At 63.9% G+C, this 132911-nt stretch overlaps 7 protein-coding genes across 27 annotated transcripts in view; 4 read left to right on the top strand and 3 right to left on the bottom strand.

Moving 5' to 3' along the window:
• RNF212 (ring finger protein 212) overlaps positions 1-224 on the top strand; it is a 19173-nt gene extending 18949 nt beyond the window's left edge. Inside the window, exon 13 of the mRNA XM_036296154.1 lies at positions 102-224. Coding sequence (XP_036152047.1) covers positions 102-224 — 123 coding nt within the window. The remainder of the gene's footprint in view (positions 1-101) is intronic.
• Positions 225-12761: 12537 nt separating this feature from the next.
• FGFRL1 (fibroblast growth factor receptor like 1) lies at positions 12762-31785 on the bottom strand. 5 transcript variants are annotated; one of them, XM_036326465.1, is made up of 8 exons: positions 31516-31785; positions 26216-26277; positions 24817-24909; positions 15522-15794; positions 14375-14455; positions 14008-14289; positions 13587-13940; positions 12762-13493 (listed from the first exon to the last, which is right to left on the bottom strand). In XM_036326465.1, the coding sequence occupies exons 3-8, from the start codon at positions 24893-24895 to the stop codon at positions 13039-13041; spliced, it is 1524 nt and encodes a 507-aa protein (XP_036182358.1). In that variant the 5' UTR covers positions 24896-24909; positions 26216-26277; positions 31516-31785; the 3' UTR covers positions 12762-13038. The 5 variants fall into 5 exon arrangements, with proteins under 5 accessions (XP_036182358.1, XP_036182366.1, XP_036182350.1 ...); XM_036326473.1 differs by lacking the exon at positions 26216-26277; XM_036326457.1 differs by lacking the exon at positions 31516-31785 and having other exon boundaries at positions 26216-26452.
• Positions 31786-41756: 9971 nt separating this feature from the next.
• Positions 41757-58879, bottom strand: IDUA (alpha-L-iduronidase). 2 transcript variants are annotated; one of them, XM_036326418.1, is made up of 14 exons: positions 58596-58877; positions 57676-57816; positions 46308-46393; positions 46026-46133; positions 45458-45553; positions 45141-45343; positions 44877-45056; positions 44579-44795; positions 44122-44334; positions 43877-43998; positions 43655-43780; positions 43485-43561; positions 43021-43121; positions 41757-42876 (listed from the first exon to the last, which is right to left on the bottom strand). In XM_036326418.1, the coding sequence occupies exons 1-14, from the start codon at positions 58766-58768 to the stop codon at positions 42770-42772; spliced, it is 1950 nt and encodes a 649-aa protein (XP_036182311.1). In that variant the 5' UTR covers positions 58769-58877; the 3' UTR covers positions 41757-42769. The 2 variants fall into 2 exon arrangements, with proteins under 2 accessions (XP_036182311.1, XP_036182320.1); XM_036326427.1 differs by lacking the exon at positions 44877-45056 and having other exon boundaries at positions 58596-58879.
• SLC26A1 (solute carrier family 26 member 1) lies at positions 49866-56602 on the top strand. 2 transcript variants are annotated; one of them, XM_036326405.1, is made up of 3 exons: positions 49866-50165; positions 53937-54546; positions 55049-56602. In XM_036326405.1, the coding sequence occupies exons 2-3, from the start codon at positions 53959-53961 to the stop codon at positions 56579-56581; spliced, it is 2121 nt and encodes a 706-aa protein (XP_036182298.1). In that variant the 5' UTR covers positions 49866-50165; positions 53937-53958; the 3' UTR covers positions 56582-56602. The 2 variants fall into 2 exon arrangements, with proteins under 2 accessions (XP_036182298.1, XP_036182290.1); XM_036326397.1 differs by lacking the exon at positions 49866-50165 and adding an exon at positions 53142-53233.
• A 5590-nt stretch (positions 58880-64469) lies between the features above and the next one.
• Positions 64470-77027, top strand: DGKQ (diacylglycerol kinase theta). The gene is made up of 23 exons (XM_036326302.1): positions 64470-64893; positions 67296-67375; positions 67923-68022; positions 68332-68417; positions 68501-68626; positions 68936-69089; positions 69160-69231; positions 69329-69429; positions 69750-69988; positions 70104-70194; positions 70301-70355; positions 70436-70497; positions 70832-70982; positions 71383-71421; positions 71862-71977; positions 73799-73950; positions 74095-74243; positions 74350-74528; positions 74816-74916; positions 75069-75215; positions 75352-75463; positions 75535-75687; positions 75951-77027. The coding sequence occupies exons 1-23, from the start codon at positions 64614-64616 to the stop codon at positions 76050-76052; spliced, it is 2847 nt and encodes a 948-aa protein (XP_036182195.1). The 5' UTR covers positions 64470-64613; the 3' UTR covers positions 76053-77027.
• TMEM175 (transmembrane protein 175) lies at positions 76475-89941 on the bottom strand. Of its 9 annotated transcripts, none has more exons than XM_036326363.1 (12): positions 89559-89941; positions 88677-88804; positions 86980-87145; positions 86687-86725; positions 83224-83318; positions 81401-81452; positions 81179-81214; positions 80526-80609; positions 80056-80220; positions 79311-79389; positions 79026-79108; positions 76475-77912 (listed from the first exon to the last, which is right to left on the bottom strand). In XM_036326363.1, exons 3-12 carry the CDS (start codon positions 87136-87138, stop codon positions 76920-76922), a joined length of 1785 nt encoding a protein of 594 aa, XP_036182256.1. In that variant the 5' UTR covers positions 87139-87145; positions 88677-88804; positions 89559-89941; the 3' UTR covers positions 76475-76919. The 9 variants fall into 9 exon arrangements, with proteins under 9 accessions (XP_036182256.1, XP_036182203.1, XP_036182223.1 ...); XM_036326310.1 differs by having other exon boundaries at positions 88520-89436; positions 89555-89936; XM_036326330.1 differs by having other exon boundaries at positions 89555-89936.
• Positions 89931-132119, top strand: GAK (cyclin G associated kinase). Of its 7 annotated transcripts, XM_036326240.1 has the most exons (28): positions 89933-90185; positions 92193-92254; positions 92915-92974; positions 93723-93837; positions 96011-96153; positions 100623-100748; positions 101621-101710; positions 103305-103440; positions 103705-103817; positions 105039-105129; positions 106950-107073; positions 112228-112277; positions 112733-112881; positions 113332-113454; positions 114157-114290; positions 117580-117774; positions 118085-118202; positions 118414-118493; positions 120311-120504; positions 121064-121210; positions 121314-121760; positions 122092-122265; positions 122696-122806; positions 124961-125077; positions 129436-129657; positions 129964-130112; positions 130867-131043; positions 131669-132119. In XM_036326240.1, the coding sequence occupies exons 1-28, from the start codon at positions 90041-90043 to the stop codon at positions 131768-131770; spliced, it is 3894 nt and encodes a 1297-aa protein (XP_036182133.1). In that variant the 5' UTR covers positions 89933-90040; the 3' UTR covers positions 131771-132119. The 7 variants fall into 7 exon arrangements, with proteins under 7 accessions (XP_036182181.1, XP_036182139.1, XP_036182133.1 ...); XM_036326265.1 differs by lacking the exon at positions 89933-90185 and having other exon boundaries at positions 92178-92254; positions 92915-92962; positions 93769-93837; XM_036326246.1 differs by lacking the exons at positions 93723-93837; positions 96011-96153 and having other exon boundaries at positions 89932-90185; positions 92915-92962.
• Positions 132120-132911: the final 792 nt, after the last annotated feature.

Here is a 132911-nt window from a genome sequence, read left to right as displayed (position 1 = left end):
GAGGAGCCCACCCCACTGGGGGTGGCAAACGCAGCCTCCTGGCTGCGTCAGGGAAACTGAGGCCCAGAGCCATGCCCAGCCCCCCTCCCTGTTGCCCTCAGGGTCCAGATGTGGCACGGGACGTGGCGGCCTCTCCCTGCCCCTCTGGACACACTCCAGCCACGTGCACCACACGTGAACGGGCCCCGGGCGAGGACCCTCCTGCGTCCACGGAGCCTGGGTGACCCCGGCAGGCGGAGCCACCGCGGGTCCCGTGCAGACCTTGTGGATACTCGTCCGCTTCACTCCGTGCACTTTCGCTGCCTCTGGTTTCTGCGCTTTTAAATCTGGGCCTAAATTTGAAGGAAGAATGATTCGCCTCAGGACTTCCCTGAGCCAAAACCCCCGGCGACTAATTGGGAGCCGGCGGAGCGCGAGCCGGTGTCCTGGGCTGGGGTTTGCTCTCTCTGCGGGGCCCAGCCTGGAGCCCAGCCCGTGCTGGCGGGCAGCGCAGACCGGGGCCCATCTCCCTGGCGCCCAAGGCACACGGAGCATCACCCACCTGCGCCTGGGTTCTTTCCTGGCGCATGCTGTGGGGCTGGGGTCACCGTGGGGCCCCTCTGGTGTCCCCACCTCAGGAGAGAGGATAGCTGGGCCACCGTGGCTTCTAGAATTCTCCACAGGGTCACCCTTCACAAGGACATTCGACAAGACCGCGTGTCAGAGGAGGAGCCCCACACACACACCCAGGGCTACAGGGCAGCTCGGCCGGCTGAGGATCGGGCCAGCGCCCAGCCTTCTGGACCATCTCCAGCTCCTGCCGTGAGAAACCTCCCGGGAGCTGGTCCCAGAGTCGCCCAGGGCTGGGGCACCCCTGGCAGGCGGGGCGGGGGCCAGGGCACAGGCTGGAACCGCCGCCTCCTCGTCCTACACGGCAGCCAGCTTCCAAGTGCGAAGAGCTCGGATCCGGTCCTTGGAAGCATTTCCAGATGTTTTTGGCATCGGAAGGAGCCTTCCGTGGACCCGGGAACACACCCGGGCGGGCGGGCGGGGGTCCCGCAGACCCCGTGGGCACTTTTGTCATCTGCATGTCAGCGCGCGGCACCAGGAATGTTCGCTGTTTCCAAAGAAAACAGGCCGGCCGGGCGCCTGGCGTGGGGGACACGGGGATCAGGGCCCCTCCCCGAGGACGCCTGCCTGGGCCCAGCATGCCCACCCCCAGCCAACAGGACCTCAGTCCTCCCCAGAGGCCTGACCTGAGTGTGGGCAGGTGAGAAACACGCTGACTCCCACTGTGTACACGCATGCTCGGGCACACATGTGCACTCAGCACGCATGCACACCACACACACACAGCAGCTCCAGGCGACTGCCTCATGCAGCCACGGCCGCCCTGAGACCCGCACCACCTGGGCTGGCCCCCTGCGGGCCGGGCCCCGTCCAGGCAGGACGTCCAGCGGTGACGAGTGGACAACGTGCCCACAGGACTCAGAGCAGCAGCTGGAGGCAGGGGCTCCCTAGCCTTGGGGTTGGGGTGCAGCCTCTGTGGCCTGCGGGGAGCGGAGGGAGCTGGGAAGCCTGCCCACCACTGGTCAGGTGATGACCACCCGGGAGGGAGGACCCTCCGGGACAGCTGCCTCCGACTCGGCCACTCAGCCTCCGTTCTCGCCTCCCTGGCCCGCCTGCCGCTCCAGCTGGCGGCGTCGCGGCAGCAGCGGCCACTTCATTTGGTGAGCCCCTCAGGAAGCTGGTGTATTTGCGATGTTAAAAGCTCAGCCAACATTCAAAACGGGGCTGTTTTTCCAGTGGAAACTGTAACGTGAGCCCAGAGCGTTCTCACTCACTCGCAGACACCCCGACGCCCCCTCTGCAGTGAGGCCGGCGCCGGCTCCGTGGCCACGCCAGGCTGCTCCCCGCGTTGCCAGCGCGGTCCCGACCACGGTGCCTGCCCCTCCAGGCCCCCGGCTCAGGCCCGGAAACCCACCCCCACCCCCAAACACACTGGACCCGGCCGGGAACAGGGCCGGCTGCAGACCTCGGTGCAGGATGGCAAAGCTAAGCACTGTCTGGACCCAGAGGGGCACCAGGGCCAGGGGGAGGCGCCCACAGCGCCCAAGGCTTTGGCACAAACCCCGAGTGGCGCCTGGACCCAGCCTCAGCCAGACCCAGCCTTTCACTCAAGGCCCCAGCTGGCCAGCGTGGCACACGCGAGGCCTGCCCATAGGCAACCTGGTTTCAGCCCAGCCAGGCTGCCGTCCTGGCCCCTCGGGGAGCCCAGTGCCTGGGCACATGCCTTGTGCTCCAAGGGTGCCCTCAAGCCATGACCCCTGACCCCGGGGCACCAGGCATTGGAACTGAGAGCCAGAGTGGCTGTTGTGCGGCTTCCAGGGCCCCCAGGCCCGACTGTGGTCCTCCCACCGGGGCCAGGACCCGGACAGCCCGGCTGGCTCGCGGGCCACTACCTGTCCCTGGGAAGAGCCGTGTCTCCAGCCCGCTTCAGCTTAGGCAGCAAAATATGAGACGACAGTTATGGACTTTGCAACCCAGAGCTTCCGGAAGACAGGCCCCACACTTTGCAGGGGTTTAGGGGTGAAGCAGATGAACAGTGGTCCCTTGAGACTTCACAGCCAGCACTGGGCAGACATAGAGGTTCCCTGGGATCCCCCCCTCCTCCCGCGGCTGAGATCTTTCTTGATCCCCGGGGGCCACCCTCCCCGGCACCAAAGGCGAGGGCGGACTCAGCCTGCTGTCCTTGACCCCTCTCCGGAGGTCTGTTCCCACTGCCCATGCTGAGCCCCAGGCCCCCGAGGCAAATGTGTCCCGGAGGACAGACACCGGGGCCTGGCACACCCAGCATCTCGGGCTGCTCCCTGGGGCGCCGGGTGCCGAAGGCCACAGGAAGTCAGCCCCGCCCCGGGGCCCCGTTGCCGCAGCCCAGGTGCTATCTGCAGAGCCGGCAGCCGGCCTCCCCTAGGCCTCCGGGGGACTGTCGGGGCCGGTGGTGGCAGGAGGCAGGGCCCCCGCCCTGTGGTCTGCGTGGCTGAGAAACCATCCAGGGGTTTGCTATGGTCTGAGGCCTGAGTTGGGGCCAGGGTCAAGGGCAGTGAAAGCTGGTGGGGAGTCCAGCAGACCCAGCAGTTGGGGGAGTCAGGGAGAGACCAGGTGGGCCAGGAGCACCCCAAAACCAGAGGTGAGCCCCCTCCCGGGCGTGGGGGCCTTCCCAGGCCAAGGCTCCGGCCTCCCGGCAGCAGCTGGCACCACGACCAAGGCCTCGGGCTGCCCCTGTGAGTGATGGTGGGCACAGCGGTTACACCCCCACACCCGCCCTCCTGCAGGCAGGCACCCAGGGCCCCACGCTGGCTGGGTCCCCCGGCTGAGTCCAGACCTCAGTGATGTGGTGACAGCCCACCCGTCCTGAGACAGACCCCTGCCCCGGGGCCTCCCACTTCCAGGTGGGCTTCGGGCCAGGCCAGCCACAGGGTCCAGCTCACAGGCCTGAGGTGAGGGTGACCCGCCCCCACTGCTCCTCCCTGGCACCCCAAGAGCTGCTGTGTCCCCTGTGGGGTGGGTGCCCGTCCCCAGGTGGCACCTGCAGGGCCCAGCCGGGCTGGTGGCAGGAGGCCTGCCTTGGTGGGATCTGCCAGCGAGGGGCAGGGTCAGGCCTGGGGGGGAAGGATCGAGGCAACAAAGGGACTTCAGGCATCACCCCTCAGGAGGCACAGGCTCAGGTGAGGCCGAGACTCACTGAGATGGAGACCTCACTCGGGGGGCCATCCCGGGGGACCCCAGGAGACCCGCGGGCAGCCTCCTGAACAGGCCCCAGGGGTCCTCAGTCCCACTGTGGGGGGATGTGGCACGAAGGGGAGGTGTGAAGGGGACAGAAGGGGTCTCAAGCCCCACACAGCCACATGCACCCACAGGTAGACGCACACGCATGCATACAGACATACGTGCACTCACGGGCACACAGCCATCAGTGGCCCTGGGTTGCCCCCCAAGACAGCAGCACCCTTCAGGCCCACGACCTCCTCGGCAGGTGAGGGACCAGTGTGGCTGCCTCGTCCCGTCTGCCGGGCTCTGGGGAGCAGCAAGGAGTAGGGTGGGCCTGGGCCAGCCTGCCCCACCCCCACTCCTTCAGTCTGGGGCCGGGGTGTCAGGGAGAGAGCAGGGGGTATGGGTGGGAGGCAGGGGCCTCCTCTGATGGGAGCAGGGTCTGCCCAGGACCTGCCCTCTGCCTGCTCACGGTGGCCCTCCCAGTCGCCCAAGCAGTCTCACGGGTGGGGGAGGGGGTGCGCCTGGTGGGGCTGCTGGAGGTGAAGGGGGGAGACCTGGGAAGTGGTCATGGGCTTCCAGGCCCCACCCATGGAGACCTGCCTCGCCCAGGAGGGTGCCCAGAGTGCTGGCCTGGGACTTGGGTGCAGCCTGCCCCTCCCAGAAGCCCCGCTGCTGGGCTGGGCCCTGGCGTCCACGGGCCCTGGCGCGAGGTCTGCGGTGGGTGAGGCTGCTGGCTGGCGCCCCCCCCCCCCCATTTCCTCTTGGCCTGCAGGCTCCCGGCGGCCGCAGGAACAAAGGGTGGATTGTGCCCCGCTCTGGGCCTGCTCCCCGCCCGGCGCTGCCCCTGACGGGCCCCGTGGGCGATGTTTGTGTTTGCAGCCAAGCAAGGCTCCTCTGGCCAACCTGTGAGGCCCCGTGAGCACCAGCCGGGGGCACGGACACCGGCCTGAGCCTGGGGCCTGTCCGGCCAAGCGTCCTGCCTTCTCCCCAGCGCCCCCACGAGCGGCCCCCACGCCCGGAGGCGGGGCCTGCCAGCACCTTCCCCTGTGCCTCACGTCCTGTCGCCAGCCGGGCCCCGCCCCCCGTGTCCTGTCTGTCCATCCAGCCCCGTCCCCAAGCCTCTGGGTGCCCCGTGCTCAGGGTGGCTTTTGCAGGAGGGCAGGATGGAGGCGGAGGGGCCACAGCTCCCCCACCACCTGGCACCACAACCCCACATCCTGGTCCCACCACCCCTTCTCCCACCAACATTTAGTGAGCACCACTGTGTACAGGAATGGGCGCAGAGCCCAGCCCTCCTGAGCCCACGGCCAGAGGACAGACGCCCAAGCCAAGCGCCATCCCATTTCCCAGTGGGCCCAGCGTCCGGTCTGCAGCCCCACACTCGGACCCCAGCCCCCGGACACTTGGACCCTCGGACCCAGACGTGCCCCCAGGCCGGCCAGCGGGCAGCTCGGCTCACGCCCTGGTGACGCCGGCCCTTCACCAGGGGAACCTGAGGGCTGGGCTCCGGGCAGGCGGAGTGGGGGTGCCGTCCTCACAGAATCGGGTGCAGGCTCAGCCCGGCAGAGTCCTGGGCAGGGATCCCAGCACAGCCCTGTGTACCCCTCTGGTGAAGGTGCGGGGGGTGGGGGGCTCTCCTGGCTGCTCCATCCCTGCTGTGGGTTCGGCTCCGTGACCGTCAAAGAGGCTTTGTGGCCGCCAAGGGAGCGGGAGCGATTGTCTTGGAGGGGATCCAGGAATGAACCGTGGAGGGCGGCTTTGGGGGGAAAAGTGGGGAAAATAGAGGGAAAAGCTGTGGAAGGAGAAGGAATTTGCCTGTGAGGCCTGGAGCCACCTTTCCCCGGGTCTGGGGCCAGGCTGAGGTCCAGGCAGGCCTGGGGCCACTCCGTACCCTCTGGGGCCAGGCCTGGGCTCGCCTCCTACCACGCAGTCACCATGGGCCTCTCTTCCAGCCACTGAAGAGGAGACTGGGGGTCAGAGTGGTTGGGTGGCTGTGGGGCCCCTGAGGCCTCGGCTGTGAGCACTGAGGTGGGAGGTGCTGCCCAGCCTGCAGAGTGGGGTGAGAGCGGGATCAGGGTCCTGCTTCCTGCAACCCAGGGCCGGGAGGGCTGAGTGGTGACCCAGAGGGGCACCGTGGGCGCTGACTGCTGCACTTTGCATACCAGATGCTGGGCCTCTGGGCCGTCCTCGTGGGAGCTGGAGTGACACCCATCTCAGAGGAGGCTGGGGGAGGTGGGGTGTCTGGGGGCAGAGGCCGTGCCACCCTGAGCTGACTGCCCCTTGCTCACTTGTCAGGCCTGCAGCTGGGTGGCACCAAGATCCTGGAGGTACAAACCCCCCGAGACCAGGTCCCTAGGGCATGGCGGAGGGAGGGTTCTGGCCAGCGAGTGACCAGCTCGAGGCTGCCCGGCTGGGGGCCTGGAAATGGCTGCTGAGATGATGCTGGGCAGCCGTCCATGAGGAAGGCTCATCCCTGGAGACTGATGGCTTCTGGGAAGGGCGGGGTCTGGGTGGGACCCGCTGCCCCACCCTCATGTGAGTCCCCGGTCCCTGGCCAGGGCCTGCCTCCTGAGGGTGGACGCTGCCTTCGGGCAAATACCCGGCCTGCTGCCAGCCGCCTCCTCTGGCCCCACACGGCCCGTGGGCCCTCCTGTGGGGCCCCCTAGGGGCAGGTGGAGCCAGAGTCCTCAGTGGCGCCCTGGCCAGGTCAGCCCTGCCTCCTCCCCGTCCCGGGCGCCCTGAGCGGCCCTCCTTCCCGGGCCCAGGGGAGGTGTTTGGGGGATGAGGGTGGGACAGCTCACCCTTGCCACACGCACCCCCTTCCACTGCTACCGGGCCCAGCTCCTCAGGGCCCAGCCAGACCCCCCGGCCCTCACCTGTGGCACAGAGTAAGGCCAGCGCCCACCCTCCAGCCAGCTGTTGGCAGCTGTCACCACCTGCCGGCCCAGGGCCAGATGCCAGGGGGCTGCAGCAGGAGTGGGGGTGGGGCATGCTGCCGCCTGGTAGGGGGACCTCAGGCCCACGCACCGCCCTCACGGGCTGCTGCCGACCCTTCGCCCATCCCCGATTGCCACCTGGGACCCGGTATGTGTCAGTTCAGCCACCACGGGGCATCTGAGGTCACCTTCCCGGGGTCTCCCCCACCCAAGCGAGCAGCATGCGCACCTCCCCAGCGCTTGGGTGCGGGGCAACCCATAGGGCCCCTCAGATCTGCACCTGTGGTGGGAGGATGTCGCTCAGTGCAGCCTCTGGGCCAGGGCCGGGTGGCGGTGGAGGGGGCCTGCAGACCTGGCCCAGGGAGCCCAGGTCTCGGAACGAAGGCGAGCAGGCGCTCAGCCCGGCCCCGGCTGCAGCTGCAGCCGACGAAGCCTCCGGCCCCTGTGGCGGCCGCTGGGCCTGACCCACACACTGCCTTGTAACCCAGACAAACACCAGAGTCAGGGCCCTCCCCAAAGAAACCAGCCTGTACCCCGAGAAGCAAGCGTGTGCCGAGAGGCCCTCACCCAGAGCCTTGCCCTGCCCCCGCCGATGCCCAAACTGTGCTGGCAGAGCCCCCCAGCCGAGCTGCCCAAGGTGCCCGGCCATGGGGTGGGTGGAGCATCCGGCTGGGCTGCACCCTGGCCACACGTCATGAGGACGGGGTCTGGGCCGGGACGCTGCCCGGCAGAGGCACCTGCAGGGGGGGCTCCTGAGCCTGTGGACGGGACCTCAGGCTGACCCCAGGCCGCAGAGCACCGCGTGTGTGAGGCCAGGACGAACCCGCGGGATTGGCTGACCCAGGGACTCCCTGGGGCCGCCCCTGGCTGGTGCCCACAGGAGAAACCCCGGTGGGAGACACCTCCACCTGCAGCTGCCCCGGATCTGAGCCTGTCCAAGCGCCCACCTGGGGTCACAGAAGCCTGTGGCCCACGTGGGGGCAGACCCTCCCTTGCACAGGCAGCAGCAGCCCAGGGACCAGGGTGCTGGGCTGGGCTGGGCTGGGGCTGGGGTGCGCCGGCCTTCGGGGCTCAGACCCAAGGTGAGGACTGACCAGGGCTGGGGTGGGGGACACCCAGGTGGAGTAAAGGGTGGGGAGAGCCCAGCTGCTTGGCCTGGGGGTTGAGCGTCGATCTCTGAACCAGGTCACGGTTCGATTCCTGGCCAGGGCACAGGCCCGGGATGCGGCTCGATCCCCAGTGTGGGGTGTGCAGGAGGCAGCCGGTCCATGATTCTCTCTCATCATTGATGTTTCTATTGATCCCTCTCCCTTCCTCTCTGAAATCAATAAGAAAATATATTTGGGGGGTAAATCAGGAGGACACCACGGACTGTCACGGAGCTCCAGCAGGCAGGGCCGGGCAGTCCGTGCCGGAGGACAGAAGACTGGGCGGGTGCCTGAGGGTCTGGGCCTGGGTGCCAGGGAAGAGGCTGGCAGAGAGGGTGTGGCACAAGATCCTGCCCAGACGGGAAGCCCACCTTCAGGTCCAAGCCCTGCTGGGCCTGACGGGCCTGCTTCACACTGACCCTGTGCACAGTGGGCAGCGGGGCCTGGGAGGCTGGGGACCCTCCCACTGCTTCCGGAGGCCAGGCCCCCACCCCCGGCCTCCCGGGTCCCGCCTGCCCGCTCCCCCGGCCTCCCGGGTCCCGCCTGCCCATGGGGCTCACATTCCAGGCCGGCTCCACTGTGGGGTTGAAAGGGATCCTGAGTTGGCCTCTGTCAGGGCCCAGGCACAGCCTTGGGCAGGAACAACCCCGCAGGCACGTGTTTCTCTCCTTAGAGACAGCGTCCTGAGCCCTTAACATAAACCTCAAACCCCAGGGTCCGGGTCCCCATGTGCCCCCGGCTTCCCCCACCCACCCCAGGGCCCTCCCAGCCTGTCCTGCGAAGGCCCTTAGCCCCACCAGCCCCACCAGGCCTGGGCGAGGCCACACAGGCTCAGAGGACACCCAGCCCCTGGGCCCACCTGCCCCCGGACCCAGCCCCTGCACAGCCCCTGGGCGGGCACCAGAGCGTCTCACGCCTGATGCTGGTGCCAGGCACAGGGCAGGGATGCCTCCCACATCCCGGCCCAGGGCTCAGCTCCCACACAGGGAGTCCCTGTCCCTATACCCCACTTCACAGCAGCCCCCCGTCCCACGGGCCCGCATGTCCTTGTGCCCTGGGTCTGGGCAAGGCCGTCTGGGCAAGGTCACCTGGGGGCACCCCCTATCAGTCCCTCCAGCAGGTCCAGGCCCTTGTGAACCCCATACAGCACCACCCGGGAGTCCTTGACCCTCTGCCCCGGGTGCCAAGCCAAGCCTGTGTCCACCCAATGCCCCGTGCTCCTGTCCCCTCTCCTGTGTCCCACATCCTGAGCTCCTGTCCCAGGGCCCCTGGCCCGGCCCCAGGACGGGCTCTGATCTCCTGCCAGGCTCCCAACACAAGGCCCGTGGGGGTAGGGTGGCCCCACGTGCCCCTCGTCCGGCCTCTGTTGTGCTGCCCATCCCTGGCATCGGCCCGGCCCCTGCAGGACAGCTGCGGGGCGGCTCGGCACTCCTTTGAAGCCGGCAGGGCTGGGCAGCAGCAGGGGCAGTCACACCCGAGGGTGGCAGAGCCCAGGCCACCCTTTCAAGTTCCCCGCCTTCAAGGGGACCAGCTGACTGTGCCTAGAGCGGATCAGAGGGGGACGGCTGGCAGGCTCGGCACCTGGGGCTGTGCCCACCTGGCACCCTGCCCACCCGGCACCCTGCACCCACCAAGGACCACGGGGGTCTCCCGAAATGGCCCAGCCCGGCCTGGTCTGGGGGTCACTTGGAGGACACAGTTGATCCCCCTCCTCCACCTCCAGACGGGGAGCTCCAAGGCAGGGCCCAGACCCCACCGCACCCCAGAGAACTCCGCAGAGCTGGGACAGCGGCATCTGTGTTGCTGTTGGTGAACCCCATAGAGTTGGCAGCTGCCCGCTGGCCTTCCTGCCTGTGGCCAAGGGCATTTTGGGGCCTGGTCTGTGTAAGTCTGGGGCAACCAGGAAGGGGCCAAGGAGCCCAGGGCTCCGCCTCACAGAGCCCGCAGGGGGCGTGGCCCAGCCAGTGCCCTCCCTGGTGTGACTGGGCTCCTCTTAGTCCCTGAACTCCCTGCACCCTCCCTGGCGTGTCCTGCCCATCAAGTTCCCCATGGCCACACTCACCACCCCAGGACCCCCCTTACACCCCAGAGCCTGGCCTGGGAGTCCTCCTGGGAGCTGGGGTGCTGGGAGATGATGTGCTGTTAGAGTGGGGGTGGCCGTGTGCAGAGAGCCACAGCCCATCATAGTCTGCCTGTGAGTCAGTCAGCGCTGGTCAGGGTGGACTTGGCACCCCTCGGGGCGCCCCGCCTCCTCCCCTGTCCGACCCACCATGGAAGGAACCCAGGACTGTCCACTCAGGGTGTAAGGAAGTGAGATTCCGTCCTGGGGGTGCGGGGCAGGGCAGCTCACACACACCTCTGCAATGTGGGGGGACAGAGCTGAGGTTGAGGGGCGTCCTGAGGGACCTGAAGTCACCCAGGGGCCAGGGCAGGCAGCCTTGAGCTGGAGACAGGCCAGGGACAGGACCAGGGTGGGGGTCACAGCTGGGGCTGGGGCTGGAGGCCGCAGGGAGCTGACTCCCTCCTGGCAGCACCTGAGGACAAGGGAGCAGGAGAGACGCAAGAGGGGGGGCTCTGAGCCAGGGCCGTGAACAGCCCAGCACCCCTGAAAAGGCTCCCTGGGTGGGGAGCCCAGGCCCCGGCCCGTCTTGCTCCTGAGACTTCCCTGGGGCTAAGGGCAGTCCCCGTGGGGGCCCCAGTGGACAGCAATGGACATGAGGCCAAGAAGGGCCCAGGCACAAGGCCAGGCTCTTGGGCTCCTAAGGGGGCTGCCCCTTGCTATTCCCTGACCTTGCGTCCAGATGGCACTGCCCAAGGTCTCTTCACCACTGGACAGCGGTCTCCCTGCTACCCAAGGTCACGCCTTCTCCCCTCTCCCCCCTTAGACTAAAACCCAACTACGCGGTCTTCCCCACCCCCAAGCCTGCTGTTTGGGGACCATCTCTTTGGGCCACCATCTGTGGGCCCCCACAGCCGCCCGCTCGCTGCAGGGCACACGGCCGCTAGGGCCCAGGTCCCCAGTGTCCCCACAGGTGGTCTCCATCACCTGGGCCAGGACCACCCAAGCAGGGCCTCCTTCAGGGCTGACCCCTGCCTCCTTGGGGACAGAAGTGGGGTCCCCAAGGAGGCATGTGGGGAGACGTTAGGATAAGGGACTGTCCTGCACAGCACAGGCCCTGGGGGTCCAGCCCTGGGAGCCAGCGAGGAGGGGGTCCCAGTGTGAGAAGCTGAGGGAGGGGTGCCCCACTCTGACCTTGGGGGGCCCAGCAGTGCCGGGGAAGGACGGTGGGTCTCCCATCCAGCAGGTCAGAGCCTGTCCTTGGCGAAGCAGAGACCCAGCGCTGGCCGGGCCGTGCCCTGGACACTAGCAAGGCCTTGCCCTCCCGCCAGATGCCTCACGCTGGCGGCTTTGCTAAAATCAGGTTCTCTTAGAGCCTTCCCTCACGAGGCTGCAGCCCCCCCCCCCCCCCGTGCCCCCTGCCCCCGGCTGGAGGAAGCCCTGCCCTCAGCTGCCCCACTGGGAACAAGACCTGCTGCACAGCCAGGTCCTGCAGGCAGGAGGGGCCTGGAGGGCGGTGACCTGAGGGCCAGCTGAGCCCCAGAAGGTGGGGTCATAGGGGCTGCACCCATAGAGGGGCCTTCACTGGGCCAGGGGTCGGGGCTGCAGCTACCACGGAGGCCTGTATGGGGCAGGGCTCTGTCCAGGGGACTGAGAGTGAGCGCTGGAGACCCAGGGCCCAGGCCGAACCTCAGGCCCAGCAATGGAACTCAGAGCCCAAGGCGCAGCCCCACACAGGCACAAGTGCACGCACACACACACGCACACACAGTGTAGACGCAGACCCACATGCACACACAATGTACAGATGCAGGCACACACCTGAACACAAACTCAAGCACACACCTGTACAGAGAGCCCACACACACGTGCCCTCATCTGTAGAGATGCACACACAGGCAGAAACACTAGTTTAGAGAAAAAGGATGCTCATTTTCTTGTTTAACAAAATAAATTAAATATACGAAGCTTCAGCTCAAACTCTATATAAAATTACAGAGGTCTGGGGCCACCTCGGGCAGGGGGGCAATGGGTGCCCAGCCCCAGGGGGACGTCCAGCTCGGCCACAAGGCCAGGTGGGTCCTGGGCCGCAGGAGGCCAGGTCTGTGCCCAGCCCTCCTTTCACCATTAATATTATTATCTTAATTTCTTAAATATAAATATCAGGCCCCTTCTCTCCAACAGGGAGGCCGGGGTGACCAGAGTCACTCCCAGCTGGGCTCCGGCCTCTTGGAACAGGGCTGGGCCTGCTCTGCCCGACACCCCGGCCCAGGATACCATGGGTGGACTCCTGGACACCAGGACAGGTGGTAGCAAAAATAGCCACCCACCTGCCGAGCAGGGGACGGACGGGCAGGCGGGGCAGGGGTGGGGGTGGGGGTTTTTGGTTTGCTAAGCTGGGGGGCCTCTCAGATCTCCTGCCAGGCTGGGCGGCAACCGCAGCCGTGAAACCCTCCTCACAGGCCAAGGGCTTCCTGCAAGGGCCAGCGCCGTGTGCACTGCAGAGCAGCAGGCACAGGCTGTGTGGGGGCCTACCCATCCTCGGGGTCAGTGTGTGGACTGTGTGTGTGTGTGTGTGAGAGACTGTGTGTGTGACTGTGTGTGTGTGTGTGAGACTGTGTGTGATTATGTGTGTGACTGTGTGTGTGACTGTGTGTGACTGTGTGTGTGTGTGTGTGAGACTGTGTGTGATTATGTGTGTGACTGTGTGTGTGTGACTGTGTGTGTGACTGTGTGTGTGACTGTGTGTGTGTGTGTGTGAGAGACTGTGTGTGATTATGTGTGTGTGACTGTGTGTGTGACTGTGTGTGTGTGTGTGAGAGACTGTGTGTGACTGTGTGTGTGACTGTGTGTGTGCCTGTGTGTGTGACTGTGTGTGTGTGTGTGAGAGACTGTGTGTGACTGTGTGTGTGCCTGTGTGTGTGCCTGTGTATGTGACTGTGTGTGTGATTATGTGTGTGTGTGTGCATGCGCACATGTCCAGGTGTGTGTTTCTCGCACAGGGCGCCCAGTGCACCCTCATGTGCACCTTCCCCCACAGCCTCAGTGCTCAGCCTGCCCACCTGGCCAGGCCTCCAGGTACCCCTCCCCCCGTGGCACCCGCCACCCCCACTGTGCGCCAGGGGCCCCCAGAGAAGCACCCCTAGCACTGGTAGTGGATGTGCTGGTGCTGGTGGACCTTGCCCTCCACGTGCGAGTGCGTGTGTGAGTGCGTGTGCGTGTGTGTGTGCGTGTGCACGTCTGTGTAGAGTTTGGGGTAAAGCTTGGGGCCGGCAGCCGACCCAGGGCCCAGCAGGTGCTGGGGGGCCGCTGGGACCCCGAGCTCCTCACACAGCCCCACGCTGGCCGCGGTGCCGAGGGCCGGTGACACGGGCAGGTCCTTGTCGCCGCCGCGGTCGCGAGAGGTCCCGGGTGCACGGTGTGCGGACACAGGGGCTGCGGGGACGGGCGCGCACGGCTTCTTCCTGGCCTGGCAGAGCCACAGGAGCACGGTGCCCAGGATGAAGACAGCGCCGGCCGGGATGCCGATGACCACGGGCCACGGCAGGCTGGTGGCGGAGGACGAGGGGGCCACGGGGGGCCCTGGCGGCTTTGGATCTTCAGAAGAGAACAAGGAAGGGTGTGGGGAGTTAGGAGTGTCTGCGCAGGCCTGGCCAGCCGGGGCGGGGCGGGTGGGGCCGCGGCGGGCACCTGGCAGCACGGTGAGGAAGGCGCTGCGGAAGCTGTAGCCCATGGTGTTGGCGCCCAGGCAGATGTACATGCCCGCGTCGTCCTGCCGGGCGCGGGTGATGAGCAGCTTGTTGAGGTAGGAGCCGTCGGGCCGCGACCACACGTCACCCGTGGGCAGCACCACGAACTTCTGGCCGCCCACGTCGATGGTGGAGTTGTGGCGGCCCTCGGCGCCGTACTCGACGCGCTTCAGCCACTGGATCACCGGCTTCACGTCGCTGCGCACTTTGCACTGGAAGGAGGTCGTGCCCCCGAAGTCCACGGTGGTGTTCACGGGGTGCGTGCCCGTGAGGACGGGTTTGGACCGCGTCCGCTCTGCGGGGGAGACAGCGTGTGGGTGCCTCCCCGGCCCCGCCGGCCCCGGCCCCAGCCCCATACTCACGGATTACGTCCACCTTGTAGGTGGCGTTGATGGCGCCCGCGCGGTTCGACACGCGGCACGTGTACTTGCCGCTGTCCTCGGGGCGCAAGTTCTTCAGGCTCAGCGTCCACTTCTTGCGGTGCTCACTGGCCTCGGGGCGGGTCAGGGCCTGGTCGTCCTTCATCCACATGATGTCGGGCCGCGGGTGCCCGCTGGCCACGCACTTGAGACGCACGGAGCTGCCCACGGGCCGTGCGATCACCCGGCGCCGCATCTTGGAGGGCTGCGTGAAGCGGGGCCGTGCTGGGGGTGGGGGGGTGTGAGGTCAGGGGGGCCCCGGCTGGAGGGGCCGCCCGCACCCGGGGGGACAAGGGGTCGCTGTGCTCACCCCACTGATTGCTGGCTGGGTCCTCCTGGCCCCCAGAGGAGCCCTCGTGCCCTGGGCTCTCCCTGGCCAGGCTGGTGTCCTCTGCAGGGGGAGGGGTACGTGAGAGGGGCTCCCACTGCCCCCCCAGACTGGGCTGGTTCCCAGGCCCCGGGGTCCGGCCCAGCTGGGAAAGCTCTCAAAAGGCACACCCACATCTCAGTCCCGAGACAGCTGGGCAGGGCCTGCCCAGCCCACCCCCAGGGTGCAGGTGACCCTGACAGGCGCAGGGGGGCCCTGAGCGCTGGCCCCTCACCCCGGCTCCGGGGGGTCTGCAGCCGGGGGAGGGGCGGGCCCGCGGCAGCTGCAGTAACCCTAGCCCACATCAAGGTGCCGCAGGCTGGGGAAGCGACATGGCCCGCATACCGCCCAGTGCTTCTCCCCTTGAGTGGACAGTGTGGGGGGGCACCCGCGGGTCCCCATTCCACAACCAGAGGAGGCCCCGCGGGGGGGGTCTTGCTGAGGAATGCCCCCTCCCCAGACAGCCTCCCCCAGCCCAGGACCGGGACCGGGACCCCACCCGGGACCCAACGGGGGACAGCGTGGCGCAGGCTCCTGCTTTGTGAGAGGGGCCCACCCTGGGGAGACCCCTTCCCCAGGGACCCAACACCCAGAGACCCTTCCCCAGGGGACACGGCGGCAGCACAGCACACGGGGAAGGGCTGGCGGCAGAGCCGGAGCAGTGAGTGCGGGGTGTGGCCAGGACAACGCCCAGGCCCCAGCCAGGCCCCAGGGCAGGAGAGAACAGAAGGTCCTTGGCTCCAGCGGCCCCTCTGAACTCCGAAACCGGAGCCTCAAAGTCACTGCCGACACCCAGGCCACCAGCCCGCCCGCACGCCCTTCAGTGGGACCACCATCCGGGCACCAGCAGCCACTCCCGCTGCCCCTGCTGCCCCAGCTCCGGCGGCAGGACCCTGGGGAGGAAGGGTCCCTGAGGGGTGGGCCTGAGGAGAAGGGGCCCGGGCTGGGGTGGTGACGGAGGTCAGGCCCATCCTGGGCTCAGAAGAGGCGACTGGACTCCTGGGGCAGGGGCCCGGCTCAGGCCGACGGGGTGGGGGGCCCAGGGGAGGGGACTCAGGCCCGTGCCCCTCCCCGGACTGGCCCCACTGACCCATGACGATGAGGGTATAGTTGACGCTGAGGCTGCCGAAGCCGTTGGTGGCCTTGCACACGTAGGCGCCTGCATCCTCCCGCTCCACCTCCTTCACCCGCAGGCCCTGGGGCAGCACGCGGAACCGGCTCCAGCCGCCGTGGATCGTGCGGCCGTCCTTGGTCCACATGGTCAGCGGCGGCGGGTCTCCCTCCACGGGGCACTGCAGCCGGACGGTGCGGCCCAGCCGGGCCACCTGCCGTGGGACCACCTTGTCGGCCATCCTCGGGGGGCCTGCGGGCGGGTCGGAGGCCTCGGTCAGGGGACTGGGGGTGTGGGCACTGGGAGCCTGGGGAGGGGCTGTCCCTGAGGGTCCCCACCCCGACGCCGCCCCGAGACTCCTGCCCAGCACAGATCTGGGGGCCGAGGTCAGGACCCTTCTCCCAGACCGTGGCCGGCACCCACCCGGGCCCACAGCCGCTGAGCGCCAACTACGGGCCACTGCAGACGCAGGAACCCGCGGGGTGGAGCAGCTCCCCAGACGCATGTCCACGGGAGAGCGGGCCCCCCTCGCGACCCCACAGGCACACCGAGCATCTGAGTGTGCACCGTGCCTGCGCCCAGGGGCCTGTTTCTGTGTGTGCTGGACCCCATCGCCTGGGCCAGGGCCTCCCTGCTGCCAGCCACACCCAACACACAGCCGAACCCGGGCCCTGGGGTCACAGGGCCAGGGCTGGGCACGTTGGCCCGGGTGCAGGGCTCCTGCCCGGCTGGCGGTCTGTGCCTGCTGCCGACCACGGTAGAAGCCCACCTTCCAGGCTGAGGCCGTGGCGCCCCGCACCACCAGGCAGAACCCCCCCCCGCCCCCACCTGCTGGGTCCAGCCTCGGGGCCTCTGAGTCAAGTGCAGGGGCAGTGGGCGACCAGGCCTGGAGGGGACCGAGTGACCGGCTGGCTGGGAAGGACACTTCAGGGGTCAGGAAGGACAGGGGCCGCCCCCGGCATGTGGCCGAGGTCCGAGCCTGGGGCGGTACCACTCCTGTGCGTGGGTGGCCCCAGGGTGCTGGGCTCTCACGCAGTCGCCCCACTCACTATGCCCCCGGCCCTGAGGAGGCAGCCCTGGGCACCCAGCTGCCCTTCCCGGCTCCCAGGATCCCGCTAGCACCCGCCATGGCCATGTCCCGTGTCCTGGCGTCACGGGGGTGCCGGGAGGTGGTGGAGCCCGAGACGCTGTCGGACGGGCCTGCGGTGCATGTGTTTCCAATAAGCAGCCAGTATTCCTCCCACAGGCAGCTACCAGCTGGCTACGTCGGGCCGTCAGACACTCAAGCGGCAGCTTCTCCCTCGTCATCGCCCGCCTCCTGGGACCTCCCAGAGCACTGAGCCCTCACCACTCATCTGGGGCTGAGGGAGGGGTAGGCGCCATCCCCACGTAAATAGAGGGGCCCTGGCCGGTGTGGCTCAGTGGATAGAGCATCGGCCCGCAGACCGAAGGATCTCGGGTTCGACTCCGGTCAAGGGCACCTACCTCAGTTGCAGGCTCCCAGCCCTGGCCGGGGCGTGTGCAGGAGGCAACCGGTCGATGTGTCCCTCACATCGGTGTTTCTCTCTGTCTCTCCCTCTCCCTTCCACCCTCTAAAAATCAATGGAAAAATATCCCCAAGTGAGGATTTAAAAAACAGTAAGTAGAGGGAACTGACAGCTCAGGGCTCAGGGTCTCTGGGCTCCCAGTGGGGAGGGACTCCTCCCAGTCCCCCCGCGCCCTCACCCTGCCTGGCTCACCCCACTTCGCCAAGCCCACCCCGTCCTGCCTCCACTCGGGTCCCTCCCACCCACCACGTGGCTCCTGGACTGTGCACCTCGTCCCCAGGCCACTGCGCTCCCCGCCAGCCCCTCCTCATCAGCTCCCACCCATCCCCCGAAGGGACGAAAGCAGAGGGCCAGGGGTCGGAGACCCACCTTTCCCTAATGACTGAGCTGTCTGCAGCCCACCCCCCGGCCCCTCCTGAGGACCCACAGACAAGGTCCGGCCTCGTTCCCAGGCAGACCCTGTCCGCCACCTGTCACGCCTGAAATTCTACCACGCACAGGGCCTCCCGACTGCAGGACAGAGGGTCCCCGCCAGCCTGCCCGGGGCCTCCAGGGCTGCCACCTGGGCTCGCACAGACCCACTAACTGTCCAAGTGCAGAGAAGGGGGGCAGTGCCAGGCCTGAGGGGTTTGCCTGTCCCAGCACTCCCTGAGGGCACCCCAGTTCCCCGAAGGAGCCTGCTCCGGGCACAGGCTCCGGGCACAGAAAAGACGGAGCTGCCCGTGGGGGGCCCCTCAAGGCCCCCCCCACCCTGGGCAGAGGCGCTGGAGCAGTGGGGGTGTCTACAGGGGCCACAGCCGCTGATTCCTGCAGACGGGGAGTCAGGATGCCCCCCGTCACTGCAGAGAGACAGAGCCAGGCGCCTGCAGACGCAGGAAGTGTGGCCCCGGCACAGCCCTGAGCGGTGCTGGGGGACAGGCGGGCTGGAGCCAGCCTTATCCTAAAGCAAACAGCCCTCCCCCTGCCCCTGCGGCCAGCCCGCCCCACCCCTGCTGGACCCAAGGCCAGGCAAGGCCCGGGGCAACCCCCACGCCAGCCTCGCTGAGACCCCGCAGGCAGGCGGGCGGCTGGCCACGGGAGGAAAGCCCTCCCCCGGCAGATTCCTGGGAATTCTGGCCGTCGGCTGCTGCGGCTCTATATTTAGCCTGGGAAACACAGCGCCCATTGTGCCACCTGGGCAGGGTGTCCAACCCCTCGGCCACGGAAACTGAGGCAGGGGCCGAAGCCCATGGGCCCGGCGGGTGTGGTGTGCCTAGGAGGCCAGCCCGCGGCTCCCAGGCAGGGCATCCCACCCTCAGCCCTCCCCTGTGGCACCTCCTCCAGGAAGCCCCCAGCCCTGCCCGCAGCCTACGCCACAGCCTCGGAGAGTCCGGGCACAGGCAGGACCGATGGCCGGTGGAAGGGGCAGCCATGGGGTAAGCGGGGCCTGGGGCAAGGGAGGGAGCTGCTGCCCTCTCTCTTCCCCCACCCCCACCCCGCTGTGGGAACTCGGCAGGAACAGGGGTGCCAGGAGGGGCCAGCGGGCAGCAACCACCAGCCGACACCAGGCTTCCCAGCTGCTCCCCGGAGCCCAGGCGCACCCAGACCTGTCACACTGTCACAGACGCCGCCCCGGACACACATGATGTCCTCAGACATACAGCTGCCCCCAGCCCCGCGGTCGGCAAACTGCGGCTCGCGAGCCACATGCGGCTCTTTGGCCCCTTGAGTGTGGCTCTTCCTAAGCCTTAGGGGGACCCTAATGAAGTTAATAACAATGTACCTACCTATATAGTTTAAGTTTAAAAAACTTGGCTCTCAAAAGAAATTTCAGTTGTCGTACTGTTGATATTTGGCTCTGCTGACTAATGAGTTTGCCGACCGCTGGGCTAGACCCATGCTGTCCCTGAATGCCTGCTCTGCCCTCAGTCCCCAGGTGTGCAGGCACACGCGCACAAACACACACACACACACACACACACACACACACACACACAGTGGATGCAGACCCGCCCCAAGGGACAAAACTCACCGCTAGCACCTGAGACCCCAGGCCCAGCTGCCTGGCCGGGTTTAGTAAAGCAAGGCCCCTCTGTAAGCCCAGAGAGGGCCCAGGCAGGGCAGAGGGGCAGGGCACTGGCTGGGCGGCGAGGTGGCCTAAGAAGCAGGGGTGGGGACAGGACCCGCTGCGGCCACCATCAGCCTCCACTGCCCTGGCCAGCACCACACCTCGCTGACCCCAGGGCCTCCACTCTGACGCCCCACCCGGTGACCTTCCCGACACCCACCCCTCCTCCAGGGCTCCCACACCCCTTTTTGGGGTGGCCTGGGCACATCCATCAGGGGCCTGTCCCCTCCCTACTGCCCAGGGCAGCCTGTGGGCCTGACCTGCTGACCAGGTGCTCCCTCCAGGAGGGGCTGGGCCAGGCCCCGCAGGGTGGCAAGTGCACAGCTCAGGCCTCACCCCACACCCTCCCCCTAGCACAGCCGTGGGCAAACTACGGCCCGCGGGCCGGATCGAAATGAATAAAACTATTGAAAAAAAAGACCCGTACCCTTTTATGTAATGATGTTTACTTTGAATTTGTATTAGTTCACACAAACACTCCATCCATGCTTTTGTTCCGGCCCTCTGGTCCAGTTTAAGAACCCAAAAAAGTTTGCCCACCCCTGCTCTAGTCAGTTACCCCCCTGGTGGCCGCAGACAAGATGGGAGTGAGAGTGTCCAGGGACCACCAGGCCAGCTCATCAGGGCCAGCTCTGTCCCCAGCAAGCCCTGCGAAGCCCCAGAAATGTCTGGCCTGGAAAGAATTCTCTGGCCAGGGGTGGGTGGGCATCAGGCCCCTCATGCAGGGACCACCATGGGGTGAAGGCGCCACCGGAGCCGATGACCTGCTGGGCCCACCCCTCCTGGAGGAACTAAGTGGCCTGGGGACAGCGTGGTGGGACCTGGTGGGGGGGAGAGGGGGCAGGTCCAACCTGAACGCCCGCACCAGGTGGGGCAGGTGGGCATGCTCCAGGAGGGCGGGGTACTCACGTCCTCACCCCAGTGAGAGCGCTGGCAGAGCCGAGCTGGGGAGGCCCGCACATGCGCCCCCAGGGCCAGCCCCCTCCCCAAGAAGGCGAGATGTCAGGGAGGGACAGAGATGCCCACAGAAGGGGGCACAGGGGACAACCAGGCCCTGAACCGGTCAGATACCACACACACACACGCACGCACATGCACACGCACACGCACACGCACACGCACATGCACACTCACATGGGCTCCCAGTCCCTGGGCGGCCCCCGGGGCTGGACCCACAGGATCTGTGGTGGAACTGGTAGGACCCGCAGGACAGGTGGTTGCCCCAGAAACCAGGCCATTCTGGGCGGGGCAAAGGGATAGCCTGACCCACTGAGCAAGCGAGTGAGCGAGCTGGCTGGAGCGTCCAGTCCCCCTCTTGCCCAGCGGGGCCCCAGGAGAGCCGATAGGTCTGCTTCCTTCCCTGGGTCAACGCTGTGGAGTCCTCAGGGGGTCGGTCCGCGGAACCCTGACCACAGGAAGTCCCAGGAGGCACAGAATGTCACCCCGATGGTGCCACTGCCCTGGGGGAGCCCCCCCTAAACTGCCAGCAGCCGACGGTGACCAGGGCCCATCCGCCTCCCTGCCAGGTGCCCAGCCAGGGCCTCAGCCGCACACTGGCAGTTCCGCCCCATGCCCAGGTCCACTGGGCTCCAAGGTGCCCCCTCCACACGGCAGGTCACAAACTCCTCTCTCCTAGACCTCGGGTCCCACCCCAGCTGACAGAACCCAGGGGCTCTTTCCACTGGGGCCTCCCTCGGACGCCAGCCTGGACTCTGCCCACCTGAGCCCCGTGCCACCCTGGACGTGGTAAGAGCCTGGAACCGGGCCAGAGGGCGGGCTCTGGGCAGAAACGATGCTCTGCTCTGCACACTGGACAGCCCAGCCCACCAGCACTGGGCACCTCCAGGCCAGAGGGCCCCTCGCGCCCACCTTGCCGGCTCCCGCACCACGGCCCATGGCCCACAGCCCAGCAGGCTCCTCAAGGCCGGCCTGAGGTGGGGCCACCAGCTCAAGGAGAGCCCGTCAGGTCAAGGCCTGCCCCGCAGTCCCACAGGGCAGGGCAGGGCAGGCCACGGCGAGAGCCCAGACGAGGACACGCTGTGAGGTCGGCTCTGCTGGGCTCAGCACTGCAGGGGCCGGAGGGGTCACCGCCCGGGTCTGAGGCCAGGACGTGGCACAGAGCCCTCCTCCGCCCCTGCCACCGGCCCTAAAGTCCCTCCTGGGCACTCAGCTCGTGTCAGTCTCTCGCGAAATGAACTCGCCCGGCAGGAGGAAAAGCAATTGTTTCCAGCAGGATGGGAAGCCTGGGTTCAGCAGCCCTGACGCAGGAGCGGCCTCCCTGCCTCCCGCCTGGGCACAGGCCCTGGCAGCCCCCGCCCGCCCATGCCGGTTGCCCCCTTGGCAGGCAGTCTGTGTGGTGAGGGTGTGCAGGGCCTAGCTAGACCTGCCCAGCTCCAGGTCCTGCCCTAGCCGCCCAATGGGGGCACGGAGTGTGGACTCCTTACTCGGGACAGGGGGCTGGGGACAGGTGGGAAAGCCCCGCAGACACTCCCTGCAGCCCCCTCCCTGAACCCCCTCAGCCAGCCAGCCTCCCAGCCCCAACCTGGCCTGTCCCCATGCACAGCCCCCAGCTCATCTACACCCAGGCACCCATATACCCTAGTGTCCACCCGGCCAAGGTGAACACCCCTCCGCCCAGAGACCCCCTCCCCCCGCCCCGGGAAGCCTGTCCTCTCCTGTCCTGTGATGCCCAGCCTCTCCCCTTCCCCACCCACCTTCCTCTGGACTGTGGGCCCAGGACAGGCCCACACGGCAGCCAGGCCGGCCCCCCAGGCTTGGCCAGGAGCACCCAGGGGCCACGCCTAGGAAAGGAGATGGTGCGAGGGGGTCGCAGCACTGGAAAGGGTGTCGTGGGATTTGGAGACCTGGGCACCCGCCCTCCACGCTGAGACCTGCCCAGCAAGGCCGACACTGGGACACACCAGGTGAAGCCAAGGAGGACGCTCACGGTGGGTAGGGAGCCAGGGGCCAGTGCTCCAGCCTGCGGGGTCACACCCCACACCCACCCCCCGTTGGTCAGCAGTGCTGAGCCCGGTCCTGGGCCGGCCACAGGCTGGGGCCGCTGCTGGGGAAACCCAACATTCCCCTGGTTGGGGCCGAGGTGCCGGCAGGAGCCGTGGCCATTGATCCCGCACAATGGAGAAGGAGCCAGTGTTTCCAGCCCAGCCAAAGGCGACTTTGTTCACAGCTCCCTCCTCCCCACCCGCCCAGGGGCATGATTTATTCTCCCTTCCAGGAGTGGGCCGAGTACAGGAGGCAGCTGGCCCGCACCCCACCTGGCAAGGCCCGGGCCTGGCTCCCGCACCCACCTCAGCCCCTCAGCCCCACCACTCTGGCCGGCCGCTGCGCAGCGGGGCTGGGAGGCAGGAGGCTGCTGCCCCCCCCGCACCCCCCCCCCCCCGCACCCCCGGCAGCCTGGCCAGAGCCCCGTGCCCCACCACAGCCATCCTGACAACCACACACCTTCCTGCTGAGTCACACACCACAGACCCCGACGCCCGGAGACCGCCCTCCCCGTGGGGTCTGGGCGCCCGCGTGCCGGCCAGCACCCAGTCTTCTGGGATCGCGGCTGCGTTCACCCAGGGCAAGCTGGCTGGGTCTGGGGCACGGGCCGGCCTCGGGGCTGGTCGGCTGTGCCGACCTGGGAGAAGTTCAGACGTGGCGCTTCCCAGAAAACCCCGAAACAAGGGCTCCCAAAGTCACTTGTGAAGCGTGTTTCGTGCCGAGCCTCTCAAGCTCCCGCTGTGAGAAACAAAACGGACACGGAGAAAGCCAAAGCCTCTCTTTTCTCAAATTTGAGGGAAAAAACAACAAAAAATGTTTTAGACAAACCCACCAAGATTGTGAAACTTTGGGGAAAGGGGAACTTTAAAAATACGATCCGACTCCAGAGATGTGCGATTCCAGACATTGTGACACCGCGGGCCAACGGCTGTCAGAGCCACGCCAGCCAGCGCCCCGCGCCCGGGTCCCCTGGCCGAGGAGCCCGCTCGCCCGGGAAGTGGGAAGCGCCTCCAGTCCAGGCCCAGAAGCCAGCGCAGTTCAGGGAGAGTGCCCCCGCCCCCACCCAAAACCACAGAGGCCCTGCCCTTGGACGGCGGCCCCCGGCTCCCACTGCCCGGAGCCAGGCCTGGGCTGGGCTGGATACCAGGCGCAGCCCAAGGCCAAGACTGAGGGGCGCCGATTCAGGCCCCGTTGCCCACGGCCGTCCACTGCCCACCGCCATCGCCCACTCCGCCTCAAGGCCAGCCAATGACCAGGCCAGGCCAGGCGCCTCAGCCTCCCTGACCAAGTGGCAAGGGGACAGGCAGATGTGAGGATGGGGGGGTGGGGGGGTCCAAGCAGATAAAAGAAGATCAAAGCCTGGCCGCCCGCTGCCAGGAGGGCCTTGCTGAAGATGACCTGAGTGCCCGTTGTACCCAGGACACTGCCCAGCCCAGCCAGCAGCCCCCACCCTCAAGCCAGCCGGCCAGTGCCCAGCCAGGCGGGCGGAGAGGGGGGGTACCATGGCATGAGGCCCACCTGGGCCGCCGCCCGCCACCCAACACCCGAACGCGGCCATATAAGGCCACGTTGGGCTCGGTGCGCCCGCTGGGTAGCAGGGGAGGGGTTCAAAGTCTCAGAGGACTGGCGGATGGGGCAGGGCCGATCCTGAGTGGTCAGCACACCCAAAGGTCCCGCCTAGCTGAGCGGAGGCCGGCACTGACCATGGCGGGCAAGAGGCCGCGGGCACTCATCACCCACTGCCTACCGGCCGAGGGTGTCCCCGCTCGCCGGGGCCGGGCCGGGGGGCAGGGGCAGGTCCCTCGGGCGCACACCAGGCCTGCCCACTCAGACATCAGGTGGGTGAGCACACACCCAGCCCTGGTGTGGCGCAGGCGGAGAGCAGAGTGCAGCCCAAAGTAGGTAGGCCTTGGGGTCTGCCGTGAGCGGGCACCACCCCCTCACAGTGCGGCAACCCCAGGGTCTGTACTTAAGGGTGGACAGGCCCAGGGCTAGGGCTGGGTCACGCGTCCCAGACACCAAGACTGCCCCCCCTGTCCGCACACTGGACCCTGGCCACCATGGGGATCTCTGCAGGTCCCTGGGGATCTAAGAGAGTCCACTGTGGCCAAACACCTCACCCTCCAAGAATCCAAGGTGACCAGCTGCCCTCAATGGCAGGCATGTGTCCTGAGGGGAGCTGGGGCCAGAGCCCACCCTGCCAGCAAGGTGAGGCCCCTGGGCCGAGCTGGGGGTGCCCTGCGGGTAAGAAGGGCCCCGTGGGGTCCCAATGGGTGAGCTGGGGATCCCAATGGGGAGTGGGGTTCCTGGTGTGAGCTGGGGGTACCCTGTGGATAACCTGGGGGGACCTGAAGGGTAGGCTGAGGGTGCACCCTGTGGGCTACCTGGGGTGCCCTGCAGGTGAACTGAGGGGCACCTTGGGAACGTTGGGGTGCCCCAGGGGTGAATGGGGACACCCCACCGGTGAGCTTGGGCCTGCGGGTGAGGGACCGGAGCGCAGCCGGCAGGGGCGGGGCGCAGGCACGCGCCAGGCGGGCACTGGGGCAGAGTTGAGGGCCGGAGGGAAAGGGGCGGCGCTGGCGGAGGCCGGGACGCCGGGCCGGGCGCCAGGACTCACCTCGGGCGGCGGCGGCCGGCCGGAGGGCCCCCAGCAGCAGCAGCGGCAGCAGCAGCAGCAGCGCGGGGCTCGGCGTCATCGCGGCCTCCGGACCTGGGAACGCGGGGCGGGGAGGGGGCGGTCACTGGCGCGGGTGGGGGTCGCCCCTCCGGCCTCGGGCCGGGGCCGCGGGGTCGGGTGCGGCCGGGGCTCCGGGCGGCGGCGGCGGCGGGGAGACCGCGGGTATCAAAGCAGACAAAGGGCTCACGCTAATTACCTCCCGCCGCCCTCCGGCCCGTCTGCATTCCCGGCGCGGGGAGCCCGGGCCTGCCCGCGGGACACGCAGCGCCGGCGGCCCCGCGGCCACCGCCTGCGCCATTAGCGGACAAATTGGCGTTGGGGGGCCACGTGGGGTGCCGGGGGGCGGGGCGCGCAGGACCCCGGGGGCGGGAGCGGCTGTGGCGCGTGCCCAGCGGCCCCGGACCCGGGACCCGGACCCCCGGGCCTGCGCCCCGCACCCCGGACCGACCCTCCCGCTCGGCCCCCCGGGGTCCCGGGCCGCGGGCGCGCGCAGGAGCTCACCTCGCGGGGCTCAGGGCGGCGGGCTCAGGGCCGGGCCCGCGGGGCGCGCTGCGCGGTCATCGCCGCCCCGGGCGCCGCACCCGCCGCCCCGCGCCCTCGGGCCCGGCCTCGGGACGGCGCGGCGCTACCTGGGCGCGGGCGGCTCGGGCCGGGGCCGGGGCCGGACTCGGGGCGGGCCGGGCGGCTCGGTGGCGTCCGGGGCCGGGGGCGGCGCCGGGGTCCCGGGGCGGCGGGGCGAGGGGCCCGGGCGGCGCGCCGCGAGGCGTCCTTCCCTGCGGGGCTTTGTCAACTCTCCCGGAGCGAGCGCCGAGCCCGCCGCGCGCCCCGCCCCCTCCCAACTTCCCGCCAATCGGCGCGCCGCGGCCCGTCCGCCCCGCCCCTCGCCCCGCCCCCTACCGAACTTTCCACCAATCTGCGCGCGCGCTCGCCCCGCCCGCCGGGCCCGGGGGCTTAACCCTTGCGCTGCGGGCAGCCCGCGGGCGGGGCGTCTCCCTCCACCCCGCGGGTGCGGCCCCGCCCCGTTCGGCCCGGCCCCCGGCCCCGCCCTTACCAGGCTCCGCTTACCGCCAGGTGCCCTGCGCCCACCCCGCACCTGCACCACCACGACCGGACCAGAGGCCCCAACCCCCGTGCACCCCGCTCTCCAGGACCCCAGAGCCGACCTCGGGCCAGACCCATCGGGCGCCCAGGAGCGGCAGACTGGGTGGCCTCAGGCACTCCTGGGCCTTGAGGTCCGCGTTTCCCGGGGCTGCTGGGAGCAGAGGGGTGACCCAACCCGCTCCGGCCCCAAGCGGCTGCGGGAGGGGGCAGGTCTCCGGGAAGCGGGCCCCAGGCTCACCTGGCGCCTTTGGCCGAGGGCAGGTGTGTTCCCACCTCAGGCGTCTGGTCTCTCACCCGCTACTGAGAACAAACAAGGACGCGAAAGATAACAGGACCCCACGCCCGCCTCCTTCCGTCCCGCAGGCAGGCGTGTCTGTCGCTGGTGCAGGTGGACCGACGCCGGCACAGAGAGGGCATGGGATTTACCCGCAGTCCCCCAGCCATGCAGGCCGGCCACCCACACGGCCAGACCGGCCCTTCCCCTGCGCAGTGCCCTGTTCAACTGGCTCCCATCACCCGCCCCCCCCCCCCCCCCCCCCCGCCTGAACTACTGGGCCAGGCTCCCCTGGTTCCCTCCCACTGTCACTGGAATCGAAAACCCTTTTTAAATACAGCCCGTACTGGGTGTGGCTCACCAGTGCCCACAACACAAACCCCATGACCTCTGAGGCCCTGGATGCCTGGGTCCTGTCCATCTCCCCCAGGTGACAGCAGCCTCGCCCGCGCCCCCGCCCCCCCAGCACCCTCTCCGTCCCCGCAGGACCTCTGCCCGTGCTGTTCCCTTGGGGTCCCTGCCAGTGTCTCTTTCCTCCCAGGAGCCCCCTCTTCCGGGAAGCCTTCAGAGAAGGCTGGGACTGCAGAGGCCTACGGGCCAGGACCCCCAGGGCAGAGGCCAGCTCGGGGTGGGGTCTAGCTCTCAGGGTCAGGGCCCAGGCTGCCCGCCCTCCCACAGCCAGTGAATGGCAGGTTAGAGCTTCGGCCTGAGGACCGAAGGGTCCCGGGTTTGATTCCGGTCAAGGGCACATGCCTGGGTTGCAGGCTCGATCTGCAGTAGGGGGCGTGCAGGAGGCAGCTGATCAATGGTTCTCTCTCATCACTGATGTTTCCAGCTCTCTCTCCCTCTCCCTTCCTCTCTGAAATCAATAAATATATATTTTTTAAAAAGAAAAAAGAAGACAGGTCCTTAAATCCTTTCTCTGGGCCGGCCTGAGCACCCCGGACGGTGGCGAGGAGCCGGCCACTCCTCTCCTGCCTGCACCGTGTGGCGGGCCTGAGCAGGCAGGTGGGTGGGAGCTAGGACCACGTCCAGGGCCCACCAGGACCCGAGGCTGCACAGTGGCTCTGAGACAAACTGGCATGTAGGTGGGGAGGTCCCAGGCAGTTCGAAGGAGACACCACCGACCGACCGTGAAGAGCTCACAGGTGTGCGGGCTGCCCAGGGCAGGTGTGTGGGAATGCGGCTCTGAAGGAGGGGGAGGTCAGAACAGGAAGTGGGTGGAGGGGGGCACAGCAGGTGAGCGGTCCACGTGGGGTGGCAGCCCAGGTGCGGTGGCTGCCGGCGGGCGGGGTGGGTGTGAGCGGGAAGGGCTATCCCTGGCGGTGACATGCTGCCCCCTGGCGGAGGCACGGGGCCTTGCGGCTCCCCGTCCCGGGCCATTCCAGCTCTGACCCGGCAGTCCCCGCAGGCTCCCCAGGCCCACGCCCAGGCCAGGCTGCTGAGCGCTCAGCCCAGGCCGCTTCCTGTGGGAAGCCCTGTGACCAGCGGGCTCCAATGTCCCTTCATGACAACTGTCCGGAATGAGGAGCCCGTTCAAATCTCGCCCCTTTTACACTGAGGCTCAGGGCAACCAGCTAAGCTCCGGTCTCAGCCCCACCTGGGCAATGCCACCCCCCAGGATTCTCTGGAGGACTGCGGGGTTTCCGTCCCCCTGCCCGGCACAGGTGAGCCCCTGGACGTATTAATTTGCCTGTCGTAGGGTCCTCATTCAGCCATGACGTGCCAGGCTCTGTGCCAGCCTCTGTGCCACGCTCCGTCCGGAGCTCGAGATCTGGGGTCCAGTCTGGAGGACGGGGCCCAGCCCTCACAGCGACGGCGTCGTTGCAGCAGGTGTCGGTCCTGATGAGCAACGCACAGAGTGGACGGTGCTCGGCAGGGAATTGAAACCGGCTGGGGTACGGGCTTTGGGTCCCCATCGGGGCACATGCCGGGCTGTGGGCTCTGTTCCCAGTGTGGGGCGTGCAGGAGGCAGCCGATCCATGGTCCTCTCTCATCATTGATGTTTCTATCTTTCTCTCTCCTTCTCCCTTCCTCTTTGAAATCAATAAAAAAAAATTTTTTAAAAACTATTTTAAGAAAAAAATGACCAGAATCTTTCCAAATGTAATGGAAAACATAAACCCCACAGTTCGCAAAAGCTCGACAAAATGTAAGCACAAGAAACGAAAAAAACTACACCTCTCCCAAAATGCTGAAAAACACCTACAAACATAATAGTGTGACAGTGTCCCGAGGCAAAAAGAAACATTTTGTACCTGGGAACAACGAAAGGGGGGCTTTGGTGATGTCGTGCCGAATGAACACGATGCAAGCCAAGCGACAGCTTTGAAACACAGCAGGGCCTTGACTTCCGAGTGTCCCGACCAACGAGTTTTTCGAGATACGAGCCGTCTCTCGGCCGATGTTTTGCTTTGAGTTGCAAGCTAAGATTCGGGTTACGAGCCAGCTTCAGATACCCCACCGCTAGTTGGCGCAGCGAACGTCACAGTGAACACCACCACATCAGCCCCGCATCACGTGTCTCCCTCGTTCACTTTATGATTTGACATACGAGTAACGTGAGTGACGAGCTCGGTCACGGAACGAATTAAACTTGTAAGTCAAGGCCCCGCTGTACTGAAAAAAAGAAGCCCAGTCAAGCTCTGTTCTCTACTAGCAAAAGGATCATTTGGGCCCGGCTTGTGTTGCTCAGTGGTTGAGCGTTGACCCAGGAACCATGAGGTCACAGTTTGATTCCTGGTCAGGGCACATGGTTGTGGGCTCGATCCCCAGTAGGGGGCGTGCAGGAGGCAGCCGATCCGTGAGTCTCTCTCATCGTTCATGTTTCTCTCTCTCTCCCTCTTCCTTGCTCTCTCTGAAATCATTAAAAACATATTTTTTTAATGTTTTTCTTGTTATCCTGGCCTGGTGGCTCAGTTGGTTGGAGCGTCATCCCATACACCAAAACACACACACACACACAACAGTTGTGGGTTCCATTCCTGGGAGGCAACTGATGGATGTTTCTCTCTCTGTGTCTCCCTTACCCTCTCTCTGAAATCAGTAGAAACATATCCTCAGGTAAGGATTTTAAAAAATAAAAAGAGAACTCCCTGGATAGGAGGGGTTCCCCTTCTCTGTGTCTTAAAAGGAAGACACGTGTTTTTCTGATTTCAACCCCTAAGAACATGATCGACTGCTGAAAGCAAAAACAACGTGCTGTGGGGTTGGTCTGGTATAAAAAAGTGGAACGTGTGGCCCGGAGCGCAGACGGGTGGGGAACAGGACAGAGCTGTGAGGTGCCACGGTCCTGTCACCTCGCAGCCGACACGGACCAGCTCACAGTATCCGGTGCTCAGTTCCAAAGCCCCCGCTGACGCGCCTAACGAGGGATTGCAGCTAACGAGCAACCAAGGAGACATACGGAGTGATTTTTTAAAAATAATAAGCCAGCCCTCGCCGGTTGGCTCAGTGGATAGAGCGTCCGCCTGCGGACCGAAGGGTCCCAGGTTCGATTCGGGTCAAGGGCACACGCCCGGGGGGTGGGCTCGATCCCCAGTGGGATCCCTCCCTTCCTCTCTGAAATCAGTAAAAAACAATAATAATAATAAATAAATAATCAAAAGAAAGTAGAAAAAGAGGGGGAAAGAACAGGTGAGACCGATGAAAGGTACGCATCAGGATGGGAGATTTCACCCCAAACATACCAATCATCACACTCGGTGTGAGCGAGGCCGACAGCGAGAGAGACCCACAGGCAGAGGCTCCCAGATTGGGCAGGAGAGCAGACTGCAGCGCGGAGCCGCCTGCACAGACACACGGCCACCTGCACGCACGCCGGCCGACATGGGGACGGGAGGACCGACCGCGGAGGCGCTCATTAGAGAAAGCCGAGTGTGGGGGGCAGCGGGCAGCGCGGATCTCGGAGCCAGAGTCGTCCCAGGGAGAAACAGGATCGTTTCAAACCCTCAGGACAGAACGACCCTAACCACAGGCACCCGAACCCCGGGAAGCCAAGCTGATTAGGACAAATGGGTGAATCCACAGTCACCCTTGAGATTTCAAACCCCTGAGAGGACAGAGAGTCCCTATGAACGTACTGGCGTGGCCTCGTGGATGTCCCAGAACAGGCCAACCTTTCCTGGGCCACGCCTCTGAATATATTTAACATAGTTTGAGCAACTCGAAGAACGTCCTCTGACCACGTCGTCGGAGTGACAGTAGAAATCACGAACAGAAGGGTGTTTGGAAAGTCCTCAAGTATTTGCAAACCAAATAATCCCCTTCTTAATTTCCCACGCACAGAAAAAGAAGCCCAAAGGGAAATTAAACATTATTTCAAACTGAATGGAAATGAGAAGGCAGCATATCCAAACCTGGGGCCCGCAGGTAAGGCGGCACCTGGAGAGAACTCGGTAACTCAGCCCCTCTGTGGGGGGGCAGGGCTCAAGTCTGCGGCCTCAGCGTCCATCCAAAGGAACGAGAAAAATGAGAACAGACAAAACCCAACGGAAACAGAAGGGAAACAGTAAAGGTCACATTAGAAATCAAGGAAATAGGAAAAACAATACAGAAAATTAATGAAAACAAAAAGCTGGTTCTTTGAGATGAATAAAAATCGAGCCCTAGCCGGTTTGGCTCAGTGGATAGAGCGAAGGGTCCCGGGTTGGATTCTGGTGAGGGGCACGTACCTCGGTTGCAGGCTCCTCCCTGGCCCAGGCCCTGGTCGGGGTGCGTGCAGGAGGCAACCAATCAATGTTTCTCTCACATCGATGTTTCTCTCTGTCTTTCCCTCTCTCTTCCACTCTTTCTAAAAATTAATGGAGCCTGGCCAGTTGGCTCAGTGGATAGAGCATCAACCTGAGGACTGAAGGGTCCCTGGTTAGATTCTGATCAAGGGCACATGCCCCGGTTGCAGGCTTGATCCCCAGTAGGGGGGCTGCAGGAGGCAGCCGATATCTCTCTCTCCTTCTTGGAAATGAATAAAAATATATTTTTTAAAAATTAATGAAAAAATATCCTCAGGTGAGGATAAAAATAGATAAATAAAAATTGATAAATCTCTTCCCAATGTATCTGAGGAAAATGAGAGAAGACACAAATCACTGATGTTAAGAATGAGAGGGAGAAACCAAGACGGCAGCATAGGCAAACGCCAGAGACTGCTGCCTCGCACAACCACTTCAAAAATACAACTAAAAGACAGAACGGACATCATCCAGAACCACAGGAAGGCTGGCTGAGTGGAAATTCTACAACTAGAAGGAAAGAGAAAAGCATACCGGGACTCAGAGGAGCTGCGGAAGTTAAGTGCACAGGTACGGAGGCGGATGCGGAAAGGGCTGGCGGCTGAGGACACGGTTGGCTTTTTCAATCGGGAGGGAGTCTCAAACTCCCTGCTGCTCTGAACTCCAGTTCCGGGCGAGTCCCTGGGGACCCTGACTGATGCGGGGAGAGGCCAGACTGTCTGGCATCGTTCGCATCTCGAGGGCGGCTTTCTCTCAGAGGTGCTTGCAGCGATTGCCCGGACACTGAGACTCAGGGCCTCTTAGGGCTGGACTGACGATCAGCCATAGCTGTTTGCTCTGCCCTATTGATCCCCTGGGAGCCCGCCCTGCCCAAGCTGTGCACAGAGGCTTTTGCAATCTGAAAATTACCTAACAAACTTGCAGCTGGCCCAAGGCCCCGGGGCAACTTGTATTCCTTCACAGCTGAGCTCCTGCTGAGTAGCCTCAGGCAGAGGCTAGATTAGCACCTCCCTAGAGATCCAGGAGCCGGTGTGCCCGGTGGTCAGAGTGGGACCATCCAGATTGCAATCCCTCAGATCCATAAAGGACACACTCAGGGGGCAGACTCAGTGAGCACCAAAGCCCCACTGAAGCAAGTCTTGCCCCGAGGGGTGTCTCCAGCACAGAAGGTCTCCCACTGCAGACACAGCTGATTCTCACAGCCAATTGGCCTGGAGGTCAATTCCTCCCAGTGATCCTACAACAATCAAGGCTTAACTACAACAAGACTGTGCACACAGCCCACAAGGGGGTGCACCGAGAGTGTCCACCTCAGGTAATTGGGGAGGCTGAACCACTGGGCCCTATAGGACACCTAGCACACAAAACCACTCCATCAACACAGGGAAGCACAAAAAATGCGGAGACAAAGAAATAGGACACAAATGACAGAAATGGAGGAAAGCAAATGACTGGATATAGAGTTAAAAACCACACTTTTAAGGTTTTTCAAGAACTTTCTAGAAGCCACCGATAAATTTAGTAAGACCCTCGAAAAGACTGGCAAGACCGCCGATAAATGTAGTGAGACCCTCAAGAAATCTAGTGAGTGAGACCCTCGAGGTTATGAAAAAGGACCAACTGGAAATTAAGCATACACTGACTGAAATAAAGGATATTATACAGAGTTCCAACAGCAGACTAGAGGACCCCAAGAATCAAGTCAAAGATTTGAAATACGAAGAAGCAAAAAACACCCAACCGGAAAAGTAAAATGAAAAAAGAATCCAAAAATACGAAGATAGTGTAAGGAGCCTCTGGGACAGCTTCAAGTGTATCAACATCCAAATTATAGGGGTGCCAGAAGATGAGAGAGAGCAAGATATTGAAAACCTATTTGAAGAAATGATGACAGAAAACTTCCCCCACCTGGTGAAAGAAATAGACTTACAAGTCCAGAAAGCACAGAGAACCCCAAACAAAAGGAATCCAAAGAGGACCACACCAAGACACATCATAATTAAAATGCCAAGAGCAAAAGACAAAGAGAGAATCTTAAAAGCAACAAGAGAAAGAAACTCAGTTACCTACAAGGGAATACCCATACGACTGTCAGCTGACTTCTCAACAGAAACTTTGCAGGCCAGAAGGGAGTGGCAAGAAATAGTCAAAGTGATGAATGCCAAGAACGTACAACCAAGATTACTTTAGCCAGCAAAACTATCATTCAGAATTGAAGGTCAGATAAAGAGCTTCACAGATAAGGAAAGCTAAAGGAGTTCATCACCACCAAACCAGTATTATATGAAATGCTGAAAGGTATCCTTTAAGAAGAGGAAGAAGAAGAAAAAGGTAAAGATACAAATTATGAACAACAAATACACATCTATCAACAAGTGAATCTAAAAATCAAGTAAATAATCTGATGAACAGAATGAACTGGTGATTATAATAGAATCAGGGGCATAGAAAGGGAATGGACTGACTATTCTTGGGGGGAAAAGGGGTGTGGGAAATGCGGGAAGAGACTGGACAAAACTCGTGCACCTATGGATGAGGACAGTGGGTGGGAGTGAGGGAGGAGGGTGGGATGGGAACTGGGTGGAGGGGAGCTATGGGGGGGAAAAAGAGGAACAAATGTAATAATCTGAACAATAAAGATTTAATTAAAAAGAAAAAAAGAATGAGAGACATGACATCACTACAGATTTGACACACATTAGAGTAGTGGTTCTCAACCTTCTGGCCCTTTAAATACAGTTCCTCATGTTGTGACCCAACCATAAAATTATTCTCGTTGCTAATAACTGTAATGTTGCTACTGTTATGAATCATAATGTGAATATCTGATATGCAGGATGGTCTTAGGAGACCCCTGTGAAAGGGTCGTTCGACCGCCAAAGGGGTCGCAACCCACAGGTTGAGAACCACTGCTTTAGAAGCATAATAGCAAATATTATGATCAACATTGTGCCAAAAAATTCGACACTTTAGATGAAATGGGCAAATTCATTGAAAAACAAACACTACCAAATCTCAGTCTAGAAGAAATAGGTCACCTGCTTGTACTATTAAATAATTCGAATTTTTAGTTAAAAACCTTACCCCAGAGAAAACACCAGGCTTGGAGGGCTTCCCTGAGAAATTCTACAAAATCCCCGAGGAAATAACGCCCCTCGGAGAGAAGGGCCCCCAACGCGCGCCACGAGGCCGGAGCCAGAGCCGCGTCTGCTGGACACAGAGCCGCCATCCCTAACGCGCGCTAATCAGACCCAACAACGTAGAGGGGCGATGCCTGAGGATGATGCCGGGGTGCAACGCGGGGCTCACCCCGGGCCCCAGTCAACGTGAGCGGCTGTATTCACAGTCAGACACACCGCGTGACTCTCTCAATAAACACAGAAAGGCAATGGGCAGAATCCAACGCCCATTCCTGATTTTTAAATAAACAACTCGCAGCACACTAGGCCCTGAGGACCTCCCCGCCTGGTGAATGCACCCCACACAGTGCGGTCAACACCACACCGAGTTGTTCCAGACGAACACTTTCCCCCCAAAATCAGAGCCAGGCATGGGCTGCTCTTTCCATGCCATCCAACACGGTCAGGGAGGCTCAGCCGGCACCGATTGTACAGAAATACGTGGAATGACATGATCATCTATGTTGAAAATTCTGCAAAATCTACCCCAAAAAAAGGTACTGGCCCATCTGGCATGGCTCAGTGGTTGAGCGTCAACCTATGAACCAGGAGGTCCCGGTTCGATTCCCAGAGGGAGCGGCCTGGCTGGTGCCGCTCAGTGGATAGAGCGTCAGCCTGTGAACTGAAGGGTCCGGGTTTGATTCCAGTCAAGGGCATATGACTGGGTTGCAGGCTTGATCCCCAGTAGGGAGCGTGCAGGAGGCAGCCAACCAATCATCCTCTCTCATCATTGTTTCTCTCTCTCCCCCTCTCCCTTCCTCTCTGAAATCAAAATACATTAAAAACCATATATATATATATATATATATATATATATATATATATATACACACACACACATATATACTAGAGGCCCGGTGCACAAAAATTTGTGCACTCGGGGGGGAAGGGGAGTCCCTCAGCCCGGCCTGTGCCCTCTCGCAGTCAGGGACCCCTCGGGAGATAACGACCTGCTGGCTTAGGCCTGCTCCTGGGTGGCAGAGGGCAGGCCCAATCCCTAGGTGCAGCCCCTGGTCGGGCTCAGAGCAGAGCTGACTGGGGAGTTGGGGCGCCACCCCCTGTCATGCACAGAGCAGGTCGGATTGGGAGGTTGCAATGCCACCCTCAGTCACGCTCAGGGTAGGGCCGATTGGGGGGTTGGGGCACCGCCCCCTGTCACACTCAAGGCAGGGTCGATGGGGAGGTTGCGGCGCCACCCCCTGTCACACACAGAGCAGGGCCAATCAGGGGGGTTGAGGCTCCGTACCCTGTCACGCACAGAGCAGGGCCAATTAGGGGGTTGGGGTGCTGCCCCCTGTCACGCACAGAGCAGGGCCCATCAGGGGGGTTGGGGCTCCATACCCTGTCACGCACAGAGCAGGGCCCATCAGGGGGTTGGGGAGCTCCCCCCTGTCACGCACAGAGCAGGGCGGATCAGGGGATTGGGGCGCCACCCTCTATCACCCACAGAGCAGGGCCGATCAAGGGGTTGGGGTGCCGCCACTCTCACACTCAGGGCAGGGCCGATGGGGAGGTTATGGCTCTACCCCGTCACACACAGAGCAGGACCCGTGAGGGGGGGGGGGGTTGTGGCCCCGCCCCCTGTCACACACAGAGCTGCAGGGCGATCAGGGGGTTGGGGAGCTCCCCCGTATCAGGCACAGAGCAGGGCTGATCAGGGGGTTGGGGCGCCTTCCCCTGTCACGAACAGAGCAGGGCCAATAGGGAGGTTGTGGCCCCGCCCCCTGTCACACACAGAGCTGCAGGGCGATCAGGGGGTTGGGGCGCTGCCCCCTGTCACACTGATCCCGGTGCTGGGAGGCCTCGCGGCTCCGCTGATCCCGGTGCTGGGAGGCATGTTACCCTTTTACTATATAGGATAGAAGCCTGGTGCACGGGTGGGGGCCGTGTGGTTTGCCCTGAAGGGTGTCCTGGATCAGGGTGGGGGTCCCCACTGGGGTGCCTGGCCAGCCTGGGTGAGGGGATGATGGCTGTTTGAAGCTGGTCACACACCCTTCAGGGTGGGGGTCCCCACTGGGGTGCCTGGCCAGTCTGGGTGAGGGGCTGAGGGCTGTTTTCAGGCTGGCGGGTGACTGAAGCTCCCAACTGCTCCTTTTTTTCTTTTTCTTTTTTATTCTGGGCCAGCTTTAGCTCTGGCTCCAGCTCTGAGGCCTCTGCTGCTAAAAGCAGGTATCTGGTTTGTTTGGGTTCTATAATCGAAACACTGTATCAACTCCAGCTCTGAGATCCCCTCGGGCTGAAAGCAGGTTTCTGGGGTTTTGTTTAGCTTCTATATTTGTAACAATGTTTCAAACTGCAAGCTCAGAGGCCAGCAAGGCAGGCCGGGAATGTTGGTTTCCTCCGTCACTGAAGCAAGCAAGCCTCATGTTAGCTTTAAGCTGCCTGGCTGCCAGCCACCATCTCGACTGGCAGTTAATTTGCATTTCTCGCTGATTAGCCAATGGGAAGGGTAGCGGATGTACGCTAATTACCATGTTTCTCTTTTATTAGATAGGATACACACACACACACACACACACACTGAGTGGCCAGATTATTATGACCACCTGACGTTTGTAGGCAAATTAGCTATAATTTCGTGCTGAAGTTGCTAGAGGGCCAGACCATTATAAACGTCTGAATAGCACAACATACCTAAGTATCGTTGCTGATCAAGTTCATCCTATCATATTGATGGCGTATCCCAATAAGATGGCTTCTTCCAACAAGACAATACGCCATGCCACGGTGCTCGTATTGTGCAGGAGTGGTTTCAAGAATATGAGGGAGACTTTACCTTGCTTATGTGGCCTCCACCATCACCAGATCTCAATCCAATTGAGCATTTGTGGGACGAAGTTAAAAGAGCCATGAGGCAGCTGGTTCCACAACCATCAAATCTCACAGAACTAGACAGTGCTATTCATCAGGCATGGTGTCCGATTCCTCGCATCGCCTTTCAACCTCTCGTGGAGTCAATGCCAAGAAGAATCGCCACAGTATTGAAGGCAAAAGGTGGCCCAACGAAGTACTGATGGGGTGGTCATAATAATCTGGCCACTCAGTGTGTGTATATGTATGTGTGTGTGTGTGTGTGTGTGTGTGTGTGTATCACAAACAAAAAGAGGAGGGAGTGCTTCACAGAGCAGCACAGATGAATCTTGAAACAATTGTGCTGAGTGAGGAAAGTCCGTTAGAATGTAGCCCGTGCAATGGGACATTCTGGGAAAAGCCCGTGTCCAGTGGCAGAGCTGGGCTGCGGGAGGTGTGTGGGGGGAGGGGCATGAGAGGACAGAAACATTTGCTACACCGACAGTGGTCATGGTTCCATGACGCCCACATGTCAAAACTGATCCAATAGTAATGCTTGAGTGACACAGTGGCGTTCGCGCCCTGGCCGATGTGCTCATTTGGTTGAGTGTTGTCCTATGAATCAAGACATCGCGGGTCCGATTCCTGGTCAGGGCACAGGCCTGGGTCGTGGGCTCCATCCCCAGCAGGGGGCATGCAGGATGCAGATGGTTGATGATTCTCCCCTGTCTCTCAAATCAATAATAATTATAATCGGAGCGGAAATGGGAGAGATCTGTGATAGCATCAACAATAAAACATATTAAAAAAAGTAATAAAAACCTTATTAAATAGCGCACTTTGTCGTGTGGGTTAAGCCTCCATAAAGGTGTTACCTTTTTAAAAATATTTTTATTTCCCTAACTGGTTTGGCTCAGTGGATAGAGCATCAGCCTGCAGACTCAAGGGTCCCAGGTTTGATTCCGGTCAAGGGCATGTACCTTGGTTGCGGGCACATCCCCAGTAGGGAGTGTGCAGGAGGCAGCTGATCGATGTTTCTCTCTCATTGATGTTTCTAACTCTATCCTTCTCCCTTCCTCTCTGTGAAAAAGCAATAAAATATATTTTAGAAATTTTTTTTATTGATTTCAGAGAGGAAGGGAGAGAGAGAAACATCAATGATGAGAGAGAATCTTTGATCGGCCACCTCCTGCATGCTCCTCACTGGGGATGGAGCCCGCAACCTGGGCATGACCGGGAATCCAACCGTGACCTCCCGGTTCATAGGTCGACGCTCAACCCTTGAGCCCCACCGGCCAGGCTCCCGCTGTGTTAATACGCTCTAGGATGCAGAGAGCTTGGTTTCCTTAATGCCACTGAGCTAACTGGCCTGGGCCGCGAAAGTCACTCACGTGCTCACCAGGCGAGGGGACCCACCCTGAGGTCAGGAGCCTCAGGGAGGTGTCAGGGATCCTGCAGTGTCGGAAGTGTGGGGAGATCCCATTTAATGTGAGCTAAGTCGCCCAGCTAGTGTGGCTCAGTGGTGGAGCATCGACATGAACCAGGAGGTCATGGTTCAATTCTCGATCAGAGGTCAGGGTACATGCCAGGGTTGCAGACTTGATCCCCAGTAGGGGGCGTGCAGGAGGCAGCGGATTGGTGTTCCTCTCTCATTGATGTTTCTCTCTCTCCCTCTCGCTTCCTCTCTCTCTAAAATAATCAATACAACCATTAAAAAAAAAATAGTGGAATAAGTCGCTGTACCTTACTCTGCCCACTTCTAAGAGGCCCGGTGCCTGGTGGGACTGTGGATTTGGGGGGCCCGTTTCCTGGGCAACAGGTCACGTTGGCAAGACAGCCTCTGCAGCAGGTGCAGGTGTGCCGTGGCCCCCATCCCCTGCGTGGGCAGACGGCTCTGGGGGCTCAGGTGACCTGCAGCAGCTGAGGCAGAGACGCCTCGGCAGCACCGAGAGCATGGCCCCTGCCCAGACCCCAGCACCCCAGGCAGGCCCGCTCGGTCCTCTCCATCAACCCTCCTCCAACCGAAAGAGTCTCAGGCCTGCAGCTGAGCTCTGGGAACTGCCTGACCCGGGTTGTGACCCCAGCACCCAGCGAGCGCCAAGTGCAGGCAGCATTCTGTCCAGAAATGAGTCACATGTTGGACCGGAGGCTCCAGCTCCGCTGACGTGCCGCCCTCCTCGCCCACGCTGGGCTGCCCGAGCTCCCTGTCGGCTGCCCGGAGAGAAGGGAACAGCACAGACGGGGCTACGGCAGCGGGTACACACACCCGCATCTCAGAGGGTGGGACCACAGTGGCACAGCGGCCCGTGTGGCTCTCCCAGGGGCAGCAGCCAGGAGGTAGACCAGTTGACCAGACTCAAAGCCCAAGATGAGGTGGGGCGTAGAGGGGGAGTCTGGGGTGAGGGCACCGTGCCCCATAGAAATGCCTTGTTGATCCCGGGAGCCTCCCCTCTGGGACTCTCATAAACGGGGTGCCGGGAGCTGGTCCATGCTTGCTGTTTCAAGGGACCTGGCATATATGGCATACTGTTCTTAATATGTTTGCTCACCTTCTTGGCACTATGTGTTTTAACCAAGGTCTCTGAGAAAGGGTGTTTCCCCAGGTAGGGATTTTCCCCTGAAGTTAGGGAGGGAATAAAACCTCTTAACTAAGTGCCAGGCGGGTAATTAATCACTTTAACTATGAACAATCGTGCTTAAGCTACATAATCTTTACTCCCTGGAATGAAGATAAGAAACGCCCTAACCTTTGTAATAGAGATTGGTAGGATTGAATCAACTGGTATAAATACAGATGTAATAAGACAGCAAGAGACAGAACTTAGAACACAGAACTTAGAACACAGAACTTAGAACACAGAATTTAGAACACAAAACTTAGAACTCAGAACTTAGTATACAGAACTTAGAACACAGAACCAAGAGAGACAGAACCTAGGCACAGAACCTACACAGAACATTCTCTAGAGACAGAAGAACTTCGCTGGAGAGAACATGGCAAAAGTTCCTGGACAGAAACTGGCCTCAGAACCTAGAGACAGAACCTAGCGAGAGAACATGGCAAAAGATCCTGGACTGAACCTGACTACAGAAATTGGCAAGAGAACCCGACTAGAACCTGGTGACTGAACCTGGCTGGAGAACCTGGACAGAACCTGGCTGGAGAACCTAGCAAGAGAACATGGACACAGAACCTGGCTGGAGATCCAAACCAGAACTTCACTGGAGATCCTAAGCAGAACTTCGCTGGAGATCCAGACCAGAACTTGGCTGGAGATCCTGGCTAGAGATCCTGGCTAGGCTGCTGATCAACTGAACGCTGTCTCCGTGTCCTTCCTTCTTCGCCGACTCCGTCCTCACCTATGGGAACCCCTGGACCTGCTGGGGCTGGACCCCGGCAACAGGGCCCAGATGCCAGTGGCCGTGGCAGCAGGGCAGAGGCTGTGTGAGCCATTCATGTGGCCTTCCCCACCTCAGCACAGCGCCACACCCAGCCCCAACCAGCAGACCAAAGGGAACACAGCAGCCTGATGGCCACCTGGCTACACGGAAGCCAGTCACGGCGGAAACGGTGGCTGTCCCCCCGGGGACAGAGGGACGGAGCAGATGACTGTCCTCAAGCCACGGCCACCTCCCAAGGAGGGGCCATCGGACCAGGACAGGTGGCAGCTGCTGGGCCCGGAACCCAGAGCTGAGGTGCAGCCTCGAATGTGTGCTGCTGTTTTGCTGGGAGCCAGAGCGCTCAGGGCTGGAGCGCTCTGGCTCCACCACCCCTCACTGCCCCGCGGGATCTCTGCTCGGCGTTTGCAGGCCCTGCTGTCCAAGGAAGAACGTGGTCACCAGGGAACCCAGCCCCCTCTGTGAGCAGGAAGCTGAGGTGGTCTCTGACTGCGGGGTCCTCAGGCCGCTGACCCAGCAGGTGGAGAGGCTCAGCTCTGCCGTTGGGGTGATGGGTCCTGACACCAGGGGACACAGGTCAGGGACAGTAAGCTGCATCGTGTCCCCCACAGTTCATATGTTGAAGGCCTAGCCCCCAGCACCCCAGAAGTGGTCCTATTCAGAGATGGGGCCTCGGAAGAGGTGACGATAGTATCATGAGTAGGCCCTACTCCAGGCGACGTGTCCTGTACGTGGAGATCCCTACTCCAGGCGACATGTCCTGTACGTGGAGATCCCTACTCCAGGCGACGTGTCCTGTACGTGGAGATCCCTACTCCAGGCGACGTGTCCTGTACGTGGAGATCCCTACTCCAGGCGACGTGTCCTGTACGTGGAGATCCCTACTCCAGGCGACGTGTCCTGTACGTGGAGATCCCTACTCCAGGTGACGGGTCCTATACGTGGAGATCAGCCGCACACAGACAGCCACGGAGATGGCACCGTCTGCGAGCGGAGGAGGGGCCTGTCTGCTCACCCGGGGGCTCAGGCTTTCTGCCCCCGGGACTGTGAGAAGATCCATTTCTGCTGTCTGAGCTGCCCGGACGGTAGTGTTTTGTTATGGCCGCCCGAGCTGACTCAGACAGGGCTTTGTTATGGGGTAGGAACCCTGTGCGGTCACAGTGGTCAGTGGGCAGTGGTGTCCCACAAAGACACAAGGCCCCCAGGCCCCAAGCGCTCAGGCATCCACTTGGGGAAAGGGACATGGGGACAGGTGCTGGCTCTGGGGTTCAAATGGACATACGACCAAGCTGGTATCTCCCCCCCATGACAAGGAGTTGGTGGCCCATGAACGTTTCTTTTTTAAAAATATATTTTTATTGTTATCAGAGAGGATGGGAGAGGGAGAGAGAAACACCAATGAGAGAGTATCATTGACTGGCTGCCTCCTGCACGTCCCACACTGGGGATGGAGCCTGCAACCCAGGCCTGTGCCCTGAGCGGGAATCGAACTGCGACCTCCTGGTTCATAGGTCGATGCTCAACCGAGCCACGCAGGCCCTGCTGAACTTTTCATATAGACACTGGATGGGCAGCCTGGGGGTGGACGGGGCCTTGTCTTCCGTCTGCCCTTCCAGACCCATCCCCTCCCAATCTGAGCGCAGGGCAGCCCAGAGGGCGGTGGGTAGGAGGGGGATCCGGCCTCCACACCCCCCACACCACCCACAGGGACCCCAGGCCCAAGGTCTCTGCTCCTGCCCGAGTGAGCTCTCCACACCTCTCTGGTCTGCAGTCAGTGGTCCCTCACCTGCTCTGTCTGCCGGGAGCAGTGGGCTGGAGGGCTGGGTTCTGTACCGCCCCTGTGGCAGCCCTGCCCCTGCCCACAGCTCTATAGATGTCCCCAAATTGTCTTCAACTGAGCTCACCATCAGTCTCCCTCCGGGCCCAGATAAGGAGCCAGGATGTCCGTGGGAGCGGGCACAGCCCACTGGCGGCCTTTTCTGCTGCTGGCCAGTCTGTGCCAGGCAGCCCGGAGCCCAGCCTGCCCCCACCTGGCAGGTGCAGGGAGAGCCCAGATGGGCCTCAGGAAGTGGGTCCCCCCTTTGGGCAGAAGGTGGGATGGGGTGCCACCAGAGACCCCAGCTGGGCAGGGGACCACCTGATGGCAGCTGTGCCTTGGCCCCTCCGCCTGCTTCCCACCCTGGCACCCATGGGGAGCGGGGAGGCGAGAGGGGGATGGTCTGAGTGGGAGGGAAGCAGGGAGACTTGCTCCAGCCAGTGTCGGTCCACGAAGGTCAACTCCAAGGCCCAGGTGTGGAAGGCACTTTAAGGGGGTGAGTGACCAGGCGGGAGGAGAGAGCAGATCTGACAACCGGCGGACAGCTGGTGCTGGTCCAGCCCACCGGTCAGCACAGGCGCAAAGGCACTGGACAGCAGGGCCCTCACGGGGCAGAGGCCTCCAGGTACTGCACTGGGTTCGAGAAGGGGCCTGGCCGGGCCCAGTAGTCCACCGCTCGAACCCGGTAGGAGCCAGAGACAATGGCTGTGTCTGGGGACACAAAGGTACATGCGTGTTCTGGAGCACATGACCGCCTGAACCCACATCAAATTCCAGGCGCCCCCTGACCGCAGGCTTCGCAAGGCCCCACCCCACGGGCACCGTGCGGAGCCCCAGGAGCTGTGGCGGACGCACCTGGGCTGAACACAAAGAGGTTAAAAGTGGACGGCTTCCGGGTGACTGGCGCGAACACCTGGCCATCCGGGGAGAACTGGACCTCGTATGTCCACAGGCACCTGGGAGGTCAGCCGGGACCAGGGCTGGGGTCCAGGTGGTTGGGGTGCAGGCCCCCCAGAGCCTAGTCCCTCCAGCCTCCTTCCTGGCTCCCCCGGGGCCCTGGGCTCTCTGCCAGCTGTGAGGACAGGCCACACTGGCCGGGGGGAGGGGCTGGAGCCCTCCCCCCACATCAGGCAGAGGTGACGTCATGAACACAGTGGCGGCAGGTGTGTGAGGGGAGGGCGTGGCCTTCCGGGTGGTGAGGGCTACAGCGGAGTGACCACGTGGGCAGTGCAGGCGGCAGGCGCTGGGGGGGCATGTGGTGGGGAAGGATGGGGGGCGCCGGGCAGGGGCTGGGGCACCGAGCGCCCACACTCACGTACTTTGAGCCCATGCGCTCATCCGACCAGACTAACAGCAGCTGCCCACGGGTCAGGGGCAGAGCGCGGAGCCGCGTCACCTGGGAAGAGGGAGGCGGCGTGACGGGGCAGGATGGGCGGGGTGGGGGCGGGAGGGAGGCGGGCGCGGGGGGCGGGGCCGGGCCGCCACTTGCCTGGCCCGGCGGCTCCTCGGGGCGCGCGCACACGTGCACCAGCAGCAGCGACGGCAGCGGGAGCTCGCGGTGCAGCGTCAGGCGGCCGTCGGCGGGGAAAGGGCGCGGCGCGGTGGCCACAGGGTCCTGGGGACCGAGCCGGGTGCTCAGGCCCTGGCCCCGAGGGCAGCCCCGCCGCCCGCCCCCACCTCCCACCTCCCACCCCGCACCCCTCCCGCGGACCTCGGCCCCGCGCAGGCGCCGGAACTGCTCCGGCGACGGGAAGACCGGCTGCCCGAGGCGCTGCCACTCGCCGTGGGGGCTGCAGCGCCGGTTGTCCAGGTAGAGAGTGACGTACACGAGCCCTGCGGAGCCGGACAATGGGGCCCCGCCTCCCGGGCCCGCCCCTCCAGGCCCCGCCCCAGGCCCGTCCAGCTGGGCCACACCCCGCTCCGGGGCCACACCCCGCTCCGGGGCCCCTCGCTCACCCGGGCCCGGGGGCACCCCGTGCAGCCGCAGGGTCACCGCGGCGCTGCGGTTGGCGTGGGCGCGGGTGTCCTCGCTCGCGTAGACCAGGACCGTGGCGCGCCAGGCGTCGGCGGGGCCGGCGGGGCGGTGGGCGCTGGCCAGGACGCCCACCGTGTGGTTGGCGTCCAAAACCGCCCCGGCTTGCGACACTTCGGCCCAGAGCTGCTCGCCGTCTGCGGGGCGCGGGCGGCAGTCACCACACGGGCGTTGCCGTCCCTCCCCCCGCGCAGGGCCTGGCTTCCCTCCATTTGCTCCCCTGCACCGGGGTCCCCCGCCAGCAGGTCCCGGACACACCCACCGCCTCCTCTGCGGCCCACCCAGCAGGGCACGTCCACCGGCTCCCCTGCCTCCTCAGGGCCTGCATGACCGTCCAGCCCAGCCCCGTGGCGAGGCGACCCGGGCCGGGCGGGGGCTCACCCAGCAGGGCCAGCAGCCCCATGGCCGTGAGCACCGGCTTGCGCAGCAGCTGCACGTGGGGCGGGCGCGTGTTGTTGACCTGGAAGCGCGCGGTGAGCGTGCGCTGGGAGAAGGGGTGCGGGTGGTAGCTCAGGAAGGCGTTGTCGTTGCTCAGCAGGGCGTAGCGGACGGAGGCGCTGCCGTTGGCCACCAGCAGGTCCTGGTGCTGCGCGATGACCTGTGGGCACCAGGCGGCTGGGACCCGGGCCGCCGCCCCCCGCCCCGCCAGGGAACCGCGCCCGCCCGGGGCGGGGCCCACCTTCACCACCAGGGCCGCGTAGGTCACGTCGGCCCGCCACGGCTGGGGCAGGGCCCAGCCCACCAGCGGGTCGGCCTCGTCGTTGTAAACGGGGGTGTCAGCGAACTTGGGGAACCGCTGTTGTATCTGCTGCACGACCTCCTTCTCCTGCTCCAGGATGGAGATGGAGCTGCCCGCACCCTGCGGTCACAGCCCGACCTCAGCACGGCCTGCGTCCCGGAGGCCGCCCCACCCCGCCCCGGGGCGCGCAGGGCCCGTGCGCACCTTCCTGTGTAGGGCGATGTAGTCCAGCCGCACGCCCAGCTCCCCGGTGAAGAAGTTGGCTCCGTGGTGGCAGTGCGCCAGGAGGCCCCAGCTCAGCGGGGAGCGCGGCGGCGGGTGGAAGGCGTCCCCAGGGCCGCCCAGGCGCAGAGCCGGGCTGGCCGCGCGCAGCCCCTCGGAGCAGGCGTCGTAGTAGTTGAAGAAGCCTGGGGGGGGGGGGGGGTCAGGATGGGCATCCTCGCACCGGAGGCCCCGTCCCTCACCGCCGCAGGTCCCGGAGCCCCGCCCCCTCCACGCCTAGGTCCCGGGGGCCCGCCCACCTTGCAAAGTCATGGACACGTTGTCGAAGTCCTTGTGGTCCGGCTCATTCCACGTCTCGAAGTTCCACTTGGAAACCTGCTCCAGTCCGTACCTCCCTGCAGAGTGTCCATGCGGTGGCGCGTGGGCCCCTCCCCTGGGGCAGGGCTGCCCAGGGTTGGGGTGTGGGTGTAGGGCTGTCTGACTCCTGCGAGTCTGCCCCCGCCCACCGCCCTGACCTCCCTCCCCATCAAGTTCATGACAGACGCCCGGCCAGTATGGCTCAGTGGTTGAGCATCAGCCTATCAACCAGGAGGTCACAGTTCAATTCCTTGTCAGGGCACGTGCCCCGGTTACAGGCTCCATCCCCAGTGTGGGGCGTGCAGGAGGCAGCTGACCCATGATTCTCTCCATCACTGATATTTCTCTCTCTCTCCCCCCCCCCCCCCACTTTTCTCTCTGAAGTCAATAAAAAAAAAATGTAGAGTTTTTAAAAGTTCACGACAGAGATTGGTGAGAAGGCTGCAGAGGTGCGTGAGGACAGCCAGCCCCGGAGCCCCCGCGTCCTCCAGGTCCCGCTTCCTCACCCACCGATGTACCTCCTGGCCAGGAGGGAGACCAGTTCCTTCCACTCAAACACCTGCCCTTTGTCTTCAAAGTCGGTGAAGTGTCCAGAGGGGCTGCCCATCAGCTCGAAGCCTGCAACACGGGAGGCCCTCTGTCCTGCTGCCCACCTCCCACACAGCCCCATGCTGCCCGGGCCGGCCCCACCATGTGGCGCCAAGGCCAGCCCTGGGGGAGCAACCAGCCAGGACCCAGAGGGGCCAGGTCGCGGGAGAGCGCACTGTGTGGGCAGAGGCCGGCCACACTCACCCGGGAGGAGCTGGTTCTCCCTGAGAAGGTCCAGGTACCCGTCCAGGTGAGTGAAGTTGTAGCTCAGGCCCTGCCCAGCCGACCTGCTGTAAAAGGACACGGAATGTCAGGGCAGGAAGAGGCAGCCGGGGCCGGAACCGAGGCCACATTCACTCGGGTGAAGAATCCACAGGTGCACACAGGACTCAGCTCCAGACTCACGGGCCCCACCCCAGCTGTGGAAGCCTATCCCTCACAGCCTAGTGCGAACTAGTGCCTGTCCTGGAATCCCCACCCCAAGCCATCCGGGCTCTGAACAGCCAGGGTCAGGGGTGGGGCAGGCAGACAAGCCTGAGAAAGATGCAACAGGATAAAGGAGGCAGAACCGGCATCCTGCAGACAGCTGGCCGGGACCAGGGGCTGGCGGACAATGGTCAACTGGACCTGCTCTCCTCTGCCCCCCTGGAGGCCAGCGCCCGGCCCCTCTCCCACGCTCCAAGGGGCAACCTGGGCAGGCAGGAGTAGGGGAAGGCAGCCTCCCCTCCCTGCACGCATCCCAGACGGAGGCCCACTTCCCTCGGGGCTCCCGTTTGGAGAGGACGCAGGCATCGCCAGGCAATGAAACAAAGGAGACGTGCTGGGAGGGGGATGTGCCAGGGAGCCAGGGTCAGGAGGGCGGGCCTTCCAGGCAGCATCCAGGACCCCACGTGATGGGACACACCAGCCATGAGTGCGCAGGGCCAACTGGGACCGTGTGTGGAGTCCGGAGGTGGACACGCACGCGTGGTGACGGAGTGGCAGAAGGGCGTCTAGCGGACCTGGGGCAGCACCAGGGTGTGGGTGTGAGAGATGAGGTCACACGGGGCCTGGTGGCCACAGTGAGGAGGGACCCCGACTCAGGAGGAAGTAGGGAGCCCTATCGGAGACCCGGGCAGAGCAGTGCCAGGACTTCTTGTGTTTGCTTGTCTTTGTTGTTGTTGTTAATCCTCACCTGAGGACATTTTCCCACTGATTTTTAGAGAGAGTGGAAGGGAGAGGGAGAGACAGAAACACCAATATGAGCGAGACACACCGATGGGTTGCCTCCCGCATGACCGACCAGGGCCGGGATCGAGCCTGCAGCCCAGGTGCATGCCTTGGACCGGAATTGAACCCGGGACCCTTCAGTCTGTGGGCTGGTGCTCTTTCCACTGAGCCAAGTCAGCCAGGGCTGGGTTTGCTTGTTTTTAAGACTTTTTTTACAGCAGTTCTAGGTTTACAGCACAATTGAGGGAGGTACAGAATTCTCCCATCCTGCCCCTCACAGCCTCCCGTTATCAGCCTCCCCACAGAGCGGACATTGGTGACGACCGAGACGACATTAGCATGGCATCGCCCGAGTCCTCTGTGCGTTCGGGCCAGTCTTGGTGGTGTGCACCCTGCAGGTTTGGAAAGATGTCCAGTGATCCCTCTCTAGTTAGGGGGTCACACAGAGCAGCCTCAGGGCCCTCGAGCCTCCCCTGCCCCCGCCCTCCACCCCACACCTGACAAGCACATCTTTCCTGTCCTCACAGTCTTGCCTTTGCCGTGTTTTGAAAGGATCCCCCTGGTGCTCACTGGAGCCAGAAGATGGCCCCCAGGGGCAGGTGTGGTGTGCAGACCAGGAGGGCTGAGAGGGAGGGCTGAGGGGGAGGGGGAGAGGGGGTGAGGGGGATGGGTGAGAGGGGTTGAGGGGAGGGCTGAGAGGGAGGGTGAGAGGGGGTGAGGGGAGGGCTGAGAGGGAGGGGGGACCAGCACCTGCTGATGGAGCTGGGTGGTCTAGCACAGCGTTCGCTTCAGCTGGTCAGTGTGGCAGGCAGGGGTGCAGGCGGCAGAGGCAGGCAGGGGTAAGCAGCAGTAAGATAGGCCACAAAGGTGGGCATCCGGGGTGGACCTGGCTTGGGGCTGGGAGGAAGCGGGTGGTCCTTGGTCAGGCTGTGGGCCTGGCAAGCAGGAGGAGGCCCAGGCAGGGGGAGAGCCAGGGGTTTGAGGGCTCCCCTTGAGAGCCTGCCCGGCCCACCCACAGCTGAGGGTGACGGCCAGGCTGGGTGGTACGAGGGTGATGGCAGCGGGTTAGTGGCCTGTGCGCTGTGGAGGAGGAGGGGGGAGTCACATGGGTCAGGCCCGAAACCCTGTCTGTCTGTCTCCGGCCCATTCACAGCCTGGCCAGCCAGCGTTGTCCCACGAACAGGTCAACACCTCTCCCAGGTCCTCTCTTCCCGACCCTCACAGCACCCCATCAAGGCAGAGCCTGGGCCTGACTGCAAAGTCCACCCACATGCACACCCCCCTGCTCCTTCCGGCTCTGGGCCCAGCAGGACAGGCGTGTGCCCAGGACAGGAGTGAGCCCAGCAGGACAGGCATGAGCCCAGCAGGACAGGCGTGTGCCCAGGACAGGCGTGAGCCCAGCAGGACAGGCGTGAGCCCAGCAGGACAGGCATGAGCCCAGCAGGACAGGCGTGTGCCCAGGATAGGCGTGAGCCCAGCAGGACAGGCGTGTGCACAGGACAGGCATGTACACAGGACATGCATGAGCCCAGCAGGACAGGCGTGTGCACAGGACAGGCATGTACACAGGACAGGCATGAGCCCAGCAGGACAGGCGTGTGCACAGGACAGGCATGTACACAGGACAGGCATGAGCCCAGCAGGACAGGCATGTGCACAGGACAGGCATGTGCCCAGCAGGACAGGCGTGTGCACAGGACAGGCGTGTACACAGGACAGGCATGTACACAGGACAGGCATGTGCCCAGCAGGACAGGCATGTGCCCAGGACAGGCATGTACACAGGACAGGCATGAGCCCAGCAGGACAGGCGTGAGCCCACCAGGACAGGCGTGTGCACAGGACAGGCATGTGCCCAGCAGGACAGGCGTGAGCCCACCAGGACAGGCGTGTGCACAGGACAGGCATGTGTCCAGCAGGACAGGCATGAGCCCAGCAGGACAGGCGTGAGCCAGCAGGACAGGCGTGAGCCCAGCAGGACAGGCGTGTGCCCAGCAGGACAGGCGTGTGCACAGGACAGGCGTGTGCACAGACAGGCGTGCGCACAGCAGGACAGGCGTGTGCACAGACAGGTGTGAGCCCAGCAGGACAGGCGTGTGCACAGACAGGCATGCGCACAGCGAGGATACACACCTCCACCCACCTCCCTCCATCCAAAGGTCACAACTGGTACCAGAAGAGAAAACTTAACAAGCACTTGGGTAAAAATTAAATGCACGCAGCAGGTGGGTGCCAAAGTCCCACAGATGTGTGGTGGGGGCGGGGCGGAGAGACAGGGGCAAACAATGGTGACCAAGTGCAACGTGAAGACAGGTCCCTGCACACCCGCCCACACAGCGCTGGGCCCAGCAAGCCTTTCTGAATGTGGTCCCTGCTCTGCCCTGGCCAGTGGGGTGCCCCTGGGGAGCCCCCGGGGCAGAGGTGTGCCCAGCCTGTCACCTGGTGAACTTGAATGTCTGCTGGCCCAGCCAGCCAGTGCACCTGCCCCCGGGGCCAGAACACCCGAAGGCGGGGGCTAGGAACCCTGGAGCAGTCCTTGGTGCCTCCGCCCTTTGGGAGGGAAGCGGTGTGTGCAGTGGTGGCCAGGGGCTGAGCGGTCAGGTGAGCGCACTGCCCCTCCCAGCACTCCCCCTGCAGAGAGGCCTGGCTCACACCCGCGGACTTGGCCACCGACCGAGGCCCCTCCATCCTGATGGCCTGGGCCGGGCGGCACCTGGGTTGAGGCAGTGGCGTCGCCTCCCGCACGTGGCCAGGGCGGCGGCTGCAGCACAAGGGCCTCATTCACAGCGCGCGGCACGGGAACCCCCACCCCAGGGCCTGAGCACGTGGCGGAGGACGGAGCTGCGCCGCCGGGTGAGTGCTCGATGCTGGCGGGAACCAGCCAGTCGCCCGGGCTTGGCAGGGGGGACGCGGGGGACGCGGGGGACGCGGGGGACGCGGAGTGCGCGCGCCCGCGAGGCAGGCGGTGGGATGTGCAGATGGAGACCCAGACCGCCGGCTCCCAGAGCCGGGCATGGCGGAGGTGGGGGTGGGGCGGAGGGGGGATGGCGTGCCGGAGGCGCGGTCTGCCCGCCGGGATAGGGTGGGAAGGTGTCAGGCCACCGGGCGGGAGGCGGGTCTGCTTGGCCTTGGCCTTCCCTCTGGAGCCCGGGAGCTGAGGGCTCGCACTCGCGCTGCGGCGGGGCTTTCAGGAAACTCGGGTCTGTCCTCCGGGCCCTGGAGACTGAACCGGGTCCGGAGGCTTCTCTTTACTTGTACAAATAGTGTTTCCTTCTCAAATAACTGTCCTTAACCATAAAAACCTCGGCTTGAAGACAAATATTAAGGAAATAGCCGCGTGGGTGTGGCAGGGAATGGGCAGGCGGCAGGTGGAAGGCCTTGGAGACCCCAGCCCCCCCCCCCCCCCCCCCCCCCCGCCCTGAGCCAGAAGCCTGCAGCTGGGGGGAGGGGCACGGGGGGCGGGGGTAGAGGGGGCCCAGACACGTGCCCACGTGCCCAGCCAGACCACAGCACAGCACTGTCGCCGAAGGGGATACCAGGCAGAAGGGCAGGCGGAGCTGTGGGTGAGGGTGTGCGACCCAGGGGCCCTGCCCTCTCCAAGGGCAGCTGCGACCTCAGTGAGTTTCTTCACCTGCTCAGCCGGGTGGGAGCTGGGGGGTGTCAGGCCCTGTCCACATCGCCGAGGACAGCCGAGGCCGGGCCCCACACAGCGGACAGGATGGGGTGCTGGTGTGGGTGCACAGAAAACAGCCCCCCTGCAGTACCCCCCTGCCCAGACTCCGCCACAGGTGCTACAAACCAGACAGCCTCCCAGGCCCTGCCCCCTCCTGCGTGGGAGGGGCCCCTCCTACATTAGGTTTCCCCCCAAATAACCTCTCCCTTCCTAAGCCCCCCACATCCTGTCCCAGCACCGATGCTCATCACTCCCAGCCCCATGCACATGTCTGCACCCCGCAACCCTCCATGCCTTTTATATATATATATATATATATATATATATATATATATATATATATATATAGTATTGATAGTATTGATTTCAGAGCAGAAGGGAGAGAGATGGAAACATCAATGATGAGAATCATGGATCCGCTGCCTCCCAACCCGGCATGTGCCCCGACCTGGAAATGAACCGTGACCTCCTGGTTCATAGGTCCACACTCAGGCACCCCCATGCCTTTCGGCTCTGGTGTTCCCCACCCCAGGCAGGGAGCCCAGCCCCCAGGGGCAGCATGGGCTCAGGGCACCTGGGAGTTCCCTCACTGCCCCTTGTCAGGTAGCTGGTTCAGGGTATAATTGTTTTATGACCCCTCAGTAGCTGCGCTCACCCCACCCTCAGAAGTACACCTTATCTGACTCTCCCCACCCAGACTTTGGGCCAGTGAACTAGGCTCCTGGTCCTGGCACACAGCTCCGCAGGGTGAGTGGGTCCCTGGCCAGCCACTCTGGGCACTATTCCCATCTTTGCCCCCAAATGGGGCTCTGGTCTCCCCAGCCAGGCCCAGGGCTTCAGGTCCAGGACCGGTCCCGTAGGCAGGCTTGACGAGGCCCCCAAATGGACTGAGTGAGATGGGGTCCGGAGGGAGCCCCTCAACCTCTCACCGTCCCATCTGGCGGAACAGAGTCCTGCAGGTTGGTTGGCTGCTGCCTCTGGCAGCTCCCGTGGGGATGGGAGGATCAGCTGGCCAGGGCCAGGGCCTCCGGGACAGCAGCCCAGGCCCGCTCAGGCCTCCAGCACCAAAGGGACCACCCCCTCCAGGATGGCGGAGCCCTTGAGGCTTCAGCACCCCGCGGGATCGTCCCCTTCTCACCCACTCCTTTATTTAAAAAATGGGGGGCTGACGTTCTGAGTGACCACTGTAAACACGGCAGCCTGCCCTCAGCGTGTGGTGTGGGGCACAGGCCTCGTGCCAGCCCTGCCTGGCGGGCCCTTCCTCCAGAGGGGAGCGCACACGCAGGAAGCCAGGCGCTGCCACTCACAAAGGGTGGTCGGGCTCGGGGGACAGACTCCGGACCCACACCTGGCTGGTCCCAGAATCTCAGTCAGCACCTGGCAACCCCCTGCCCTTGGCAGCACGCGCGCGCGCGCGCGCGCACACACACACACACACACACACACACACACACACACACAGCAGCCTTTCAAACAAAGACACAGAACAGCCCCGGCTGGTTTTGCTCAGTGGACAGAGCGTCGGCCTGCGGACTGAAGGGTTCCAGGTTCAATTCCGGTCACGGGCACATGCCTGGGTTGCAGGCTCGATCCCCAGTAGGGGGTGTGCAGGAGGCAGCCAGTCGATGATTTTCTTATCATTGATGTTTCTCTCTCTCCCTTCCTCTCTGAAATCAATAAAAATATATTTTAAAAAAACACACAGACAGAAGAGAGAGAGGCCAGGACGCCCTTGCCATGTCCCAGGGTGGACCAAGCCTGTCTCCCATCAGGACAGGGAGGATGTCGGGGATCCCTTCCCTGGTCCCCGCTGGCCCATACCCATTCTTTAGGGTCCCGGGTGCCAGGGCCTCCTCCCAAGCATCCTGCCCAGCCACACGCTGCCCCGGGCGGTGGGTCGCCAACCTGCAGCTGGTCCCCCACCTGCAGCCCGTCCCCCACCTGCAGCCCCCTCCCGGGAGGCTGGAGCCTATCGGAGGCCACACATGTAATTATTCGGGGCCTCTGATTACAGCACAACCCCCCAGGTTGGCCGCTCTGGTCACACGCATCTGGGGTAAGTCTGGGGGAACCCATGACTCAGCAGTCTCTGGGGTAAATAAGTTAATGGCCAGCCCAGCCAACCACCAAGCACTGCCTGCAGTTGGGCTCGGGGTCCAGCTGGCCAGCAGACCCAGCCGGGCCCAGGAGGACAGACAGCCACAGGCCCTCACTACCCACTGAGCCCGACCCGTGAGGGTTCCCTCAGGTAAGAGCCCTGTGGGGCCTGTGTGGACCTGAAGGCTCCCTGGGGAGAGGAAAGGCCAGGCTTCTGTGGGGGACCCTCAAGGCCGGTGGCACTAACCAGTCCCAGGTCCTGTGGTGAGGTCTCTGAAACAGCTTTCCTCCGTCCCCTGAAGGGAAGAACCACGGAAGTCCACAGGAGCTGTGCCCACGCCTCGCACCCTCCACGCCCCGGGCAGTCGAGGCCCCATGTCCTGGCCCAGCTCTCAGTGCTCTCAGCACAGGGGAGTGACCAGGTGTGAGGTCACTGTGAGCGCAGTGTCAGGGGCCCAAGGCTGAGCTGAGCAGCCGGGCCGGCATGCTCGCTGTGCCGAGTGCGGGGACAGGGTTGGGCCAGACGGCAGGCACAGCCCAGCTCGCGTGTTGCACGGTGCACCCGTGTATTTTGAGGCGAAACCAGGAGCGCTGCCTCACACGTGGAAAGAGGGCCCTGCAGTCGGAACGGACAGCAAAGCAGGTGCCAGGGGGCCTGGCAGGAGGCGAGGGCTGCCACTCCCTCCCCGGCCTCCGTCCCCCCAGGGCCACAGGGCAAAGGGGGCTCGGTAGTCTGAAGGGGGCGTAGCGTGAGGGGTGAGGGCAGGGCCTGGGCCTGGATGGGGTGCGGCGGAGCCTGGGTCCGTGACGAACCTCCTACAGCCCCAGGGTTGACACCCACGTCTCCATGGCAGGTTTCCGAGGGCCTCGCTCCCCATGATGGACGTGTCCCCCGAGCAGCAGGGCGGAGCCCCGGTGCTGGTCCGCCGGCGGCCCCCGCCGCCCCCGGGCCTGCGCCGGACGCTGAAGGCCAGGCTGCGGCGAAGCTGCGTGTGCAGCGCGCAGGGGGCGTGGGCGCTGGTGCAGGACCTGTTCCCTGCCACCCGCTGGCTGCGCAGGTACAGCCTGCGGGAAGACCTGGCGGGCGACATCATGTCCGGGCTGGTCATCGGCATCATCCTGGTGCCCCAGGCCATCGCCTACTCGCTGCTGGCCGGGCTGCAGCCCGTCTACAGCCTCTACACGTCCTTCTTCGCCAACCTCATCTACTTCCTCATGGGCACCTCCCGCCACGTCTCTGTGGGCATCTTCAGCCTGCTCTGCCTCATGGTGGGACAGGTGGTGGACCGAGAGCTCCTGCTGGCTGGTTTCGACCCCGCCCAGGATGGCGCCGGGCCCGGGGACAACGGCAGCGCCCTCAACGCCTCAGCGGCCAGCCTGGCACCCGGGCTGCGGGACTGCGGGCGCGACTGCTACGCCATTCGCGTGGCCACTGCCCTCACGCTGATGGCTGGGATTTACCAGGTGAGGAGCCGGCCGCAGGAGTCCCGCCGATCTGCTGGGGGAGCCCCTTTGGGTGCTCACTGTGCCCCGGAAGGGCCAAGCCTGGGGAAGCACAGGGCTGGAGCCTTGAAGGAACAGGATGGGCAGAGGTAGGCCTGAGATGGCGCCCAGGGCAGAGCGCCCGGGCTGAGGGTGCCCAGGGCCCATGGAGCCTGGTGGCCAGCGGCGGCCTGAGCCGGGACAGGTGGCCGGAGTGTGACTAACCCACATGGCCTCCTCAGGCTTCCTGCCCCCGGTGGGGCCCTGGGAGCTCCCTGCCTTCCTGGGGCCCCCCGATACCGCTCTCTCCTGTACCGGCCTGTCCACCGCAGCCCCAAGGCCCCCTCCATTGGCTCTGGGTCTCGGGAGGGGGCAGTGCCGCTGTGGGGCAGGAGGTGCCTTCCCGTGGCTGGCCAGGCCCTCTGCACGGCCACCCCTTTGGCCGCCACGGACAGCCACTGCCCTCACGACCCTCTGCCCACAGGTCCTCCTGGGCGTCCTGCGCCTGGGCTTCGTGTCCGCCTACCTCTCGCAGCCACTGCTTGACGGCTTCGCCATGGGGGCCTCAGTGACCATCCTGACGTCCCAACTGAGGCACCTGCTGGGGGTGCGGGTGCCCCGGCACCAGGGGCTGGGCCTGGTGGTCCGCACGTGGCTGAGCCTGCTGCAGAGCGCCGGGCAGGCCAACCTGTGTGACGTGCTGACCAGCGCCATGTGCCTGGCCGTGCTGCTGGCCGCCAAGGAGCTCTCGGACCGCTGCCGGCACCGCCTGAGGGTGCCGCTGCCCACGGAGCTGCTGGTCATTGTGGCGGCCACGCTTGTGTCCCACTTCGGGCAGCTCCACGCCCGCTTCGGCTCCAGCGTGGCCGGCGACATCCCCACCGGCTTCGTGCCCCCACGGGTGCCGGACCCGGAGCTGATGTGGCGCGTGGCACTGGACGCTGTGCCCCTGGCCCTCGTAGGCTCCGCCTTCTCCGTCTCGCTGGCGGAGATGTTTGCCCGCAGCCACGGCTACTCCGTGCGCGCTGACCAGGAGCTGCTGGCCGTGGGCTGCTGCAACGTGCTGCCCGCCTTCTTCCACTGCTTCACCACCAGCGCCGCCCTGGCCAAGAGCCTGGTGAAGACGGCCACCGGCTGCCGCACGCAGCTGTCCAGCGTGGTCAGCGCCGCCGTGGTGCTGCTGGTGCTGCTGTGGCTGGCGCCGCTGTTCCGGGACCTGCAGCGCTGCGTCCTGGCCTGCGTCATCGTCGTCAGTCTGCGGGGGGCCCTGCGCAAGGCCCGGGACGTCCCGCAGCTGTGGCGGCTCAGCCGGGCCGACGCGCTGGTCTGGGTGGCCACGGCGGCCACCTGCGTGCTGGTCAGCACCGAGGGTGGGCTGCTGGCGGGCCTGCTCCTCTCGCTGCTCAGCCTGGCCGGCCGCACCCAGCGCCCCCGCGCCGCCCTGCTTGCCCGCATCGGGGGCTCCTGCTCCTACGAGGACACGGCGGAGTTCGAAGGCCTGGTCCCTGAGCCCGGGGTGCAGGTGTTCCGCTTCGCAGGGCCACTCTGCTACGCCAACAAGGACTTCTTCCTGAGCTCCCTCTACAGCCTCACGGGGCTGGACGCAGGGCGCGCGGCTGCCGGGAGGGCGGGGCGGGGCCCGGAGCCCCTGGTCAGCGAGGGCGGCCCCGTCCGGGACAAGGACCGGGGCCCGGCGAGCAGCACGGCCGCGCTGGTGCCCGCACCGGCGGCCAGCTTCCACACGGTGGTCATCGACTGCGCCCCGCTGCTGTTCCTGGACGCGGCCGGCCTGGCCACCCTGCGGGACTTGCGAAGAGACTACGGGGCGCTGGGCATCGCCCTGCTGCTGGCCTGCTGCAGCCCCCCGGTGAGGGATGCCCTGCGCAGAGGGGGCTTCCTGGGGCACGGCCAGGAGGGCGCGGGGGAGGAGGCGCAGCTGCTCCACAGCGTGCACGACGCCGTGCAGGCGGCCCGAGCCCGGCACAGGGAGCCAGCGCCCGCCAACTCCTCTCTGTAGCGGAGGCGGCACCGCCCAGACCCAGTCCCAGAGGTGCCACGCCGAAGCCCTCACAGCACCATCCTCACCACCAGTCACCCAGACCGACTCCTCCCGGGCATGGTGCCATGTCCTCCCGAGAGGGACAAGGGAGCCTTTAAAACAGACGCCACCTCTGTGCGAAGCTGGATCCTGGTACTGTGCGTCGCGGGGGCCAGGCTGACACCCGGTGTTACTGTCTTATTTGAACGAGGACCCGAGACAACCCTGTGGCCTGCAAGATGCCAGAAGGACACTGGACCCTGGGCCCCCGCAGCCCCTCCCACCGGTGAGAGCGGGAGCTCTGGCCAGGGCCGGAGCGTCTGTGTCTCTGGCAGCTCCCCCAACACACACACCCAAGTGTCCCTTACACCTGGGCCCAGGCCCCGGCTAGGCCTGCAGGGCCCAAGGCCCTGGTGTGACCAGCGTAACCTCAGTCGGCCCGTGGGCACCACATCCCTGCACAGCCCGACTCACGAACACCCAGCACATGTCTAGCTGGTTAGGCTCAGTGGATAGAGCGTCTGCCTGTGGGCTTGAAAGGTCCCGGGTTTGATTCCGGTCAAAGGCACATGCCTGGGTTGCAGGCTCGATCCCCAGTGGGGGGCGTGCAAGAGGCAGCCAGTCAATGGTTCTCTCTCATCAATGATGTTTCTATCTCTCTCTCCCTCTCCCTTCCTCTCTGAAATCAATAAAAATAAAAATAATAAAAATTAAAAACCTGGCACAGGGTCCAAGTGTGAATACTCGCTGGAGCGGTCTAGCCACAGAGCCAGGGCAGCGGGACCCAGCCCCACTCTGAGCTCCAGGTGACCGGCAGGAAGCCAGCAGTGCCCGTCCCGGACAGCCTAGCACCCACAGCCCCGTGAGCCAGGAGGACGTCCTCCCTCCTCCCATCCCCACAGGACACTTTGCTAGGAAGCTTGGGGACGAGGGCTCCCGGGAGCCAGATTCCCCTCCCCCTGTGCCCCCCAACAGCCGCACTGCACTGTCCTCCATGGACACAGCCTCGGTCCTGTCTCCATACAGTGGACTCTGCCCAGCCGCTCCGGACTGCCCACCCCTCCACCACCCACCTGGCCGTGACGAGCTCCAGCAGCCAGTGGGTCCGGACCTGCTCGATGCCGCCATGAGGGACGGCGCCCACGTAGGCCAGGTTGAGCTGCTGGTCCCAGCTGAGGTCGAACTGGTCAGCCCGGCTGTGTGGCAGTGGGGGGCTGGGGACAGAACAAGGGCGTGGGAGCATTAGTCTCCGCGAGGGAGGCCCACAGACCAGCCTCACAGAACATCGGCACAGACAGAGCCACGGCCAGAGACGGCTCCAGCAGACAGACGGGGAAGTGTCCGCAAGTGAATGACGCTCTCCTTGGTGGGACACAACGACCCCCAAGGCCAGAAATGGTATGCAGTCTTAGGTTTGGGGGTCGGGGGCTCCCGAGGAGAGAGGACTACATTCCCCCCACCCTGCTCCTTGCTGCGGCAGCTGCGGAGCTGAGCTCGAAGCCGGACACAGAGGGGGCTGGGGACCCACAGGGATGGGGACAGGCCCCAGGGCAGGGATGTCCTACATCCCTGGGGCTGCCCCTGGGAGGCTGTGGGTGGCAGAACAGTGTCCTGAGACAAGGCCCTCCCAGGCCTGGCTGCCTCCCATCACCGACTCTGCCATCAGGCAAACTCAGAGCCCGGCCCAGGCCTCCACCACCCGGGTCCTCCCTCAGCTAGAAAACCCCTGAGGCACCCCAAGCCCCATGGAGTGGGGACAGAGGAGACCCCCACTGAGTGAGGGTGGGCCTCAGCGGAAGGAGTGGGCGCCTGGGCGCCTTCCTCACTTGGCAGCGCCTACTGTGTGCTATGGCGCAGGAGCCTGTGTCTCTCCACGCGCGACAAGGGGGTCCCGGAGAGGCGGGAGCCGGGCACGTGCTCAGGATAGAGGAGCGCTCGGCGGGAGGGGCGCAGGGGCCGCCCAGCCCCGTGTCCGTGGCCCCGCGGCGCTCACCAGAAGCCGGTGCTCCTCCAGAAGGGCCGAAGGGGCCGCAGCGCGCGAGCCGCGTCCACGCGCACCAGGTGCGGGGCCTCGGCCAGAACCGCCGGGAGCGCGACCAGGAGCGCGAGCAGCAGCGCCCCGGGCTTCGGGGGGCGCACGGCGGGGGCGGGGGCGAGGGCGCGCATGGCCGGGCGCGGCGCGGGGACACCCGGGCCCCTGCAAGCCCGCGGGGTCCTCTGCGCTCCCGGAGCCGAGATCTGCGCTATGCCCGGCGGTTCCGCCTCCGGGTCGCGGGCCTCCTGACGCCATCGAGGGGCGGACCCTCGCGCCCGGCCGTCGGGGCTGGGGCGGGGCTTCGGGGCGGGGTGCGGGAGGTGGGCGGGGACAGCGCAGAGGGGGCGGGGCGGGTGTGGCTCCGGTGGGCGGGGCCGGGCGACCCCGGGCGGGGTCTCTCTGGGCTCCAGCGCCGCGAGGTTGGATGGCTGTTCCCCTGGAAGGTTCCTCCCCGCCCCCTCTGCCCCGCCCCCCAGGATGACAGTCTAGTCCCCGGCCACGCGCGGAACCCTTGGCAGCCGGGCCTCTGGTCAGCAGCACGAGGGCGAGCCCAGCTCTGTGGCTGCGTCGGAAGCAGCCCCGGGGGCCGGGAGGGGCGGATGGGGCAAGGGCGGCCTGCTGGGGGGCGGAGGGAGAGGGGGCACCGTGGGCGTCTAGGACCAGCGGACGGTTGGATGTGTGGGAGGAGCAGACACGGGTTTGGGGGGCATTTTCTGAAAGTGGGGCTGTTGTAAAGGCACGGGCACCCTCCAGGACAAACTGCCTCTAAGAAGCCAAGTGACATTTCTTTCTTTTTTTTTTAATTTTTAAAATATTTTTTTTATTGATTTCAGAGAGGAAGGGAGAGGGGGGGAGAGAAACATCCGTGATGAGAAGGAATCACTGATCGGCTGCCTCCTGCACGCCCCACACTGGGGACCGAGCCCGCAATCCGGGCCTGTGCCCTGACCTGGAATGGCACTGTGAACTCCTGGTTCCTAGGTGGATGCTCAACCGCTGAGCCGTGCGGGCCGGGCTCAAGTGGCATTTCTAGGAGCAGTGGGGTGACCCGACCTGCGGGTGAGGGGGGGAGTCCCATGGGATGTTCGCACTTTACACTGCACATCCCTAGGGGGGTCATACAGCCTCACACCACCCGGCAGCCAGCCGGCCCCTTCCAGGCAGCGCGGCCCCACCCTGCCGTCCCGCAGGCTGATGACGACCGCATTTTAAGAGATAGGAGCTGATGATTTCCTAAAAGCGATGGATACGTCAGCTGCAGAACCAGGAAGTACTGTGTGGTCGTGGCGATAAAGCAGGAGATGGACAGACAGGGCTGCCGGTGCAGCTGGACAGGAGGCCTGCCCGATGGACAGGAGGCCTGCCACCTGCATCAGGCACAGCCCTGGGTGCTGACACCTCCGGCCTGGAAGGGAGAACCTCCACATCCTAAGAGTAAGTGACTGCAAGCCTGGAATTCGAAATCCAGCAAAAAGAAATGTGCTTAAAAAATGAAGCTCGCCTTGGCCAGTGTGGCTCAGTGGACAGAGTGTCCACCTGCGGACTGAAGGGTCCCGGGTTTGATTCCGGTCAAGGGCATGTACCTCAGTTGCAGGCTCCTCCCCGGCACAGGCCCTGGTGCAGGAGGCACCCAATCGATGTGTTTCTCTCTGTCTCTCCCACTCTCTTCCATTCTCTCTAAAAATCAATGGAAAAATATCCTGGGGTGAGGATTTAAAAAAAAAAAAAAAATGAAGGTCTATGGCTCAAGTAAACTCACAGAAATTCTGTAAAAAAAAAAAAAAAAGGAGAAGAAGAAGGTCCAATAGACATTTTAGAGAAACAAACTCTGAGAACATCTGCCATGAGGAGTCATGAAGGAGACGTGCCCTTCCGGGAAGAGACGGCTACCAGGCCGAGGGGGGGGGGCAGGAGGGAGGGCGCAAGAGGAAGCCTCCCGAGGAGTGGCCTGGACAATGGTGTGGGTGGGGCTTGCGATATACCCAGGGAATTAAAACGTGTGACAGCGACGTGGAGGCTGTGAGGGGAGTGACCGGAGATGGCCCGCCGGCCTGAGTGTGACTCCGGTGAAGGGACTTTGCGGCTGTGATTAAGTTAAGGCTCTCGCACGGGGGATGATCTCAGATTATCCGAGTGGGCTCTAAATGTCATCCTTGCGGGGGAGGGGCAGACTCCAGAGAAGAGGTTTGGCCCAGCCAGCGTGGCTCAGTGGTTGAGCATCGACCTCTGAACCAGGAGGTCACGGTTCAATTCCCGGTCAGGGCACAGGCCTGGGTTGCAGGCTGGACCCCCAGTGTGGGGGGTGCAGGAGGCATCCAATCGATGATTCTCTCTCATCATGGATGTTTCTCTCTCTCTCTCTCTCTCTCTCTCTCTCTCTCTCTCTCTCTCTGAAATCAATAAAGACATATTTTTTAAAATTTTTAAACAGAGATTTGCAGATGGTTCTGAAATGTGTACCTAGGGTTTGTCTTCATCAATAAAGCGAGGCAGCCGCACGGAAATGATTGTCATAAAGGGAGACGCTCGTGCTCACAGGCCCTGGAAACAGGAGGTAGGGCTACGAGTGGAGGGAGGGCGGTGGGCGTGCATTATTCCCCCTTCTCCTGGGAAATGAAGGTCATGTCTCTCTCCGGCTGAAAGGAGAGAAGGGAGCCAGGCAGGGCCCGCGGTCTGGGCAGCCGTCTCCCGGGGATGGCCCCGTCACAGTAGCATCAGGTTTTCCCCTTCTTTCTTCTCTTCAACAAAACACCTATTGTCTTTCTCTTAAACACAGTCTGGCTTGCATCTCCAGACAGGCAGAAACGTTCCCTCCTCCCCACACCGTCTGTCCGCCCGACTCTACTGTATCTGCTGGTTTTCTGTATCCTTGATTCTTGGGGCCTTGGTGCTGGAGAGACTGCCCCAAGCCCATGGCCCACCAGTCCTTGGGGCCGGCTAAGACTCCCCCGTGAACACCTTTGATTGCAAATCAATCCATCCAGAGCCCGCACCCACCAGTTCACCATCGCACCTCAGACACCAAGCCGGGTCCTGGACAGCGAGGCCCTGCCCTCCCTCCCCACGATGCCGCATGGAACTCCCCCTCCCCCTCCTGTGAAAGCCCAACCGGGACTCTGGGCCACCCTCTCTGGGCTCCTGAGTCCGCCTGTGGGCGAACACTGGTGCTTCCCTGTGCGGCCCTGCACGGCACAGTTACCCTCTTCTCCTTTGAAGGCAGCTGCCTCTCCCTGTCACCTACCACATCCGACGGGAACAAGTCCTGGGGACAAATTTTATTCCGTGTGTGTGTGTGTGTGTGTGTGTGTGTGTGTATATATATATATATATATATCCTATCTAATAAAAGACAAAAAGGGTAATTGACCATACCTTCGCTATGCTTCCCATTGGCTAATCAGGGCAATATGCAAATTAACCGCCAACAAAGATGGTGATTAATTTGCATACTAGGCTCTAAGCGGTGGAGCGAAGCTAAACGTACCCCAAGCCTGCCGAGCAGCGAGGCCTCACGGCCACGGGATTGGTGGAGCAGCGAAGCCTGACGGCTGGGGGGAGGGGGCTCTGGCCAGAGCCCAGCCAGAGCGAAGGCCTGGGTCCCGGGTGCCAGAGGAAAACTGGTGCCAGCAGCCAAGGGAAGGGAAGGCCTATTCACGAATCTCTTCGTGCAACAGGCCTCTAGTCTATATATATACATATATGTATGTATATATATATGTATATATTTATGTATATAGACTTCAGAGAGCAGAGAGGAATGGAGAGGGAGAGAGTGCAAGAAACATCAATGATGAGAGAGAATCATGGATCTCCTGCCTCCTGCACGCCCCACACTGGGGATCGAGCCCACACGCAACCCGGGCCTGTGCCCTGACTGGGAATCGAACCATGACCTCCTGGTTCCTAGGTCGACACTCAACCCCTGAGCCACACCAGCAGCCGGGGCTTGGGGACGTTTTGGAACACAGATGCTGTGCTGCTGCTCCAGCGGTGGAGGAGGGGCCACCGGTGTGGGCACGCAGGAGCTGGACGAGGCAGGCAGTGGGCCACTGAGGGACTCGGTCCCACCCACGCCTGACACACACAGAGGCATGTGCTGTCCTGGACCCGGCCCCCGAGTCAGGGCCGTGAGGCGGCGTGGCCCTGGGCCCCTCAGGGACACAGGAGTCCGCACAGTGGCGTGGACTCCCAGGGCCACATCGTTTGTAAAAATTGCTAACCTAAGACACTGTGACCCCCGAGGTCCCCACACTCTCCCATGTTCCCTCTGTCACGCTTCCGCTCTTGTCGGGGTGGCACTGGAGAGGCGGGGTGCCTTCAGGACCTGACTGAGGGGAAGTCGAGTTGTGGGAACATGGGCCGGGGTGAGCTGAGCGTGTCCTCGGTGTCACTTGCAGTTCCTTCTCTGTGTAGTGAGGTTAATGCCAGACATCTGGCACACAAACAGCGTCAGGAACACCCAGGACACTCACGGAGAGGGCGAATCACAGGGGCTGAGGGAAGAGGGTAAACAGGCTGCAAGGCTGAGTCGGCCAGATAAACTGCAACCGCCAGCGGTGTGACCAGGCGACGGATCAGAAGGGGCATCTTAGAGGTCACCGCCCCGACCACCCAACGTGCACCGGAACTCCAGCTGGCGGATGGAAGAAGCTCGACCAAGTTCTCTCCAAGTCCGACAGCCATCTTGACAGCGGAGGTGGTGTGACCGGTGCCGGGCAGTCCAGCCGGAGCATCTGTAAAACAGCCGCCTCCATTTGCCTCCCGACCACCTGTGCTGGAGGGACTCGATGAGCTTTCTCTTTGCTCCCTGGAAAATGACATTGCAAAATCATTGCAAAAAGAGACAAGACAAAATGTAGATTAAAAAGGTATCATTGCCCCAATAGTGTGTCTCCGTGGTTGAGCGTCGCCTACAAGCCAGGAGGTCACAGCTCCACGCCCAGGGTCAGGACTCAAGCCCAGGCTGCGCGCTCGGTGGGTCGCCCCTCCGCAGAGCCGGGTGCCCCGCGGCAGGGCTGGGGGTGGGACTCACTGCCCGGAGGAGGAGGGAGGCCGGCCGCTCGGCCTGCCCACGGGAGAACCGATGGGAGGGGCCCCTGTCAGGCCATCCGCAAACAGGCGAGGCAGCAGCAGTCTGGCGGGCTGCAGGTCCATGCGTCCGAAGACCCCCAGGTCCGCCCAGCCCAGGGCCGCTTCCATCGCCCTCTTCCTCCACCGTGGGCGCCGGCCTGGCCCCGGGTCCAGCCCACCGTGGAGGCCTCGGGACGTGCCGCGCGCTCGCTGGGTCGCCCTGCACAACCGGGAGTCACAGGCGGGATCCGGGGACCTCGTGGGAGGAGTCGCTCTGCGCAGACGCGCTCCTGGACCGCAGGTGCCGACGATGTCGGGAGCCGCATGCGAGGCAAGACTCCGTCCCGGCACCCCCACGCGGCGCTGTTGGGACCCTGACTGGGACCCGAGCTCTGCAGGCCCCGCCCGGGCCCCGCCTCCCGCCTGGGGCCACGCCCTTCCCTAGGCCCCTCCCCTCAGGCCCCCCCCAGTAGGCCCTGCTCCCCTAGGCCCCGCCCCAGAACCCTCTCCTCAGGCCCGCCTCCCGCAGGGACCACGCCCTCACCAGGCCCCTCCCCTCAGGCCCGCCCCGGTAGGCCCTGCTCCCCTAGGCCCCGCCCCAGGCCCCTCGGCCCCGCCCTTACAGCTTCACTTCCGCGTCAGCCTCGCCCCCAGCTAAGCTCTCGCGGGCCCCGCCCCGTATCCCGGCCCCGCCCCCAGCCGCACCCCTCTCGGCCTCGCATCCTGCCCCGCCCAGCCGCCCGGCCAGCTCCGGCCTGAGAGTGCGCGCCTGCGCAGTGGCGGCGGGCGCAGTCGGAAGCCCGGCGGACGGGACCGCGGGGGCACCGCTGGGACCACGGCCTGTCCGGCCCGCAGCGCGGCTCTGGCGCTCGCCCGCCGCCGGAGCCTGGGCCGCCCGGGTCGGGGATGGCGGCGGCGGCCGAGTCCGGGGCCCGCGCCTGGCTTGGCGGCGGCTCGCCGGGCCCGGGCAGCCCGGCCTCCAGCCCCGATCTGGGCAGGGGAGGCCGCGCGCGGCCGGAGCCAGAGCCGGGGGCCGGGCCGGGGTCGGGGCCCGAGCGGGCGAGCGCCAGGTCCCTGGGACCTGCGGCGCTGGGCCACACTTTCCGGAAGGTGATGCTCACCAAGCCCACCTTCTGCCACCTCTGCTCCGACTTCATCTGGGGGCTGGCCGGCTTCCTGTGCGACGGTGAGCGCCCCGACCCCGCCGCCGCCGCACCCGCAGCCCCGGGCGGCCGGCGCCGCACCTCTGGCCTCGGCTCGCCCAGCGGTGGCTTCCGCGGGGCAGGAATGTGCGGGCCAGAACCTCCCCACGGAGGTGGTGAAGACGGCCTCTGCTGGGGTTTGGGGGCGTCCGTGCCTGCTCCCCTCCGACAGGACTCCTTGACGTCCTCACCTGGGTCAGGATCCGGTGGGGGAAGAGAGTGGGGGCCCCGCCTGGGCAGGGTGAGCGAGGGCCGGTGCAGTGATGCGGAGGGGGGCCAGCGCACCCTGCGCAGCCCACTCCTCCCGCAGGGCCGCCGGGGCACTGGCTCCTGGGCTCTGTGCTGGTCCCTCCGCCCCAGGCGCTGCCTGTCTGCTGCTCAGGTTTGACTCCAGGACAGCTCTCCCAGGCTGCTGTCCCACCTGCGGCATGTCCCGACGGGCCCCATCTGGCTGCCAAGCGTCTGGGCGAAAGGGCCCTCCCTCCTCTGGCTCCTGGGCAGCAGGGGGGTGTGCTGCCAGGGCCTGCTGTCTCCCCGTCCTGCCCCCTTCCTCAGGCCACGGGGGGAGGTGGCGGGTGACGGGGACAGAGGGCACTAGGCAGGGGTCTGTAGAGCCTTGGCCCCTCGCACAGGATGCCTTCTGCCAGGGACGTGGCTTGGTTGTCCTGACCCCCCGCCCCGGGGGCTGCCCCCGGTGGCCTGGCCAGCTGGCATGGGGGCGGTTACCCCTGGCTTCTCTGTCATATCAGAAACATTGCACTGTCCTGCCTCCCTTCTGAGCGTTCAGCAGGCCCTCCTAAGGTGAGATGTGTTTGTGCAGGCCACTCAGCTCCAGCCTGAGGCTAGACTCAGGGCCTCCAATAGGTGAGAGGTGAAGGTAGGGCCCCCCAAAAAAGTGAGAGCTGAATGCAGGGCTCCAGGACTGAGGGCACAGCAGCTCATTGGGAGAGGCTGGGCGGGGCAGTGGCGGGGGTGGGGGGGGGGCGGGGGGCAGTGATGTGAGGCTCTCACTCGGCAGCTGAGTGGAGAAGGTGCTGGTGATCTGGCAAGTAGAGGCCTGACATGGATGCAGGAGGAAGCCCCCCGCCCCCCGCCAGGAACACAGGGACTTGTGGGTGGGGTGATGGGCGCTATCTTCGGGGGCCAGAGGAGGAAGTGGGCGCCGCCTGCCCACAGCACTGTCTGTGGCAGCTGGTCCAAGTGCCGGGAGGGGAAGCTGGTGGGGAGCCCACTGCTCAGCCCTGTGCCTCTCCACGTCTCCCACCTGAGCCCAGGCTGCTTCTGGAATTTTCTGTGAAGCAAGGCCTTGGGGCTGCTTCTGTCAGGAGCTTGTCTGCCTCCCTCCAGGGAATGGGTGGGATGGGGCTGCCCCATGGCCCTGTGGGCAGTTTTCCTCAAGGCTGTGTTGGACAGTTGTCCCTCTGCCACCTGCCCCTTCCCAGGCCCTGCAGCCTTGTCCATCCCATCCCACCCCAGTGCCCCCCCCCCCCCAGGTCCCCATCCTCACAGGCCCTGCCCGCTGTGTGTGCCACCAGCAGCCGCTGCAGCCACTCTTCTTGAGGTCCCCGCTCCTGTTCATCTTGGGGTCCATCTCACAGTTAAATCATAGTCTCACTGGGCCTCCAGGATGGGTGGGCCTTGGGAGCACAGCACAGTCTGAGAGCTCACTGCTTTTAGGGCCTCCGGGCCGTCCACCCCTCTGGACAGGCACAGGCTGCCCTCACCAGGCCAGCTGTCCATCTGGCCTCAGTGGGGTTCTGGTCTCAGACTGGCTGCGGGTCTCGGCAGGCACACGGGTGTGGGAGGGGTAGCTGGGTGTATGCCACTGCGTGAGTGAGGGAAGTGTGTCCCTTTGGGAGCCGGTCTGGCGTGTCCTGCCTATAGGGGTCCCATCGGCCTGCCTGCCCTTGCAGAGACTGGAGAAGAGCTGAGCCTGCGTGTGGGAGTAGGCCCGCTCTTGGGGTACCAGAAATGTCATCCAGGATGATCAGAGTCACCAGGCCCCTGTCCCCACAATCTGGGCTCTCCGGACGAGGGGTGGGGGGTTGGGGCAGAGGATCAAGGTGTCCCTCTGTGCTTCTGGGGGGGGGGCTCTCCCCCCATGACTGTGGGGAGTGGGAGGGTATGGGGGTGGGGGAGGTGGCGGGAACCACACCCCCACAAGGGGATTGGGCAAGGACTGCACTGACTCACCCAGGCAGGAATTGGCCCATCTGCCAGGGCTGAGTGCACCCACTGTGAGGGGTACTCTGCCCTGGCAGAGCACCGGTCCAGTCCGTCATGACCCTTGGGGTGCCTCTGGCCGAGGTTCCCCGTCTGCATGCCCAGCCGGGGTCTCTGGACTCCTGGGCAGCACAGGGTCTGACTCCCAGCTTTGTTCCCACAGTCTGCAACTTCATGTCCCATGAGAAGTGCCTGAGGCAGGTGAAGACCCCGTGCACCAGCCTGGCGCCCAGCCTGGTCCGAGTGCGTATGGATTCGGGCTGCCATCAGGCCGGCAGGGCAGAGGGGTGGGAAGGGCCTGGGTGGTGCTGGGCCTCAGGCTGGGTGGGATAGCGGGGACCAGCCTAGGGGCTGGGGTGGGGTCCCTCCCAGCAGCAGCCAGGCCTCACTGCCCACTGTGCTCACCTGTGTCCTCCGCGCCCCAGCTGGGCAAGGGAACAGACCTAGGGAAGGGGTCAGTGCCAGGGCTTCCTGGCAGCGGCTGGGCAGGGGAGGACCAGCGGGGTGTCCGGGCAGAAGGGGCTTCCTGAGGTCGCAGTGTGGGGCCCTGCCAGGCATCCCCGCAGAACCCCTCACAGCACCTTGGGAATGGTGTGCAGGGGCCAGGCAGTGGGTGGGTGGTGCCGGGCTCTCTGGGGTGTAGAGGGCTGGGGGTGGGGGGGCGGGCGGCTGCGGTGGCCAGGCAGTGGGTGGGTGGGTGGTGCGGGGCTCTTTGGGGGGTAGAGGCCTGGGGGGGGCTGCGGTGGCCAGTGGGCCCCCAGCTGAGGGGGTGACGCTGTGCGCCCCCCAGGTCCCCGTGGCCCACTGCTTTGGACCCCGCGGGCTCTACAAGCGCAAGTTCTGCGCCGTGTGCCGCCGGAGCCTGGAGGCACCCGCGCTCCGCTGCGAAGGTACCGCTGGCCCCGGGTCCTGGTCCCTGCTGCCCTGCTGCCCAGGACGGCCCAGCACGGCCTGGCGGCGGGTGGAGGGGAGAGGAGTGGCTCGAGGGACCTGGTGGAATGTTCTGGATTCTGGAGCTGCCCAGGCAGGCGGCAGGCTCAGCGCTGAGGCTGCAGGTTGAGGGGGGCCGGGCTTGGAGAGGTGGGGGTGTCCCCGCCCCGCCCCTCGAGCCCAGGAAGCTTGACCGTAGCGGGGCGAGGGCGGCACCCAGGCCCCGCGGAGAGGCCGGCGAGAGGCCCCTAACCCTGCCCGCCCCTCAGTGTGTGAGCTGCACGTTCACCCCGACTGTGTGCCCTTCGCCTGCAGCGACTGCCGCCAGTGCCACCAGGACGGGCACCGGGACCACGTGAGTGCCCGGGCGGGGCCCGGGGTGGGGGTGGGGGTGGCGTGGGGTGGCGGCGGGGCCTGCTGATCCCCCCGCCCCCGCAGGACACGCATCACCACCACTGGCGGGAGGGGAACCTGCCCTCGAGTGCCCGCTGCGAGGTGTGTCGGAAGGCGTGCGGCTCCTCCGAGGTGCTGGCCGGCCTGCGCTGCGAGTGGTGCGGCGTCCAGGTGGGCGGGGCGGGACCCGCGGGTGGAGGGCGGGATGGAGGGCGGGGCGGCACCCGCGGGGGAAGTGCAGCGTCGAGGTGGGCGGGGCCGGGGTCCCTTCTTTCAATTGGAGACCCTGCTCTTCTTGGGTGGGGGTCCCCGTTGTACATAGAGGAGGGTTCCCTGCGGTGGGAGCGGGGCTCCCTTGATGGAGGCGGGGCTCTGTGTGGTGGGGCGGGCTTCCTATGGTGGGCCCTGCGGGGTCGCTGAGGGCCGCCTGGCCCTGGCCCCCCAGGCGGAGGCCCCTGGCTCAAGGCTGTGTCCCCCCAGGCGCACACGGTCTGCTCCCTGGCGCTCGCCCCCGAGTGCACGTTCGGGCGCCTGCGGACCCTGATGCTGCCGCCCGCGTGCGTGCGCCTGTTGTCCCGCAACTTCAGCAAGACCCACTGCTTCCGCATCTCCGAGCGCGCCTGCCCCGAGCCAGGTGAGCCTGGTGCGGGTGGCGGGGCGCCCGAGGGCTGGACCCCGAGTGAGGCCCGTGTGTGCTTCCGCAGACGACGGCGACGACGGCGAGGATGGAGGCGGCCCCGCGGGCGCGGGCAGGGAGGTGCCGACGCCAGAGTCCAGTACGTGCCCTTGGCCGCCGCCCCGCGCCCCGCCCCGCCCCGCCCCTGCCCCCGCCCCAGCCCTGTCTGGGTTCACACCTGCTTCGCTCTGGCCCAGACAAGCAGACCCTGAAGATCTTCGATGGTAGCGATGCGGTGCATCGGAATCGCTTCCGGGTGGTCAGCGTGCCCCGCCTGGCCAGGAGCGAGGAGGTGCTGGTAAGGAGGGCCCCGCCCTGGCCCTTGGGGCTCAGTGGTTGGGGTGTCAGCCCTTGGATCGCAGGGTCCCGGGTTCGATTCCCATCAAGGGCATGTACCTGGGTTGCAGGCTCGATCCCCAGCCCCACTCGGGGTGTTTGCGGGAGGCCACCAATCCACGTGTCTCTTTCACATCCACGTTTCTCTCTGTCTCTCCCTCTCCCTTCTACTCTCTCTAAAAATCAATGGGGAAATACCCTTGAGGAGCATTAGCAACAACAACAAAAAAGGGGGCTGCCTCTGGGTGGCAGGGCCATCCAGCCCCTTGGTCTCCCCCACAGGAGGCTGCCCTGCGGGCCTACTACATCACAGAGGACCCTCGGGGCTTCGAGCTGCAGGCGCTCCCCTGGCCGCTGCAGGCCGGCGACCCCAGGGCCGGAGGGAAGGCCGGGGGTGGCAGGACTTCGGAGGAGGAGGGCGGCAGGGGCCCCAGGTCCCGCGAGGTCAGCCCTGAGGCCTGGATCATCCGCACCCTCCCTCGAACCCAGGATGTCCTGAAGATCTACCCTGCCTGGCTCAAGTGAGGCCCAGGCTCCACGCATAGCGTCTGCTTGCAGGAGTCGGGAGGTGGTGGGGGTCGTGAGGGGTTGGGGGCTGGGCTGTGTGGCCCCAGCTCCTGAGCGTGTCCCCTGCAGGGTGGGCGTGGCCTACGTGTCCATTCGCGTGACCCCAGAGAGCACTGCGCGGACTGTGGTGCTGGAGGTCCTCCCTCTGCTCGGGCGCCAGGTATGTGCACTGGGCTGCCCTGGCCCCGCCCCGTGTGGGTGCCCCACCTGGGTGTCCTGGGAGGTGGGGGCTGGTCCAGGCCTGACACCCCGACTCTGCCCCACAGGCCGAGGGTCCTGAGAGCTTCCAGCTGGAGGAGGTGTTCATGGGCAGCAGGCAAGGTGAGGGGCGGGCCCCGGGGTCGGGCAGCTGTCTGCCCATGTGCACGGTGCCCGCTGACCGCGGTGCTCCCTCCCTGCAGTGCAGCGGACGGTGCTGGCGGATGAAGAGTCTTTGCTCAGCCGACTTCGAGACATCCGGCAGGTCAGTGGTGTGAACGCTGGCCCCTGGGAGCCACTGGCCTTTGGCCATGGTCACTACCTCATAGAGGGACCCCAGGGCTGCCCAGGGGGGCAGCTGACCATTCCGGCCTCCCTCCCAGGCCTGGCATGTCCATCTGCTACCTAACAGGAGATGGGGTTTCGGGCCATAGGCCCCCGAGCTCCCCGAGAGGCCTGGAGGGAGGAGGCCTGTGTCTTCCGTCCTCTCCTTTCTTCCCAGGCCCCCTTTCTGGGTGGAGGTGGCAGGGCCTGGAGTGGGTGCTGCCCTGCACTGTGCTCAACGCTGCCCTACTCCCCGCCCCCCCCACCCCCCCCAGACGTCCCTGCGGCAAATGAGTCAAACTCGCTTCTACGTGGCGGAGAGCAAGGCTGTGGCTCCCCGAGTCTCCCTGTTCGTTGGTGGCCTGCCTCCCGGCCTGTCCCCCCAGGAGTATGGAAGCCTGCTGGACGAGGCTGTGGCCACCAAAGGTGTGACCACCTGGGCTGGCCTGGGGCCACAGCCACTGGGGACTGGAGGGGGGCCCTGAGACAGACTATGGGAGCCAGGCTCCCCCCACCCCCGCCCACCCTGTCGCTGCCACAGCCTTACCCAGCTGGTTCCCCACCCCGTGGTCTCCTCACTGGGGCTCAGACTGTGACACCTCCTTTGAGGGGCTCTGAGCCTCCTGAGGCCCAGTCTCTGCCCTAGGCTCTGGGAGTTGAGTGGGGTGGGGAGGGGCTGTGCCTGGAGTTGGGGGTGGCCCTTCCTGGGGTGGCAGGCCATGCCATGTGGTGTGACGTTTCCCTGAACACAGTGGTTGGGCTGGCGTGGACAGCCTGGGCCCTGCTCTGCGAGGCCTCCGCCTCCCTGACCCGCCTGTCTTTGCAGCTGGGCTGGTGACCCTGAGCCACGTGTACTCTGCCCAAGGTGAGCACCCCACCCTGGTCCCGAGGCCGAGGCCGGAAGTTGCTCTCGGTGGTAAAGGGAAGAGCCCCTCCCCTTGGCCGTGGGAGCCGCGGGGGAGGGGCATGTGTTTTGTTCCCTGGCCCTCGGGGGTCATGCTTTGCTAAACCATGACCGAGGCCAGAACGCTGCCATCCTGCCCTGGATTCACATCCTGGTCACGGAAAACTTCACATCTCCCAGAAATGAAGTGGGCTCGTCCCCCGAGGGTCCCAGGGGCTTGGGGGGGCCGGGGTGGGAGGGTGTTCTGTCCTGCGCCCCGAGGGCCTCCCTCACCTCCACCCACAGCATCTTGGCCCTCCGTGAGGCTCCCCGGGCAGGGGGTGGGCCTGCACCCTCTGGACGCCCTTGAGTGGGCTGACCTGAACCTGGCGTGGCCTGAGCTCACAGCCCACCTGCCACAGGTGCCGTGGTGCTGGATGTGGCCTGCTTCGCAGAGGCCGAGCGGCTGTACATGCTGGTCAGGGACACAGCTGTGCACGGCCGGCTGCTGACCGCCCTGGTGCTCCCCGACGTGCTGGTGAGTGGAGCTGGGCCTGGGGGGATGTGGCTTCCACTGCTGGTTTTATCCAATGCTTGGGCGTCTGCCACATACGCCTGATTCACACATGTGAGAGGCCTCCATAGACCAAGAGGACTTCCCACAGGCCCTTGCCCTCCCTGGGGTCCCTGGGCCTGGCCCCCCTGCCCGTGCCTTTGGCCGCCTCAGCCAGCAGGTGGCACTCTCTAACCAGACACTGTCCTGCAGACCTAGCACTGCCAGAGGAGGGTGCCTGGAGGGGAGTGGCTGAAGGAGGGGTGCCTGGAGGAGGGTGGTGGAGGAGGGGTGCCTGGAGGAGGGTGGTGGAGGGTGGTGGAGGAGGGGTGCCTGGAGGAGGGTGGCTGGAGGAGGGGTGCCTGGAGGAGGGTGGTGGAGGAGGGGTGCCTGGAGGAGGGTGGTGGAGGGTGGTGGAGGGTGGTGGAGGAGGGGTGCCTGGAGGAGGGTGGCTGGAGGAGGGGTGCCTGGAGGAGGGGTGCCTGGAGGAGGGTGGTGGAGGAGGGGTGCCTGGAGGAGGGGTGCCTGGAGGAGGGTGGTGGAGGAGGGATGCCTGGAGGAGGGTGGCTGGAGGAGGGGTGCCTGGAGGAGGGGTGCCTGGAGGAGGGGTGCCTGGAGGAGGGTGGTGGAGGAGGGGTGCCTGGAGGAGGGGTGCCTGGAGGAGGGTGGTGGAGGAGGGGTGCCTGGAGGAGGGTGGCTGGAGGAGGGTGGTGGAGGAGGGGTGCCTGGAAGAGGGGTGCCTGGAGGAGGGTGGTGGAGGAGGGGTGCCTGGAGGAGGGGTGCCTGGAGGAGGGTGGTGGAGGAGGGGTGCCTGGAGGAGGGTGCCTGGAGGAGGGTGGTGGAGGAGGGGTGCCTGGAGGAGGGGTGCCTGGAGAAGGGTGCCTGGAGAAGGGTGCCTGGCAGCCAGCCCGGGACGAGGGTGGGCTCCACCATGGGCACAACATGGGTCAGGGCAGGGTGAGGGGTCCCCAGGTGTCTGCAGCTGCCCTGCCCCTGAGGGTTCAGGGGAAGCAGAGTGACAGCTGTGACCTGAGCATGACCGAGTGGGCGATGCCTGCAGGTGCCCTCTGCCCCTCCCCCTGAGCTGGCTTCGGACAGGATGCCCACCAGCCCTGAGCAGAGCTGGCCGGTGCTGACTCGCACTGCCCTCCCGGGTGCCTCCTGCCCAGTGAGCGGAGCATGGTGCTGCAGGCAGCTCTGCCGTGGGTCACACGTCACCCCAAGTGTGTTCTTGGTTATGGAGTTAGCGCCCAACCTGTATGTCTCAGCCAGCAGCCACCTCACTGTGGGGACCCCAGCCCCCAGACTTGCCTCGCCCAGGGACCCCGGCCTCCTGCCCGCTGTCTCCTGGACACTGTATTGTGGAGATTGGGGAGGAGGGCTTCGTCCTGACCTTGTGGGGAGGGCGGTGTGTGGTCTCCCTGGGAACTGGGCTCCTGGCTGCTGTGTGGTGGGCGGGGTCCTGGGAGCTTCGGCCTCCCAGGCTGCACCAGGAGGCTCTAGAGGGGCAGGTGCCGCCCGGCTGGGCTGCCTGGAGGAGGCGGTGGGCTCGGTCTCAGGTCGTGTCAGCGGCTGGGCCCCGGCCTGAGAGCTAGAGCTCCAGGCTGCCGCTGCGCTGCCCCCTCTGCCTCCGGTGGCCCAGAGGTCAGTGGCGAGCGGGGATGCTGTGTGGCCCCCTGGGCTCTTTCCTGGGGAGGGGGCTGCTCCAGGTGGGCTCAGGCCAGGTGGGCTGAGGGGTGGGGGCAGCCACTGCCCAGGCAGCGAGGTGGGGGAGACACCTGCCATAACTCGGCTCCCGTCTCTCAGCACACGAAGCTGCCCCCAGACTGCTGCCCCCTCCTCGTGTTTGTGAACCCCAAGAGCGGAGGCCTCAAGGGCCGGGACCTGCTCTGCAGTTTCCGGAAGCTGCTGAACCCTCACCAGGTCTTCGAGCTGACCAACGGGGGGCCTCTGCCTGCGTGAGTCTGGTGGGGGCTCTCACACCTGTCGACGGGCCGGTGGGACAGTTGGGGTTCGGTGTCTCGGGTGGGGGTGAGCTGCAGCCCCCACCCCAGGCCCCTCCTCCTGCCTGTGGCACACGGTCCCCGCCTCCCTCCTTCCAGGCTCCATGTGTTCGCCCAGATTCCCCACTTCCGGGTGCTGGTGTGTGGAGGGGACGGCACCGTGGGCTGGGTGCTGGCGGCCCTGGAGGAGATGCGGCAGCAGCTGGCCTGCCCGGAGCCTGCTGTGGCCATCCTGCCCCTGGGCACAGGTGGGGCAGCCCCGGTGCGGGGGCGGGGCCTGGGGATCCCTTCCTGGAGGCCCTGGGGGGGAGGCGGGGCCTTTGGAGAGTCAGGCTGCCTCTCGCCCTGTCCCAGGGAATGACCTGGGCCGGGTCCTCCGCTGGGGGCCGGGCTACAGCGGGGAGGACCCGCTCTCGGTGCTGGTGTCGGTGGACGAGGCCGACGCCGTGCTGGTGGACCGCTGGACCATCCTCCTGGACGCGCACGAGGCCGGCGGTGCCGAGAACGGTGTGGCAGACCTGGAGCCCCCCAAGGTGCGGCGTGCGGGCGGAGTGGTGGCTGTGGGCCCCGCGGGGGACCCTCCCTGGTGCAGGTGCCAGACCAGCCCCTTTAGGGAAGGGGCGTTGAGGCTCAGGAGCAGTGGTTGCTGGCTGTGAGCCCGCTCACTCGCACCAGCACCACGTGCCGTGTAGCTTCTCCCGGTGCTGGCAGCTACCAAGCAGGGCCGTCACGGAGGGGCAGCTCCCACGCGCGGTGCAGTCGGGCTGGAGCCGGGGCCCCAGGAGGGCTGCCCAGGCCACGGAGAGTTGTCTGCCCCCAGATCGTGCAGATGAGCAACTACTGTGGGATCGGCATCGACGCCGAGCTCAGCCTGGACTTCCACCAGGCGCGGGAGGAGGAGCCCAGCAAGTTCACCAGCAGGTGCGGGGTTGAGGCGTTGGGGTGGCTCCGGGCAGAGCAGGGCGCGTGGTGACCGCACTTCCCGGGTCTCCCGGCAGGAATTGGAGAGGTGCTGGCATGGGGCTGAGTGAGGCGGCCAGGGCCCCCGAGAACAGCAGGTGTGTCCTCCGCAGGTTCCACAACAAAGGCGTGTACGTGCGCGTGGGGCTGCAGAAGATGAGCCACGCGCGCAGCCTGCACAAGGAGATCCGGCTGCAGGTGGAGCAGCAGGAGGTGGAGCTGCCCAGCATCGAGGGCCTCATCTTCATCAACATCCCCAGGTGCCTGGGGCGGGGGTCCTGGCGGGGGAGGACTCTGCCCAGTGGCCTCGGCTCCTGCTGGTTCTAGCTCGGCTGGGAGGGCGCGGGGCCCGTGCAGCCTGCACCCTCACTCGTGCACCCCTCCCTCTCTGCACAGCTGGGGCTCAGGGGCTGACCTGTGGGGTTCCGACAGCGACTCGAGGTTTGAGAAGCCTCGGATGGACGACGGGCTGTTGGAGGTGGTGGGGGTGACCGGCGTCATGCACATGGTGAGTATGGGGGCCGGGGGCGGGCCGGGTGCTGCCGCGGCCGAGCGCTGAGCCGCTGCCCCTCCCCCCAGGGCCAGGTCCAAGGTGGGCTGCGCTCTGGCATCCGCATCGCCCAAGGGGCCTACTTCCGGGTCACCCTCCTCAAGGCCACACCCGTGCAGGTGGACGGGGAGCCCTGGGTCCAGGCTCCCGGCCACATGATCATCTCAGCCGTGGGCCCGAAGGTGAGTCGTGGGGTGCACCCGGTGGGCTGGCAGGCACGGCGAGATGGGCCCTCGAGAGCACCTGCCTCTCCTCTGTGGAAACGAGCCCCCAGGCCTCTGGAGGAGGCGTATCTGCTGGGCCGTGGTGGGGCTGGAGCCCCTGCCCCACAGGCCACAGCCACGTGCCCCCACTCTTTGCCCTTCTGTGACACGGGCTGAGATGGCACCAGGGCTTCTGGTCGCCTGCAGTGTCCTGCCCTCTGACCCCCCCTGCCCCGGGACAGGTCCACATGCTCAGGAAGGCCAAGCAGAAGCCCAAGAAGGCTGGGACCCCCAAGGATGCCCGAGCGGACGAGGTGCCTACCCCCGAGGGGGGCCTCAAGTAGGAGGCCCTGAGCAGCCTGTGCCTGTTCAGTGGCAGGCCATGGATGGACGTCTGCAGCCCTGACCTCGGGGCTCCTCCTCACAACCCTGCCTCCCAACCAGTGACGGGTGGGCAGGGGCTCCTCTGTCCCCTGGGTGGTCCAGATGCTCCTGGAGTCGCCGGCTCCGAGGGTCCCGGTGTGCCCAGCAGAGATGTGGGTACCTGCCTGCCACCAGCCCCAGACCTGACCTCGTCACCCGAGCCTGGCTGTGGCCAGGAGTGGCGACGGGACTGCACAGGAAGGCCTGCCTGATGGGCTCAGCCACCTTCCTGAGGATGGCGTGCAGGGCCTGGAGGCAGTGGGAAGGTGGGCAGCAGTGCCTGATGGGACCAGAGCTGAGCAGACCTGTGTCCCAGGCCCAGAGAACGTGGAGACGCGGGAAATGTGGGGGAACCAGCTTTAATCACCAGGGACCACTCGCACTTTGTGTTGTTTGCCAACAATGAACGTGGCCCTCCCGGCGCGGACGGGCCCTGCAGTCCCTGTCCCTCACGTGGAGGCCCAGCAGGGGGCGTGGCTGCCGGGCCATGGGTCACCCGGAGGAACCTGACCAAACACCCTGCCTGGGAAGCCCCGAGGCCCCAGAGGGGGACCACAGACCATGCCCTTCTCCCCCTCCGGCCCTGTGCCGGTCCCTTTGCTGCTATTTGCCGAGGTTTGGCCTCAGCCTCAGATGTGCCCCCCCCCCCCCCAGCTTCTGCCAAAGCTGCACTGACATGCACTGAGCAGCCTTCGTCCCGTGTGCCGCGTCCCCTGCCCTGTCCTGTGCCTGTCTCTCCCTGCGGCTCTGCTGTGACTCTAAATCGTGGGTGATGGCTGTCCTGTTGTCTACGTGCGTCTGTGCCCAGATGTGTCTGTGGCTTCGCACCAGTGCCTCCTGTGCCACATGCGACCTGCAGCCCTGACGTAGGTCGGCAATACAGTCTGGGCACGGCCTGCTGCGTCTCGCTTGTCTCTGCGTCGGCACCACTGTGGGGAGGGTGGTCTGCACGTTGGGAGGGTGGGCCAGGTTGGGCCATGGGGTCCCAGGAGGGCCTGCCTGGCACTGAGGACCCAGGGCCACAGCACACCCACCTGCCAGCCCCACACAGCTGCCCGAGCCTGGGTGGGCCCAGGACACAGATGGGCGCGTGCCCCCACAAAGCCGAGTCCTGGCAGGGGCGGTGCTAGCAGGGGGCAGGGAGCGGTGGGGCCCTTGGGTCCATGGTGTCCCGGGCGGGCGCGGCCAGGCCCCGCAGGGCCCGCAGGAGGGCCAGCGCCAGGCGCACGAGGAGCCGCAGCAGCAGGAAGGCGAAGGGCACGGCGATCTGCATGCTGTGGAAGATGGCCGTGCTGAACCTGCTCAGCACGCAGGTGAGGGTGAAGGCCAGCAGGCTGGCACAGGGGTAGAGCGCCAGCTTGGCGCACATGAAGGCGTGCTCCTGGCCCCCGAACCACGCCGAGGGCTGCAGCGTCTCCGCCTCGCGCAGCAGGGCCGCGGTCCACATGGCGAACTGGAAGATGCTGGCGAAGAAGATGATGGCGCAGCTGACGCGCACGCTCTCGAGCTCGTCGCGTGGCTGCTGGGCGAAGGCCGAGGTCTGCTGGTAGGCCAGGGGCAGGCCACCCACGAAGGCCAGCGAGAGCGTGTTGAGCAGCCCCATGGATTGCGTGGCCTTGCGCACGTGCAGGAAGAGGGAGTGGTGGGCGAACCAGAGCAGGCCCACGGTGGCGAAGGAGCCGAAGTAGGCCAGGAACTGCGGCCCGTACACGCTCAGCGCGGCCACCAGGCTGCCCTGGAACCTCTCCTCCACGACCTTGGCGTCTGGGACGTTGTCCTCGCTGGGAGGGGAACAGACGGGGCCTGAGCAGCCTCACGCAGGTGTGGGTCAGCGCCCGCCCCAGGCTGCTGTCCATCTTATCCCCTATTTACACACACGCTCCGTACAGCAAGCGGCCACTGGCCTCCATCTGGGTTCAAGCGAGTGCAGCCTGCATCCTGTGCTATCGGGCAGCCCTGCCTGGAGCCCGGGGCCGAGGCCTCTGTGCTGTCTGTCTACCCTCCTGCAGTGGCCTGTCCACTTGGGGCACAGAACGCAGACGGGATGGTAGGGAGCAACTCGAATTCCCCGAGGCCGAGGCCGTGGGGGCAGCTGCCTGTGGCAGCTCTCGGGTCCCCGTGTGAGGCGCCTGAGACGCGCCCCATAGGGGTGCTGCACATGTCAGCGGGAGGGGGGCTGGGCTCCAGGGTTGAAGGAGGAAGCAGGACACAGAGCCCAGGGGACCCCATGAGGCCCGGAGGATAGAGTGGAAGCAGTAACCTCCCTCCCCCAACCCCAGCCAGTCCACACACCGCTCACGGAGGCCGAGCTAGCCGCAGGTCATTTCAGAAGCTCAGGTCTAGGCCTCAGAGATCGGTCCCAGTGGACACTTACTCCCAATTTCAAAAACTTACAAATGACAGTAAAAAGAGTTACCAAGAGAGAATTAGACCTCAGACTGTCAGACACAGAACACGGAATCAGGGTTCCTAGCATGTCAATGAAATAGGATCTACTGAAACTTAACAAGGAACACAGGCTGTAAAACGGAGGAGGCCCTGGCCAGTGTGCTCAATGGTCAGAGCGTTGCCCCCCACACCAAAGGGTTACAGGTTCAATCCCCGCCCCTTCCGGGTGTGTGCACAAGGCAACCCATCGATGTGTCTCTCCCCCTTCCTCCCTTCCACTCTCTCTAAACACCAATGGAAAAGCACATCCTTGCGTGTGGATTAACAGAAAAACCAGAGGGAGACTGGCAGGCAGCAGGTAAACCTCGGAAGTAAAAGCAGGACCCCGAGGCGATCAGGTGGGGCTGCTGGCGGAGATCCCTGCCCAGGGCGGGTTCCTTCTGGGGGCTGAGGAGGGACAGGGAGCCCCGCCCAGTACGCCCGGGCGGCCTGAGCGGGACCCTTACCAGATGTCCAGGATGAGGAGCGTGGCCACGATGGCGTAGACCCCGTCGCTGAAGGCCTCCACCCGCTCTTTGCTGAGCGGCTCCTGCAGGTCATAGGTAAAGAACTCCATGCTGGGGGCTGGGGGCTCCCGGGGGCCTGTGGTGTGGCAGGAGGAGGAGCTCACATGCTGTGGACCCACAGGACATGGCCTCCCTCTTCCCCGAGGGGCCGGGAGCATGCAGGCAGGAGGGGACCCCCAGGGGCACCAGGCAAGGGCTGGGCCCTGGCGCAGCACCCGGACGCACCCACGAGCCGGCCTCTGCACCAGCTGGCCGCCTTGCTGGCGTAGGGGAGGAAGATGACCGTCGCCATCAGCAGGTACGACTGCAAGACACAGACATGTCAGATCTGCTCTGAAGGGTGGGGCACCCCGGGGGCACAGGTGACTCCCACCTCGTCGAGGTGGACTGGGCGCCTCAGAGGACGTTCCAGGGAGGGAGCAGACGCCCCCCAACCACGTCCAATACAGGACCCCAGCTCCACTCAATGGGGAGTCGGGGCCCTCATGCCCCGAGGCTGCTCAGCACCCCACCGGACCGAGGCCACAGCGAGCCCCTCACACCACCAGGCACCGTGCTGGCGAGGAGGGGGCGCGGGAGCCTGGTGCACTGAGGCAGGAACACACGGAGGTGCAGCCGCTGTGGCGAACGGGAGCTTCCCCCGAATCACACAGCCCACCCACGACCCGCAGCCCCACCTCCGCGCGCTCGCCCAGGAGAGCGGGTCCCAGAGGGCTCTGGGCACCCTGCTTGCCGCGGCCCAGTGTCCATGGAGGGAGGGACGGCTAAGTGCACGGCCCACTGGCACCTGGACCGTCACGGGGAGGACAAGCCAGCAGGACCTGACACCTGCACAGGTGGGCCCTGGGGACATGAGCCGACAAGCCTCCCGCTGTGCCCACTTACATGCCCTCCTCCTGCGGCTGGGCCCTCCCCTCCCCACCAGGTGTCACCCTCCCCTCCGCCTTCCCCCCTCTCCACCCCTACTCACCACCGGGTAGAAGAACAGGGAGAAGCCTGCTGCCAGGAAGCACAGCGCTGGGCCCCGGAGGACGATGTGCAGGATGTGGCGCCGGTAGAGGCCCCGGTGGGCGGAGCACCCGATCTGGGGGTTCAGGAGGTGGGGCAAGCGGAAGGCGTATACCACGATCAGCGCCTGCAGGAGGGCGAGGCTGCAGGACCAGCAGAGGACGGGCCTTGGAGGGCGGGCTCCGCCGTCTGGCCCCCCGTGGACGTGCTGGGGGCGTGGAGGGGACAGGCACCCTGCTCTGTGCATGTGGGTCTCTTCACTCTCTCTCCACTTGGCACGGGCCCAGGCCCGCCTCTGGATACTCGGCTCTGGCCACGGCAGGTGTCCCAGGGCAGGCAGGCGCCCCACGGCGCTCACTGCGCCCACCCACCCCGCACCCTGCTCCGAGAGGCTGCACGTGGGAGGCCAGGCGGGGGAGGGGGGTGGCCTACCTGCACGGCCCCGATGGCGATGACGCACACACAGAACAGGAAGATGCCCAGCGGCACCTCTGGGAAGGCCATCATCAAGGAAAACTGCAGCCAAAACACAAAAGCAGGTCCAGAGTCCAGGCCATGAGCCTCTTGGTCTGGGCGGGGTGGCCAGGACCCCAGGGCGTCCCCAGGAGGACAGCAAGCCAACCGGAGACTTGGCCCTTAGAGCTGAGCCAGGCCCCTCCCTGATGCGCAGCCCTGCACTCAGCACTCTTCTCTGTCAGGTGCAGAGGGAGAGGCGGGCAGGGTGGGGAGCCACATACTGGGTGTGGGCTGGGGGCCAGGCGGGAGCTGGGAGAACCAGTAAGTGGGGAGGGGGTGCCCCCCATCGGCCTTGGAGGCCCAGGCACGTCTCTGCCTTGCAGGCTGCTAGGGCCCCTGGGGCGTCCCTCCTTCACCCGCCTGCACACCCAGGTGCCCCCTCCCAGGCAGCACGCCTGCTGGCCCCCAGCCTCCTCTCCTTCTTGCCTGCACCCCCCCCCGCTGGGCTGAGGTCCTGAGGAGGGAGCATCTTGGGTCCCGAGTCCTCTAACCAGGCGAGGGCGGGCTGGACCCCGAGGGGGGGGTGCGGGGGGGGGGCTCCGTGAGGCCTGGGAGCGGCCGGTACTCACCGTGTAGGGCAGGAAGGTGATGGTCATCATGCAGGCCTGGGCGGGGACGGGGGGTCAGGAGGGAGGAGGGTGTGGGCAGGGCACCCCCCCCCCCACGCTGCCCACCCCTATCTTCTCAGCGGAAGGAACTGGCTGAGACGCAGAGGAGCCCAGAGCCTCGCTCCTCACTCCTGGGAGGGAGGAGCCACATGCAGTCGCCTCCCCTCGGGGGAGGAAACTCACCAGGTTGAGCAAGGCCAGGGTGTCGTCTATCTTCCCAACAACCTGGAACAACCTAAGACGGTGAGAAAGGCCGGAGACGGCCATCAACAACACGGGCCCAGCAGCACCATCGCCACTCGCCGCTGTAACCACATTTAAAACTCCGCCGTGCTCGGAGGTTCCCGAGACGGACACGTCGGCCTCCACACGTGTCCGTTCCTTCTTCTCATTCGCAGCGGCTGCTCGAGCAGAAGCAGTTTGTGGAAACCAACGGACACGCTTGGCAGCGCCGGGGTCATGTCCTCACGCCTGGGGCAGGCTGGCCATGGGGCCCGAGGGAGGCCGTGGTGGCCTGTCCCGAGGTGTGAGGCCCACAGCAGACTTGCTCTTTAGGCCTCGGGTCCAAAGGCCATTGAAGTAAGGAAGCCTTGCCGTGGCCTGTGCGGCTCAGGGGTGGGCGTCGTCCTGTACACTGAAGGGTTGCCTGTCAGAGCCCCTCCCGGATGCGGGCTTGTTCCCCCACAGGGCTGGGCAGGAGGCAGCCCGCCCGTGTTTTGCTCTCACATAGCTGTTTCTCTCTCTCGCAAAATCAATTTAAAAAATCTTAGCCCGTAACCGGTTTGGCTCAGTGGATGGAGCGTCAGCCTATGGACTGAAGGGTCCCAGGTTCGATTCCGGTCAAGGGCATGTACCTTGGTTGTGGGCACATCCCCAGTGTGGGGTGTGCAGGAGGCAGCTGGTCGATGTTTCTCTCTCATCGATGTTTCTCTAATCCTCTCCCGTCCTCTCTGTTAAAAAATCAATAAAATATATTTAAAAAGAAATAAAGTAAAATACCTTAAAAAAATCAGATAAAGAAAAAACAGACAAGGACTCCCTCTCAGGATGGCCCCCACGGCACCCACGGAACAGCCGCTCCCAGGCTCCACGTCGTGCGGGCGAGGAAGCCAAAGCCACGCACACAGCTTCCAAGTCGGCCCAGCAGCTGGAGACACACCGAGCCGCCTGCCTTCCTGCCCGAGTCTCCTCAGGGCTCCGGCCCCAGGATGCGTCTGCTCCTGGTCTGGCTCAGTGGCTGAGTCCTCCACCTGGTGGTCTGTGTCCACCAGGGGCCAAGCGTGGCCTCCAGGGCCGGCATTCAGGGCAGGTCCCAGGCCAGGGCAGGCTCCTGGGGCCTGAGGCCAGACTCTGGCACAGGGTGTGGCCTCGGGTGAACCAGCGCAGCCTGCCAGCGTGAGCACGACGGCCAGAGGGGCTGCCGCCTCCTCTCTGTGAGGGGGGTGGGGGGGAGGGAAACTGGAGGAAGCTGTCACTTTGCTGAAAGCAGAGACACTTAGTGCAAGGGCCAAGCCTAAAGCACCGCCCAGCACCCCTCAGCCGGAGCATTCGCTTCCCAGGTGCCCCCGCCCCAACTCCCTCCCTGGCGCCTGCTGGGCTCTGGGTCCCCGCAGTGCTGAGGCCCTTTTCCCTCAGATCCTAAGGAAGCTTGTCTGGGAGAGCAGCTCAGGCCCAGGGCGCTGGCCACAGCTGAGGGCGTCCCTCCATCCCTCTGTGCCCTGCCCTGTGTGTCCCAGGCAGCTCTAGAAGGCAGCAGCGATGCCCCACCCAGACCTGGGAGCTCTCCCCTCACTGCCCCAGGCCTGGCATGGCCATGTGCAGGGACAAAGCAGAGGCCTGGATGAGAACTGGCGAAGGGGAGCCCACTGCCCGATGCCCTTGGGGCTTAGCCCAGCAAGTGAGGGGCAGCTAGCCAACCCCCGGAATGGGACCTAGTGGGCGCTGAGTGCACGTAGCTGCCAGGGACCCCACCCAGGTGGCAAAGCTGCAGCCGCCCCAGCTGGCACCTCGTGTGTGCTGCCCAGGCCACGGTCACGATGAGGAACGTCATCAGGTAGACGGCAATCCTGGTTGCTAGAAGTTTCTGGATACTTCTGTCGAACTGTGGGGACAGAGGACGTCTGGTCAGGGGTCAGGCGGCTGCACTTACCCTGAGCATTGCAGGCGCCCCCAGGGGGGCTGGGGAACAGGCACTGCGCCCGCCTATCCTGTCAGTGTGGCTGCTGCTGCCCAGGGCAGACCCACCGCCTTCCTAGTGAACTCTCTCCCAAGCCCTGCGAGAGGCAGTCACCACCTGTCCGAGGAGAAAGCCAAACCAAGCACCCACGTCCCCGGGACATCCAGGCCACGTGCACTGCTGGGACCAGACCACAGCCGTGTGGGGCGTCCTCACCCCCAGGCCGAGAGGGTGCCACCGATTGCACAGGAGGAGGCACCCCAGGACCTCCCAGTGTTTCCTGGAGCCAGGTCCGCTCCTAACTGTGCTGTTTACCCCACAGGGCAGAAATGCTCCACGCTGGCTGCCACGGGGCCTCTGCCGGCTGCTCACGGGGCCTCTGCCGGCTGCTCACGGGGATCTCTGCCGGCTGCTCAGGGGGACCCTGCCGGTTGCTCACGGGGACCCTGCCGGCTGCTCACGGGGCCTCTGCCGGCTGCTCTCGGGGGCCTCTGCGGGCTGCTCACGGGGCCTCTGCCGGCTGCTCACGGCGTCCCTGCCGGCTGCTCACGGCGTCCCTGCCGGCTGCTCACGGCGTCCCTGCCGGCTGCTCACGGGGCCTCTGCCGGCTGCTCACGGGGCCTCTGCCGGCTGCTCACGGGGACCCTGCCGGCTGCTCACGGGGCCTCTGCCGGCTGCTCACGGGGACCCTGCCGGCTGCTCACGGGGCCTCTGCCGGCTGCTCACGGGGACCCTGCCGGCTGCTCACGGGGACCCTGCCGGCTGCTCACGGGGCCTCTGCCGGCTGCTCGGGGGAATCTGCCGGCTGCTCACGGGGACCCTGCCGGCTGCTCACGGGGCCTCTGCCAGCTGCTCAGGGGGGCCTCTGCCGGCTGCTCACGGGGCTTCTGCCGGCTGCTCACGGGGACCCTGCCGGCTGCTCACGGGGCCTCTGCCGGCTGCTCACGGGGCCTCTGCCGGCTGCTCACGGGGACCTCTGCCGGCTGCTCAGGGGGACTCTGCCGGCTGCTCACGGGGACCCTGCCGGCTGCTCACGGGGCCTCTGCCGGCTGCTCGGGGGAATCTGCCGGCTGCTCACGGGGCTTCTGCCGGCTGCTCAGGGGGACCCTGCCTGCTGCTCACGGGGCCTCTGCCGGCTGCTCGGGGACCTCTGCCGGCTGCTCGGGGGCCTCTGCCGGCTGCTCACGGGGCCTCTGCCGGCTGCTCTCGGGGGCCTCTGCCGGCTGCTCACGGGGCCTCTGCCGGCTGCTCGGGGGGACCCTGCCGGCTGCTCACGGGGCCTCTGCCGGCTGCTCGGGGACCTCTGCCGGCTGCTCACGGGGCCTCTGCCGGCTGCTCGGGGACCTCTGCCGGCTGCTCACGGGGCCTCTGCCGGCTGCTCACGGGGCCCCTGCCGGCTGCTCACGGGGCCTCTGCCGGCTGCTCACGGGGCCTCTGCCGGCTGCTCACGGCGACCCTGCCGGCTGCTCACGGGGCCTCTGCCGGCTGCTCAGGGGGACCTCTGCCGGCAGCTCACGGGGCCTCTGCCGGCTGCTCAGGGGGCCTCTGCCGGCTGCTCGGGGGGACCCTGCCGGCTGCTCACGGGGCCTCTGCCGGCTGCTCACGGGGACCCTGCCGGCTGCTCACGGGGCCTCTGCCGGCTGCTGGGGGGACCCTGCCGGCTGCTCACGGGGCCTCTGCCGGCTGCTCAGGGGGACCTCTGCCGGCTGCTCACGGGGCTTCTGCCGGCTGCTCAGGGGGACCCTGCTGGCTGCTCACGGGGCCTCTGCCGGCTGCTCACGGGGCCTCTGCCGGCTGCTCAGGGGGACCTCTGCCGGCTGCTCGGGGACCTCTGCCGGCTGCTCGGGGGAATCTGCCGGCTGCTCACGGGGACCCTGCCGGCTGCTCACGGGGCCTCTGCCGGCTGCTCAGGGGGACCTCTGCCGGCTGCTCACGGGGCCTCTGCCGGCTGCTCGGGGGCCTCTGCCGGCTGCTCGGGGGCCTCTGCCGGCTGCTCACGGGGCCTCTGCCGGCTGCTCTCGGGGGCCTCTGCCGGCTGCTCTCGGGGGCCTCTGCCGGCTGCTCACGGGGACCCTGCCGGCTGCTCACGGGGCCTCTGCCGGCTGCTCGGGGGGACCCTGCCGGCTGCTCACGGGGCCTCTGCCGGCTGCTCGGGGACCTCTGCCGGCTGCTCACGGGGCCTCTGCCGGCTGCTCACGGGGCCTCTGCCGGCTGCTCAGGGGGACCTCTGCCGGCTGCTCACGGGGCCTCTGCCGGCTGCTCGGGGACCTCTGCCGGCTGCTCGGGGGCCTCTGCCGGCTGCTCGGGGGGCCTCTGCCGGCTGCTCGGGGGGACCCTGCCGGCTGCTCACGGGGCCTCTGCCGGCTGCTCAGGGGGACCTCTGCCGGCTGCTCGGGGGCCTCTGCCGGCTGCTCGGGGGCCTCTGCCGGCTGCTCACGGGGCCTCTGCCGGCTGCTCTCGGGGGCCTCTGCCGGCTGCTCTCGGGGGCCCCTGCCGGCTGCTCTCGGGGGCCTCTGCCGGCTGCTCACTGGGACCCTGCCGGCTGCTCACTGGGACCCTGCCGGCTGCTCACGGGGCCTCTGCCGGCTGCTCACGGGGCCTCTGCCGGCTGCTCACGGGGACCCTGCCGGCTGCTCACGGGGCCTCTGCCGGCTGCTCACGGGGACCCTGCCGGCTGCTCACGGGGCCTCTGCCGGCTGCTCACTGGGACCCTGCCGGCTGCTCACGGGGCCCCTGCCGGCTGCTCACGGGGCCTCTGCCGGCTGCTCACGGGGACCCTGCCGGCTGCTCACGGGGCCTCTGCCGGCTGCTCACGGGGACCCTGCCGGCTGCTCACGGGGCCTCTGCCGGCTGCTCACGGGGACCCTGCCGGCTGCTCACGGGGACCCTGCCGGCTGTTCACGGGGACCTCTGCCGGCTGCTCACGGGGACCCTGCCGGCTGCTCGGGGGCCTCTGCCGGCTGCTCAGGGGACCCTGCCGGCTGCTCAGGGGGACTCTGCCTTAGGAAGAACACCCTTTCCACTCACTCTGTGACGTTAACCTGTCTCTCAGGCCATCAGCCACCAGGCCCTCGCTCCAAGCACCCACTGCAGGGACCCGACGCCCTCCCTCCTAGCCTGTCCCAGGCTCCCCGTGTCCCCCCAGCCTGTCCCAGGCTCCCTGCGTCCCTCCCCAGCCTGTCCCAGGCTCCCCGTGTCCCCCCAGCCTGTCCCAGGCTCCCTGCGTCCCTCCCCAGCCAGGTACTGGAGTGGACCCTCCCGCACACCAGAGGCTGCAGACAGTGCCCAAGTACCTGCTCAGGGGAGATCTCCGTGTGGGTCACAGGCAGGATCTACCAACAGACACAAAAGGGACCGAGGGATGTCTCTCTCTCTGGCCGGGCGCTGCTGGTGTTGGGGATTTGGGCCCCTGCTGGGCTGCTCTCCCCCAGCCCGCCCCCCGCAGGTGTCTGAGGGGCTGGGAGCCCAGGATGCTGCTGAGATGGGCCAGGCTCCACCCAAAGGCTGCCCGGGAGGGTGAGGCTGGGTCCCTTGGGAGTGGCTCTGGGTGGGGGCGGGCTCTGAGCTGGGTGCGACCCCCACAGACCATGACGGTGGCGATTATGGACAGCAGTGCGTCGCTGAAGCTCAGCATGCGATGGGAGTGCTGGGTCCCGTGGGCAGCGTCCTCGTCCTCGTCCCCTGTGCTGGTGGTGGCGTCTCCCTGCACGCTGAGGGCCGGCTCCGGGGCCCGAGACCCGGACATGGTGGGCCTGGGAAGAGGCACGGGCCTGAGCCTGCTGAGGGAGCCGGCAGGGTCCCTGGGGTGTGCCAGGGAAGCAGCATGCAGGGTCCACACCCACGCCTGGCTCAGCAGTGAGCGCCCCAAACCCTCTAAAGGGAGCAAATTATTAAACCCCAAATGGACTTAAATGGACTTAGAAAGGGCTGTGGACTGCCTGGCCGTGTGGCGCAGCAGCTAGCGCAGCGGCCTGCACAGCATAGGGTCGCAGGTTTGATTCCCGGTCAAGGGCACATTCCTGGGTTGAAGGTTTGATCTCCAGCAACCAATCAATGATGTGTCTCTCTCACATCAATGTTTCTCTCTCTCTTTCTCCCCCTCTCACTTCCTTTCCTCCCACTCTCTCTAAAAAGCAACGGAAAAAATACGCTTGGGTGAAGATTAAAAAAGAAAAAATGAAAGTGCTATGGGCTGTGTGCGTCCCTGGAGAGTCATGTGTGGAAGGAGGCCCTGCCCGACGGGCGGGGGGGGGTGGGTTGGATGAGGCCGCGACGGGGCAGCGACGGGCTCGGGGCCTCCGCTGTGAGGACGTTGCCAGGCTGCGACCAGCGAGCGGCCCTCCCCGAAAACCGCCACCTGGTCGCAGACGCCCAGGTAAGTTCCTGTCTGTGGCCCAAGCGGAGACAGGAAGGGACAATGGACGAAGCAGAGCCACATGAATAAAATTGGAAACACAAGACCAAGAGGAACACGGCAAATTGCCCAACAATACAGTGTTGGCCACTGATGTGAATGTTCACACAAAACCACCACCCACCTCCCACACGACTCTCAGCGAGAACACAAACATGAGGGCGGCAGCAGGCCCCTGCAGGGCTGCCGCAGCTGTCTCTCTCCTTCTCGCTTACTCACCGCTGTGGGTCCTAAGCGTTCCTGGCAAGTGCAGGATCCACAGACACAAAAGGAACCGAGGACGTCTCTCGGCAACCACAACCACACCCACACCCACACCCACACCAGCCGGGCCCCTAACAGTCCCTCTATGGCCAACCTCCTCCACCGCAAACCCGGCCACCGCTAAGTTTCATATGTTTGTTAAAAAGTATCTTTATTGACTCCAGAGAGGAAGGGAGAGGGAGAGAGAGAAACATCAATGATGAGAGAGAATCATTAACCAGCTGCCTCCTGCATGTCCCCCACTGGGGATTGAGCCCGAAACCCGGGCATGTGCCCTGGACCTGAATTGAACTGTGACCTGATTCAGAGGTTGACGCGCAACCACTGGGCCACACCAGCAGGCTCACTAAGGTTGCTGCTGTCACTCTGCCTTTTCCATGTTGTCCCCCAGGTGGGCGTGGCCCCATGGCACCTCGAGAGCCTGGTTGCCTTCACTCACAGGACGCACCTGAGGTCCACTAGTGTTTTGTGAGTACCAGCGTTTTCTCTGTGCAGTCGCCTGCTGGTGTGGATGGACCTACATGCTCCCCGTTCACCAGCTGTGAAATGTGGGTTGTTCTCAGTCTGGCGTGGCTATGAATGAAGCCACACCCCTGCTCACACACCTCACCGCGGAGGCAACCCGAGTGTCCGTCTGCAGGTGAGTGGTAAGCAAACGTGTCCATCCACAGATCAGGATGCTGCTCAGCCTTAAAGGAAGGAGGTCCCGACAGATGCTACAACGTGGATGGACCTGGAGGACACGGGGCTCAGTAAGTGAAGTAAGTGGCCACAGAGGACAAGCACTGTGCGATCTCACTTCCGTGTGGCCCCAGAGGGGTCAGAATCAGAGACAGAGAGCAGCAAGGGGGGGCGTGCCAGGCCCCCCAGCCCTGTCTCCCATGTACCAGACAAGCGCACTGGCTGGGAGGCCATGGGACCTGTGTGCCATGCCAGCTCGCTCGCTGACCGTGGCTAAGCAACGCCATTGCCAGGTATGTTGTCTCATCTCCCAAAAAGGAGAAGGAGGGTTAACCAGACTTGCCTTCTTCTCCCAGATACCCTAGGACGGCAGCGAAGGGTGTGCGAGCATCAGGGCGCTGGGTCAGCCAGGCTCCTGTCACTGTTAAGTTGGCAGCAAACAGAGCCGCCAGTCCGGGAAGCGCTCTGATAGCTCAGCCTTCGGGGGTATCCGGCTTTCGTGTGCATCTATCGGTTTGAGACCGAATACCCCGTGGAAGGGGGTGCAGCATCAGGTGCCTGCTGCACCCGCCAGGCACAGAAACCGGCCACGAGGTCTGCGAATGGCCGTCTGCCCGAGGGGTGGGGGGCGGCTCGAGGTGACTGGTGACACTCGGGGTTCTGGGTCTGACGTTTCTACGGAACCTGGGTTTTTAAGTTTTCCAGCCTTTAGTAACAACCAATTCTTAAACACAAACCCACTTACGTGCCCCCCCACCCAAACCCCACAAGCCAGGGCCGTCCACGGTGCAACGAGTCTTACTCACTAACTGTCGCAGGGGCCGCGGGGTCGCTGCGCGGCTAAAGCTGTCGCGGCCCCCTTCGCCCCCGCCCGCAGGGGCCGTCGGCCGCACACGCAGCCGGCTCCGCCCGGGCCTGGCGGGGCAGCTGACCACCGGCTTCCGCAGACTCGACCCCCAGGGGAACCGGCGGGGCTGAGCCGGCAGCCGGACTATCCGGGCAGGAGGCCCCGGGGCCACTGCTCCGAGCGCCCGCGACCCGCTCCTTGGGGGGAGCCAGAAACTCGACAGCCGGAAGTTCTCCGCGAGGCCGGCGCCGCCGCGCACGCGCAGCCCGCGCCCAGGGCCCTGCGCACGCGCCGTCGCCCAGCGGGGGCGGAAGTGAGAGGCCGGCGTCCTTCCGGGCCTGCGTCACGGCGTCGGGGCGGAAGCTGGTGCGGCTCCGGCCGGCGGTTGCTCAGCTGCCCGGACGCCCTGGACCCGAGCCCCCGCGCCCGCCGCGGGCCGCCATGTCGCTGCTGCAGTCCGCGCTCGACTTCCTGGCGGGCCCCGGCGCCCTGGGCGGCGCTGCCGGCCGCGACCAGACCGACTTCGTGGGGCAGACGGTGGAGCTGGGCGAGCTGCGGTTGCGGGTGCGGCGGGTCCTGGCCGAGGGTGAGGCGCGGACCGGCGGGAGGGCGGGCGCCGAGGGTCAGCGCGTGGCGGACGGCGCGTGGCCGGCGGGAGGGTCCCGGCCTGTTCGGGCGGGGAGGCCGGTCTCGGCTCGGGCACTTCCTGGTGGGCGGGGGCCGGGCTGGGGCTGGGCGGCCCCCGCAGCAGGTGCGGCCGACCTGCGGGGGGCGGGGGGCTGTGGCCTGGGGTGGAGGCCGGGCCGGCGGGGAGTTGGGCTGAGCGTGGGGTCCGCGGAGGCCGAAGGCTGGAGGAGAGGGCGCGGCGGCGGGCGCCAGGCAGACCCTTCCCTTCACGTCGGGGCTGCCGTGGGCGGGCAGCCCTGTCCTCCCCGGGCGCTGGGCCGGGCCGTGGGCGCCCTGTGCCGGCTTCCTGCTCTGACCGCCGGGCCGTCCGTGCCCCTGGCCCAGTCCGGGGGCCTGTCGTGTGGGCTCGGGTCCTGCGAGCTGGTCCTCGCCTCCCGATGGCCTCCCCCTTCCTCACACGGAAGTCGCCCCGGTGCTGGGGAGGCCCCTCACCTCTGTGCCGGGTGCCCGCGGGGCGGCCGCCTTCCTCGTCCTGCTGGTCCTGCTGCTTCCGCTCCGGGCCTGGCGGGCAGCAACCCCGCTGACCCCCCGCGTTGCACGTGGACTCGCAGGAGGAGGAGGGCCGTCCCCGCGGCCAGCTGAGGCGGCCACACGGCCTCTCTGGGTCCGATGTCCTTGTTCTTAAGGCCGCAGCAGCACCGCCTACTTTCCTCCAGTTTGTTTCGGAAACATGTGGGTGTGATCCGGAGAGCCACGGGCTCTGCCCTCTCAGAGCTGGCCAGCCCTGTGCGGGCGCCTCCCCGGCCGCTCATTCGTCCTGAAAATGCCAGGCAGTTGCCTTGTTTCCTTAAGAAACTCCTGGCGGACAGGAGGCGCTTCTGCCTTAAAATAAGACGGGCGCCCCAATGATGGGAGGGCAGCAGGGGGAGCCCCCGGGCTCGCAGTGGGGAGAGGGGCGGGAGTGGGACTGTCCGGCCAGGAGCAGGCCAGGGGCTGGGGGGGTGATCGCAGGTGGGAAGTGGGTCAGGGCGAGAAGGCAGCTGCGCCTCCGCTCAGCGCCCAGGAAGAACAACGAGGAAATGTGCCAGCCCCTTCCCTGTGCCCTGTAGGCGAGCCAGGAGATAAAAGTAACCTGTCGGCTCACAGCTCTAAAGCTCGGGGAGCCTCTTGGAAATGAACCGGGTGCAATCAGTGTGAAGTCTTCCATGTAAAATGGCTCCCTCGGAACCCGGGCTGTGGACACTCAGACTGATTTGTATGAATACGGGGAAGGCCCCAAGCCCCAAACCCTGGGCCAGGGAGCAGGTCCGAGCTCCTCGGGTGTTAGAACGATGACGTGTCCCGTGTGCCCCTAGCGCTGGGGGCACTCTGTAATCAGGCGCTTCTACCTGTCGGTAACTCAGCCGGGAGGGGGGCGGGGGCGTCGTCGCTGTGGGATGAGCTTTAAATGGCTCCACGTCAGTTCATGCCAGGGGTTGCCCCAGATACCGGTACATTTACAGTTGGTCATAGTCTGCCGCCAAATGACCTAGGAAGAAAATACGGGTTTTCATTGCTTTTTTGAATTTGCAACTGTAGCACGAAATGGGTTTTGGGCAGTCGTGGAGCTAGATAGCTTTCTAGTCTTCAAAATGTGAACTATGTTTCCATTTAAATTGCAAAAGTCGGGGAGGGAACTGCTGGGCCAACCCACAGGGTGGGAGAGCCTCCGATGGGTCCTGGGAGAGGTCCCTCGTGGGCAGGGATGTTGGACCTGTTTTCCTGAGGTTGCTCACAGCACCTGTTCTAATTTGAGGAAGTATCTTTTTAAAACTTTTGTTACTGAATTTTGCGTGTAAATTGGAGCCATTATTTTTGCAGGAAACGTACTGCTGTCCACAAGTGCAGTTTGTGTTGACTCAGTCAAGACATCTAAATGTTGAATAAATCCCAGCGTGGACTGATGTGTTCATTTTCCTGATTTCAGGAGGGTTTGCATTCGTGTATGAGGCCCAGGATCTGGGAAGTGGCCGAGAGTATGCGCTGAAGGTAAGGTGGGCGGCACGCTCTGCGTGGGTTTCGGTTACTTTTAAGGAAATCTAAAGTGACATGTTGAGGGGGTTCCCGATTAGTGTTTCTTTGTGCGCTCTCTCTCGTCCTGTTAGTTTCCTCTGATGGCAAGGAGCCATCAGCACTTTCAGTGGACGTTATGGCTGCGGTGTCCAGCTGGGGGTCCGGGGGCGAGAGTAGCTCGAGTGCCAAGAGCACACAGTGAGACTCCGCAGAGGGCGGGAGCGGCACAGCCACTCGGGTGGACCACGCGTGCAGGCCACGCTCGCATGTCCCGGAGCAGGCTCACGGTGGGACTGTGGGCAGGGCTGTCTGGCTTCATCCGGTGGCTGGTGTCCAGCCTGGGCTGCGGAGTGGAGTGGCGTGGCTGTCCTGGGCGTGCGGCTAAGCTGTAAGGGGCCCACGTGACTTGGAGACGAGGGTGAGGACTCTCGTTTCTGCCGCGTCTCCTTTTTCATCCTATTTCACTGCAGCCTGTTTGCAGAAGAGACTCCTCTGTGTAGTTCTCTTGTGTCCTTGGGCTGCAGAGGCCCATTTCCAGGGGCCTCTACGCTGCCAGTTTCTACGTAGGTCAGGTGTTGCTGCATTGATCTGTTCTGCTGCGTGGACTAACCGTGTGTGCGTTCCCTCCCGACGCAGAGGCTGCTGTCCAACGAGGAGGAGAGGAGTCGAGCCATCATCCAGGAGGTGTGCTTCTTGGTATCCTTTCCTGGGCGCCGCTGCCGCGTTCGCGTTGACGCACTAACTGGGCTTCGCTTTTCCTGGCTTAGCTGTGGACTGTTTCTAGCGAAAAGGAGCTTTTTCCTTGTTCTTCACTCCCAGGGCAGCTGTAAGGGATTCCATGGTCCTGGGAGTGGAGATGTGGGTCCTGCCCCAGAGGTCTCTGTGCCTGGGGTGGGCAGCCCTTCAACCTGCGGCCATCGCACCCGGCCATCCCTTCACCCTGGGCAGAGCATCAACCAACAAATGGTTGACGGCTGGCATTTCTTCTTGGCCTCCGCCCGCTGGCGCTGCCCCTTTGCTGCCAGAATCTGTTCTTTTCTCTCCTGGAGCTCTGTCCATGGGAGCACGCTGGCCGCCGAACCCGGGGGTGCTCGCCTCCCTGAGTTTCGGGTGGACAGCCTCATGCCGCGCCCTCTCCCGCTGGCCTGCCTGGCTGTGGTCAGGTGTGTGTGGTTCCATCCACACTTCTCTCCCCTCCCCCCGCCCTGCCCCTCTGCTCGCCCTCACCTTTCCGCTCTGATGCGCTGAGGTCTAAGATCATGTCCTTCAGCGTCATGGTTTATACAGGGAAGGGCAAAAGTAGGTTCACAGGTGTGTGGGAAATACACGAAGTAAGTAATAACACGAGTAAGTCCTCGTGCTCACAGCTGTAAGCTTCTGCCTGCCGCGCATGTGTGTTTCCGTGTGCAGACTTACGCATTCTCCTTTAACAAGACACCCGCAGAAAAAGCTTTCTGGCCACCCCAACATTGTCCAGTTTTGCTCTGCAGCGTCAATAGGGAAAGAGGAGTCCGACACGGGGCAGGCCGAGTTCCTGCTGCTCACAGAGCTCTGCAGAGGTAATGAGCTCCCGGCGGGCGTACGCAGGTCCCGGTGGAGGGAGGCCCTTCCCAGGAGGACAGGAAAGGCTCTTAGTCACCGACAGGAGTGGGAGGGGCTCAGTGCCTTCTGCAGAGTTCCAGGGGGGGTCATGTACATGACCGAGGAGGAGGCAGTAGGGCTCAGTCTGCCCACGCTGCCCATGGAGGGCCGGGGGTCCGCCCTCCTGCAGCGTACGGGCTCAGCTGGCATCGGTGTAACTTAGGGGGAAAGGAGTGGGCACAGGACATGCGAGACCCAGTGGGCCAGAGGGTGGCAGCCGGGTGGGCCATCGGTCCTGGGGCATGGTGCTGCCTCATTGTCCGTGGGCAGCGTGTGTGGGAGGATGCCAGGGCCCTGCCGCCACAAGGCCAGGGAGCAGCAGCAGGGGACACTGAGGCAGGTGTCTCCCTGGGAGGGACACATGCTGCGCCCACAGATGGCACTCCCCGAGGTCCCAGCCATCACAAGCGGGGCTGTTCCGGAGGAGAGGGGGCAGTGGGCGCAGGCACCTGCAGGAGGAGGAGGAGATGGTGCTGAGCCCTTAGCAGCCGGCACAGCCCTGGAGCGGGTGGTGGTGGGGTTAGGGCAGGGGTGGGCAAACTTTTTGACTCGAGGGCCACAATGGGTTCTTAAACTGGACCGGAAGGGGAGGGCCGGAACAAAAGCATGGATGGAGTGTTTGTGTGAACTAATATAAATTCAAAGTAAACATCATTACATAAGAGGGTACGGTCTTTTTTTTTTTTTTTTTAGTTTTATTCATTTCAAACGGGCCGCATCCAGCCCGCGGGCCGTAGTTTGCCCACAACTGGGTTAGGGGATGGGGAGGGGAGCAGCAGGCTGACACAGGTGCAGACGGCTTTATAGGCTCAAGGAAGCCGGACCCACCCTGGGGAGTGGAGCTGGGAGCTGGATGGGAGAGCGAGGGCTGTGCTCTCCGTGTCTGGGCCCTGCTTCCCGTTGTCTCGCCGGGCTGGCTGGGAGGTGCTGCCCACACTCAGGTCTTCCAGGTGGCAGGTGCTCACGGTCACTGCTGGTTTTAGTGAAGAGGACGTGTGCTCGTGGGAGAAGTGCCGTGAGGTGTATGGCGAAGCGGGGTTCTATAGACACACTCTTCCTTCTGAAAAGTGTGCTGTGCTCGGCGCCGTGTTGCGCCCACAGGCTCGCCTGCTCTCTAAGGCCCAGATCCGAACTCAGGCCCTTAGCCAGTGTCTGTGGACGCGCTCCTTGCCTCGTCTACGGAGTCTGCGTGTCTCTCCCGGGACCTGGCCTCCCTGTGGCTGGCATTCACAGGGGGCTTGTTGGGTTGGGGGTGCCATTCGGTGGCCTGCTCTGACACCTTGGGCGGCGTGGATGAGGCCACGCTGGTCTCCGTCGGGGCCCCTGTCTCCGGCTGTGAGTGCCGTGGTGTCTGTCCTGCTCCTCGTGTGGGAGCTCAGGCGGCTTCTGCGTGGCTCTGCGCTGGGCCTTGTCAGGCTGGGGCCTCACGCCCTCGCCCCTTGCGGCAGGTGGTTCTCTCGCCAGATGAGCCTGGTGTCTGGGGCACTGTTGTGTGCAGGCGCGGGTTCTGCGACTCGCCCAGCGTTGGGGGAAACGAGCTGGAGTGGGTGCCCGTGTGGCAGGCTGGCAGAGCCGGCTTCCTGGGTGGGGTCACACGGTGTCTGACCCCAGGAGGCAGGGCAGCGTGGCTGAGGGCCACCATGGATCTGGAGCCGTGGTAGCCACACTGGCTGTGCCTCCGTCACTGAGGTGGCCTCGGGCCTGGATCAGGGACGGGCTGGGGACCAGGGCAGCACGGGCACTGAGATGTGAACACGTGCCCCTGGCGACGGGAGGATGGGGCTCCCTGTGCTGTCACCACCCCTGGTCCCGTGTGCAGGCTGCACTTAGTGTTGAGTGTGTGTTGGAGAGGCCACGCCCCGGGCAGATGGCCGTCATTTAGGGAAGTGGAGCAAGACGAGGAGATGGCATGTTGTGGCTTCTCTGGACCCTGCCGTCCCCCTGGCTCCGTGTGGGATTCTGTGCTGCCCGTGCCATGGCCACGGGTGTCCCACGCCGGCTGGTAAAGCCAGCGCCAGGTGGTGCCGCCCCTGCCCTGTCCTGCGGCCCCGCCCCCGGCTTGTGGGGATGAGTGTCTCCTGTCTCTTCCAGGGCAGCTGGTGGAGTTTCTGAAGAAAAGCGAGACCAAAGGGCCACTGTCGTGCGACACCGTCCTGAAGATTTTCTACCAGACGTGCAGGGCCGTGCAGCACATGCACCGGCAGAAGCCGCCCATCATCCACCGGGACCTCAAGGTGCTGCCTCTCACTCACACGCCCCGCCCCGGCTAGGAGGTCCGGTTTCTGCCAGTGAGGCCGGCCAGGCTCTGGCGAGAGTCGCAGAGGCCACTGGGAGCCGCTTCACAGCGAGCGGGTTTCCCCGAAGCGCCTCCGTGAAGCAGGGAGGGCCTCACGCCCAGGGTCCCGCGGCCAGGCTTCCTGCAGGACCCTGTGTCCCTCAGCTGCAAGTGGGGCCTGGGCTCCTGGGCCCCCAGCTCTGGGCTGCGGCCATTGTCCTCCCCCTGGCGAGACGAGGAGAGTGCCTCCTCCTCTGGACGTGCCCTCGGGGCCCACAGTGGCCTGCGGCCTGGGTGGTGTCCGCGCCTGCCTTACATGCAGGGACCACAGCTGCTGGAAGGTGCTGAGTGCGTCCTCACGTGCAGGTGTGGGCTCCAGCCGGCTGTGCCGTGGGCTGAGGTGTGCGGAGCTGCCGGCTGCCTTTCCCGGGGGGGAGGGTGAGTGCAGTGACTGCTTTTCCTGGTTATTAGTGAAGTTAAGTGCTTTTTGCTGTCCGGGTCGTTCGTGTCTTCCTCTTCAGTAGCTTCTGTTTTCTGGCCCTTTTCTGCTTTTGGTCTGTCATGTTGATTGACTGGAGCTCCGTGTATGTTCATACAACGGTCTTTTTTTGAGTTATATGTGCTGCAGGTATTTTCTGGTTTATGATCTGGTGTGTTTTTTAAAAACATTTTTATTGACTTTAGGAAGGGAGGGAAGGAGAGAGAGAAACATCAATGAGAGAGAATCATGGATCGGCTGCCTCCTGCAGGGCCCCTACTGGGGATGGAGCCTGCAACCCGGACACGTGCCCTGACGGGGAATTGGACCGAACCATGACCTCCTGGTTCCTAGGGTGATGCTCAGCCACTGAGCCACGCCAGCCGGCCTGGCCTGGTTTTTATTCCCCGTCTTGTGTCTTTGAAAAACCCAAGACTTGGTGGAAATTGTCCAGCACCCAGCGCTGTGCCCGCCTCTGGCCACATCTTGGGCGGCAGCCGCCCCTCATCTTGCTTCCTGGTGAAGGTGGGTTTTCCTGAAGGATTTTATAGCCGGAACCCAGACATCACTCCACTTCACGCCTGGACACTGTCCACTGTGGGAGAACAGGGGAGTTTTCTTAGCAGCTGCACCATCCCTGCCGCAGCAGCACCCAGACACTCCCTGGTGCAGAGGTGTTCCCGGGCGCTGCGAGGATTGGCTGTCCCGTCGGGGCGCCAACCTCGTGTCCCTTAGCTTCCCACAGAGAAGACGGCACCAGCAGCACAGTAGGTGTCCAGTGTGAATGAATCAGAATTACCCATTTTTGGTCAGGTCAGCAAAGTGCACTTTTGGTGCGCTGCAGAATCTCAGTAGTTAACGTGTCGCAAGGTGGGAAGGTGGGAAATCGCTGCTCATGTCCTTCACACCCTGTCTGCAGCCTGTTCCCTGGTGCTCCCCCGATGTGCTCTCTGAACCCCCCTGGGGGTCGGCACTGACACCCCATCTGTGGGTCTTTGTCTTCGTCTCGATTTGAACCTCTGAGGAGCCTGGCCTTCTCTCTCCCCCCGAACCGAGAGGTCATGTTAAGCTGTTGGCAGGCACCACCCGTGAGGTTGGGAGGACGCCGGGCGGTGGTGGTGCTAGGGCAGGGGTGGGCAAACTTTTTGACTCGAGGGCCACAATGGGTTCTTAAACTGGACCGGAGGGCCGGAACAAAAGCATGGATGGAGTGTTTGTGTGAACTAATATAAATTCAAAGTAAACATCATTACATAAAAGGGTACGGTCTTTTTTTTTTTTTAGTTTTATTCATTTCAAACGGGCCGCATCCGGCCCATGGGCCGTCGTTTGCCCACGGCTGTGCTAGGGGTTGGAGGCCTTTCTCAGCCGGGGTTTCCGGTGCCTTCAGGACTGTTCTGCTTACGTGTTAGCCGTGTGCTTGTGTGTGTGAAAAGGAGGAATGAAATCAGCCGTGTCTGCGGGCATGCCTGGTTTACTCCCTCACCCCAGTGCCCCGTGTGTGCCAGGGGTCCCCGTGGCCTGTCCATGGAGTCCGGGCCCCGTGTGGTGACTCTGTCTGCTGCGCGTGGCTCCGGAGTGCGTCCTCCAAGTGGCGTTTTGCTCAGCGCTGTGGTTTTGGGGCTCGTCCATCTCGGGCCCACAGTTGGCAGAGTGTGCGCTGTGGGGTCGCTGCTTCCCGGGCGTGTGGCCTCGGAGCCTGGCGCTTGGGGCTCTTGGTGTTGGCAGCAGACCGTGTGGCTCCCGTGGCATTTCCTTCTGTGGACAGAGTTGACCGTTTTTAGGTTTATTGGCGTTGGATTTCCTCTCTGAGGACGTCCCTGGAGCAGTATTTGCCTGTGTTCTTGCTGAGCTGTGTTTCTGTCTCATCCGCAGAAGCCGTGTGTGGGAACGTGTGGGGTTTGGTGTGCTTGTTCCCAGCGGGTGGTGTCTGCTCAGGTGCTGCTCACAGTGGCTGGTCAGCTGCCCGGCTCAGCGTGCTCCTTCCTGAGCGTTGACCTGAGGCCTGTGGCTGCCCTTGCGTTTAGAGGCAGGGCCTCTCTTCCCTTGCCTGCCCCGCTGTCCCGGGACAGGTCCCGGTCGGTGCCCTGGTCGGCTCCCTGCGCTCGGAGCTACAGCCAGGCTCCCCTCTGCCTCGGGATCGGGTGGCTCTTCTCGGCTGTGTCTCCTTACACACGTTTTAATCCGTTTGTCAGTTCCACCCATGGGATTGCTTTGGCCGTCCCCGAGCAGGTCGACAGGCTTCTCTGGGAAGGGCCGACTGTAAACATGCCTGCTCTGCGGGTCCCGCGGCCCCTGCGGCCCTGGGTGGTGAAGAATTGTTTACTTTTCCCAGCACTCAGATTGTAAAATCCGTCCTTAGCGATGGGCCTTGGCCAGGACATGCCCTCGAGGGGCTGGGACAGGTCTGTCTCTGCTGTTAGTCCTGTTTACGTTGGATTTTAAAAGTGCATCTCAATGCCGAAACCGGTTTGGCTCGGTGGATAGAGCATCGGCCTGCGGACCGAAAGGTCCTAGGTTCGATTCCGGTCAAGGGCATGTGCCTGGGTTGCGGGCACCTCCCCAGTGGGAGATGTGCAGGAGGCAGCTGATCGATGTTTCTCTCTCATCGATGTTTCTGACTATCTCTCTCCCTTCCTCTCTGTAAAAAAATCAATAAAATATATTTTTTTAAAAAAAAGTGCATCTCAAGTGACAGTTTCTGGCTGGACTCCTTGACAGCTTCTTGATCTATTTGCCTAGTGGCCTGGTGCACGAAATCGTGCATGGGTGCGGTCCCTCGACCTGGCCAGTGATCGAAGCATGAGTGTCTGGCGTGAAAGGGCAGGTCCCAGCTGACCTCTGGGCCCTGGGCAGCACCTGGGCCACTGGATCCCCATGCGCCCCCCTCTGACTGAGTCATCGGGCCCTGCTTGCACCCACCTTGGCCTGGCGCTGCCTGCTCACCTGCTCCACCATCCCACTGTGGTCCTGCTTTCATTGGGGCCAGCAGCGCCTCCACTGTCGCCCACTGCCAGCGCTGCATCACTGACGCCCACCATGTTCTGCGCCTTGTGGTCAGTGCATGTCATAGCGAGTGGTCAAACTCCCAGTCAAGGGGACAATTGGCATGTTAGGCTTTTATTATATAGGCTATCATATAGGACTAGAGGCCTGGTGCATGGGATTCGTGCTCTGATGGGGGCATGGCCTGCAGGGATCAACCCGCTGTGGGAACGCCACTCATTCTGGTTAGCCGAGCAGCTGTGGACCCACCCTCTGAGTGGCTGCTCCCTGGTCCGGCATCTTCCGTGGAGCCAGAGCACTTGCCTTTCCAGGAGACCTGGTCGGGGCCAGGCCCAGGGACAATAGCACTGAAGGCGGTGGAGTAGGCCTCAGTCCCACGGCAGCCACACACCCCCCTCCCAGCCTCCAGCGTTCTGTGAGCCTGGCAGAGGTGGCTTAGCCCAGCCTGTGAGCGCTCAGAGGAGGAGCCTGGGGTGAGGAGGCGATGATCGCAGCCTGGGTTCCTGCCCGTCTGCTCAGGGTTTGCAGCGGGAACAGCCGCTCATCCCGGTCATCTGAGCGGCGCTCCCACTGTGGCAGCGCACTGACCACCAGGGAGCTGCTCCTGCTTGAGCATCTGCCCACTGGTGGTCATTGCATGTTATAGCAACTGGTTGACCGGTCGTTCTGGTCGTTCTGCCGGTCGGGCGCTGGGCTTTTATTATATAGGATGGTTTTTAGACAGTGTGTTAATTCAGTCTTTTCTAAAGGCTTTCGTTGTTTATTCCATGGTATTAATGTCATTTATCTTTTGACTTACGGCTGAGTTTATCCAAATTACCTGCTTCTAAAGGTACACACACTGATTTTGACCAAAAAGAAGTGGGGACGCTGCGTTTTCCCCTCAGGGCCAGCTGGCTGTCTGCACCCCAGATCTATAAGGGCTGTCTCCTGGAATTTTTCAGGTTGAAAACTTGTTGCTGAGTCACCAGGGGACCATTAAGCTGTGTGACTTTGGCAGCGCCACGACCGTCTCGCACGCCCCTGACTACAGCTGGAGTGCCCAGCGGCGGGCCCTGGTGGAGGAGGAGGTGAGGGCGCTCAGCATTGTGCGTGCTGTAGGAGCGTCGCATTGGGCTGGGGGTCAGTGCCTCACACGGCTGCATAGCACGCCGTCTAGTGCAGGGAACACGTGTACACACGTGGGTCATGGGCCTGTAGCTTGGTGACTTCCTGTGTGGAGGCTCTGCGGCCACGTCCAGTCGCAGTGCCCTCTGCCCGCCTCCCTCCCGGCTCAGCATCCTTTATGTGCCTGGACTTGGCATGTGTTGGCCCTGGGTGTCTCCTGGGCGCTGGTCCCGCTCAGGCCTCCTCCTGAAGCAGACCTTCCCAGGAGAACCGTGGGTTAGCCTCACTGTCTCGCTGGGGGCAGCATCTCTGGCCGCGGTTGGTGTGTGTGTGTCTGCCGTGCACGGGCACGCTGGCCTCCCCCATGCAGTGTCTCCAGTCTCTGCCACAGGGCCCACCCTGTCTACCTGGGTCTTGGGTTTCTCACATAAAAGCCTGACTCATCCGTAAATTCAGTTCAGCTCTCTCCGGGGACAAAGGGTCTCTGTCCACGAGGATGCGTAGGAGGCGGCTTTGAGAGCAGCCTTCCCCTCGGGCCGCAGGTGACCCACCTCCCGGACCTGGAAGGGTGTGCCCATCCGCTCTGGAAGGGAGTGCCTGTCCGCTGAGACGTGTCTCCTGGACACACAGCTGACATTCCACCGTGTGTGCCTGGTGTGGCCACTCCAGCAAGAGCTGGGCTGTGAGGCAGGGGCCGGCGGGGGCGGGGGAGGGAAGGGAGGCGAGCAGCCAGGCGAGGCTTTCTGGACCCTGGGGTGGATGTGCGCTTCCTGCAGGGAGGCCGTGGGCGCCGACACCAAACAACTTCCCTGTAAAAAGTGCATCTGTTCTTCAGGTCACCAGGAACACAACGCCCATGTACAGGACGCCCGAGATCGTGGACCTGTACTCGAACTTCCCCATCGGCGAGAAGCAGGACATCTGGGTGAGGCCGCAGTGCCTGTGCTCTGTGCCCCCTGTGTGCTCTGTGCCCCCTGTGTGCTCTGTGCCCCCTGTGGGCTGTGCCCTCTGTGTGCTCTGTGCCCCCTGTGCTCTGTGCCCCCTGTGCTCTGTGCCCCCTGTGTGCTCTGTGCCCCCTGTGCTCTGTGCCCCCTGTGTGCTCTGTGCTCCCTGTGTGCTCTGTGCCCCCTGTGTGCTCTGTGCCCCCTGTGCTCTGTGCCCCCTGTGTGCTCTGTGCCCCCTGTGCTCTGTGCCCCCTGTGTGCTCTGTGCCCCCTGTGTGCTCTGTGCCCCCTGTGTGCTCTGTGCCCCTGTGTGCTCTCTGCTCCCTGTGTGCTCTGTGCCCCCTGTGCTCTGTGCCCCCTGTGTGCTCTGTGCCCCCTGTGCTCTGTGCCCCCTGTGTGCTCTGTGCTCCCTGTGTGCTCTGTGCCCCTGTGTGCTCTGTGCCCCCTGTGCTCTGTGCCCCCTGTGTGCTCTGTGCTCCCTGTGTGCTCTGTGCCCCCTGTGCTCTGTGCCCCCTGTGCTCTGTGCCCCCTGTGTGCTCTGTGCTCCCTGTGTGCTCTGTGCCCCCTGTGTGCTCTGTGCTTCCTGTGTGCTCTGTGCCCCCTGTGCTCTGTGCCCCCTGTGTGCTCTGTGTCCCCTGTGTGCTCTGTGCTCCCTGTGTGCTCTGTGCCCCCTGTGTGCTTTGTGCCCCCTGTGCTCTGTGCCCCCTGTGCTCTGTGCCCCCTGTGTGCTCTGTGCCCCCTGTGCTCTGTGCTCCCTGTGTGCTCTGTGCCCCCTGTGCTCTGTGCTCCCTGTGTGCTCTGTGCTCCCTGTGTGCTCTGTGCCCCCTGTGCTCTGTGCCCGCTGTGTGCTCTGTGCCCCCTGTGTGCTCTGTGCCCCCTGTGCTCTGTGCTCCCTGTGTGCTCTGTGCTCCCTGTGTGCTCTGTGCCCCCTGTGTGCTTTGTGCCCCCTGTGTGCTTTGTGCCCCCTGTGCTCTGTGCCCCCTGTGTGCTCTGTGCCCCCTGTGCTCTGTGCCCCCTGTGCTCTGTGCCCCCTGTGTGCTCTGTGCCCCCTGTGCTCTGTGCCCCCTGTGTGCTCTGTGCTCCCTGTGCTCTGTGCCCCCTGTGTGCTCTGTGCCCCCTGTGTGCTCTGTGCCCCCTGTGTGCTCTGTGCTCCCTGTGTGCTCTGTGCCCCCTGTGCTCTGTGCTCCCTGTGTGCTCTGTGCTCCCTGTGTGCTCTGTGCCCCCTGTGTGCTCTGTGCCCCCTGTGTGCTTTGTGCCCCCTGTGCTCTGTGCCCCCTGTGTGCTCTGTGCCCCCTGTGCTCTGTGCCCCCTGTGTGCTCTGTGCCCCCTGTGTGCTCTGTGCTTCCTGTGTGCTCTGTGCCCCCTGTGTGCTCTGTGCTCCCTGTGTGCTCTGTGCCCCCTGTGGGCTCCGTGCATGGGGGGAGCTGTGGGGAGGAGGAGAGCTGTGTGCGTGGGGAGCTGTCCTACTGCTCACTGGCATAAGTCAGACCAGCCTGAGCCTGACTCCCCTGTAGACCCAAAGATGGGCCGCCTCGCCCCCTCCGCCCCCCTCACCCTCCCCCTCCCGCCCCCGCAGGCGCTGGGCTGCATCTTGTACCTGCTGTGCTTCGGGCAGCACCCTTTTGAAGACGGAGCAAAGCTTCGCATCGTGAACGGGAAATACTCCATCCCTGCTGACGACAGTCGGTACTCTGTGTTCCACGGCCTCATCCGTAAGTGCCGTGCGCAGGGACCACGGAGGACACGCCTCCTTAACGTCCCACGTGGCCCTTTGGCAGCCTCCCTGTGGGCTTTTTCCATCAGTCAGCCGTGTGAGTTACGTGCTCCAAACGGTGGCTTTTGATCATTTTGCTCCGTTCTGTTGTTACCCTTCATGCTGTGCCCTCGCTTTTAAAGTCCGTAAGTGAGGCCCTCTGTGGGTCTGCCGCCTCCACAAGGGCAGGGGTGGGGCCCTGAGCTCGCCCTTCCTGCTGCAGGCGCCACACTGAAGGTCAACCCGGAGGAGCGGCTGTCCATCACCGAGCTGGTGAACCAGCTGCAGGAGATCGCGGCTGCCCGGAGTGTGAACCCCAAGTCGCCCATCACTGAGGTAGGACCTTCCAGGTGCTGCTCGGAGCAGGGTCTTAGAGGCCCCGTCTGTGTTAAAGGGGTGACCATTGTGCAGGCCGAGTCCCCATGCCCCAGCAATCCCAGGGCGGGGTCACCTGGCAGGAAGGAGTCAGCCCAGGCAGACAGCTCTGAATGTGGGCAGGAACTGGAAGGAAGACGACCCTGTCAGACAGTGGCCAGCGCGGGGAGGGTGGGCAGTGGGGGCATGGGGGGTGATCAAGGCTCGAGGCGTCTGCTCTGGGGCTGCCATGTGTGTGCCACCAGGAGTTCTCTGGGGCGCGGTGGGGGTGCCGACGGACAGACACAGGCTGCTGGTCAGTGGTGCCAGAGCACCTTTCGGTCTTGGCGCTTTCAGAACTCGGGACCCTGGTGCAGACACTACCCCCTGCGGGGGCTTCTGCCCAGGCAGTGAGGACCGTGCCTGGGGCCTGGGCCTGGAGCCCAGGAGCAGCTGATGGAGGACTGGCCGGCCTCACGCAGGCAAGAGCAGCGGTGTCTGCGTGCCCTCTGCAACAGGACCTCCGACTGAGGGGCCTGGCGTGTGTGGTCCCAGCGGAAGGCGTGCCTGCCTGGCAGCCTGAAACCTGCCGGAGAGACAGGGCGGGAGAAAGCCTGGCTGTCCTACCGCCATGTCGCCTGGGAAACAGCGTGTCCTGAATGCCCACCACCTGCTGGGCCAGAGAAAGGCAACGGCACCTTCGTTTTACTCGTGAGCTTCATGTCGAGAAAGCTGAGCTCCAGAACAAGGATGGTCACAAGAGTGCACCAGAGACTAAGGAACGCACAGGAGAGGAGCAGGCACCACGGCCGTCGGCCATGCAGGGTCGCGTCTGGCGCCGAGTGGGCTGGCGGGAAGCTGCAGCCCTCCCCAGCCGGGCCCCCAGCACCTCTCTGAAGGTTGGGGGTTGTGACTCTGGCCGGCGCCGGCCGTGGGCTCAACTTGTGGCAGGCAGGGCCCTTGCTGCACAGCCACCCTCTGGCAGGCAGGCTGCGAGCCACTGGGCGAGAGACTGGCTGCGGTGGGCGTGTGGGAGCAGCAGGCTGCCCGTGACCCGAGCATCCGCTCCCAGCGCTGTGTGAGCCGCCCTTGGTGTAGGGTTCTCCAGGGCCAGGTGGAGGGGCTGCAGCCAGGAAGGAGGGTTTCTCCCTGCGCAGAGCCGGCCCTGTACAAACTGAGGCCTTGCTGTTCGAACCCTTGCAGCTCCTGGAGCAGAATGGAGGCTACGGGAATGCTGCCCCGTCCCGAGGGCCACCTCCTCCCGGGGGGCCTGTGAGCAGCGGCCAAGGCGGAGGTGAGTGCACACGTGCGGAGCGCCGGCCCACACCCTGCCTTGGGCGGTCGGCCTGGCTACGTGCAAGAGGCTGCTTGTTTGGGTCCCCTAACTGCCTAGAGCTCCCAGGACTGGCCCTCGGCAACAGGGCCTAGAGGTAACTGCCTAGAGCTCCAGGACGGACGGAGGCGACACTTTAGGCCAGGGGTGGGCAAACTTTTTGACTCGAGGGCCACAATGGGTTCTTAAACTGGACCGGAGGGCCGGAACAAAAGCGTGGATGGAGTGTTTGTGTGAACTAATATAAATTCAAAGTAAACACCATTACATAAAAGGGTGCGGTCTTTTTTTTTTTTTGGTTTTATTCATTTCAAACGGGCCGGGTCCGGCCCGCGGGCCGTAGTTTGCCCGCGGCTGCTCTAGGCCATGTTTAGGATAGAATTCGGGGGGCGGTGTGTGTGCTCGCGCCCTGTCCTATGCTGCGGGGGCTCTGAGTACCTGGTGCCTGGCGTGCGGGCCTTTGGGGTGGCCCGCAGGGTCGGGCGCAGGCCCGAGTCCCGGGAGAGGCAGGCTCCTTGGGCAGGGGAGAGGGTTGTGGCCGTGGCAAAGGGTTCAGTGGGTTTTCTCCTGGCTCAGTTGCATTTGGTGAGTGAGCTGCACCCTCATCTTGTGGTTGTGGGTGGTCTGGGCGCCCCGTGCTGGCACGCGGAGCTGGTCCCCGAGGAGCCTGCAGCTGGGCTCGGCGCAGCAGGTCCGGGAAAGCTCTGGACGGCCCTGCCAGGCTGTGCTCTGCCCCATCCCCTTGGCCACTCTCGCTGTTTGGGGTGAAATCAGGTTTGTTTCCTGGGGAGGGGCCTCCCAGCAGCTGGCTGGCCCTGGGTCCTGGGCTCCATGTCCGCACAGTGTGGGTCCTGGTTGCCTCTCTGGATGTCCAGCATGTGGGGCCGCCCGGACTGCCCTGGGTCTTCTCCAGGACCACACCACACACGTGCACGCATGTGCTCGTACATGCTTACACCACGGTCGTGCCCACACATGCTCCACACACACGAGTGCTGGTCATTTCCTGGTGAATGGCTAGCAAGAACGCTCTGCACGTAAGACGTGTGGGCTGCTTTCTGTGGCTGCCTGACAGCGGGAGCGCAGGGCCTGGTCCCAGCTGCACCCCAGCCACCTGTGCCAGTGCTGCTGACTGGTCTCAGAAGCTGCACAGAGGCCACAGACACCCTTGGGCACAGATGCAGCACGCGGGCACGACTTCCTCTTTTTATCCCGACCTACCCCCCCCCCCCCCCCCACCAAGCCGCCTTTGGGGACCACATCCTCCGGGGTGCTAGGGTTTCAGGGCCTGCCTCCCTTTGCCATCACTCTGTTCACACCCGGGTCCTATGCTGCAGGCAGATAGCAGCGCCTGCTGTCCAGCCCCACGGCCTCTCTGTGCTCGGCCGGGGCCACATGCACGACCCCACTCCTTGCCCTCCGTGTCCACTGTGTCCTCCCACCAGGGGTGGAGGCTCGCTTTTGCTGGGCCCTCAGTGTATGTGTGTGCAGGGGGCCCGGAGTCCAGGTTGCAGGAGTGAATGGGTGCACAATCTAGAGACGGGATGGAGGCCGTGGGCACCCGGAGGCTCGACTCTCGCCGGCCGGGTTCAGGCTCGGCCCTTGTGAGAGCAGCTGGTGGGCTCTGGGCGCAGGGCATGCTGAGATGCCAGCTGCTGGTTTAGTTCCTGTGCCCACGTGGGGTGCAGACGGTGGGGTGACGGGGAGTGCGGCCCTCAGGTTCTGGGGATGCTGGGGCTCCCGGCCCTATCCCCCCGGCCTGAGCTAGTCTCTGCTTGCAGGCCTGGCGGTGGCTGAGTATGAGCAGTCCTACGGCGGGCTCCTGGACATCCTGCGGGGTGGCCCCGGGCGCCTGCTCACCAACCTCAAGGACACCTCCTCCAAGGTCATCCAGTCCGTCGCCAAGTGAGTCAAGGGTGCGTGGGTGCAGGGCCGGGCGTGGCTCGTGGCTTCTCCATAGCGGGGGGTGGGGGTGGGGTGGGGTGGGGGTGGGGTTTCTGACCTTTGGCGCCGCCCGCCTCCCAGCCTGGCAGCACCTGCACTCGTGGCCATCGGGTGGGCCCCGCTGTGAGGGACTTGGGAGTAGCGGAGAAGTGCTGGCCCGCCGCCGGCCACACAGGAGCCCTGGAGCTGAGGGGCACCACCTCCGGCCTGGGCTGTGGAGTGCGTGTGCAGCGGGCACGGTGCCTTGCCAGCGTAGATGTGAGAGCACTCAGACTCAGCCGTGGGCTTAGATTTTTATATTTCACTTTGTGAAAAGGCAGAATAGCAGTTTTTCCTTGTCAGTTACTTGTCTTTTTCTTTTTGGTTTTAAGTAAAGCACAGATCTATCCATACTTCCCTGTATGTCTTTTGTTTGTTTTCCTGAGTAGGAAGGTTAGGTGTGTTTTGAAATACATGTTTCAGAATGTTTAAACTAAATGCATTTTTAATGGTTTCCTTGCACATTCAGGTCTTTAATCTACGGGGACCTTATTGGGGACTTTTCATTGGTTCTCGTCTGCTGATGGCAAGCAGGGCACTGTCCCCGTCCATGACCCAGCCCCCCCTCCCCCCGGCCCCTGAGCTTCCCCCTCCCGTTGCACCTGACATCCCTGCAGCCCTCAGCGCGGCTGCTGCTGCTGCTGCTGTGTGTGGTGCGAGCCTCTCTGTCCGTCCGTCCTTCCCAGGAGAGTCACGTTCCTGCTCAGCTGTGTCTGCAGAGGAATTCTAGAGCAAACTTGTCAGGCTGCCTGCGTGCTTCCCTAGCTCCGTGTGTTACTCGTTTGACGATCAGACTAGGGAATGGCCTCAGTGGTGCTGACGCTGGGCTCCAGCAGGGGCGCCTCCCCAGGCCTGCGGGCGCCCTCCCTCCCCCCCAGGTGCCCCTGAAGCCAGGGGGCCACCTCCCTGCTCAGCCTGCCCTGCCTGGCTGGGCCCAGTGAGAGCCGTGACATCAGACCTGAGCAAGTGGAGAGACTTACGTCTGGGAGGGTCTTAAAGATGGCGTCACTTTTCAGTCGGGCTACAGATTCACTGTCATAAAAACTGTTCTCATAGATTTTTAAGAATATATTTTTAGCCCTGGCCGGTGTGGCTCAGCGGATGGAGCATGGACCTGCGGACTCAGGGTCCCAGGTTCGATTCCAGTCAAGGGCATGTACCGTGGTTTCGGACACATCCCCAGTGGGGGGCGTGCAGGAGGCAGCTGATCGATGTTTCTAACTCTCTCTCCCTCTCCCTTCCTCTCTGTAAAAAATCAATAAAATACATTTAAAAAAAAAAGAATGTATTTTTATTGACTTCAGAGAGGAAGGGAGAGGGAGAGAGAGAAACATCAATGATGAGAGAGAATCATGGATCTGATGCCTCCTGCACGCCCCACACTGGGGATCAAGTGCACAACCGGACATGTGCCCTGACCGGAATCAAACTGTGACCTCCTGGCTCATAGGTTGACACTCAACCGCTGAGCCGCACTGGCCAGGCTGTTTTCATAGATTTTGATCTTAAAATTCATGTTACCCGTTACTGCCAGGAGCATTTTAAAAAATGAGAATAATAGAGGATGATCCCTGTTACACGCGTGAGCTTTCTTGGGCGTCAGTGTGGTGAGTTGAGTGCTGAGACTGACAGATGGCGCTCTGAGGCCTGGGAACCCACGGAACACCATCTGCCAGGAAGCCCCGGCCTCGTCAGTGCAGGTGCCAGCCCCGCCTGCTGAGCGGAAGTCGGATCCCTGTCCAGCAGCAGCGAATACATTATTCTGGCGAGTTAAGCGATTAATTCTAAGAAGCATGTGTTTTTTAAGGAAAAATTAATAAACTATAGAGGGTTTTTTTTATAACACTCAAAGGTTTCCTAAATGAGACAAAAAATACACAAGCCGCCCTAACCTGTTTGGCTCAGTGGATAGAGCATCAGCCTGTGGACTCAAGGGTCCAAGGTTCGATTCCGGCCAAGGGCATGCACCTTGGTTGCGGGCACATCCCCAGTGGGGGGTGTGCAGGAGGTAGCTGATCGATGTTTCTCTCTCATCGATGTTTCTGACTCTCTCTCCCTCTCCCTTCCTCTCTGTAAAAAATCAATAAAATATATTTTTTAAAAAATACACAAGTGATGAAGGAAATGATTAATAAATTTCACTAACTTAAAAATTCTCTATTCCTCAAATTACCACATTTCCTTAAAATAACAAAAAGACTATATGTTCAAACTATACGGAGTACAGAGGAGTTACCCAGGCATGCTGAGTAACCTCGAGAAGGCGTCCGCGCTGTTGCTGTGCTGATGACCACTGTTGCTCGCAGATGGTTGGTGCGGGGTCTTTGCCTGTCACCAGGCGTGGAGACCGTGGTGCTTGGAGATGGTTGGTGCGGGGTCTCTGCCTGTCACCAGGCGTGGAGACCGTGGTGCTTGGAGATGGTTGCAGGGTCTCTGCCTGTCACCAGGCGTGGAGACCGTGGTGCTTGGAGATGGTTGCAGGGTCTCTGCCTGTCACCAGGCGTGGAGACCGTGGTGCTTGGAGATGGTTGCAGGGTCTCTGCCTGTCACCAGGCGTGGAGACCGTGGTGCTTGGAGATGGTTGCAGGGTCTCTGCCTGTCACTGGGCGTGGAGACCGTGGTGCTTGGAGATGGTTGGTGCAGGGTCTTTGCCTGTCACCAGGCGTGGAGACCGTGGTGCTTGGAGATGGTTGGTGCAGGGTCTCTGCCTGTCACTTGGCGTGGAGACCGTGGTGCTTGGAGATGGTTGGTGCGGGGTCTCTGCCTGTCACTGGGCGTGGAGACCGTGGTGCTTGGAGATGATTGGTGCGGGGTCTCTGCCTGTCACTGGGCGTGGAGACCGTGGTGCTTGGAGATGGTTGCAGGGTCTCTGCCTGTCACTGGGCGTGGAGACCGTGGTGCTTGGAGATGGTTGGTGCGGGGTCTCTGCCTGTCACTGGGCGTGGAGACCGTGGTGCTTGGAGATGATTGGTGCGGGGTCTCTGCCTGTCACTGGGCGTGGAGACCGTGGTGCTTGGAGATGGTTGGTGCGGGGTCTCTGCCTGTCACTGGGCGTGGAGACCGAGGTGCATGGAGATGATTGGTGCGGGGTCTCTGCCTGTCACCAGGCGTGGAGACCGTGGTGCTTGGAGATGGTTGGTGCAGGGTCTCTGCCTGTCACTGGGCGTGGAGACCGTGGTGCTTGGAGATGATTGGTGCTGGGTCTCTGCCTGTCACTGGGCGTGGAGACCGTGGTGCTTGGAGATGGTTGCACGGTCTCTGCCTGTCACTGGGCGTGGAGACCGTGGTGCTTGGAGATGGTTGGTGCGGGGTCTCTGCCTGTCACCGGGCGTGGAGACCGCGGTGCTCAGAGATGGTTGGTGCAGGGTCTCTGCCTGTCACTGGGCGTGGAGACTGTGGTGCTTGGAGATGGTTGGTGCAGGGTCTCTGCCTGTCACTGGGCATGGAGACCGCCGGCTCAGAGATGGGTGGTGCGGCGGGCCAGCATCTGCCCCATCTGTTGCCGCTTCCCCCTCAACGCTCTGTTCTTTGTCCCGGTCTTTATCTTCACTCTTCTTCTGCCATTTGTGGTTTGAACTGAGTATTTTATTTGGTTCCACGCTCGCCCTTCTTGGCATGTGTTACACTTGTTTACCTTCTAGTGGTTGCTCTGTGGGGGGCGGCGTGCACTCAGCGCTAACGCAGTCCCCCCAGCAGCACTGCGGCCGTGGGGTTCGGAGGCTCAATGCCAGTGACCCCTCCCCCGTCGTCATGGCATTCGTCGTTGACATGGAAGCACACGGTCCACGCACATACGCGCACACGAATGCACACACATGCACATACACGCACACAGTGAGTGCTGAGCACACACTCTGTTGCCACTAATATTTTGAACAGACTCACTTATAAGATAGTTAAGATTAACAAAAACAGATACCTTCACCTACTCCTTCTTGATGCTCTTCTGTTCTTCATGTGGCTCTGAGCTCCTGGCCCATATGATTTCCTTTGTCTCTAGAAAACTTAGCAACATTTCTTGCAAAACAGGACTGCCGGCAACAAGCTTCTTCAGTTTTTGAGAAAAAAGTGTTAATGTTTGGAGGGTGGTTTCCCAGGCACAGAGCTGTGCTGGTGTGCTTTCCTTCCAGCTCTCGTTTCTCCACTCTCCTTGCGCAGGCGGATTCTGAGGAGAAAGAGGTCTGTGTGCTTGTCCTGTTCAGTAGATGAGGTGTGTGCCCACTGGCTTCTCTCGGGGCCTCTCCGCCTCTGATTTCTGCCGGTAGTGCCCTGTGCCCAGGCACGTTTCCTGGCGTCTATCACGGTGGGGGTGCTCCGAGTTTCCTGGATTCGTGGTTTGGTGTCTGGCATGAATTTGGGGAAATTCTCCGTCGTTATTGTCTCAAATATTTCTGTTCCTTCTCCGTGTCCCCCTGCTGGGAGCGTCAGGCCTTCTGTGGTTGCCCCACAGCCTGGGTGCCCCGTCTGGCGTTTGCAGTCTTTGTTCCCCTGCCTTTTCTGACGTGGAGGGTCCTGTGGCTCAGAGACGCTTCCTCAGCCGTGCCCGGCCGGGAGCCCAGCGCCGTCCTTGTGCTCCGCAGCGCTGTCTTGCGCTCCCTCCTGGGGCAGGCGGCTCTTCCTGGGGCTTCCCCTCCGCCCACACTGTCTCTGTCCTTGCTGTCTGCTTTGTCCATTAGCTCAGTGGTCACCGTTGCTTTAGGCTCCTGGCCGTCATGCCAGCATCCCCCCAGGACTGATGCTGATGCTGGCTGTGTCCCTTCAGACTGGGCCTTTGCCTTTTGGGGTGCTCCGTGGCTTTCCTTGGTGGGTCAGAGGCTCGGTCGTCCATGTTTGCTGCCTCTTGTCACGGCCAGCTCCCCGTCGCACCTCCCAGGGGAGCAAGCCCTGAGTCACGGCCTGTGTGGGCCCTGCCTCCCCCCGCCTCTCACACACATGCCTGTGCTCACACGCAGTCACCCACATCCATCCACGTGAGCACACACACAGGCTCACCCGGGCCGCTCCGGACTCTCGCTCTCAGCTGTCGTCGTTGCCCTGGAAGTCCCCGTCCTAACCAAGTGTTCTTTCGGGTTCCAGTTATGCGAAGGGAGACCTGGACATTTCCTACATCACCTCCCGAATCGCAGGTGCGTTGCCGCTCTCGCCCCGGGGCTCCTCTGGCCTCCTGTCGGCGACGGCAGGGGGCGCGGGCCTCCCACGCAGCCCGCTGCAGCCTGGGCGTGAAGGGTCTGGTGTCAGGGCACCTCCGGGCCCACAGGGGACAGTGCGTGTGCAGCAGCTGCTCCCTGGGTGGACTTTCTGGGCTCTGCGGTGGAGGAGTGAGCGAGGTCACGCACAGTTGAAACGTGGGTCTCCAGGCCAAATCAAAACCAAAGACGAGATCGGACGCTTGGAGACCCTGCTGTGCGTGGGGTCTCGGCAGGACCTCCTGCCCCGGTGCACCGTGGGGAGGTTCCGAGGGGCTCCTGTGGACGGCAGGCGGGCTGCGCCTCAGCACTGCGTCTGACGGCACCAGCCGGGAGGCGGGACGGGCCTGAGCGCAGCCCCGCGGTGCCCGGGCTGACTGGCTATTTCCTTCCAGTGATGTCCTTCCCGGCAGAGGGTGTGGAATCGGCCATCAAAAACAACATCGAGGACGTGCGCTTGTTTCTGGACTCCAAGCACCCGGGACACTATGCGGTCTACAACCTGTCCTCCAGGACGTACCGGCCCGCCAAGTTCCACAACCGCGTGAGTGCCCCCGCCTCCCCTGCCTGCGCACTGCGGGCCTCACGGGCCTGCTGACCCCACAGGCAGCGCAGCGCGTGCAGCGGGCTCTGCAGGGTCTCGCTGTGATGCCAGGGCTGGTCTTCAGGGGTGTGGTGACAGCCTGGGGGCACCTCACGGACACCGAAGAGAGTCGGGTGGGTGGTGCAGAGACCCGCGAGCCTCGGGCCTTGCTGCTCCTCACCTGTGGGGAACCTGAGGCCCCGTGGTTTTCATGGTCCCTGAACCCTGGGTCACAGGTGCTTTTTACGGCTGACCCCAGCGTGGCGGGAGGCTATCCCTGGTTCCCATCACCAGGTCTGTCTGCCTGGCACAAATCCTGTCGTAGAGGAGTGTGCCAGCGGGCGGGCGCTCGTGAGGGGAGCCCCCCAACGGGGGTGCAGGGTGTCAGGCTGAGCTGGGCCCGTCCTGCAGGTGTCCGAGTGCGGGTGGGCGGCCCGGCGCGCCCCGAGCCTGCGCAGCCTGTACAGCATCTGCAGGGACATGCACTGGTGGCTGCGGCAGGACCACAAGAACGTGTGTGTGCTGCACTGCACGGTGAGTGTGCGCCGCGTTAGAGGAGGGCACCGGGGCTGTGGGGACGGAGGACAGTCATGAACCCCGGGCGTCAGATGGGGCAGTGTCCTGGGTGGTGGCCCGGGTGGGGAGTGGGGCACCAGCAGCCTGCCCCTTCCTGAGCCCGGGACTGTGGGGTGCTGGGCTGGCGCATGCCCCCGGCAGCGTCTGGGTGCCCAGCAGGGCTCCCCTCCGCCTGGGCATTAGCTGCTGCTGGGGAAGCTGCCCACACAGGTGCAGCGTGCGGTGGCCCCATGTGCATTCTCTCGTCTCCCCTCAAGGCAGCACCCTAGGGCTCTCCACTGCCCCGCCCCGAGGCCGCTGCCCCGGCACCCACCTCTGTCCCTCCTGACGGCAGCTGGGGACCCCTACCCCACTGCGCAGAGAGGCTGAGGTGTGTGGCGTCACACGGCACCTGCCGAGTGTGGGCGCGAAGGTCGGCACAGCTGTCCTGGTGCTGGGCAGAGTCACTCGAGAGTGACACCAGGAGGGCTCAGGGAGGGGTGCACGGGGGCAGTGAGGCAAGCGTGTCCCGTTGGAGACGCCGCGTCCTGTGCCGTCACGAAGGCGCCCATCTGTGTGGACGTGTATCTGCACGTTCAGGACGTGCTCTGCCCAGGAGGCCTGCGGTCTGCCCCGGGAGGTGGTGCTGGGCCCCAGGGAGCTGCCTATGCCCTCTCCTAGGACGGGAGAGCGGCGTCGGCCGTGGCCGTCTGCTCCTTCCTGTGCTTCTGCCGGCTCTTCAGCACCGCCGAGGCCGCCGTGTACATGTTCAGCATGAAGCGCTGCCCGCCTGGCATTTGGCCGTCCCACAAAAGGTACTCTGTCCGCGGTCGGACACTGGATGCGGTGTCCCTGGTGTGGTCGCCATGGGCCCTGGAGGTTGGAAGGGTTTCGGAAAGGGGTGGGCAGTGTGGGTGGGGCGCCAGCTGCCCGTGCCGCCAGGCGTGTCCCTGCTGTGCCAACAGGAGCCCAGCCAGAGGGTCAGAGTCAGCCTCCTCGGCCCTGAGTGGCAGGCAGTGCCTCTATCCGGTTCCCGGGCACCAGCCCTTGTAGCACGTGTGTCCCTGAAGCCTGTGTCTGAGGTGACGGGCAGCACTCTGGCCGCCAGCTCTGTGCACATGGGTCTGTTTGGGCAGGTGATGCTGGAAGAAAGAAAGGTGTTCAGGCCCTTCCTTCTGCCCTGGATGGTGGCACAGCCTGTGGACAGTGGGCGGGGCGGGTAAAGGCCCTCCTGCTGTGGGGCCACCTGGATGCAGGGAGCCAGCCACCAGCTGTGTCCTGTGTCGCGGGAAAGTGGGCGAGGCCACCAAGCAAAAGGACTGCTGATCCTTCCAACATGTGACCTGAGTCTTTTTAAAAAATGTTTTTATTGATTTTTTTAGAGAGAGAGGGAGAGGGAGAGAGAGAGAGAGAGAGGAACGTCAGTGAGAGAACACCCATCGGCTGCCTCCTGCAGGCCCCCACTAGGGGTGGAGCCCACAACTTGGGCATGTGCCCCGACCGGGAATAGAGCTGTGACTTCCTGGTTCATGGGTTGACGCTCAGCCACTGAGCCATGCGGGCCTGAGAGCCAGTTTTGCTCCTGAATTCCAGCTGTGCCGAGGGTCCGGAGCTGCGTGGGATCCCGTGAGCAGCCGCTCACCATTGGGGCAGAGCGGGAGGAGGGCTGTTAGTGGGGAGTGACCTGACACTGGGACCCCCGACCCCAGCTGCTTCCTCGGGGACTTGCGTGTGTGCAGAGCTACTTAAAAAGCAGTGGGACCAGCTTCAGACTCAGGAACAGCGCTTGGTCCTCAGAGCAATGGGCCCGTCCGCAGTACGTGAGCCGGGGGCCGGAGGAGGGCCAGCCAGTGGTCAGCGCGTGTGCAGAAGCAGGCGAGACCGCAGAGATTGGGGAGTCCGTCCTCAAGTCCCCGAGGGCGCTCACAGATGGGTTGGGGTGTGGCTCCCAGGGGCACAGGCAGGTGCCTAGAGGTGCCTGACGGGAGGTTCACTGCGTCCGAGTACGGCGTTGCAGACACTGAACGGAAGGCGGCACCTGCAGGGCAGGGAGGCAGGGAGGCTGCGAGGGAGAGGCCTGGAGATGCTGGGCCTGGCCGCGCAGGCGCGGTGAAGGCCGCCTCCCACGTGTCGGTCTCCAAGGGCCAGCAGGAGAGGACCCCAGAAGGTGCTGGACGCCGCCCGCCACACCCTCCTGGGTGGGGTCACGGAGCTCTGACCAGCCAGGCGCCGGGAACTTCCTCAAGGTCATGACGCACCAAACCTCAGGTGCCCAGGACCCAGCAGGATTGAGCAGCACAGATGGACACAGAAGGCCAGCTGCTGGCCCGTGCTCCCCGCGGAAGCCACGCTCAGGTGAGCGGAAACTGCTGGCAGCCATTGCAGAAGGTCCCCTGAGAACCCGGGGCAGCAGGAGACTCTGCTGTCCTGGCAGCCAGCGGGGGAAGCACTGAGCGCTGGAGCCGCCAAGAGAAGACCAGGGAGGAGAACCCGGCGGAGCAGCTGACAAACCAGCCCCCGGCCGGAGGGTGCCGCCCGCCATGGCGGCCGTGGAAGGGTGGGGGCAGCGGCCAGCGCGGGGCCATCTGCACTCGGGACAGAGCCTGGCCGGGCTGTGGTCGGTGAGGGAGCCTGAGGGTCAGCCGTGGCGCAGCCGCCTGAACTCCGCCCAGTTCTGGGCCTGGCCACCCTGCCGTCGGGAGCGGGCGGTGCTCCCAGGAACTCTTCTCTGAGCCCCAACCCGCTTCCCAGCTCTCGGGTTTGCCTGTGGCTGAGGTCCCGGCATCGGCCTCCTGATGGGTTTGGCGAGAGCCCAAGACAAGTCCGCTGGGCTGGCGAGAGCGTGGGAAGGCACTGCCCATCCCTCCTGCTGATTAGAAGCAAGTGAAGGAGGGGTCCCCCGGGCAGGAGCCCAGCCTTGGGGCGCTGTGGAGACGTGCCGGAGTGCGCCGAGTGGCTCGCGGAGCAGACACAGCGGAGCCAGGAGAGACGCCATCCCAGGATCCCAGGCAGTGGGGCCAGCACCCACCCTCCCAGAAGGACAGACGGCGCACGCACTGAAGTCGGCCCCACCCAGCGGGTCTACCTGATGTCCACAGGATGTTCCACGGCGGACGCGTCCTTCCCAGGAAGGCGATGCTCAGCGAGAGCAGCCACACGCGGGCCTCTAACCACAGCCAAGTTAGACCAGACCAGTGATGGCGAACCTGTGACACACGTGTCAGAAGTGACACGCAAACTCATTTTTTTGGTTGATTTTTGTTAAATGGCATTTAAATATATAAAATAAATACTAAAAATATAAATCTTGCCCTGGCCAGCTTGGCTCAGGGGATAGAGCGTCAGCCTGCAGACTGAGGGGTTCCAGGGGCACATGCCTGCGTTGCGGGCTCAATCCCCAGGAAGGGGTGTGCAGGAGGCAGCCGATCAATGATTCTCTCTCATCATTGATGTTTCTATCTCTCCTTTTCCCTTCCTCTCTTAAACCAATAAAGAAATATATTTAAAAAAATTAAAAAATTAAAAAATATATATATAAATCTTTGTTTTACTATGGTTGCAAATATCAAAAAATTTCTATATGTGACAGCACCAGAGTTAAGTTAGGGTTTTTCAAAATTCTGACACGCCGAGTTCAAAAGGTTCGCCATCACTGGACTAGACACTACAAAACGTCACAGGCTAAAGAGAATTCAAGTAGAAGTTGTAACAGGGCTGGGGAAACCCCTCAGTGTTTCAGAGTTAACCAGTCTACTTCTTAATAACCCATGAAATGTGACAACATTCTGAACTGAGTGAAAATTACAGCATCACGCTTGGGAGATGGAACTAGAACCTGTGATGGGGTGTGTGCATGTGTGTGATGTGTGCGGCTGTGCACAGCATGCATGTGATGTGTACAGCCATGCAGGGCATGCGTGTGATCTGTGTGTGATGTGCCATGCAGAGCATGTGTGTGAGGTGGTGTGTAGTCGTGCAGAGCATGCGTGTGACCTGGTATGTGGCCATGCACAGAGCATGTGTGTGATGTGTGTGGCCATGCAGAGCATGTGTGACGTGTGTGGCTGTGCACAGCACATGTGTGATGTGCTGTGTCTCCTTCAGGTACATCGAGTACATGTGTGACATGGTGGCGGAGGAGCCCATCACGCCCCATAGCAAGCCGATCCTGGTGCGGGCCATCGTCATGACGCCCGTGCCGCTGTTCAACAAGCAGAGGAGTGGCTGTCGGCCCTTCTGCGAGGTCTATGTGGGGGACGAGCGCGTGGCCACCACGTCCCAGGAGTACGACAGGATGCGGTGAGCACAAGCCAGGGCAACGAGGGCGCGCCGGGAGGATGGGAGGGGCCCTGGCGGCTGGAGCCCCGCCTCAGGTCCCCGAGGCGCAGCAGACAGGCCTCTGCTGAGCGGCAAGCTCCCCACGAGGGCGAAGGCGTGCTGAGAAGCTCCATGGAAGTATTGCCTGGAGCACCCTCCCCGCCCCCCCGGGCAGTTCATAGCAAAACCAGGGAGCTGAGACTGCTGGGGCCGGCGTGCTGTGTCCCAGGCCTCGCTGTGCCGCCCCAGGGCATGGCTTTGTCTCACGGGGACCCGCCTGTCCTCCCCACAGGGATTTCAGGATCGAGGACGGCAAAGCGGTCATCCCTCTGGGCACGGCGGTCCAAGGGGACGTGCTCATCGCCATCTACCATGCGCGGTCCACCCTGGGAGGCAGGCTGCAGGCCAAGGTGAGTGCGCTCCGCGGGCCTCTCCTTCCTGCCGGCCCCCCAGGTCGGCACTGCCGTCTGTGTGGGATCCTAGAGCCCGAGGAGCCGCTGTGGGGGAGGGTGCGGTCCCCACGCCCAGGGCTCAGCACCGGGAGCTGGTACAGGGCCCTCGGGCTCGTGGGGTGACGGGAGGCCCGGTCCCCTCCCAGCTTCCGGTGTGCTCTCCCTGCAGATGGCGTCCATGAAGATGTTCCAGGTCCAGTTCCACACGGGGTTCGTGCCTCGGAACGCCACCACCGTGAAGTTCGCCAAGTGCGTTGGCGCCCACGGGGAGGGCCGCAGGGGTGGGCGCTGGCGGGGTCACCAGAGGGTGCGTCCCGCACTGTCCGGGGCCTGTGGGCTCTCGACCTGGTCAGGAAGGAGCGCAGGACACGAGTCCAGGTGCCTGAGCAGCTCCATGGAGCCTGTGGGGTCGAGGAGCAGGGTCACGGCCACGGCCTGGGCCTCGGGTCGGGCTGCCTGGGACCAGCTGCCCCGCTCCCTGGCTGCGTGCCTCTCGGGCACCCCTAGGAGCCCCTCGCGCTGAGGAGAAGGCCAGCAGGAGGCCCCGTGGACAGGAGGGCAGGGCAGGCGGGGCTTGGAGAGCGGGCGGGGCCCTGGTGTGTCTGCTGTAGGTGGGCCTTAGGGCGTCCCAGTCAGCGCCAGCTGTCCAGGCTGGTCTTTCCAGGGGTTGGTGGGCCTTGGGACCACGTGCTGGGCAGCTCCCCTCTGTCTTGGTCTGCCTGGCGTCAAGAAAGGCTCCAGTTCTGCCTCAGTCAGTGCTTCGTTTCCTAGCAAGTGTGTCAGGGGTAGTGGGCAGGGCCCTGTCCCTCTGCAGCCCAGGGCCAGCCGCTCCCTGCTCACAGGCCCTCATTGTGCCCTCACTGGCCTGCTGGGTCAGCGGTGGGCCCGGCCTGGCCAGTCTCCTGGGCCACTGGGGCTGGGGAGGCCGGATGGGTGGCCCCCGGGTGGTGCCTGGGGCTGACCTGCCGAGGCCATGTGCTCCCCTGCGTGGCCCCGCCTGGCTCCCCCCTCCCGGCCTCGCTGCAGCGGGGCTCCTGCCGGGGAGGTCGCCTGTGTCATCTGCTCGCTGCAGGTGCCCAGCCTAGAAAGGCAGGCAAGCCGTGGCCTCGGGGGCAGGCGGGTGGGCAGGGGACGCCGCAGAGGAGGGCGCGTGCACGGCGCTCTGCTGCGTCCCTGGCAGAGCTGTGGATGGGGAGCGTGAAGCAGTGGGCGCCACCCAGGGTGTGTCACTGGGCTCGTTCCGTGGAGAAGCTGTGGCTCCACCGCCCTCGCTGAGCACCTGTGTGGTGTCTCCTCGGCCCCTTTGGCCCGGGGGTGGGGGGCGGTTTGGGTGGTGCCCCACGGACAGTGGGGGCGGCAGAGCCCTCCCTCCCCACCTCGGGTCTCGGGAACCTGCTGCCGTCTTGTGTTTCTGTTTTGCATTTTACTGCTCTGCTACGTGAAAGGAGACGCACACAGGTGCTGGGTGCACTGGCCTGCGCCCGGGGCTGCGGCGTTTCTCAGCGCGTGAGCGTCAGGGTGACCTCGGGTGTCTGTGAACTCACTGGGTTCCCTGGAGAGGCAGAGCCGGTCGGTGCCGTGGTCCCTGAAGTCACTACTGCCACGTGCCCTGGACGCATCTGTGCGCCCTGTGCCCGGCCCCTGGCTGCTGCCTCCAGTGGTGCGTGGAGACCAGAGCCTTTGGCTTCTTGCCTGTTCCCTTTCCCTCCCAGCAGAGGCGGGTGCTGCCTCCCTGGCCCACAGCAACAGGCCACCATGCTGCCCTCACTGCAGGCGATGGCGGGGCCTCTGTCAGCCATTGGGGCGTTTGTAGGGTGATCATTTCCATGGAAACACATTTAGTATCTCAGGCGGCCTGGCCTGGACCCAGGGCGAGGGCAGGCCCAGTGCTCCCCTGACAAGCCGGTGCTGCTCAGAGAGGTGCTCACGCCTGGTGCACAGACTGCGCCCACTGCACTCCTGCGGCCGGACTGGGGTGTAGCCTGGTCTGTGCTCGTGTCCGGGGGACGTGGGGTGAGCTGTGAAACGGGTCCTGCCCCCTTCACTGGGGTGTGGCCCCCCTGCAGGTATGACCTGGACGCCTGTGACATTCAGGAGAAATACCCAGATCTGTTCCAAGTGAGCCTCGAGGTGGAGGTGGAGCCCCGAGACAGGCCCAGCCGGGAGGCTCCTCCCTGGGAGAGCTCCAGCATGAGGGGTCTGAACCCCAAGATCCTCTTTTCCAGCCGAGAGGAGCAGCAGGACGTCCTGTCTAAATTCGGTGAGTCCTTGTGGGCCAGTGCCAGGACCCTCCACCGCCTCCCGCGCCCTGGGCGGCCCCGCAGCAGGGCCAGGTCTGTCCTGGCAGCAGGGCTTGCTTTCTGGATGCGCAGCCCCTTTGCCCGGCACCGGGAGCAGGCGGAGAGCCTCGTCCGGACCAGCTGGGCACAGCCAGGCCGCCAGCACGCCAGAGCTTTTTCCTGGCAGCCCCTCCGCTCAGCTCAGTCTCGTCTTCCTATTTCAGAGCAATTACAGGAAGTAGCGTAGGCAGTGCCCTGGCCGCGGCTGTGCTCCCCTGTGGCCGGGGCTCAGCACCCCTCGTGCCCTGGGTGCACTGTGCACATTTCCTTACGTGAAGACGGCCAAGTACCCGAGGTGTGTGGTGTGCGCACAGGCGCGTATACATGTGTGTGCACACGTGACCCAAGCCAGCGTCTGAGCCTGCACTGGGATCCATTTGCAGACTGGACTCGGTGGTCCCGGTGGTCTGGAGTGGGGCTGCGGCTGCTACAGGACGGTGCACCGGGGCTCGGTAGCCTGATGCCCTCCTCTCCCCGCAGGGAAGCCCGAGCTCCCCAGGCAGCCGGGCTCCAGCGCCCAGTATGACGCCGAGACAGGATCTCCCGACGCTGAGCCCACGGAGTCGGAGTCCCCGCAGAGCAGTGGCGCGGACACCAACCACTTCCTGCACACGCTGGACTGGCAGGGTACGCCCGGGCCTGCAGGCCTGCGCCGCTCGGCTGCCCTCAGACCCTCCCCCGGGCTCCTGCGTCACCGCCCGTTGCCCGTCAGCGCACTGCTCTCTTTCAGAGGAGAGAGCCGGGGAGCCGGGCCCAGAGGGCAACGTGGCCCAGGAGGCACCGTCCGCCCCGGCCGAGGACGCAGGGGAGAGCGAGCTGTCGGACGAGGATGCGGCCACGCTCTCCGCCGAGAGCAGGGACACGGTGGACGAAGACATGCCAGGCCCAGCAGCGAAGGCCCCGGAGCAAGAGTTGATTTTTGATGCGAACAGGCCGGCCACGCCGCAGGAGCCCAGGCCGCCAGAAGACGGCGTCGACCTGCTGGGGCTGCACTCCGAGGCAGGGCCGGCGCCCCTTCCGGCCCCTGGGGGCCCCACCAGCAACGCCGACCTGCTCAGCTGCCTCCTGGGAGCCCCGGAGTCTGCTCCCGAGGGTGCCCCAGGCGACCTCCTCGGTGGGGAGACCCCCCTGCTCTTCACCAGCCCCGCCCCCACCACGGGCGGGCCCCCCGCAGCTGGTATGTGAGCTGAGAGGGTTCCAGTGGTTTGGCCTCCAGGTCTGTGAGCCGCCAGGGCCTGGGAAGAGCTGAGGATGGGCGAGCGGGGCCGCACTGCGGGGGTTCCCCCCCCCCCCCCCCCCGCCTTGAGCTCACGTCCTCTCGGCTGCTTGTCTGAGGCGAGGGTGTTGGGGCTGAGGATGTGCCCAGCTCTCGGTCCCTCCGTGTCCTCCTGGGCCCACGGGGTGGGCTCATCGTCCAGGCTGCGCAGCCGGGGGCCTGGCGCTCTGGGCTGGGTGCTCCTGTGGTGCCTACACACGCCTCACTTTGCCCGCTCCTGGTGTCTCTGCAGCCGACCCGTTCGACCCTCTCCTGCTGACATCCGATCTAGATGCCCAGCCCTGCTCCAAGCCCAATCTCTTGGGGGAATTTCTTAATTCAGACTCTCTGGCCGCTCAGCCTGCGTCCTTCCCCTCCACCCACAGCGCCCCGCCCCCGGCCTGCGGCACCGACTTCCTGCAGCTGGGTGAGTAGCTGCAGGGCTGCAGGGCCTCCCTCCCGGAGGATGAGGTGGCCGCTGGTGTCCACCCTCGTGCTCTGCTAGGTTCCGGGGAGGGTGGGCAAAGATCCTGGGGGCACCCTGTGCACTGTGAGTGAAGTGTGTGAGCCTCTGCGGGAGGCGGACATGGCTTTTCCTCCCGCTCACCCTTCTCCTTGGTCCCTTCAGTGGCATGAGGCATCCACAGCCTGTGAGGAGGGGAGGCTGGTCAGTGCTGGCTGAGCCAGCAGGGCCCACTGGGACTTGACCAGGTGCACCAGCCGGCCGTTCTCTGTCCCTCCTGCTCCCACGTGGCAGGTGTCTGTGTGTGGGTGTGTGTGGGGACGGTGGGTAGGAGCCATTTGAAGGCCACGGTCCACCCCCACTGGGCCCCACACATGCTGCTGCTCTCTCCCAGGGGACGTGCCAGCCGAGCCCAGCAGGATGTCCACCTCGGCCAGCCACCCGGACCTGCTGGGAGGATGGGACTCCTGGGCCGAGGCCCCGGCCCCCGCTCCAGCCACAGACGGTACGGCCCTGCCCCTCCTCCATGTCGCCAAGACACAACCATGCCCTCCCAGGGACAGGGGTCCTGGTGGCACGGGCCACACCCTGGTCAGCAGGTCCAGGGCTGTCCCAGGGCGCCCTGCCCTCCTCCCTGCCTGCTCCTGCAGGTGTGCACAGGCGCCAGGTGCCCTTCACGTGCTCCCTTCCTCGTCTCCTGTGGGCGCGTGGTGTGTAGGACACGGCCCCCGGCGACCCTCTCACCGCAGCGTCTCTGAGTGGTGGCTGTGTCCCGCGGTTGCTGTGACTCTGGGGAGCCTGCCCAGGACACGGAGGGGGTCCCACGTTCACTGGCTGGACATCTGTCCTTTCCTCCATCTGTGATTCTGTCCTGTTGGGAAACTGGCTTGTGCGGGGCTGTCGGAGGTGACCCTGTGACGAGGCCTGTGGCAGCGGCCCCTCAGCTCCTCCTGGTGACTGGCTTGCCCAGGAGCCCCCCAGCCTCCAGTCTCACCAAAGCTGGACGATGACTAAAGACCACTTTGGTAGACTGCCCACTATTTCCATTTGCATCGCAATCTGCACGTGAGGTTAACTGTTACTTTATGTCCTTGTTTTTTGTGGTTTTTTTGAGAACTGTTTTACGTTCCTTTTTGCATAGGAAATGCTCCTGCCTATGAGCTTGTAAGAGCCCCTTCCTGTGGGGCCGCCAGCATTTGTAGTGGTTCTGTTCCTCCGAGTGGCTGGACAGCAGTTTACTCCGATATTTCAGTTTCTGACACTTAGTCTCAAACTGACACCATTATAAAGAACATTATACGTCAGAGTGAAAAGGGAGCCCACTGAGTGGGAGGCTGTATCTGACAGCGATGCATCTGATAAGGGCTCGCTTAAAAATATATAAAGAACTCACACAACTCAACACCAGGAAGACAGTCCAATTAAAAATGGGCAAAGGACCTAAATAGACACCTCTCCAAAGAGGACATACAGACGGCCAAGAGACATGAAAAAGTGCTCAGTGTCACTGATCATCCGAGAGATGCAGATTAAAGCAACAATAAAGTATCACTCACACCTGTCAGATGGCTACCACCAGCACATGGCCAGTGCTGGGAGGATGCGGAGAAAAGGGAGCCCTCGGGCTCTGCTGGTGGAGTGCAGGCTGGTGCAGCCACTGTGGAGAACAGTGTGGAGTTTCCTCAAAAAACTAAAAATGGAGCTGCCATTTGACCCAGTGACCCCACTTCTAGGAATACATCCCAAGAAACTAGAAACACCAATTAGAAAGGATATATGCACCCCTATGTCCATAGCAGCACAACTTACAATAGCTAAGATCTGGAAACAGCCCGAGTGCCCATCAGCAGATCTATAATAATAAAAGCATAATATGCTAATTAGACCAGACAGCCTTCCAGACGAAGCGGGTGCTGAGAGGGAAGCCTGGGTCCCAGGAGCCAGAAGGAAGCCGGTGCCAGCAGCTGGGGGAAGGAAGGCCTACTCTTGCACGCATTTTGTGCATCAGGCCTCTAGTGAGTAGGTTAAAGCTGTGGCACATCTGCACCAGGGAACACTGTGCAGCCGTCAGAAAGAAGGACCTCTCACTCTGCGACAGCACAGAGGGACCGGGAGAGTTCGTGCTAAATGAAATAAGTCAGTCGGAGAAAGACAAGTATCACATGATCTCCTCTGGAATCTAATGAACACAATAAACAGAATAGAACCAGGGGCCTGGAGCCATGGAACAGACTGACGGGGAGGGGGAGGGGCTGGGTGGCAGAAGATTCGGGGATTAGCCGAAGAACATACGTGCAGAGCTCATAGACAGCAGCGTGGTGATGGCCAGGGGGAGGGGGAGCGGGAGCAGAGGGAGAAGGGAGGGCAGCCGTCACAGTATCAACAGTAAGAGCTAAAATATCTGTCACAAAGCACATTCAGATGGCGGGGGTGGGGGGGGTCCAGGAGCAGCAGCACCAAGTCAGGAGGACACAGACGTTTAGGTCTTTATGCATCAGGGGTCTTCTGTGGGGGCAGCGGAAGCAGCCCTGCTCTCGTGCGTGTCCGTGTCTGGCGCCTGAGCCTCAGAGCTGCGCGAGGCCGTCGGGAGCCTCGGCAGAGAGCTGGGCTGCGTCTCCCTGCGATGGCGCTTGTTTTAATGTCCTTTGTCCTTCTCCAGGCCCCTTCTTCTCTCCTGGTGGCCAGCCAGCCCCTCCCGGCCCCCCAGCCAGCCGGGCCAAGTCTCAGAGCCTGGACCCGTTTGCAGACCTCGGGGACCTCAGCTCCAGCCTCCAAGGTGAGGTGCTCGGTCCTCCGCCCACTCCCTCTGCCAGGCTCAGTGCCCAGATGGGCCTGCCCCTCCGTCCCCAAGGCCCAGGGCATAGTGACCCTCGGAGCAGCCGCCTGCCCTGTGGCCGGGGCTTGGGGACCAAGCTGCCGCACAGGTGCTGGGTCTCCATGTAGGGGCCCCAGTGTCATGCCTGCCTGTGGCTCGAACCTCCCAGAGCTGACTCGACGCCCTGGGACCCGGGTCCCTGGCCCCTTGGTGCCTCCAGACACATGTGGGTATCTGAGTCTCCTCCCTCAGCAAGTGGGTGGGTGGAACTCCTGGTTGGAAGTGATGTCTCCTGGGGAGGCTTGCTCAGCTGACCCAGCGTCTCCCCCTGCCCCCGCCTCCCGCTCCTGCTGCGGCGTCTGTAGGGCCGACATCCACCCCACGTCACGTGGGCCCTTCTGCTTTTTTTTTTTTTCGGTAAAGGTTATAGGATTTCTTTTTTAAAAAAGATGCTGTGACTGATTTTTAGAGGGAGCGAGAGAGAGACAGCAGTGACGGGCGGGAATCATCCGTGGGCCGCCTCCCGCGCCCCCCACTGCCGGTCGCGCCCACAGCCTCTTGGTTCCTGGGTCGACACTCGACACTGAGCCACGCTGGCCCGCTGCTGCCGTCTTGTTGATCCTGGAGGTTTTCGTTTTGTGGGCAGTTGGTTCTTTAAAGTTTCCTGGAGTTGAGGTTGCAGTGTCTCTGGGTGCCCAGCTCTGTGTGGCCCTGCTCAGGACAGCGATGTGGAGGGGACTCCTGGGCACCGCCCGGGCTGTTGGCTGCAGACCCCGTGAGGAGGACTTCCCGATCTGAGTCGTCCGTGCTCAGGATGGAGCCGGCCCTCTGCTCTGCACTGCGCCCGACGCCGTGTCGTGCCCCCGCAAGGCGAGTTTGAATAAAGCTGGCGGCACTGAGAGGAGAAATAAACAGGCTCAGCCTCTGCTGGAGACCACACCCTCCTCCAAACCTGGGGACACTGCTCGCTGCCAGCAGGCGGGGGCCGGGCACCGCTGCACGAGCCACGGACGTCCTCCTGCCCCTGCAGCCGGCACCTTGGGGCCGTGTCACAGGAGGGTCACGGCTCATCGTCCTGCTCTGACCACAGGGCCAGCGGGACACCAGGCACAGCTGTGAGAACCTGACAGAACAGCTGCTCTCGGGATGTGGGGGGCGGGGGTGCTGCACCAGATGAGGGTGGAGGTGGGAGTCTCCGGACCTGGGTGCACGTGCAGTGCCGCTGGGAGAAGATGAGAGCTCGTCACCACGGAGCCTCATCTCAGCTCAGGGCTAACGGGAGGAAGGGAAGGATGGGGCCAGGCCCGTGAAGTTGAAGGCAGGACCCACCGGAGAGCAAAGGACAAGCTGCAGAGGCGGAGAGGTGCTGCAGGTGGGAGGCCGCCGGGCTCCACGGCACAGCTCCTGCCGGGCCCCACGGCACGGCTCCCGCCGGCCCCACAGCACAGCACGGTACGGGTGAAACAGCTTCGACACCAGCCGTGCCAGGTGGCGGGTGTGAGCAAGGGTGCCGTTCCTGCCCCCGGCACCTCGTCAGCGTGAGGGCCACCCGCTGTCCATGGAACATGAGGAAATGGGCGCATCGGTCAGAGGAGACGCCCAGCAGAGGCATGCGGAGCCAGCGAGCCCCCAGCCCCTGGAGAGGTGCCAGGAGACCTCGCTCACTTGCAGCTGCTGGGAAGTGAGGGCCAGTTTCTATAAAAGTAGACACACAATCGGCATTCACCCAGAGAGATGGAGGCGCAGGCGTGTACAGGCCTGTACACGTGTTCATGCCTGTATACACGTGTTCACAGCAGCTTGGTTTGTAATCCCTCCACACCGGGCTGGTGGTTGAGCGAACCTTGCTGCGTCCCTGGAAAATGATGCTCAGCGGTACAAGGAGGCATCCTGAGTGAGCTCCCTGCAGAGGCTACCTGCTTTCCGAGTCCCTTTCTAGAGCATTTAACATATTAGACAGATCAATAGGCACAGACGGACGGATAGCTAGATCGATAGATAGACGAATAGATAGATCGATCGATAGACGGGTAGACACAGACGAACGGATAGCTAGATCGATAGATAGACGGATAGATAGATCGATCGATAGACGGGTAGACACAGACGGACGGATAGCTAGACAGATAGATAGACGGATAGATAGATCGATCGATAGACGGGTAGACACAGACGGACGGATAGCTAGACAGATAGGTAGACGGATAGATAGATCGATCGATAGACGGGTAGACACAGACGGACGGATAGCTAGACAGATAGATAGACGGATAGATAGATCGATAGATAGACGGATAGACACAGACAGACGGATAGCTAGACAGATAGATAGACGGATAGATAGATCGATAGACGGGTAGACACAGACGGACGGATAGCTAGACAGATAGATAGACCGATAGATCGATAGACGGGTAGACACAGACAGACGGATAGCTAGACAGATAGGTAGACGGATAGATCGATAGACGGGTAGACACAGATAGATAGATGGATAGATAGATCGATAGATAGACGGATAGACACAGACAGACGGATAGCTAGACAGATAGATAGATAGACGGAAAGATAGATCGATAGACGGGTAGACACAGACAGACGGATAGCTAGACAGATAGATAGATAGACGGATAGATAGATCGATCGATAGACGGGTAGACACAGACAGACGGATAGCTAGACAGATAGATAGATAGACGGATAGATAGATCGATAGATAGACGGATAGACACAGACGGACGGATAGCTAGACAGATAGATAGACGGATAGATAGATCGATCGATAGACGGGTAGACACAGACGGACAGATAGCTAGACAGATAGGTAGACGGATAGATAGATCGATCGATAGACGGGTAGACACAGACAGACGGATAGCTAGACAGATAGATAGACGGATAGATAGATCGATAGATAGACGGGTAGACACAGACAGACGGATAGCTAGACAGATAGATAGATAGACGGATAGATAGATCGATAGATAGACGGGTAGACACAGACGGACGGATAGCTAGACAGATAGATAGACCGATAGATCGATAGACGGGTAGACACAGACAGACGGATAGCTAGACAGATAGGTAGACGGATAGATCAATAGACGGGTAGACACAGATAGATAGATGGATAGATAGATCGATAGATAGACGGATAGACACAGACAGACGGATAGCTAGACAGATAGATAGACGGATAGATAGATCAATAGATAGACGGATAGACACAGACAGACGGATAGCTAGACAGATAGATCGATAGACGGGTAGACACAGACAGACGGATAGCTAGACAGATAGATAGATAGAAGGATAGATAGATCGATCGATAGACGGGTAGACACAGACAGACGGATAGCTAGACAGATAGATAGATAGACGGATAGATAGATCGATAGATAGACGGATAGACACAGACAGACGGATAGCTAGACAGATAGATAGACGGATAGATAGATCGATCGATAGACGGGTAGACACAGACAGACGGATAGCTAGACAGGTAGACGGATAGATCGATAGACAGGTAGACACAGATAGCTAGACAGATAGATGGATAGATCGATAGACGGATAGATAGCTAGCTAGATAGGTGGATAGATTGATCGATAGGCAGGTAGACACAGGCAGACAGATGATAGACGATAGGTAGGTTTCAGAGGGGGGGAGAGGAACGTCAGTGAGGAGAGAATCTGATTGGCTGCCTCCTGCACACCCCACACTGGGGATCGAGCCTGCAACCCTGGCATGTGCCCTGACTGGGAATCGAACCATGACCTCCTGGTTCATAGGTCGAAGCTCAACCACTGAGCCACGCCAGCCAGGCCGTTTCTAGAACATTGTTGAAGTGAGTCACAGAGATGGTGAACAGATGGGTACCTGGACCCAGTGCTCACACAAATAGGAATGCGTGGTAGGATGGCACAGAGCTGAGCATACGTGTGCGCACACGTGCACACACCCATATGGCAGCACATACGTGGCCGCACACGAGTGGCCGCGTGCTTGTAGCAGCCGGCAGTAGCCTGAGCTGTGCCGACGTGGGTTCCTGCCTGCTGCGTGTGCCGGGCTCTGGGCTCTGGTTCCGGATCCTGTGAGTCTGTTTCCAGATAAAGGTTAAGGAGCCAGCCCTGCGCTCTGTGAGCACAGCCCCTGCAGCTGTCCCCCCGTCGCCCACAGGGAGCCGCTCTGATGGCTGCTCGCCCTGCATCCTGGCCCCCAACTAAACGTTGGTTTTGCAATGCCTGTGTCTCTGAGACTCCCTCACGGACCAGGCGCTGCCCCATGTTCACGCTCACCGCCCAGAATTGTCTCCCCAGGCTCACCCGGTGGATTCACTCCTGGGGGCTTCGGTCCCAAAGCAGCTCCCCCTCCCAAGGGCGGCAGCTCCTGGCAGACAAGTCGGCCCCCGACCCAGGGCGCCCCACGGGCCCCCCAGACCAAACCACCCCCCAAAACCTGTGCACAGCCAAGGCCTAACTACGCGAGCTTCAGCGTTATCGGCGGCCGAGAGGAGCGGGGTGTCCGCGTCCCCAGCTTTGGTGAGTCCTCTTCCCACCGTGTGGACTTTCTCCCGGGAAAGCTCTGGGCCCAGAGCCCTCACCATAGGAGCCACACCTGGGTGGGGGCGCGGTTCTGATGGTGTCTGTGGTGTCTCCGTCGCGGCCCAGGTGGCCAGGCCCATGCTGCCGGGAACTGGCCTGGCTGCGGTGTCATCCCTGGGATGGCATAGCCACGTCAGCCCCAGGCGGTGGGTGACCTTTGCCCCCAGGGAGCCCTGTGGGTGCTTCCCACACAAGGTCCAGTGGGCAGAGGGTCAGCAGCCATGTCCAACCCCTCCCCTCCAGCTCAGAAGCCGCGGGTGTCGGAGAACCATTTTGAAGACCTGCTGTCGAACCAGGGCTTCTCCTCCAAGGCCGACAGGAAGGGGCCGAGGACCATCGCCGAGATGAGGAGGCAGGACCAGGCGAGGGACACGGACCCGCTCAAGCTGAAGGTGGGCAGTGGCAGCGGCGGCGGCAGAGCGGTCCGGGTCGCCCAGGGCATCCCGTGTGGCCCTGGTCCTGGCGCTGAGGTTTCCCGGGGCCACGATCACCTGCCTTCGCCGCGTGGCAGCAGCTGCCGGGCCAGCTGCACGTTGGGAGGGTTGGGGGCGTCTCCCGCCCGGGCTCCTGGCCTCGGAGAGTTCGCAGTGGATGCGAAGCGGCCGCACAGCCCCCCCCACCCCCACCCCCAGCGGCTCCGCTCGGGCAGCCTCAGGCTGAAGGTGGAGGCTCTGTGCTCCGTACTTGGGGTCTGGCTCCTCGGGAATTCTAGCCGCACTAACCCCAGCCCGCAGGGCGACCTGCCTGAGGCCCCCTGGGGGAGGCGTCTGCCGCATGCACTCCGGCCTCTGCTGGGTGCCTAAGCCAGGTGTCTTCACTCCCGATGGGTGGAGATGGGGTGCGGGCCACTGACAGGCCACCGGAGCCTGGCCTGTTGTCCTGCTGGGCCCTGGAGCTCCAGGACAGGCTGTGCGGCTGCAGGGGGGAGGCTGGCCATGAATTCCACGCTGTCGTGTCCCATGTGGGGTCCGGCCAGGCCTGGGAGTGGTGCTGGCCGTGCCTGGTAGGGTCAGCACAGGAAGTGGGACAGGGCCTGTTCTTGTGGCGTTGGGGGCTTGCTTGGGGCGGACACATGCGGAGTGTTGCGATGCTGGCCCACGCAGGGGCTGGGCCAGGACTCCTGCCTGCAACTCCACGTTTCCCCAGCTCCTGGGCTGGACCGAGGGCAAGGAGAGGAACATCCGCGCCCTGCTGTCCACACTACACACCGTGCTGTGGGACGGCGAGAGCCGCTGGACGCCCGTGGGCATGGCTGACCTGGTGACGCCCGAGCAGGTGAAGAAGCAGTACCGCCGGGCCGTGCTGGTGGTGCACCCCGACAAGGTGAGCACAGGCGGGCCACTGGGAGGCGAGCGCCCACCGGGCGGGGCCACTGGGAGGCGAGCGCCCACCGGGCGGGGCCACTGGGAGGCGAGTGCCCACCAGGCAGGTCCACTGGGAGGCGAGCGCCCACTGGGCGGGTCCACTGGGAGGCGAGCGCCCACTGGGAGGCGAGCGCCCACCGGGCGGGGCCACTGGGAGGCGAGCGCCCACTGGGAGGCGAGCGCCCACCGGGCGGGGCCACTGGGAGGCGAGCGCCCACTGGGAGGCGAGCGCCCACCGGGCGGGGCCACTGGGAGGCGAGTGCCCACCAGGCAGGTCCACTGGGAGGCGAGCGCCCACTGGGCGGGTCCACTGGGAGGCGAGCGCCCACTGGGAGGCGAGCGCCCACCGGGCGGGGCCACTGGGAGGCGAGCGCCCACTGGGAGGCGAGCGCCCACCGGGCGGGGCCACTGGGAGGCGAGCGCCCACTGGGAGGCGAGCGCCCACTGGGCGGGTCCACTGGGAGGCGAGCGCCCACTGGGCGGGTCCACTGGGGAGGTGAGTGCCCACCGGGCAGGTCCACTGGGAGGTGAGCCGGGAGGGATGCCAGGAGCTGGCATGGGACCACAATCCCCTCCGTCCCCAGGCCACAGGGCAGCCCTACGAGCAGCAGGCCAGGATGATCTTCATGGAGCTGAGCGACGCCTGGTCCGAGTTCGAGAGCCAGGGCGCCCGGCCCCTCTTCTGAGCCCTCTGCTCAGAGCTGCATGTGGACCAGGAGCTGCTGCTGGCCGCAGGGCCCGCCAGGCTGAGGCGTGGGCGACGCCGCTGCACCGATGGCCGCTGCGCCCTCGGAGGACGAGCCCCGCCTGGCGAAGAGCATTCCGGAGCCTCTGGGTCTCCTCTTCTCTTTTTCCCAAAGGAAAGTGCTGATTCGCGTCCCCCGTCGTCGAGTCTGTGATTTGTTGGTCCAGGACCGTCCCTGAGAGCGTCCCCTCTGGGGAGAGCTCTGCTCGGTCCTCTGTCTCACGTGACGTCGTGTCCCAGGTGTGATCAGCCTGAGGCCGCCTGTACATAATTAAACTATTTTCTGATGACGCTCGTCTCGGGCTGGTCTTGGCTCTGACCCGAGGACGCAGCGCAGGGCGCGGGGCTGCAGGGGCTGCTCATCCCTGTCCTGAGCCTCCTCGGGCCCCGGGGCAGCCTGGCTGGTCGGTCACGTGCAGGAGGAGGCGGCGGTGTGGGGGCTGACGGACGCCGTAGGCGCTGGGCAGCTGTGGTCGCTGCCCCTCCAGACACTGGTGCCTGAGTGGAGGGCCCTGAGTCTCCCTTCGGAGTGGGCATGGGGGACTGTCGGGCGTCCAGGGAAAGGCCAGTTGGAGAAGCGCCAGCTGCCGAATCCTGCGGGCGGCGAAGTGGCCACAGAGGCTTAGGGCAGCGCTCAGCAGGACCCACAGGCCAGTAGGGTCAGGTGGCTGACGAGCCTCCTCCCGGCCCCGGGGCCACGGAGACCGCTGCCTGGCGCTTTGAGGAGGTGACCCTCCTCTCCTGGTGGTGAGGCAGGTGAGGTGGGGCCCCACAGCTCCTGCCAGCAGGCCCCATGCCCGCATCCTTCATCCAGTCAGGTGCAGGCGGCCTCCACCCACTTCTGGGGGGGGAGGGATTGCGTGTCCCTGACTGGCCTGCGGGAACCTGGCACTGGTTCCTCAGCTCTCACCCGGCTGAGCACTCACCTGGGTGTCGGTGGTTGTGAACACCTGGCCTGAAGCTCAGGCCCACCTCCCGCTGCTGGAGATGAACTGGCTGAGACTCGCATAGGCTGGGCCAGGTCCCAGGGCTCCTGGTGGAGGGAGCCTGCCTCTGAGGGTTCAGGGCCTTGCCTGGCCACG

The sequence above is a fragment of the Myotis myotis genome, unplaced genomic scaffold (assembly GCF_014108235.1).
Source record: "Myotis myotis isolate mMyoMyo1 unplaced genomic scaffold, mMyoMyo1.p scaffold_m19_p_1, whole genome shotgun sequence".
In the NCBI taxonomy this organism is placed as follows: Eukaryota; Metazoa; Chordata; class Mammalia; order Chiroptera; family Vespertilionidae; genus Myotis; species Myotis myotis.
The sequence above is the reverse complement of the archived record's forward strand: the minus strand, read 5'-3'. Positions and strand labels throughout refer to the sequence as shown.

What these genes read in the sequence shown, in the direction of transcription:
- FGFRL1 (XM_036326440.1), bottom strand. Translation starts at nt 25,100, where the DNA reads ATGCAGACGGGCCGGAGGGCGGCGGGAG. An exon ending in GGGCCGGAGGGCGGCGGGAG is followed by an intron (nt 24,910 to 25,072) that starts GTAATTAGCGTG and finishes CCGCGTTCCCAG; the next exon opens with GTCCGGAGGCCGCGATGACG. An exon ending in CCCAGCCAGCAATCAGTGGG is followed by an intron (nt 14,290 to 14,374) that starts GTGAGCACAGCG and finishes CCCCACCCCCAG; the next exon opens with CACGGCCCCGCTTCACGCAG.
- SLC26A1 (XM_036326405.1), top strand. Translation starts at nt 53,959, where the DNA reads ATGATGGACGTGTCCCCCGAGCAGCAGGGCGGAGCCCCGGTGCTGGTC. An exon ending in TGATGGCTGGGATTTACCAG is followed by an intron (nt 54,547 to 55,048) that starts GTGAGGAGCCGG and finishes CTCTGCCCACAG; the next exon opens with GTCCTCCTGGGCGTCCTGCG.
- IDUA (XM_036326418.1), bottom strand. Translation starts at nt 58,768, where the DNA reads ATGCGCGCCCTCGCCCCCGCCCCCGCCGTGCGCCCCCCGAAGCCCGGG. An exon ending in GGAGAACCAGCTCCTCCCGG is followed by an intron (nt 46,134 to 46,307) that starts GTGAGTGTGGCC and finishes CCCGTGTTGCAG; the next exon opens with GCTTCGAGCTGATGGGCAGC. An exon ending in ACGCGGCCCTGGTGGTGAAG is followed by an intron (nt 44,796 to 44,876) that starts GTGGGCCCCGCC and finishes TGGTGCCCACAG; the next exon opens with GTCATCGCGCAGCACCAGGA.
- DGKQ (XM_036326302.1), top strand. Translation starts at nt 64,614, where the DNA reads ATGGCGGCGGCGGCCGAGTCCGGGGCCCGCGCCTGGCTTGGCGGCGGC. An exon ending in GGCCGGCTTCCTGTGCGACG is followed by an intron (nt 64,894 to 67,295) that starts GTGAGCGCCCCG and finishes TTGTTCCCACAG; the next exon opens with TCTGCAACTTCATGTCCCAT. An exon ending in GACTTCGAGACATCCGGCAG is followed by an intron (nt 70,498 to 70,831) that starts GTCAGTGGTGTG and finishes CACCCCCCCCAG; the next exon opens with ACGTCCCTGCGGCAAATGAG.
- TMEM175 (XM_036326363.1), bottom strand. Translation starts at nt 87,138, where the DNA reads ATGTCCGGGTCTCGGGCCCCGGAGCCGGCCCTCAGCGTGCAGGGAGAC. An exon ending in CGGAGATCTCCCCTGAGCAG is followed by an intron (nt 83,319 to 86,686) that starts GTACTTGGGCAC and finishes CTGTCCCCACAG; the next exon opens with TTCGACAGAAGTATCCAGAA. An exon ending in CTCCTCATCCTGGACATCTG is followed by an intron (nt 77,913 to 79,025) that starts GTAAGGGTCCCG and finishes TTCCCCTCCCAG; the next exon opens with CGAGGACAACGTCCCAGACG.
- GAK (XM_036326240.1), top strand. Translation starts at nt 90,041, where the DNA reads ATGTCGCTGCTGCAGTCCGCGCTCGACTTCCTGGCGGGCCCCGGCGCC. An exon ending in CATCACCTCCCGAATCGCAG is followed by an intron (nt 112,278 to 112,732) that starts GTGCGTTGCCGC and finishes ATTTCCTTCCAG; the next exon opens with TGATGTCCTTCCCGGCAGAG. An exon ending in CAGGAGTACGACAGGATGCG is followed by an intron (nt 117,775 to 118,084) that starts GTGAGCACAAGC and finishes TCCTCCCCACAG; the next exon opens with GGATTTCAGGATCGAGGACG.